The sequence below is a fragment of the Tenrec ecaudatus genome, chromosome 8 (genome assembly GCF_050624435.1).
Source record: "Tenrec ecaudatus isolate mTenEca1 chromosome 8, mTenEca1.hap1, whole genome shotgun sequence".
Lineage (NCBI taxonomy): Eukaryota > Metazoa > Chordata > Mammalia > Afrosoricida > Tenrecidae > Tenrec > Tenrec ecaudatus.
In genome coordinates this window covers 117,333,586-117,437,747 of record NC_134537.1, presented here as the reverse complement: position 1 = coordinate 117,437,747, position 104,162 = coordinate 117,333,586, and the positions used below count along the sequence as shown (strand labels likewise).

The 104,162-nt window shown below is 43.8% G+C and overlaps 1 protein-coding gene across 1 annotated transcript; it reads right to left on the bottom strand.

The window, feature by feature from the left end:
* Window positions 1-2,104: 2,104 nt before the first annotated feature.
* Window positions 2,105-85,858, bottom strand: ZDHHC2 (zDHHC palmitoyltransferase 2). The gene is made up of 13 exons (XM_075556763.1): window positions 85,513-85,858; window positions 48,491-48,517; window positions 46,820-46,914; window positions 37,050-37,170; window positions 32,853-32,922; window positions 31,991-32,023; window positions 25,322-25,442; window positions 23,518-23,650; window positions 18,243-18,369; window positions 17,831-17,923; window positions 5,955-6,067; window positions 4,262-4,337; window positions 2,105-2,295 (listed from the first exon to the last, which is right to left on the bottom strand). Exons 1-12 carry the CDS (start codon window positions 85,637-85,639, stop codon window positions 4,297-4,299), a joined length of 1,101 nt encoding a protein of 366 aa, XP_075412878.1. The 5' UTR covers window positions 85,640-85,858; the 3' UTR covers window positions 2,105-2,295; window positions 4,262-4,296.
* Between the last annotated feature and the right edge of the window lie 18,304 nt (window positions 85,859-104,162).

The window sequence follows — 104,162 nt, the reverse complement described above, 5'->3', positions numbered from 1 at the left end:
AAAGCTTCCCCAGCTTAGTGAATGAAAACCAGGCAACCATTCAGGAGGCTGAAAGAACACCAGCTAGACTGCATCCCAAGAAGAAGTAACCAAGGCACATATAGGGGAACCTATTTCAAGGATCTGCATGTGACCTCCTCCCTGGGGGACATACAACAGAAAAGTGGGGGAAGGGAGACGTGGGACAGAGCAAGATATGACAAAATAATAATTTATAAATTATCAGGGTTTCATGAGGGAGGGGGAGGGAAGAAAGAGGGGAAAAAAATGAGGACCTGATGCTAAGGACTTGGGTGGAGAGCAACGAATGTATAAATGTGCTTTACACAATTGATGTATGTATGGATTGTGATGGGAGATGTATGAGTCCCTAATTTTAAAAAAAAGAAAAAAAACCAAATTATTCTATGTATTACTGATTCATGTATTTGAATAATTGTTAAAAGGTGAGGGGGAAATAGTACCTAGCAGTAAAGAAGAAAGCACCGCCCCCCCCCCCCCCGCTCCCTTTTGTTCTTAGCTTCTAGTTTGATAAGTTTACTAAAAAAAAAAATGGCTTGGGATAGAACACCTAATAGAATATTGTCCCTGAAAAGAGCTGCAGTGCGGTGCTTTGGGAAAAACACTGGCTGCATTCCATTCTCAATACATCACATGGTGCTGTCCTCGTTAAGACTTCTAGCAGTAGCTCATAGACTTCCATCTGGCACTTCAGGGAATGCAAAATGACTACAAAAAAGATGCATCACGTTTGAAATAAAAGTGAAAATGCACCATCTTTTGCAATCTCTTAATGCAAGTTATCAGATTAAAATCCTTAGCTCTTAAAATTTTTTCCATAAAAAGATCATCAAAGAAGTATGCCCAAATAAAGATGAATTTGACTGACACTGATTCATTCAAAAACTCATTTACTATAACCTTTTGAGATGTTCAGTAAAGACAGACAATTGTAAGGATCTTTTACTTCAATGCCCCCTGGTTTTCTAGTTTATTTTGTGTGGAAGTTTTGTCCAACAACGATTCTGAAAAATTAAATAACACTGTTTTCTTTCACTAAATATTGGTCCTTCAGCTGTGGAGTTTTAAAGATAATCTGTTTTAAATTCTCAGTAAGCACCAAAAAGAAAAACGAAAGCCTATTATTCTATCTGCCAATTATAATGAGCAAGACTTACACACCCTTCGATTCAAATTAAAAAAATAACAAAAATATCTTTTTTCTTAATAGTGCATACAAGGCACAAGAACTCAGTATAGTTACTGAAGCTGATTATTTTGTCATCAAAAAAACATAACAATGTAGTCTATCTTAAACTAAATTTCCAAACAAGATGACATTTCTAGTTTTGTTGAACTAAATTTCCAGAAGAACATGATTATTTGCATAATTTACTTTAAACCAAGGCATTTGAGGTTGATAGGGTACAGCGATAATAGGTATCACAGGAAGATTTGTTCATGGGCCCACCAAGAATTCTTAACAGAATCTCGGTCCTTTTGCTAAATTCCACAAGAGGAATAACTTAAGGTTATCTTTAAGCCATATTGAAAAAAAGAACGTCATGAACCAATCTTCACAATTATCACAGATCTCCCTTCCCAATTTACAAAGCAGAAGAGAGGAAAAATATGTTTCCAATGTAATATTAATGTATTAGTTCTGACAAGAATTTTCTAGCCAAGGACTTTATCAATGAGCTTAAGCGTCAACCTTCATACTTGTTTTTCAGCAGTGAACAAAGACTAGAATTGGATTAAAGTCTAGTAATAATGGATGGCGATCTTCACCTGCAGGCCACTTGAACTTGGTCATGAATTCAGAGATTCACCGTTTGTTCACTGTGAGGTCCAATTCCTATCAGAGGGAATAAACCCAGAAGTCTGATTTGGTGTCTTTCACAGATGGCCAGCAGGTTTCACAAATGGAGCTTATCATTGTATCTCAAACACTATCTCAATATCTTCAATTTCCTCAATCAAAAAATTGGAGTTCTTGTAGTAAATTGTGCTACCCATGTATTTGGTGGAATCTAGGCCATGAATTTATTCCAAGTTTTTACGATAAAAGCTCTTTCCCCACCCCCATACGCACAAGCCATAATTAGTGTTAACATTTAATAGGAATTTGTGTTAGTTGAAGCCACCTGCACACTGTATAGGAAATGTTGTAGGGAATGGCTGGGGAGAACGAATCAGTTCACAATCTACATATCCAGCCAAAGAGAAGTGGGGAAACTGGTCAGCAAGCCTTCTTTCTGAAGGAAGCTTCTTCGATCCATCGATGCTGATACCCTGAAATAAAACACAAAACAGGAAATGTGTGTTAACTGTACATTAAAAATGTCAAGAAGAAAAAAAAGAACCATTACCAACTCATTCGTTGTTTGTTGCAACAACATCTTGTGCAAAATTAAGTGTTTCCTTTGCTAGAGGTCGCTGGAATACAGCCTTTTACATCAGTGCTTCTCAAACTTGAATGTGCATAATGACTCTCATGTTAAGATGTAGAAAATGAGGTCCTGGCCCAGGAGGCCTAGAGTATGTTCCAAGATTTTGCATCTCCAAAAAGCACTTGGGTGAGGTGGCTGTTGCTGGCCCATGGACCAGATGGTGAGTGGCAGGGTGCTGGGGAATTAGTTCTGTGTTCATCCAAAACAAGTAGTTCGGAGCCCAAAGGTGGAAGGAGCATTTGGAAACATCACGCACACAGAAGCAAAGTGTGTAGTTGGCTGCTGCTGTTGTTTCTATCTAGAGTGCATAAGCAAATGGGTATGTGGTCCCTGACTGACTGTGAAAAGGCTGGCAGTCTTAACTCACTCAGAGGTACCTCGGAAGAAAGGCATGGAGATCTACTTCTGAAAGGCCAGAGTCTGGAAAAACCTTATGGAGCAATTCTACTCTCTACAACAGCAGTCTGCTCTTTTGCACAACTATGAAAGTAGGCACTTATGCAACCATCTGGAAATTGCTGACCTAGAAACTATTTTACAAAAAGCTCAGAGATAATTTTCTACGTAATGTATGAATATTACAGAGATTTTTGATAAGAAGATGAAGTTATCCTGTATTTAGACTCAGTGAACTTATGCTAATTTACAGTCAATGTATGACCAGAGTGTTTCCGGAATGAAATAGAATTAAAATAATAGCCTTATCCTATGAAATGACAAAATAAATTTCACGATAAAGTCAACATTCTAGGACCGTTCCCTGCCATTTATGGTTTTACTAGAAAATTGAATTTTGTTCACCAACATAAGTAACCTACATACTAGTTAATATTGAAGTAGCCTCATGACCACAGGTCCTTGGTCTTGGTAAGAGGTCAGAGAAGTCCATTGGAACCCAGTACTCGACCGCATCTGTACTCCACGTCATTTTGCATCGGAGCTTGAACAAAACGTCACAACTGACCCGACACACATGATTTTTGAAACAAAATCGTGTTTTGTAAACAAGTTCATGTTTTAGTCATTTGGCATTAGTTGGCGTTGTTAGTAGGCATTGTTTAAACCTTTTGCGGCTGTGTTCCAAGCATTTTGCTATAATTTTCTTAGTTTTTGTGGCTTTTTGTACTATTTTTAGATAAAAAAATGGGTCCTAAGACTTCTTTTTAAGAGAATCACCATAACAAGGAATTGGTAAACCGTGTTGTTGAAGATAATTTAGTAAACCTTTTAAAAACAGTTAAGGAAATTCCAACAGCAGACCACATTATTAGACATATGTTTTATTATTTTTTTTAGAGAAAACCAGTCATGTCCTAGTGAAAAAAGGCAAAGAAGGGATAAAACTCATGAAAAGCAGCTACCAGTTGATTTTGTGGAAGGAGATTCCCCTTCCAAACAAGGACTTTCTCCATCCCTCCTCTCCACATCCGTGTCCACAGATCCAGATCCTCATCAGTCTCAAGGTATGGGCCACACTGCAGTTGTTAAAAACATTTTTAATGTTGTGTTTCGTATTTAAAGTATATTATTTAACTCTGAACTTATTGACTTTGAAATTTCTGTATAATGTTTTATATAAAAAGGCAAGGTTAGGGTAAAACTTGGTTGAGAATGGATTAATCCACTTTCTATTTCTTTCGGGAAAAATTGATACTGAAGTTGACTGCATTGCATCTGGACACTCTTAAAACAGATTAGCATCAAGGTCCGGGGTTCTGCTGTAATAATGTTTATAAGAAACTGTCCTAAGAGAACAAGGAAACTGATTAAATTACAAATTAGAATAACCAAAGCAAAATATATCATACCTTCAATAAAGTATAAATTTCTTTTGCTTGAAGAGCTATGTCTCATTCTCCATGGTTAATGCAGGATTGCTCATACCTAAAGAACATAAATTAGCACGTTTGGATTTTGTTGAATAAATAAGCAGAAATAGGTTTATTTGTGAATGATTTCAGTATACGTCTAAAGATGCTTGTGGTTGTACCTAAAGTATAAACTCAAATAAGAGGCTGTAGAAACACACACAGGCACAAACACATACACACACACGAGGTGTCAACCACAACTATGTGACAAAACACTTTCAAAATATAACTTGGGATCTACCCCTCAGGAAGTAAGGGAATAAACTAATGAGAGATGCATACATTGAACCTGGCACTATTCACGTCATCTCAACTCTGGTTTCCCAATTCTTCACCTGCCTGCCTCATTCTAGCCAAACTCATCTTTGAGCCTCTTTCTCCCATTCTTTTCCGAGTTCTCAGCCTCATCATCCTTTACATTAAATAGTCTCTCAACTCATCTCTCAAACTAACAAAGAGTTAAGCTCACATGCCCTAGTGAATTATGAACCAAAGCCAGGAAACGCTAGAAGATGATTTGAAAAGTTGAATGAGCACGTTCTGAAAATAAGTCAGTGAACCTGAAGATTGTCTGGCAGACAGTGCCTTAACCGTGGATGTATGATTGTATATTCATTTATAAAGATACTACACTTGAACACACTGGCACTTAAGATTATTTTTGCTTAATCCTTCTAAGTCTAAGAAATGCGTGCTACTGCTAAATAACTTGTCAGGTTCCCAAATTGGGATTTCAAGCCAAATCTGCCTAACTTTAAGGCAATGCTTGTTCTCTGTCAATAGGTTATACTGTCTGAAGTAATCAAAATGTTAAAGTCAACAATAACAAGAGGGCTATGAATGGAATATAATGAAATTACAGATAAACTATGGCAACTGTGAGATCACTTTAACTAGACATTTTGATATTAGAAATCATACCAGTAAAATGAGTCATGTTCAACATATGGCTTTTAACCTTTCAAGAGTTTATTGTGTTTTTTCTATTTTTAGTTTTATTTCTTATTATTTTACGTCATGCACAATAATAAAGATTTTGTTTTTTAAATGGAAAAAACAACAATGCAGACCCATCTTTCAGAAAACGACTCTATTGGTTTCTGAGGGTTTCTATAGAACATTACCACAAACTGAGGGCTTTAAAGACTAGGAATGTATTATCTCACAGTTCTGGACCTGCACCCCGGGAGTTTGGAGAGTTATGCCGCCTGGCCTCTGGTGGCTCTCAGCAATCATTGGTGTTCTTTGGCTTGTAGCTGGCTCCTTCTAATCTCTGCCTCCTCCTCCTTTTCTGTATCTGACTCTGTGTGCCTTCTCTTCTTTCAAGAACACCAGTCATTCGATTGTGGCCCACCCTAATTCAACATGAAGCTCCTCTGAACTAATGATACATCCCCAATAGGGTCACATTCTGAGATTCTCAGTGGACATGACTATCTAGAGGACATGACTCCACCCAGTACACTGATAGCAGTCATTAGCTAAAGGACCTCACACAGAGAGGTTTGCAAATAATTCTAGTTTCACAATGAGAGTCTAACTCAAAAATTAAAAATAAACAAAGATTCTACAGATAATATTAATTGAATTTTCATTACTTTTCACGTTTCAAAAGCAAGCACATGCTTACCAGATTTGCCTTTTCCTGGGTTTGTGGTGCTCTCTATCCAAGTTTGAGAATCTGTAAGAAGATGGCTCTGGGACTCTCTCAATGGCTTTGCTGGAAACTGGTGATTTTCAGGACTGTTTAATAATAATAATAAGAATCAGTTAACTATTTTTAAAAAATTTAATTAGTTTTCTTATTTTTAACAGTCTGGCTGACATACAATTCACATGTCATATATTTCAATAATTCAAACACATTCATCACCACAATCAATTCCAGGAATTTCTTCTTCCTTGGATTCATTGTTGTTAGCTCTCCATTTCCTGCCACCCTCCCCTGTCATGCCCCTTTGATTACATTAATCCAGTTGTTATCTCTATAGGGTTATGTAACTTGGGTTTCATATATAGTAAACCATACAAAATTAAGGCAATACCAAAAAAAAAGGACCCCAAAATGATACAATGAAACAAAGAAAAATCTCAGTTAAAAACAAAGCAGAGAGTATGAAAAAGTGGCGCAAATATACATTGGGTCAAAGGAAGATCAATGACAAGGTGTCACATTTTGGCATAACGACAATTGCAGCAATTCCCCTGCAATGTCCTCCGTCTGATAGCAGGATACAAGATTAACAAGGAAAAATCAACTGGTTTCTGTGTACCAGTGGAGAGCTCCGAAAACAACAGTAAAACAATACCATTTGTAATACAATGCAAAAGATGAAATAATTAGGAATAAACTTAACCAAAGAAACAAAAGACGTGTACAAAAACAAAAAGAAAACTACAGAATACTACTATAAGAAACCCAAAAAGACCTACATAATGGGAAAATACATTGTTTTCATGGATAGGTAGATTTTATATTGCGAAATGTCAATACCACCCAAAACCATCTATAGAAATATCCCAATCCAAATCCCAATTTCATTCTTTAAAGAAATGGAATCAGGGTAAGCAATTGTGATAAGTTCATTGTGCCAATGAGGCCAATAGGAACATGTGGGCGGAGTTTAATCAGGTTACAGTTTGATTGGAGGATGACTGAAATAAATAAAGACAGCCGGCATCCCATCTCACTCTTGCTCCCGGGTGACAGGACTAGTGTGATGCTGCTTTAGCTAGTTCTCTGCCTTTGCCTCAACCTGTTTGCGACACTTCCTGTGGGCCAAGCCAATCCATGAAGCTTGTAGCTAGAGCTTGAGGTTCCTTCAAGACCTGCCTTGCCACACTGCTGGTGCATACATTACTTGAGCTTGAGGCTGGTGGATCCTGTTGTCGTGCTTGAGTTCCTGATCCCATCAGGGCCTGCTTTGCTAAGCACCCAAGCTACTGACTGTTGCTGACCCACCCTGCTATCTGCTGTCTGCAGTCAGACTCTGCCTGCCTTGCCTGAGGGAAGATTTTGCTGTCTACTTCCTTGACCTTCTTACCTAGCAGCGCACATGAGTTGAAGGATTTTCAGTATATTCACTGTTCCATGAAAGTGAGTTGAACTGAACCCTCCGTACTGCTGGGTGGACTAATTAGCTGTTATATTCCTCCTTGTTGAATAAACCTGTGTGTGTGTAAAATCATAAGTGTCCTGATTTTGTTTCTCTAGAGAACCCTGCCTAACAAAGGAATGAACTTCTGAAAAAGATGAGCCAGACAGGAGGCCTCAAATTACCTGACCTCAACACCCACTACATAGCCACACTAGTCAAAACAGCCTGGTGCAGGTACAACGTTAGACACAGGGACCAATGGAACAGAACAGAAAACGCAGATGTAAATGCATTCCCCTACAGACAACTGATCTTTGACAAAGGACCGAAAACTATCCAATGGGATAGGGACAGCTTCTTCAACAAATGGTGTGGGAAAAATTGGATCTCCTTATGGCAAAAGAATGAAGTAGGACCCATATTTCTCCCCAGGCACAAAAAATGAACTCAAAGTGGATTAATGGCCTTAAATATAAAGCCCAGAGCTATAAGCATCACCAGTGAGAAAATCGGGACAAATTTATGGTCCCTATTGCTGAATATACCCAGATTACCAATATAATAAAGGAAGTGTATACAGTTGAAGGCAAAAATGACTAGAATCTACTAAAAATTAAACACATTCACACCCAAAGGCTTCATCAAAATAGTAAAACAAGAGACAACTTTTTTTAGCAATAACACAACAGACAACAGTAATTACTAAAATCTATAGACCTTTACAAACCTCCCAATAAGAGAATAATAAATGACCCAATTAAGAAGTGCGCAAACGACACGAACAGACAGTTAACACTGATAGTACTGGTGAGTGTTTCCCAATGTATAGAATGCAAGCGCCTTTTGCTGCAAGATGATCATAGGGCTGTGGTGCAGCAATTACTGGCTGTGTAACTCATACCGAGCACCGAGTGAAACTGCGAAGATTGGATCTATTTCCTCTTTTCCTGATGAGTAAGAGAAAATGGAGGAAGAATTTGTCATTCCACTGGGTATACAGGGAGCCAACGCAGAAGCAAGAAAGGGGGATCTCACTACCTTTAAGAAAAAATATCGAGGAGTGAAGTGTGTCTTTTAGGTCCCAAGATACCTGCACAACGAACCTCCTTGAGCCAGGAGACAGCTGTGAAACCAGAGAAGTAGCAGAGGAAGCACAGAAGCAGAAGCAAGGGCTTCCTGGTCGCAGAGGGGATAAAGTAGAATACCTTCAACAGAAAGTTTGTCTCCAGGCACTTAATTGGGGGAACTAGGTGACTGCCCCACAGAAAGCTTTGTAAGGATACTTGAGCAGAGTACAGAAGAAAGGACGTCATAAATGAGGGTCCAAGGAGCAGAGAAAGGCATGATTGTTAGTGAAACTGTGTCTGAAGCATTTCTGGTACTGATTTGAAACTTCCTTAATCAATCACATAAATGTGACTAAAGTCTGTAAGTTCTATGTAACCAATGCAATTCATTAAGAAACCAGCAGAGAAGCAGAGTGTGCCAGGGGAGGATAGACTGGGACCAGAAATGGTCAACAAAGCTGGAGGGTAGCGGCATTCCTGACCTCCCCCTCATAGGCCTTGGCTTTGGATAGATGTTAAATTTGATTCTCCTTCCTCCTTGTCAAGGACAAGGTCAGACGCCATTCCAACAAGGTACCTGAGAAAGGGCTCAAACTCAGAACGATCGTGAGGACTGCATGGACCCAGCAGTGGTTCATTCTGTGAGGCGTGGGGTTGCTAAGGGTTGGAACTGATGTGGTTGCACATAACAACAGCATAGGGAGTGGGCAGTATTAGATAACATTAATTCAACATAGTTTAATACATTTTAATACAGCTCTCACCCATCAAGCAACCATTCTTATAGCAGCCTTAGTTTTCAAAGGCATGCTCTTAGTCCTTAGTTATACCTTACATCTAAATTCGAGAACATTTCTACGTCGTGGCATTTTAACATCCTCTTATTAAAAATTTATTAGTGAAAACAAAGCAAACAAACAAAGCCCTTTAGCCTGTCTCGGCATAGGTTTCTACTCCTGGAAGGTCTGGACAAGGACGCTATTACAGGTGCAGCATCGGAATGAGGCTGCCCTAGCAGATTCCTCATTCCTATGGCTCTAACAATGGTCAGGATGCATTCACTCAACATCTTTACGGAGTGCCTATTTCATTCGTCAACAAAGTCCTTCGGCAAAGGAAACGTGTCAGTTGGCAATAAGAATTATGACAATAAGCAGAAAAGCAAACAGTGTAAAGGGAAAGTGAAGCACCAGTTCCTGTTTCACAAAGAGCTTTCAGAGACGCCCGCTGGGGTGGAGCTGCACCTGCCTGGGAAACATCAGCCATCAGTATGCGGAGGAAGAAGAGGGATGGTGTTGAGGTGGTGCCGTTTGGTGCTGTCAGTCTGTCTTGTGCACAACCGGACAAAACCCTGCGTGGTCCTGTGCCACCGTCACAATAGTGATGTCTGAGCCCAGGCCTGCAGCCACTGTGTCCATCCATCTCTTGGAGGGTGGTCTTCTTTTTCAATATCCTTCTACATCACCAAGCATGATGTCCTTTCCCATGAACTGGGCTCTCCTCATGACGTGTCTAGAGTACGTGAGACAATCCTAGCTTCTAAGGAACATTCTAACTGTGCTGCTTCCAAGACAGATTTGTTGGTTCTTCGGGAAGTGCATGGTATTCTCAATATTCTCTGCTGGTATCACAATTCACATCAGGAAGAGAGGGCAGTACTAAGGCACTATCTAAGGAGAATGCTTGGTGCCGCTGAGGAGGAGGATGTGTCTGCCTGAGCACTGGGACCGGGAAGTAAAGTGATAAGGGAGTGAAGTCATGAAGCCTGAGGGGCCAGGGGTCAGACGGAGCCTTATAAAGCCAGGTAAGAATATTCATTGGTTTGTATTCAGAGGGCAAAGGGAAACGAATGGTTCACAGTGGGAGCAAGCGGAAGAATGACAGTCTGATCTGTTTTAAACGGACTTTCTTACAGTAGAAAAGAAGAGTGGGACAAACACAGACCTAGGAGGATGAGTTAGGCAGCTGTTGAAATAATCCATGTGGGAAATGGCGATGTTTTAGATTGGGAATGCAACCATGGATGGGGGTGGGGGGGGAGAGAGAGTTTCCAGATCATAGGTACATTTCATGGGGACGTATGACAGTATTTGCTAATGGTGTGAGCACAAATAACAGAGAAACCACTAGGATGATTGTAAAATGTCAGGTGTGAGCCCTGGGAGAACAGGAGTCATCAATTACTACTCTAGGAAGGATGCAGGAGAATCAGTGTAGGAGGGGGCAGGGTGGCGATGGGTGAGGTGACAGGATTTGTCTCAACTTAGTGGGCACAGGATCCTTGGTGGTTTGGCAGCTGAGGCTTCCCCCATGAGGTGACCTGGCATAATGTCAACCGCTCCGTGGAGGCATCTGCCGCCGCGAGCACTCCAGCAGTGGTAAGGGTCCTTATGGTGGAGCACAATCGGACGGAACATTCCTCGGTCGCTAGGAACAAGGATAGACCATGGGAAGTGGTTTGGTTTGGTGGTTTGGTGGTTTGGAATTCAGGAAAACAAAGCTTTGGGTGGTATAGATGGTTAAATGCTCAGCTACTGATTAAAAAAACAATGGGTGATTTGAACCCACCGAGAGGCAGCTTGGACTCTACAAAGGGCTGCTGATGTGCTTGCAAAGCGTCACCGCGTTGAAAAGCCCGTGGAGCAGTGTTTCTCTGCTCGCTTCCCATGCTGGGTCCTTAGATCGTTTCATAGAAGAGGGGAGGGAACCTTAGCTGTCACAGCCCAACTCCAGCATGTACCAGAATAAGAGGCCTGTGTAGGGTTCCTTGACTCCTGCAGCTGGGAGAGAAGGCCAGAACGAGGGTTTCTCTCCAACTCCCCAATACACTTAGTGGAAGGAGAGATGCTGTCTTTTAAACCTAAGTATTTTTGAACTCCAAAAACTGCTGGACAAGGACAAAACATGATTAAAAACTAGTAAAATTTTTTATAAAGTTTAAACATATTCTAAATAATTTATTAGAATTAGATTTACTACACAGAGGCATACCAAAAAACCCATTAATGTTTACTTAGCTCAGAATAATTTTCAAGTCAAACTTGACAGACCATGTCACTGTGAAATGCTTCAGAATGCCCTTTTCGTTTATTGGAGAGTCTGGTCTGACCAAACTCATTCTACAGCTGGGCTGACAAATAGATTCGACTTTTTTGACAACTTAAAATGGTCAACTCACTGTCAAAAACATGTCTTGAGAAGGCGTCTGGGGTCCTATCGGGTTCTATGAGGAAAAGTACTATGATAAATAAGACATTTACACTGGGTGGGAGGGGTGCCGAGAGCCCCGGTGGATGAGAGGCTATCAGTTTGGCTACAATCCACAAGATCATCAGTTTGAAACCACGAGCTGCTCTGCTGGAGAGGAAGGGGCTTTCTACCCAGGTAAAGAGTTACAGTCTCTGAAATGCACAGGGGCAGTTCGACCCTGTCTCCTACAGAGTCTCCAGGAGTCACCATCTATTCGACGGCAATGGCTTTGAGGGTTTGGGGGAGGGTTGCTGACATAGGTGCTGTGTTCATAGTATTTTTGACCGCAAGATTTCCATATATAAACTAAAAATTATATTATGCTGAAAAAGGCCAGACAACAAATTAACATAAGACCCAGCAGTTCCTCTCCTAGGGATATACTCCAAAGAACTGAGAGCAAGAATACAAAGAGTTTTTTATACATTAACATCCACTGTACTGCTGTTCATAAAGCTAAAGAGTGGAGAGAGCCCAAATGGGTATCAGCAGATGAAGGGGTAAATGAAATGGGCATAAGTAAACAAGGGTTCTTACTCTGTCATAAAGAGACATGGAGTGCCTGCACATACCACACTCTTGAGAACATTATGCTGAATGAAATAGCCAGACACAAAGGACAAAGATCTTCTTATCCCATAAATAGGAAATAACACAGAGAAAGGTTTACTAGTGGTTGATGAGTGGTTACAAAGGGAGGGGCTTGGGGAGGGTGTGGAGACCACCCTTTGGGAGGCCACAGTTTCTGTTACGGGTAATGAAAGATGTGGACAGAGTTAGTGAGGGTGGTTGTACGACATGAAGAAAGAAATGTAAATTCCATGGACACTGCTGTTGCATGGGAAGGGCTTTGCTACATGTACAACGAAAGGTGGTATTGTGACTGGGCTTCTGTTACTGACATGCACTAAAAGTTGGATGTATGGCCATACTGAAATAAATCTGTCTTAAAGATGTAAATGTTAGTGCTTCAATTCATTAAAAATGCATATATATATATATATATATATAGCATTTTACAAGTTTGAGTAATTTTGCCTTTTGCTAGTTAGTACTAAAGTCAGAATCAAAAGTCAGGGTTTTCTCCTTCTATCGATACATCTTTAAAACTTGGATTTTATTTTTTTTAAATCTGTAGCACAGACCAGAAAAAGAAAATTGGGGTTTGTTTCCTTGGCTACTGGAGAACTCACATAAAGCACGCGCACAAATCTGATGCTCAACTGTGAAGATATAGTTCTCCCTAGCCTGCAGTGGGCAAAGATTGTCAGGTATTCCGGCGTATGAAAGTTGACTTTATCCAATGAGATCTTGGACTTGAAGAGATCGAGGACCTCATTCAGATCTCACTGTTCAGGGCTTGCACAGATGAACTCCGATGTGTCTCGGCTGAAGAATTTGGGTTGGGGGGGGGTCTTCTAGTTCACCAGCACCTGGGCTACATGGGGCACCTGGAGACTCTTTTCTTCTGAGCTTCAAGGCTTATCAGATTCTTGGCTCAGAGCTCAGATTCCCATCTCTTCTGCTTCAGATGGCTCATCTTCTCACCATAACACTGAAGGCACTAAGGACCAGTCAGTCAGAATGTCGAGAAATGTCCCAGATGTCTCTCAATAGAACAGATCAAAAACAAACTTAAAGCTGAGCAAAGTCCTCCTAAAAGTCTCCAAGACCGCTTTTCACCTTGGCACAGAAATGACTCAGATAATGTTTAAATGTCATCCCCCAAAGCACTAAGAATTTGGTGGTAAGAACAGCCACCGCCTACCTACCTGTCATTTTGTCACACTGTGGTGGATTGCATGTTGTTCTGATCCTGCGAGCTATGCCATCATTGTTTTATAATACCAGCAGGATCAGCCAAGGTAGACGGGGTTCAGTGGAGTGTCCAGACTAAGACAGACTTACAAGAAGAGCCTGACGATACACTACTTAAAAAAATGGGTCAGTGCATTCCACGATGCTCACCTTCCTGACACGATCACTGAAGACAAATGTGGTGAAGATAGCTGATGGTGCCCGGCTATCACAAGATATAGCATATGGGATCTTAAGGGCTTGAGGTAAACAAGCAGCCATCTAGCTCAGAAGCAACAAAGCCCACATGGAAGAAGCACACCAGCCTATGTGATCATGAGGTGTTGAAGGGATCAGGTATCAGGTTATCAACGAACAAAAAACCATATCATTGTGAATGAGGGGGAGTGTGGACCCAAACCTATCGGTAGGCAACTGGGTATCCCCTTACAGAAGGGTCTCGGGAAGGAAACGAGCCAGTCAGTGTGCAGTGTAGCAATGATGAAACATACAACTTTCCTCAAGTTCCTAAATGCTTGTTCCTCCCCCACCATCATGATCCCAATTCTACCTTACAAATCTGGCTAGACCCGAGGATGTACACTGGTACAGATAGGAACTGGAAACACAGGGAATCCAGGATGGATGATCCTTCAGGAGTAGTGGTGAGAGTGACGATATCGGGAGGGTGGGTTGGAAAGGGGGAACTGATTACAAGGATCTACATATAACCTCCTCCCTGGGATGGACAACAGAAAAGTAGGTGAAGGGAGACATTGGACAGTGTAAGATATGACAAAATAATAATTTATAAACTATCAAGGGCTCATGAGAGAGGGGGAGTGGGGGGCGAGAGGAGAAAATGAGGAGCTGATGCAGGGGCTTAAGCGGACAGCAAATGTTTTGAGAATGATCAGGGCAATGAATGTACAAATGTGCTTTACATTGGATGTATTGATGTATGTATGGATTGTGATAGGAGTTGTATGAGCCCCCAATAAAATGATTTTTTTAAAAAGGCCAGTGAAAACCTTATGAATAGAGCCCAGCAGGGTGGAAGCCACTCAAACTGCAACTGGGAAGGAGCTGACTTCTCAAAGCAGAGTTGACCTTTAAGCTTATGAGGCCTTCATTTGCAGACGTGGAACAATTCAAAATGAAAAGAAACAGCTGCAAGCATTCATTAAAAGTCAGAATGAGGGATGATGTATCAAGTATGAATCTAGAAATATTGGAAGTTTTAAAAAATAAAGTGGAATGCATAAAGATAAATATCCTAGACATTCATGAGCTAAAATAAACTGATCTAGGACATTTTGGACCCGACAATCACATGCTCCAGGCAGCTGAGGCAGCTGGAAGAAATGACATAAAATATTTGAAGAGAAGATTGCAAAGGACGGCTAGAGAAGACAAGACCGCACTGAAGACGGAATATGAACGGCATCACATTCACTGTCAAAGACATGTCCCCTGAAGTGCAATGCTGCCACTGAGAAGGAACCATCCTTGTGTAGTTGAAGGAGAGAGAGAGCAGCTAATAGGACTATTCAAATGGACACAGCAGTCACTGATGCCCAAAGTAAACAAAGGAGCGGATTCACCACCTTCTGCAGGTGAACTGGAGCAAGCATGCCATCAAGATGTATCGTCAATGACTGGTGATTGGAATTGGAAACTTGTGGGGGAAAAAGGATAAGCAGTTGGAAAATACAGTCTTCGTGGCAGAAAAGATGTTTGAAATGACAGGATAAAATTTTGCAAGACCAAATAACTTCTTTAAGCAACAAATGATGTGGGCCTGACCAGATAGTATACGTACAAATCAAAGAGACTCATCTGTGTAAAAAGACCACAGAACAACTCCATATCATCATTTAGCACAAGGCCAAACATTGACTTAGAACAGACCATCATTTGCTCATAGGCAATTTCAAGTTGAAGGAAGCTGAAGAAAAAAAATGAAGCTTATGAGAGCCAAACTATGACCTTGAGTATATTCTGCTTGAATTTATAGACCAACTGAAAAAAGTGAACACATATTCACAATGGTGAATAATAATAATTGCACAATAAAAACTTATTTGATGACCAAATAAATTGTGGGATGACATTAAAGTCATATATGAAGAAAAGCAAAAGGTCGTTAAAACCAGCAAAGGAATGAGAAGGAAAGCGAGACCAAGAAACTGGCTCTTCAACGAGGGGCAGCTAAAGCATCTGGGAGAAATGACAAAGCAAAAGACGAGAAGAGACTGTCTCAAAGGGTAGCAGCAAGGAAGACAAAATGTGCCACCATGAAATGTGCAAAGGCCTAGAGTTAGAAAAGCAACAGGGTACAACACAATCTAGCTCTCTCAAGGTGAAAGAACTGAAGAAAAAATTCAAGTCTCTAATGCAATATTGAAGGCTTCTATATGCAAAAGATTGAATGATGCAGTGAATATCCAATGAAGATTGAAGGAATACAGAGTCACTATACCAAAAACAACTGACCAGTGTTCAACCATATGAGGAGGTAACATGACCAAGAACTGATGGCATTCAAGGAAGAATTGTAAGCTCCATGGAAGGCACTGAGGAAAAACAAGGCTCCAGGAAGTGGCAGAACATCCATGAAAGTGTTTCAACAAGCACGCAGTGCTGGAAGCACGCATCATCTCTGCCAAGAAGGTTGGAACAGAGGTACCTCACCAACGACAACGGAAGAGATCCACACATGTGACCATTCCCACAGTGTAGAAATTAGCAAAAAATATCCTGGAGATCACACACAGGTAACATTTGACTGACAATACTGCAAACATCGCCACAGAGGTATAGCAACAGGAAAGTGCCAGACATTCAAGCTAGACTCAGAAAAGGATGTGAAATGAGGGGCATCATGATGTTAGACGTTGGCTGAAACAGTGACCACCAGAAAGATGTTTCCTTACGTTTTATTGACTGTGTAGAGGTATTTGACTACGTGGATTACAACAAATTATAGATAACGTTGCAAAGAATGGGAATTCCAGAACACTTAATTTGGCTTATGCAGAATCTGTACATGTAGAACCCAAATCCTCCCACTGCGTCGTGGAAGAAATAAAGCCAGATGCCCCTTAGAAGCGAGGATAGGAAGACTTCATCTCCAGGGCTTTAAGCATGTTATCAGGAGGGATTAGTCCCGAGAGAAGGGCATCAGATGTGGTAGAGAGTCAACATAAGAGGGCAACCCTCACAGGGGTGGACTTACCCAGTGACTCAGTGGCTCAAACACAACAATGCGTGTGAGGGTGGTAGAAGCCCCGGCAATGATTTTTTCGGATGTACATAGGGTTGCTGAGTTAGAATCAACTCAACAGCACCTAATACTAGCAACAACGAGGATATGGTAGGCTGCCTGGGTGGGGCAAACAGTTAACATGCTTGGATGTTAACTGCAAGGTTAATGTTCAAGTCTCAGAGGCACCTCAGAAGAAAGGCCTAGGAATCTATTTCTAGAAAACCAGTCATTCAAAATCGTATGAAGAATGGTGCTACTCGGATGCACATCAGGTCATCATTACTCGGCACCAACTCCACAGCGATTGGTCCTGGCAAGGCTGCGGCCCAGCTTTGGAATGGAATTTTCAGTCACGTGTCTGCCGTTCTGTGTGCTCTCGAAAGGCCTGACCAAGGGATGCACTCTGAGGTCCTAGGCAGTGGAAGGACACCGAGGGGCAGAGGGAAAGTTTCTCTCCTGACATCAGAGTACTGGGGGCTCATTTTGACTTCCATTTATTTTTCTTTTAATTAATATGTTTCCAACATCAAGACATTATTAAATTAGCTAGCTGTATACAGAATAAAACCCTTTTCATCCACCACCCAGACGAATCAACAGAATTTTATATAGGTATGAACTTCTTATATATACTGGCCTCCCTCAGATATTCAAGGCATACTGGTGGTGTGCAGGAGGTCCACTCCTGCATTGCTAATCACATGGCCTAGAGCTCAATGTCACCGAGCACTCCCCAGGAGAAGGATGAACCCATCTGCCCCGTGAAGACGTATAGTCTCGGGAACTCTAGGAGCAGCGTGGCTCAGTCCTCTAGGGCCGCTCCGGCTCCGAGTTGGAATCGACCACAGGGCAGTGGGTTTGCATTTGTAAAGTCACCTCTCCCTCCTTCACTCTCACAGGAAAACCATTACGGCAATTTATCTTACAGTCTTTAAATTATTTTACAAAGGAATGTATAACCAAAGGACACAAGGACAAAATACATGATTTAAAAATTAAAATTGAAAAAAAAACTGCATAGGATTACTTCTTAGCTGTTGGGTTCAGTCCTGCAGGAGTAGATGGTTGTTCAGGATCCTGGTTAACAAGGCAAGTTGGAAAAGAGCAGCCATCGCCGAGGCTACAATAAAAACAACAACTTGTAATTGAAGCCTAAAAGAGACAATAGAATGACATATTTTTAAATGCTGATGTCTGAGAACATGTTGATATCACAGTCAGACATGAGGTTCAATACAATGTTCATATTTAAAGAGATGATGAGTTGACTGGCTTTTTCACATTGATGTAAATATGCATCACGATTAGTGCATTTAAAAAAAGAGTAGTTGCTTTTCTCAATTATCCAATTATAGACCAACGGAATAAGAGATCACAAAATGATCTCTTGTGGATTATTTTCTTCAGTCTACCTCCTAGAGAGTTTGTTCCTGATGTACCTTGAAAAAGTGGGTAGCAACCAATACTTCTTCTCATCACCAAAAACTTGACGCATGTTTTTACTAAAACCCAAGCTGAATCCGTTCTTATCTGTTCCATGACGAAATACTGGGCTTCTGAATGCCTCTAGAAAAGTGGTAGAGAAGACATATGATTAAAGAACCTACCTACTTGTTACCTACAATATTTAGAGACAATTTAATTAAATGAGCAATGCTCTGAAAACCAATGGCTAGCTTCCTAGAAATACTTATGTGCCTATCTGCAGTTTTACAATGTTATTTATACTATTCAAAAATCATCATAAAAAGATTGTTTCTATTTTAATTTTGAAGTAATCTTTTTATTAAAATGACAGCACATGTACATTGTAGAAAATTAGAAAATACAGACAAGGGAAACACAGTTCAAACCTTTTTTTGTCATGGTTATGAGGTTTATTCGGGAAGCAACAGGTCATAATCAATTATCAGGAATGCTCAGGATATAGATCTTTGATCAGGACAGCTTCCTCTCAGTTACATCCATAGGCATGGCTCTTTTCGGCCCTTGACCTCTCAGATATGTGGCAGTTTTTTCTTTAAAAAAAAATCATTTTATTACTTGCTCTTAGATGTGCAATTGCTGAAGTAAGATGAAGAAAGGCTGAAGTGAACAAGCTCAACAGGATCTTTCAAAGGGCAGCTCAAGAACAGAAAGCATCATAATGCAATCTGCAGAGATGTGACATGAGACAGCAAGGGAAGCAAATGCTCAACATTTCTCAAGTTGAAGGAACGGAGGGAAAAATTCAAAGCTTGAGCAACCCTATTGAAGGAGTCTACGGGTAAAAAGTGGACTGACATGGGAAACATCAAAAAAAGATGAAAGGAAAACACTGAGTCACAGTGCCAAAAAATAATTGGTCGATGTTCAACCATCTCAGGAGGTAGCAGATAATCAAGAACTGATGGTAACGAAGGAAGAAGTCCAAACGACACTGAAGGCAATGGTAAAAACAGAGCTCCACGAATTGATGGAATAATGTCTGAAATGCATCAACAAACACATGGAGCACTGACGGTGTTCCCTTTCCTAAACCAAGACATTTAGATGAGAGCCACATGGTCAACTGACTGGAAAAGCTCCAGATTCAACCTCCTTGCAAAGCATGGTGATGTGCAGGATGTGGGAAAACCATCAAACAATATCAATGATATCACATGCAAGTAAAATTTTGCTGATGATCGTTCGAATGATTGTCAGCAAATTATTGCAGATATACATCAACAGGGAATGGCCAGAAATTCAGGCTGGATTCAGAAGAGAACGTGGAATGAGCGATATCACTGCTGATGGCAGGTGATTGTTGGCTGAAATCAGAGAGAAGACCAGGAAGATGTTTCCTGTGTTTTATTTGTGCAAGGGTATTAAATTGTGTGAATCACAACAAATTATGGATAACATTGTGAAAATTGGCGATTCTAGTACACTTAATTGTGCTCATGTGGAAAGAGAATATGGGGATACTGGGTGGTTGAAAACCAGAAAAGGTGTGCATCAAAGTTGTATATTTTTACCACACATATTCAATCTGTTTGCTGAGTAAGGAATCCAAGAAGCCTAACAATGCAGGAAAATACAGCATAAGGATTAGAGGAAGACTCATTAACAACCTATGGCATGTAGGTGCCGCAATCTTCCTTGTAGAAAATGAAGAGGACGTAAGGCACTTACTGATGGCGATCAAAGACTATGGATTACAGTCAAGATTAAAAAAACAAAAATCTTCACAACTGGACCAGTAAGTAACATCATGGTAAATGGAAACAAGATTGCAGTTGTCAAGATATGAATTTTACTTGGATCTACAACCAGTACTCATAAAAGCAGCAGTCAGGAAATCAAATAATGTATGATATTGGGCAGATCCACTGGAAAAAAATCTTTAAAATATTATAGAGCAAAGATGTCATTTTTAAGATTAGAGTATACCTGATCCAATCCCTGATACTTTTAATTGTTTCATATGCATGTGAAAACTGGACAATGAATAGGGAAGACTGAAGAATCGATGCCTTTGAATTATAGACTTGGAAAGGAATTTCAAATATACAAATGACTTCCAGAGGAATGAGTAAGTCTGTCTTGGAAAAAGCATAGCCCAAATGCTTCTCGGAATTCAAGACGCATCTCACCGTCTACACTCGTGTATAAGCCGAGTTTTTCAGCACATTTCAAATGCAATTTTTGTGGTAAAATTAGGTGCCTCGGCTGATATTCGGGTCAGCTTATACTCGAGTATATACGGTACTTTGGCTATCTCATCAGGAGGGACCAGTCCCTGGAGAAGTAGAAGCAGTGAAAATGAGAAAGACCCTCAGAGACAGAGTGACACAGTGGCTGCAACAATGGACTCATAGAAACTACTGTGAGGATACTGGAGGACTGGGCAGTGTTGTTGTTTGTTTGTTTGTACACAGGGTTGCTACGAATAGGACCCGACACCAACTTAACAGAAGCAACATGTGTTGTTTACAGTCATTCAGCAATATTTGTCATTTCCAATGTACAAGTCTCTCACTCTTGTCAAATTAATCCTGGTTAAATTTCTGCTTCTAGAAACAGATTTTCTTAATTTTTTTCCCAGATTGTTCAAGCCTACTAGATTGAACTGCAGCAGGTATCTAATATAGCCCCTGTGTTCTGCAGCTCTGCTGAGTTCAGTCAGTAGTTTGTGTGTAGCTATGGTTTTCTTAAAACCGTATCATGTAAATAGGGATAATAGGCGAATAGGGATAACTCAACTCCTTTCTAATGCAGGAGCTTCTTCTTTTACTCATGTCAAATTTATCTGGCTTATTCTTCCAGACTTGTATGGAATAGAAGTGTAGAAGCATGCATCCTTATCTTCTTCCTGATCTTAGTGGGAGAGCTTCAGACTTCCATCACTGAGTAGAATGTTAGCTTTGGGTTTTTCATAAGCTCCCTTCTATTCCCAGCTTAGATGTTTGTATCATGAAAGGGCCGAGGATTCTGTGAGATGGCCTGGCTCTTCATCATCTGAGATATTCATGGGTGTCTACTTGTTCCCTTCATTTCACTAACAAGATTCCTTAGACCAATTGATTTTTAAAAGATAACCCACCACTGAATTCCCAGGATAAACCCCATTTGGTAAGTGTGCAGTATTTTTACTTTATGCTTCATTTGGCTTGATAGTATTTTGCTGAGGATATTTGAATATATATTCATATAGGATATTGGCCTAATTTTCTTTCTTGTGATCTTTGGGCTGGCTTTGGTATCGGGATCATGCTGGTCTCATGAAATGGGTTAGTAAATATCCTCTCCAGTTATGTTTTGGAAGAGTTTGAAAGGGGGTGATGTTCATTCTTTAAAATTTTGGTCAAATTTCCAGGTGAAGCCAACTGCTTCTGAGGCTTTTCTTTATGGAGGTAGGTTTTTGTTTGTTTTAAAGTCAACTTAGGTGATTAAAATTGAGCTGTCTGTTGTCTCCCACGGTGCCAGACAGGACTATATTAAATGCTCTTTCCACTCACTTCCAAAGCCCTCTGGCAAAAAGAAATGGAGGACGTTTTTGATGGCCGAATGAGCCCCTTTAAATGGTTAGCTGTCATATCGGTTCTGACACGCAATGCACAACAGAACAAAACACTGCCTCGTCCTGCACCATCCTCACGATTTTTGAACCCGTTGTTGCAGCCATTGTGTCGATTCGGCTCATTTTTTGTTCTTTGTTTTACTGAGCATAACGTCTTTTTCTGGGGGCTGGTCTCTAAATTACAAGAGCGCACGCCTTTCCAACCTTGCTTCTAAAGAGCATTCTGGTTGTCCTTCTTCCAGGTCAGATCAGTTGGTTCTCTGGCAGTGCGCGCTACTTTCAGTGGCCTTCACCAACACTGTAATTCAAGTGCGTCAGGTCTTCTTTCTCATTGTCCACTTTTGCAAATGAGGTGACTGAAAACTGCCACGGCTTGGTTCCCACGCACCTTCATCTTCAAAGGCACATCCTTGCTCTTCAGCTCTTTAAAGAGGTCTTCTGAAGCACAGTGCCCAATGCAATACATTATTTGATTTCCGGCTGCTGCTTCCATGGGTGTTGATTGTCATTTGTAAGTTTCTAGGAATTCATTTGTTTGTTGGTGTACAATTGTTTATCGCTTTGTTTAATTCCTGTCTATTTCTGCAAGCTCTATCAGAATGCCCCCACTTTTACTTCTGATTTTAGTGATTTGAATTTTTTTTTAGTTGTAGTTATTCTAGCTAAAAGTGTGCCATTTTCCCCCCAAAGAAACAAATATATATTGGTTTAATTGCTTTATTTTTCTTGTTCTCCACTTATTTCTGCTTTAATTTTTATTGTGCCTTTCCTTGGTTGGTTGGGGCTTCATTTACTAGTCTTTTTCTAGTGACTTGTATATCATGTACTAGATTTTAATTTACTATATTTATTTACTACTTACTACTTATTTATTTTAGATCTCTCTTCTTTATATCATAAACATTTGCAGTTTAAAATTTTCTCTTAAACATTGTTTTGGGCTTCATTTGATACTTGTAGAGCTTTGGGACATATTCTTTCTTTGTCTATTGCTCTATTGATTTTCTGGATCTTTCCATTAATGGTTTCTTTTCATCCTACAAAGGAGCACTGGAGCGCAGTGGTTAAGTATTTGGCCTGTAACAGAAGGGTTGGCCATTCACACCCATCAGCCACTCCTGTGGCAGTCTGCTCCTGAGAAGGTCACAGCCTTGGAAAACCTATGTGCTGTCCTGCTCTGACCGGTAGGGTCTGTAGGAATAAGAATCAGAATCAACTCAATGGCAGAGAATGTTCTCATGCCCCAGCTCACAGATTAAATGCGTGCATTGGGAACGCTTCTCTGACTACTGGATCTAAATAGATTCCTACCACCTCCCTTTGTTCCAAACTCCAGCATTCTCTGTGCTTCCTTCAAAGTACTTTGTATGTCATAATTACTTTGGGCTACTAATATCTTTGGTAATTAATTTTCTATGTTTTCCACTAGACTGTTTTGCCTCTGCTAACCACTGCCAATACACAATCTTTTATACATAATGGAGAGTCAGTACACATATGGAGCGAATGAGTTTGTGTACCACCACGTCACAACTCACCGAAAAATGTGAGGAATAAGCACGAAATTTACCACTTACACACAGGCTGGCACTTAATCACATAGCAGCTTTTGGTGAATGTTTATATATGATGCATTTAAAGTTCAGGGAACTATAAAAACAGATACTCACCTAATGTAGATTTGTTTTTGCTGACTAGCCAACAATGATAGCCAAACAGAGAAGACAAGCTGACAGAAAACATGGCTGCAGCAAAGAATAAAAACATAATATGGAACTTGGCTTGAGTATCAGGTAGACCATTCTACAGAGAAAAGAAAGAAATGAAACATTTTGTCAAAGGGATCAGCTGTATTCTGCCTACTTTGGTAAATTCATTAGTAATGTTTTTGGCTTAGATTTTTGCCCTTACATTTAGATATGGAGACTGATTCATGACTTTATGTTAAAATTATATATATACACACATGTTTGTATATAATATATATTTATTTTAATCTGATTTTTATATATTTACTTTATCTGATGATATATATTTGTCTATGTGGCTATATGAGGGAGATGTCACAAAGTTCGTGAAAAAATTCTTATTATCTTTTAATTCCATTTTGAACTTTTTCAAGCCTCCTTGTATATTTATTCATACATATCTACATGTCATCAGATTAAAATAAATGTTTATTGCAATATACGTATATATGGAAGACATTAAAAATATATTTTAAATTCTGGAACACTATTATGTTTTGAATAATCAAAATACACACAGAAAATTATGGTGGGAACGATAGGATGTATGTTAATTATAGCAGTAATGAATGATAAAATACGGGGTGATTTTTGAGGTGTCAACAACCTAGTTTTTTAATTCCTTGCTGGGATACGTTTTGCTAATATGCTACAGATTCACACATTTTAAGTACCCTTGTTGAATAAGGATTAAGCGGCACAATTGAACCGCTGTGCTCATTGATGTTTTTACATCACCACACACAACAGCATCAGCTACAAGAGCACAGCAGCAAGACATCCACAATCACGCTTCAAACGATCACAATTATCAGTGTTACCAAAAAAGTCGACCCTTGTGGGTACCACCTGTCTAAAGCCAACCTTACCCAGTTCATGGATATCTCAAAGCAAGACCAGTTTACCCTGTCCTGTCTGAGTGTCCAAGGGGACGCAGACTCACTCTTGGCTAGAGGGCTTTGGGCTAGGAGCACTTGGCCAACGGCAGAGGTGAGCCCCTGTGACAGGTGCTTCAACAACCTGCAGTGCTGTTAGATTGACACAAGTAACAAAGGCCTCTTCGAGGCTTTTGACAGCAACCTTTCCACAGTGAAAACTCTGGACACTACGTTCCAAATACAGTTGTGTTTTGGAATTAAATCTTCCACCGAAATGAGGATCATAGGTTGTGCTCCCTCAGATACGCATTGGGAGCATTCTTTAAGCTGGACCTGGAAGTAACCCTGAAGGTTGGAAGCAGGGCCGTTCACATGTGCTTAACGATGTAACTGGCACACAGCAAATCAATCTTTGCCATTGGACTTAAAAGTCACTTAAATCATCTGGCAATTCAGAAAACCCGACCATAAAAAAGTATAATCTAACATGTAAACAATAAGGAAGTTCAGGGAGGGTTTGGGCAGTTTTTTTTTACCATCTTTTGGTGCTCACGGTGAGTAGTTTTGGCCATTTAAACATTAAATTTTAATTTGGTCTTGCTCAAATTTAACATCTATAAGCGCAGAGAGCCATTGAGGTGCCTAGAGCCTTTCCTAGTAATATCGAATTAGAGGAAAAACTGTAATGTCATTTTTATAAAGGAAACACCCTATTTTTAAAGAATGAATAACACCTTGTACTTTTAAAATTAGCTCTGTACTGTGTAATCAATGTCTGGCATAATACACTTCTGAAACATGTACATGATATATTTTTGTTTACTAAAAAAGCCAAGGGAATGACTTACTGTCCAAAATTTGATAAAATACTGTAAATCCGTAGCAGCAATAAAAAGGCAGTATAGCAGAGAATATGCCAAGAAAAGGAGGAAAAATTTGTAATTTGAAAATCCAACACAATTGTTCACCCTGTCAACAAAGAAAAAAGAACATTACATTTTAAGGAATACCTACGCTCAGCCTGAACATAGTGTTCAGCTGACAACATTTTAAGTGTGTTTTCACTTCTTGCAGTACGGTGTATAGAATTTCTTTACACCTACAAACATTTAAAAAAATCCATTTCACGAAGGGAATTTCTGTGTGTAGGTTTTAAAAACGAATATTTAGCATTGCTTTCATCCATCATGGAAATGTAAACTCTCTCATGCTCCAATATGATAGACTAGTGAACGCAGGCCTAAATGCACAACCCGGAGAAACCAACTCAGACTGATGGGAGGAATTTATGAAGTTCTTCTTTTGCGTGATCATAGGGTTTGGCTTCCCCTTATAGTTTAAATTCTCTCACGTTTCCCCAAATCAGATGAAACATCTTCACACACGACCTTTGATACAGTCAGCAGACCCGGTTGCCCGAGCCTACTGAATGGGGAGTGGATAAAAAGGCTCCGCACAGGGTGCCCCGGGCAGCATCCCAGCTAGGGAATTGGGAGCCCTGCAGGCAGTGGTCCGCTCGGCTGCCTTTCCTTTCACTGTGAAACGAGCCTGGTGAGAGCAGCCATGAGAGTCAGCTCTGCCGTCGATGATCCCAACTACGGAGCTTCAGAAATCCTCAGTTCTTACTCTGAAATCATATTGCAGGGGACAGCAGGGAGCACACAAGAATTCAAACTATCCTATTAGTAAACATACACAAACCAACTCTTTTCATCTTCCTACATGCAGTGAAAATTTGCTTTTTCCCTCCTCCCCTTAGGCAAATAAGGAAATCACTGATGATGTGTGGCACCCCTCCGTGGGAAGGGGCCGAGTCTTCAGTGCGTGGACCAGCTCGCTGTCACTGACAGGACGAGCATCTGCTGCCTGAAACACACGCCTACACTGGGGCCCTTCGAATGTGTTTGTCCCCTCTTTAATGTTCACAGGGTCAGGTCACTCTTTACTGGCCATGCTAATAAACCGAAACAGTTTTTCTCTCTAGCTTTTTAAAAAGAAACTGTTCCCATGAAAGATCTTGACAGTTTCGACTTTAAAGAAATATCAGGAAAAGGGAACATTTGGGGGCATAAAGGCCTTCTATTTGGCAAATAAATTCCTAAAGAAGTGAAAAATTATGAATGCGTTTTGCATGAAACAGCTGCAGCTGCAGGTCCCGAGGTTGCAGTGGGCTAACAAACTGATGGGTGCAATGGGCACGGATGGCGCTTACAGCGGGATAAAGGCGAGAGAGAATGGTGGACAGGGTTGTCGAGAAGCCTAGCGTAGTGGCATTCTGTCTCAAAAGGACTGAAGATACTTATTTCCCTGCCTCCTTTGTCAGTTTCAAGAGGAGAGACTGGGCAAGCAGGGCAGGGGTGCTGTCAGACTTTGCACACGTGAATGCAGTCAGACAATGACTCTTTTGTGGAGTAGGGAAAACTGTAAGGGATAAGAAAGATGGGGTTTCTTCTTTTGGGTTTTGTATCAAATGATCAGTAGCATTTTTAAAGAAAGTAAAATTATTTTGAGTATAGATTTGATAGCTTCTAGTTTAGCCTACTTTAACTTCTACTTAAGAACAGGATTTAATCTGCCAAATCAGACCCAGGAAACCTTGCATTTGATATGCATTGCATACTAGAAGAAACACGGTAATATTGTTTGTTTTGAATAATACCTTACTCTTTTTAAACCAGATTTTAGTTGGACACTGTAATGGGCAACTGCTTTGAGACTCCATTTGAATAGAAAGAGAACTTGTTCTGAGTGTGAGCCCCGTCCACCCAGAAGAGGAAAGACTTCATACAGATAAACAAAACATGCTCCAGGCAAATACGCCTCCTTAAGCTGTTTCCATTCAGTGGAAATGGTTGTTGGCTGTTTCAGGGCAGCTGCTTTCTCAGTTTAAAACTCCAAAATAAGATTGGAATAGTGGAAAGAAAGTGGCCTCTGAGGTCCAAAAGCCTTGCTATGTGGCTCTAAATTTTATGAGCTCTACTTTCCTTCTCTTAAAAATGCAACTAGTAATGTCTGTGCCCATCATTGCTATTAAGCATCGGATTACTCGCAAGGTCAGCAGTTCAAACCAGTCATGCACTCCAAGGGAGAAAGATGAGGCTGTGCCCTGAAAGAGGGATAGCCGTGGACATCCTGCACAAGGTCACCAGGATGCAGACTTGACTTGATGGCAGTGGGTGGCTCACTGCTGCAGCATTGCTCTCGAGTCTGTGGATAATCGAGAGATCGGCGGATTTGAACCCAGCAATTGCTGCTTGGGAGAAAGATGTGGCAATCTGCTTCCAGAAAGGTCTACGGCCTTGGAAACTCTACATGGCCATCTCACTCTGTCCTTAGTGCTACTGCGAGTTCAACACATAAAGATGCTCAATAAACTGAATCCAAAAGGATTTACTTTATTTGTGCTTATTTTTGGTAAGGGTGTCAAAGTGCAGTATTAAAAGAGTTTATTATTAAAGGAAAATGTTATACTCAAAATAAAAATGCTTCAATGATAAAACACCCATTGAAGCAAACACTACAGATTCTCTCTGTTACCTAAAGCACCCTTGGGGTCCCCTGACTGACCACCGTCAGTTATGCGGGAGGTCAGAGGCTAGACACTGCTTATCTAATTTCTCCAATGCCCAGCTTTGACAGGGAATTTCAAAACTGTACACTAGGCCTGTGTAAAAAGACTGTTTCACAGTCTGGGAACTTCTTAAAGGCCCTTTATTAAGTGACTGCGACATTCATGCAATAGCTGTAAAACAGAACAAGGAAGGTCTTTGTGCATTTAAATGGGAAATCTCCGGAATATAAGAGGGAGTTTAGAAAGGCTGTGGGAAAATGGAAGAAGATCTGAACCATTGTGCCAGCAGGGCTGCTATTGGTTAATTACGACTTCAAAGCAAACCTGCACCGAGTGACCTAATTTCAGATTACACCCATGGATGCATATTACAAAACATGAATGACTATGGAGTGAAGCTTGCTTCAATACACATTATCTCTGTATTTCTGTCTCTGCTATTCTCCTCTACTGTCACTTTAAAAAATACTAAGAAAGCTTTAGATAATGGAGTTCTTCATTAGAAACTCCAATTGAACTATGGTGTACAATGCTTACATATATTTGTGAACAATCCTGGGAAGTATTTTAGAATCCCTGTGCTCATGGATATTCATATCAAAAAAATCTGTCTGAGCAAACATGGAAAACTCATGTTTATGTTATTCTCCTGAAAGCATTAGCTAGGTCGCTCAAGGCAATATTCCATTTTATAAAAACATTTATAGGCAGATAGGTGATTCAATTTATTAAAACCTATAAGCACTTTAGCAACTTAAGACTCCTTTATATGTGCCAGTTCCACATTTTCTTTCTTTAAAATTTTATTTTCTTAGCCTTTTAAGACCTGTCTTTATTCTGGAGATAGAGTTCTGCTGTAGTGAAGCAGTGTTATTGAACTCTGTGACCTGTGTCTAACCCTCATTGTTGTCTTAAACAAGATTCAGTCACTTAAATTTTTCAACACGTGTAATTGAACACCCCATATATTTTACGCTTAAAAATTTTTCCCATATATGAATATTCTCCTTACTGCAATAATATTTTAAATCCTATGCCATTGGCATATACCAAATACTTATAAAGGTTACTATACCAAATATTTATAAAGGTTATTTATATTATCTTTCACAAAGCTGATAATATTGCCACTAAAGTGGATATATATATATCTATATATATATATATATATATATATAAATCTTAGCTATATGAACAGATTTTTAGCTCACTCTTAACCATAAGACTTAACCTAGAAACAATCAATTCTTAGGGTGTGGTGCTGCTGATATTTACACTGAAGATATGGATGCTGTAGCAAAGTGTTGTGAAGAAATCAGATGGTATTCTGCTATCAGAAAGAAGAGCCTCGGGGGTCTTACAAGCTTGTTTTAAAACAAGCAGCCATCTAAGTGAGGGGTTAGCTAAGCCCACACGGAAGAAGCACACCAGCCTGTGTAACCTCAGGATTGAAAACAATAAAATACAAGATCAAAGGAGGAAATTGTATTAGAGCTTAGATTCTGAGCATTAGGTTTGCAGAAAACTGTCTCCAGAAATTGAAGGAATATCAATTGAAGTATTTCAGAAGGCTGAAGAAGCACTGGAAGCACTTTCTTTTCTATGCCAGGAAATTTGGATGACAGCTACCTGGCCAACTGACTGGAAGAGAGCTATATTTGTACTGATTCCAAAGAAAAATTATCCAACAGAATGCTCAAATCGTAGAACAGTATCATTGATATCACATACAAGTAAAATGTGGCTGAAGATCATCCAACAACGATCGACAGGGAACTGCCAGAAGCTCAGGCCAGATTCAGAAGAATATGTGGAACAAGGGATATCACTGCTGATGTCAGATGGATCGTGACTCAGAGCAGAGAACACCAGAAAGATGCACACTTGGCTTTCATTGACTGTGCAACTGCATTCGACTGTGTGAACCACAATAAACTGTGGAGAACCTTGAGAAGAATGAGAATTCCAGAACACTTCACTGTGCTCCCTCAGAACTCGTACATGGACCAAGAGGCAGCTGTGTGAATAGAACCAGGGACTACTGTATGGTTTAGAATCAGGGTTGTATCCTCTCACCATACTTGTTCAATCTATGTGCTGATCAAGTGAAAGAGAAGCTGGATTGTATGAAAAAAAGAGCGTGTTATAGGAATTGGAGGAAGGCTTCTAAGCAACCTGCAGTGTGTAGACGACACACCTTGCTTGTTGACAGTGAGGAGGAATCGAAGCACTTGCTGATGAAGATCAAGGATTATAGCCTCTAGGATGGACTACAACTTAATGTCAAGAAGACCCAAAGCCTCACAACTGGATCATTAGGTAATATCATAAAAAATGGAGAAAAGGTTGAAGTTTCAAGGATTTTTGTCTTACTAGAATCCACCATCTGTGCTCACGGAAGCAGCGGTTAAGACCTCAAAAGACATTGCGCTGCGTGAATCTGCTGCACAAGACCTCTTTAGCGTATGGAAGAGTAAGGCAGTTACTCTGAGGACTAAGGTGCACCTAACCCAAGTCAGGGTGTTCTCCATTCTGTCATAAACAAGGGAAAGTTGGCCACTGAGTGAGGAAGACGGCAGAAGAATGGAAGCACTTCAATTGTGGTGCTGGAGAAGACTATTGAAAGTGCCATGGCTTGCTAAAACGACCAAGCGACCTGTGTTGGCAGAAGTAAGGGCAGAGTGCTCCTCAGAGGCAAGGGTAGCAGGATTGGTCTCACAGACTTTGGACATGTTGTCCGGAGAACCCAGTCCCTGGAGAAGGACATCATGTTTGGTAACGTGGAGGGGCGGTGAGAAAGAGGAGGAGCAGCAATGAGATGGACTAACCCGCGGTTCCATCACTGGGCTCAGGCACAGGGACGATGGCGAGGGTGGCACAGGAGCGTGCAGGGTTTCGTTCTTTTGGGCACAGGGTCGTTAGGGATCAGAACCAGCTTGGTGGCACCTAACAACACCGACAACAATCACGTGGAGGACAGCGGAAGCCCCAGTCCGTTGGCAGAGCCCCCCCCCCCACCCCTCATAAGCCTCCATACACTTCCCATGGTCACTGACAGGGTGTGGATAGCCCTACCCTTCACTTCCCATGGTCACTGACAGGATGTGGATAGCCCCACCCTCCACTTCCCATGGTCACTGACAGGATGTGGATAGCCCCGCCCTCCACTTCCCATGGTCACTGACAGGATGTTGATAGCCCCACCCTCCACTTCCCATGGTCACTGACAGGATGTGGATAGCCCCGCCCTCCACTTCCCATGGTCACTGACAGGATGTGGATAGCCCCTCCCTCCACTTCCCATGGTCACTGACAAGGTGTGGATAGCCCCTCCCTCTACTTCCCATGGTCACTGACAGGGTGTGGATAGCCCCGCCCTCCACTTCCCATGGTCACTGACAGGGTGTGGATAGCCCCTCCCTCCACTTCCCATGGTCACTGACAGGGTGTGGATAGCCCTACCCTCAGTCAGGGGCATCAGGGTGCATCAGTGAAGTTAGAGTTAGGTGACAATTAACATCTCAGCATCGGTTTTCCCTTTGACTCATATTAAATTTGGTCTAGCTTTTATTATTTTCTGCTTTCTTTGGGGTTAAAGTTTTTCCTGTGTTTTATTTTGTTACTATTGTTGGTTTTTTTTGGTGGGGGAGGAGTGTTATGATTTTCTTTATATGAAATTCAGGATAGGAAAACATATAGGGAGTTTAAATAAATTAATACTTTTTTAAAGAGATATGGCAGGGGAGGCTGGAGGTAAGTGAGAGATCAATAATAATGAGTACAAAAATGGGGGAAAAGTTCTAAAATTGATTGTGGTAATGATTGCACAGTACATTTTAATATATTCAACAATTGAATTATATGATCTGGGAATTATTATGTCAACAAAATGATTTCAAAAATCTATAAGAACCAGAAACTTGTTTCAATACAGAGTTGTACTCACCATGGGCAATGATGATCCATCTTTAAAATACATCTGAAAACAAAACAAAACAAATCCAATGCCTTTCACAATCTTCATTGTATCAGATTAAAACTACGTATACACCAAGCTATTGCAAAGGTCTTATAGCAACAAAAGCATTAACCTACCTAAAAACTGAGCAACAGTAAAAGCCTCCTTGTAATATAAACACTATTAGAACCAATTTTAATTATTTCCAAATAATAGCATCTTACATTTAAAATATACATGTCTTACAAGGGAAATTTAAAAAAATCATTTTATTGGGGGTTTGTACAATTCTTAACACAATGCTTACATACATCCATTGTGTCAAAAACATAGGTATATTTGTTGCCATCATCATTCTCAAAACATTTGCCTTCTACTTGAGCCCTTAATATCTGCTGCTCATTTCCCCCCGGAAATTTTTTAAAAGTGAAATTATCCCATTTTCTAAAAACAAGCAACCACGATAACATAAATGTCTGTCTGACACACTAAAGAAAGTGCAAAACACCAACATATATTTTTTAAATTTAGACAAAACTTGTCCTTTAACCTGAATCCATAAGCTGCGTGGTGCTGCTCTTGTAGTCTAAGAAACACCCACTACATCTATCATGAAGCCCATTAGGTGATCTTTGTACACACGGAAAGAAGCAGCTAAGTTGGAACTGTTAATAATGGTGCACTTTGCATCAGCCTGAATTTAGGGGGAAGAGACCACTGACGGTGAACCCAAGCCATGCTCTTCTGAATGCAGGTGATGCTGTGAATACTGCCTAAATGATGCCCGTACATCAGAAGACAAGGAGGTAGCCCATGCAACAGTGAGAAACGCAGTAAAAGGTGTTCTTACTTGTCACAGACGGAACAGTGATGGCAACGGTCTGGCTTTATAAGTTGGCATCTGTCACAGTATCGGATAGCTAGGAACAAAAAGCCCCACTTAGCCTTAGGTTTCGCACTGGATTAACAACACAATAAAAAGATCTTCTCATCGATCTCAGACAGTATACTGAATTTAAATTTGGGAAAACGAGATATTTGATGATTTAAATACAAACGTGGGATGACTTGCCTGCAGCCACAGTTCCCTAGGGATGCTTCCAAGAATCAAGGAAGAAGCTCCCGGAGCGAGTATTCTGCGACAGTCTCAACTGTCGGTGGGTTCAGAACGGTTACAAATGCATCCACTTCCACCAGAGTTAAAACAATTCCCCCTTCAAGTAAGTTAATTTATGTCCTATACCCCGGTGAGGATACAATTCCCTTGTACAAATTTATGAACAAATTTGATTATTGCTTAAGTTGGCAGGAAAAAAAATCTCTCATCTTCTCTGTAGGGCATGGTACAAGATTGGAAGAAAGAGTTTTAATTTATGTAACTGAAGACTTGATTCTTCCCTTATACAACTATCAGGAACAGTATGGATGACTGATTTTAGAGCATGTCACGTTACAGGATACAACATCTACCCAAATTATAGGAAATCGATTATTTAATAAGCAGTCAAATAGGATCAGTATGAAACCAATAAACTTAAAGTTCTGAGAAACCCCTTGCAGTATATAACTACCAGATTTGTGTTAGACAGGATGATAGCCCCTGGAAAAGGAAACCATTACAATAAACGAGGCTCCTTGTAGACAAGAAAGCCTCTCTGGAGCTAAGTTCTTCCTCATCCCCTTACAACTTCTCTTTGCAGGAGTCACATGGCCTGCTCAGCTCCTGAATCAGAGTCTCACAAGTACATTCCAAGTATCAAGCAAAGGATGGCAGTCTGAGGCTGTGTGGTCCAGGAGAAATGTAACATGAACAATATTTATAAATTCCCTTGGAGTCACATTAAAAGAAGTAAAGAGAAACAGGTAATATTAATATTACAGTTAATTTTGTTTTAGCAAATATGCCCCAAATATTCCCACTTCAAGCTATAATCAGTAGCAAGATCCCCAGTTGCTATTACAGAGTCGTTTGGTTGTGCGGGTGGTGCAGCACCAGGAAGTGATTCAATCTGCTGTAGGGTGAGTCACTATGAAGCAGAGCCAACTCGATGGCAGCTAGCCACCGGAAGTCTCTGAAACCCACTGTGTGTTCTACATGATTTAGACGTGCTGCATTTTAAGTTCAATAGCTACACAGGCCCGATGTCCACCACGGGCCAAGGGGGTTGAGCAGACTGTGTGACTTGGGGGTAAGAAGGACCTTCAACTGCTCCTGCCTTAGTGCTTCCGGGACTGCATGGGGCTGACCTTGCCAGGCTCCATTCCCCAGAAAGGCACGCAAGCTCTGTAATACATCTGTCGTGCTTTGTGCCAGTTAGCCCAGTCGATGCCTGTAACCAACTTGCCTGATTGCAGCAGGAGGCCACATTTTTGACACCAGAAATATGAAAAATACAAAAGAAATGTGAAACTCAGATTCTATACTAGGCAGTCACAATCCATGGGAACCACAAGTGCATCTCAGGAAATGAGCATAACCCCCTGAGAGGAATGAGTGGTCATTTATTTCTTCAACGTTATGCAAATTACACGAGGAGATGACTGATAAATCCCAAGTGTGGTTGGTTTTAGGAGTAAGAGTAGTTCTGCTATAGTGCATGCTTTCCTCCTTTCCTGATTCAGCATTCTCGAGGAGAACTCGGGCCGAGGAGACCCGAATTTTCCACCTTGTTTGTCATTTACTAGTTTGAGAAATTCAAGCAGTCATCTCTTAAAGAAACAAACAAACCACTACAACTCTGACCCATTGCTATGAAGCTGCTTTTGGCCCAGTGGGCCTGTATGATGCAGTGGAACGGCTCCAGAGGGGTTTCTTGACTGAGTTTCTGGAAGCGGATTGCCAGGCCTTTCCTCCGAGGTGCTGCTGAAGAAGAAACCTTTCGATTTGAAGTCAATTGCCAACTCAGAAACCGCAAAACACCATCTCCTGCTCTAACTCATGGTGACCGTGTAGGTGGCACAGGAGAACTATGCTTTAACAGTTCAACATTGAAAGTGTTTTCAATAGCAAGTTTTTGAAGCCTCTCAAACATACAAACAAAAAACCCACACTCACTGCCACTGAGTGGATGCCGACTCACAGTGACCACGTAGAACAGAGTAGAACTGCCCTGTGGGTTTCTGAGACTGTGACGCTACCGGAATAGAAAGCCCTGTCTTTCTCCCACGGAGCAGCGGTGGTTGTTGAAGAGCCGGCTGGGTGGACCACTGTGCATCAACCCCGCCACCAGGGCTCCTGAGGAGCCTCCGGCAGACTCAACTCTCCAGTCTGTCAGTGAGTAGCTGAGCCCATTACCCACGTAGAGTTCGACTTCCCTTAATGTTCCCTGCTATTCAGACAGGGTAGCCATACATAAATGAGCATAAATACAGCTCCTAGGTGGGACAGAACCTGGGATGCTACATTAACTACGGAAATGGCACTTGCTAATGGGGAAATAATGACAACAGGGTGAAAATTGTGTGAGAGACTCAAGGTTGTGTTCAGTCATGGCTGTGAAGACATACTAATAGTACAAAGATATGAATGAAGCATTTTACATTCTTTTTTATCCTAAGACTCTGAAAGCAATTAAACATTTTACACTGAACGTACATCTCAAGTTGGATGAGCCATGGCTTTCCTGTGTGTGCATCGGACTTGTAATGCTAATTATTTTTAAATCTAACCATCTTATTGGGAACTCTTACAGCTGCTGTAACAATCCATTCATCCATTATATCAAGTACATTTGTACATATGTTGCCATCATACTGTCAAAACATTTTCTTTCTTCTTGAGCCCTTAGTATCAGCTCCTCATTTTCGCTCCCTCTCCCACTGTCCCTCCCTCATGAGCCCTTGATAATTTATAAATTATTATTGTTTTCATATCTTATACCAACCGCTGTCTCCCTTAACCCATGGTTATGTTGTTCAGCCCCCAGGGGTGGGGTGTTATATGTTGATCATTATGATTGGTTCCCCCTTTCTCTCCCCACCTTTACCTTACTTCCTGGTATCACTACTCCCATTACTGTTCTGGAGGGTTTCTCTGTGTCGAGAGGTCTTATCTGTACCTGGGTACATGCTCTGGTCTAGCTGGATTTGGGAAGTAGAATTGGGGTCATGATAATGGTGGGGAGGGAGCATTAAAGAACTAGAGCAGTGGTTCTCAACCTTCCTAATGCTGTGACCCTTTAATATAGTTTTCACTGCTACTTCATAACTGTCATTTTGTTACTGTTATGAATCTGTCAACCCCTGTGAAAGGGACGTTTGACTCCCAAAGGGGTTGCTCCCCACAGGTTGAGAACCGCTGAACTCGAGGAACGTGGTATGTTTCATCGGTTCTATGCTACATCCTGGCTGGCAGGTGAGCCATGTTTTAAAACATTATAAGTCACATGGGGCTAGTTGCTACCATGATGGGCAGGACAGGTAGAAAAATCATCAAACTTCTAGTTGACTTTTGGTGAGCAAATATCAACATAGCCCATGGGCATCAGTTTTGGAAACACTTGGTTAATTAGATGACTGATAAATTATCTACAAAATCTGATTCAAGTAAGGGGTTTATTCATTTATGTTTCAAAATTAGCACTAAGTTTGAGAGATAAGTAAAGAACTTATACCAATATCAAAATTATTTTTACAAAATTTAGAGTTAGGCCTTATATTCCTAAAAAACACGTACAATATTAATTTTTTACTCCAACTAGATATTGTACCCTTACATTAAATAAAAAGGCCCAACAGTCAAACTTTCTATATAAATGCTACTTGGAATGAAGTTTCCGCTGCTCTGGCATGCCCACTGAGTCACAATGAGGCGGGCGGGCAGAACAGACCTGCAGTCAGTCCTGTTTGGGTTGAAATCTATCATCATGCAGTATTGTTATTCATGTTTTCATCCTCTTTATGGAATCATACAGAGGAAGATTCAGTAGCAATTCCAAGATACAAGAAAGTGTGTTAAAATGAGGTGTGACAGGTTCAAATTTACAAATGTGCTTCCATAGTCTCCCCAGCGCATCATTCTGATATTGTTCAAAGGCTGGTCATTTACCTCCAGACATGGTCCTGGTGGAGATGGGGAGGTCTTTGGCTGCTCGCCTAAGAACTTCCTGCTGCGCTTCTCCTCTTGGCTCTCTCTCCAGCAGTTCTTTCTCTGCATAAGAGAGATGGAACTGTGGAATAAATTTAACATTTTAATCAGTTTTTGCAAAAAAAGACAAAGATCCTACACTATGCCTCAACAAGGTACTTATGAAATATAAATAGAAATTCAATTTATTTATATATTCAAATTATTTATTGACCGCTCCTGTGTGTCCTATTGATTTACCAGATGAATTACCAGCTGTTCTTCCTTATTTCTAAATTCTAGGTTGGGCATCATGTGCCTGGTAATGACATTGTTTCCAAATGAGTAGGTAATGTTAATTGTTTTGAAAGTAGAATAAACCACACAAATACATGAGTATACTGGTGGTTCTATTAAAACCGACGATCTTGTCTGGAAATATTTTATTCCTATAAAACACGTGACACCGAAGAAAATGCTGTGATCCTCAATACATGTTAGAGTATCTCTGGAGAAAGGATCTACAAGCTCACACATGTGGACTCTGGAGAAAGGATCTACCAACTTCAGAACATGACTCCTCTGAGCTACAATGCTTGTCTTCATGTCAACTTGAATGCCATCTTCGCAGGGTGCTTCTAGGATGTCCTCAGGAGAGTAGGCGTCCCGGACAATGCTGTCCCTTCTCCTTGATGCAGTCTTCGTCAGGCCCATGTGTGTTTTCTTGCGTTACATGCCACAGTTGTAATTATTTCATTTGTCCTTCATCTGTTGTACCAGAACTTTACTCCAGGGAAGCATGGATCAAGGCCTGCTGGTCTGTGGTTCACAGCCCAATGAGTAACCTGCATGTGACCACGGCTCCTGGCGTGTTCCCCTGTACGCTAATCTAATGCCCCATATTATTAACATCATGTATCAGTATGATACATTTGTCTTACCTAATGAACCAATAGGGATACCATAAATAATGTTCATAATTTTAAAAATTAATGGTTTTTACCTAATACCAGTTTCTCTAGCAGGATCTCATCCGAAGATACCTCATTTACTGTCAAATTCCCAGAGTGTCCTTTTAGCTGTAACAAGACTTCCTTGTTCTGATGCTCCTGACAGTTTTAAGGATTCTTGAATTTTCTGATTTTTGGTCCCCTCATGACTAGATTGGGCGGTGGGTTTTGAAAGGAAAAGCACGGAGGTAAAGTGCCATTTTCAGCCCATCATATCAGGGGTAAGTACAAGCAACATCACAGTTGGGTTGCTAACTGCAAGGTCAATGGGTCAAACCCCTGGTGGTGAAGTGAAATTTCTTAATGTGGCTCTTGTACCCAAGTCTCTATAACTCCCACCAAATGGTTGGGTGGCACTATGCAAAAGGGTGTGTGACACTAGTAGAGGAGATTGGTCAGTGATAGGGGGCAAGTCAATTTTGAAGCAAAGCAAAGAACCCTGAAGATCTTGGAAGAGCACATTCAAGACCTGTGAGAAGTGGTGGAGGCCCGAGAGCAGCTGTCTCACCAACAGTGGCACGGAGACTGAGAGGAGCAGCACTGTGCCTATGGGATACCTTCTTCATATCTATTCTGAGACTGTTGGACAGGGTGGCAGGTGAGCTGGCTTACTGGCCCATGGAGACAAAGGCCAATGGACCATGTGGTTGACAGGCTAGAAAGCCAAGAGAGACTTGGCTGCTGGCGGAGGAGACCAATGACTGTATCCTTACTGTATGCTGCTCCTGACTTGCGGTAATCTATGACCTTCCCTAACGAATCCTCAACCGTGAGTGTCATCTGTAAGTTCTGTGTGGCCACGGCCACGAATTACTGAACCCAGCACAGATGTCGAGTGGTGTGGGAGGAATGGGAGGGACAGTTGGTGTCTGAGTAAGTACACAAGCATAGAGGGTGGAGGTATATCTGGGCCCTGCCCCATGGCCATGGGGAAGCCAGAGGAGGCCAGCTATGTCTGCCATCAACTGTCCCATGGGACAAAGACAAGGCTGTCTGCTCCCATAAAGACTTCTGGTCTGGGAAACCATCTGGAGCAATTCTACTCTGTCTTATAGGGTCACTATGAATTAGACTCTCTGGTAGCAGGGGGTTTATCCTGGACTGCAGAGTACCTACAGAAATGATTTGGAATTCTTTGAGAGGTTTATCTCTTTACTCCATTTATTTATTCACCCTTTTACTTATATCAGTATGAACGAAAGCATATCTATTTTAAACTTGGGATCATAATCCAATGCTACATTCATTATGTTCTTGCTCCAATTGCTCCGAAGGTAGCCACTGGGAGCTTTCAGGCCACTCCAGTGCCCCCTTTGACATATACCCGACTTGGAGATTCTTAAAAAGCATTCCATTACTTTTGGGCACTATAAGATTAGCCCAGGCGTGTCCTCCATATGCTTGCCCAGCCCCAGGCCCAGCTGTTTCTCCTGGAGGCTTCCGTCCTTAACTGGAGAGCAGTAGAAGAAATCAAGATCTGGGCTCAAAGACAGTTTTCTGATGGAAAAACAAAAGACCAAATCCACTACCACAGAGTCTACTGTGACTCCTAGAGACTCTATTTAAGGTTCCCAAGGCTGTAAAGCTTTGTGGGAGCACACAAGTTCAAGTTCTCCCTCCCAGTAGATGGGGGTGTGACTGCCGAGCATGTGATTAGCAGTCCAGCGCTTAATCCGAAGCTCCACCAGGGTAAAAGAGCACATACATTTCCAAGGGCACAGAAACTAAGGAACAGCTGAGATCCAATACAAAGAGAGAGATAATTCACAAAACTGTGTCTCCCTTTTTGCTAATTCTCATTACTACCTGAAATATATGCATTCAACCATAGAATGTTTTGAGTATTAAAGTAGTAACTAAGTTTTCTAAACAACACTCAATACCAGAGGTCTGATAAAACTGGCAATCTTGTAAATTGCTACAATCCTCTTGGGAATCAATTTAGCATGTGAGTTGCATTTCCTTGATCTGATAAAGCTATATCTGAGAATCTATATTATGGCAGTAATCTAAACTTTGAACAAAGCTCCATCGACAAGCCATTAAAGACATAATTTTTAATAATCTGAAAACTTAGGGTCTGCCTAAATACCTACATTGTGATTTTACTAAATTTTTACACATCTCAGTGAAAATAGTATGCTGTTATTCAAAATGACAATAAACCAACTGATGGGCTGTTATGTGAACAAATATTGGAAATTTTCACTATCTGAATACAATTAAGAAAAACAAGTAGAAAACAATTTCCATATGTAAACCAGCTGAGTTAATAAGATGGGATATCTTTTATTGCTTTTTTTGCCTACTCTTCATTTAAAAAAATCATTTTATTGGGGCTAGTACAATTCTTATCACAACCCATACATATATCCATTGTGTCAAGCACAATTGTACATTGGTTGCCATCATCATTCTCAAAACATTTGCTTTCTACTTGAGCCCTTAATATCAGCTCCTCATTTTCCCTCCCCTCCCCACCTACTCTTCATTTTAAAAATATAAGTTTGTACAGTTATATATATTAATTTTTAGTGGGGCCAATCTTATGAACTGAAAAACTGTTTTACTATAAAACAGGTACATTTTAAGTGTCATAGTTTTCAGATTTCTTATATCCCCTCCATATGGAAGATCTACATACTAACAGTTTTATGATACAATCTCTCCCAGATTTTCCAGCTTCATTTTTTCAAATATTTTTAGAATTTGAGATTAATTTATTGTCAATTTAAATCTAAGACGTTCATCAATTAGGTGTTATCTCCAGATTTTGCATTTCATTAGTGGAACCATCTAAGATTCTTAAACAACCAAGCAAAGGCTTTCCCTCAATCCCTGTCCCTATAATAGTGAGTTCTATGCTCTTTTGATCATGTATCCTTATTAGTAAATAGGAAAAACAGGCACTACAAATATATGCTTATTTATGCATTTATAGTTCTATATTTGCTATATTGCAGGAGCTTTGAGGTGTATGTACTAGTCTACATGCTGGGCTGCTAACGGTAAGGTCAGCGGTTTGAAATCACCAGCACCTCCACAGGAAACAGGAGTCTCCAGAAGTCCACAGGGAAAGTCCTACCCAGTCCAAGAGGGTTGCTTTGAGTCAGAATCGACTTGATGGCAAGAAACTTGGAATAAGTTTATATTATGTATATTGTATGTCATGCTCAAAAAAACATTAAAATTAGAATACAAGTAGAAAAACCAAACCCATTGCCATTGAGTCGATTCTGACTTCAGACAACTTCCTGTGTTCCAGAGTAGAACGGCTTCGCAGGATTCCCTTGGCTGTACTCTGTACAGAAGGAGATTGCCTGGCCTTTTTCTCCAGAGTGCTCTTAGGTGGGTTCGATCTGCCAACTTTTAGGTTAGTCGTTAAGTACAGATACAGCAGAAATGTCACTATTTTTACCCCAAGCGTCCATTAACGTCCCGAACACACTGACTTCATTGTGGTACCCGCTCTGCAGATTCGAATGTGGATACAGTGAAGAGCATCACTTGCATGTTCCGAAGGACTTCTGTTTGATCTCAGTCCTCTCTAACACTAGCTGTTGATATCTTAGGATAATTGCCTAATCTTTCATAGTGGTTGCTTTCATCTTGAAATCATAATAAATATATGATTGTGAAGTTGTATGAACTGAACAATCTCTGTATGCATTTTGGAGGAACTTCACCCAACAAAGCCTGGTCCTGCTATCCATTCCTATCATGAATCTGGACAGTTCCTTCTACACGGCTGCTAGTTGTTGTTAGGGGCCAATGAGTCAGTTTCTACTCATAGTGACCCTGCACATAACACAAGCAAACACTGTCTGGTCCTGCACCATCATCACAGTTGTTGTGCTGTTTGGTCTATGTGGTCGCCCTGTTGCTCATCCGCCTGTTGAGGGTTTGCACACTGCTGCCTTTCTACTGAACCGAGAATGATGTCATTCTCCAGGCACTGGCCCCTTCTGAGCACGTGTCCAAAATATACGAGGTGAAGTCTCATCATCCTCTCTTCTAAGGAACACTGGCTGGACTCCTTCCACAACAGATTAATTTGTTCTTTTGGCAGTTCGTGACATTTAAAAAAATATTCTCTGTCAATCCATACTTCTTCTGCCGCCTACCATATTCACTGTCCCCCTCCCACATCCATATGAGATGACTGAAAATACCAGAGATTGGGTCAATGTGCACCTTAGTCTTCCAAGTTACATCCTTGCTTTTAACTCTCTCAATTCTATAGTAGTCTTTTCATGTTTCCTTATCATTTTATCTTTCCATTCTCTCTAAGCATTATTTTGACACCTCTATTTCCTGAAATCTCAAATCAACTCACCTTTCTCATTGTTCTTACTAAATGATCTCATATACATTTTAGAAATTAGAAGTCATCTTCACTTCCTGCTGAAATCATAAACGTAAACATCCATCTTTACCCAAAACTTCTTTCCTACGTTCTCTTGATCATTCAAGTGTCTCTTATGGGTGAGACACTGTTCTAGACCGTGACGATGGGGTGGTCAACAAAACAGATAACATGTATCCCCCTTCTAGAGCTTACATCCTAGTGATGGGCCACACAAACTATAAAGCAATAGTAAATGAATGTTCAATATGTCAGATGGTGATAAGTGCAGTGGTGGAAAGAGCAGAAAAGTAAGGTACGTAGGGCGTGCTAGGAGATACATAGGGATACATAAGGTACGTTGGGCATGCCAGGAGATACACCGGGATACATAAGGTACGTAGGGCATGCCAGGAGATACACAGGGATACATAAGGTACATAGGGCATGCCAGGATACACAGGGATACATAAGGTACGTAGGGCATGCCAGGAGATACACAGGGATACATAAGGTACATAGGGCATGCCAGGAGATACATAGGGATACATAAGGTACATAGGGCATGCCAGGAGATACACAGGGATACATAAGGTACGTAGGGCATGCCAGGAGATACACAGGGATACATAAGGTACATAGGGCATGCCAGGAGTGGGTTTTCTGTGTATACAATGTGCTTGTCAAAGGCCTCCATGACCAGACAGCATTTGAGAAAAGGAATGAATGCAGTTATCTGAAGGAGCTGTATCTCAGGTTAACAAGGACAAGTGTGTTTCAACGCTCTGGAAACAGGAACATGCTCTGCACGCTGATGGAACAGCAGAGAAACTAGTGTGACTGAGTCAACATTAACTAGAGACAAGAGAGCCTGGGAGGTGGTTTGGGCCAGGCCGTGTGGAACCTTTGAAAGCCCAGTCAGGGGTTCGGCTTCATTCTGAGCGAGCTGAGGTATCATTGGATAGTTCTGAGTGGAAGCGTGACATGATCGGTCCTGTGTTTTGAAAGAATCACTTTGGCTGCCGAGGTGAAACTACACAGAAGAGGGCAACCACAGCATCAAGAAAGCCTGTTAGTAAGCATCTGCGCAAGTGAGAGATGACGGGGACTTGGACCAGCCACGGAGGGGAATGGGCCCCTCGTGTGGCCATCTCCTGAGGTCACAGACTGTAGACTAGATTCTGTGTAGAGGATGCAGTGCGGTGGCTTCTGTGAAGGGAATGAAGGGATCCTGAGTCCGAAGCCATCCCACGCGTGACAATGACAGTGTCTCCCTGAGAGCCTGACTGAGGGCAAGGATGAAAAGAGGGGTGCATCTGAGGAAGAACAACTAGGAGAGTGAAGTGCTGGGACTGGGAGGAAAAGAGCGCGTTCAATCACAGCTACCAAACTTCTGGCTTCAGTGGAGAGAGAGATGGCCTGGTATCAGGTTAAAACTACAAGCAGTAGATGGACGGATCACAGGGTGGGGCAGGATTTTGATGATTTTGTCTTCATGTGTGTTGCGTTTGAAGTGTCATGGGTTGAATAGACCCACTGCCATCAAGTTGATTCTGACTCGGGGTTTCTGAGGCCATACATATTTACAGGAGCAAACCGCGTCCTCTTTCTCCCTCCGAGTGGCTGGTGGGTTTGAGGCACTGACCTTGTGTCACCAAGACGTCCCGCAGAAAGTTCACAACTATGTACAGACTTGGGAGTTGCTGACACGGAGATGCTAGCTAAACCACAGCGTGAAGGAAAGCACCCAGGCGAGAACTTATTTTCCCTCCAATCCGAAAGTAGGACCAGATGGAGGGAAGAGAGATGAGCTATAGAAGGAAATCCAGATTGGGGAGGACAAAAAGAGAGAGGATAAGAAGAAGTGGAGAGGGGACAAAAGACTATAGCTATTCATTTTGCGTCAGTATTTTGTTTTTAATGTTCTTTCCCAGGTCACATGACCTATTTATTGGCCTGTTTTTGGCAACAGTTGCAGGTCAAACGGATAACTTCAGGAAGCAATCTACAGTGTTGTCTAGAGCTTTTATCTATTTATTTTGTTTAACTTGGCCTGCTATCACCCTATTATTACCATTGGTAGTAAAATTTATTGCTATTCAAACACATGGACTGGATTAAGGGCCAAGAGGAAAACATGAGTAAGGCGCAATCCTTTGCTCCTAGAACCACTAACCAGGATAAGAGACTCTGAAACAAACAATTAACCAGAGGATCTTTACAAAATGCAATCCGATGACATCAGTCTCTTAAAAACCTTCTCTGGCAGAGATGGCTACTCGTCCACCCAAACCCATTCTTCCCTCCCGGCGTAGTGAGCAACATGGCCATCGAAATAAAGACTTATGATTCAGTGGATGTTGGCTTTGTCAAGACGTGTAAACGTCAACCTCTTGGTAAAGCCTTTTTCTTGTGTATTGATATCAATATAATCTGTATGTGTTAAAAAACAAAACTCAAGACTTCCATGCAAGTAGATCTAGTTACTCCCATAACAAGTTACAGCCTCAGAAACCCATCGGACAGCTCTACTCTGTCCCTAGGTCGCTATGAGTCCGAGTGGATCAGCGGCAGTGAGTTTGGTTGGTTTGAAGTGGAGGTGAGGACTTGGAACACACATTACATGGGCCCTCGAGAGACGACAGGACACAGATAAGGCTGGGGTCCCAGAACGCCGGGTTCAGAGGAAAGGCTATTCAAGAGGGCTGAGTACTGACTAGGAGTGGAGGCTGACCAAACCTGGTGAGAGGAAAGGGGTGGATGGTCTGATGCAGTGCAGCCATCCTGAACGTCCACAAGAAGCATTCGATTGAGATGAGAGCTGACAACACAAAACGCATCCGTAGCTGGCTGCTAGAAAGGTGGGGTGCTCCCTTATTTCCCACAGTCTCGACAGACCAGGAATGTGGCCAGCACCCCCTCAGTGGCCGATGACAATCCTCCAGCCCCCACCCCACTGCCGCCAGCCCCACCTGAGGACAGAACCTCACCCTCACAACTCAGGCTCTTGGTGCACCGTCCCCTCCCCCCACCTTATCAGACCAACAGAACGTAAAGAACTGGACAAATGGCCTATATCCTCGGTCATCCCTGGGAGGCCAAGAACAAAGTATCCTTAAAGGGAATGATATTTACTTCTCTTGTTTTCTTCAGCCTTCTAGTAGGAATGTAATTATGAGAATTAGAACTAAAAAAACCCAAAACAAACCCCAACCTGCACTGCCTTCAGGTCGATTCCAACTCCCAGGGCCCTGATGAGCCGAGCCGAACTGCTCCGGCATTCCTGAGACTAAAGCTTCAGGGGAGCAGCCAGGGCGTTGGGATCGCTGACATAAAGGTTAGCCGGCCACCTCCTAACTCCTCATGGCACCACCACGGGGACTTCTTTGTTGCCAGCTAGTAGCCGTGGTAGGAAAACTAAGAGGGACCTTGGGGCGAAGGCTGCACATGGCCAAGCAAGACCGAGGAAGCCTGGTCCCTGACAGCAGTGGCTATCGGCAGACCATATGAACGCGCAGAGGATTCGTGTAGATTGCTGTTTCTGGTGCCTAAAACTAGAACAGTTGTTAGTCGACATCAAGCACGAACCATTGTTGTCGCCCAGGGCAGGCATCATGCCCATTCAGTGACAATTACACATGAAGCTTGTCAACCTGCCCGCGGCATCTGCCCTGGTGGCACTCGTGAGTAAGCAATGACCCACGATCCCTGATGGCAGAGGTTCCATCGGAAACCCGATGTCGGGTCGGAACGGACTCGATGGCGCAGGTAGATCGCTATTTATCTACTCGCCGCTCCACCCGCTTGGATGTCTAATTTTAAAGTAGAAATGGAACCCCAAACAGATTTAATACTCAAAATGCAATACTCATCCAGTGCAAAAATACTATTTGCCAAGGGAAAATTCAATTATTTACTAATAAACACATTAAAAAATAAAATCAGCCTGTAATAAAATCATGTCATATGATCATGATTATTTAATACATTCATATGTACCTTAATGTCATAGGATTTTATGGAATAAAATATGTAAATTTGAAAAAATGGATATTTGGTATTTTGAAAAATTTAATAGCAATTTTCAATTTTTCTAATGATTACAATACTGTCATTAAATAATGCACATGCAAAATCATCCAATAAATCAAACCCAGGGCCATCAATTCATTAATGACTCACAGGAATCCTACCTTGAATCAGAGCACGCAAAAAGTCTAGCACATTCATCAGCCAAAGCCATGTCTTAGAGTAAACTTGATGTCCATAGGGCTGTCCTAGCCCCTGTCTTGCCCTGAGTACACTATGAGGCCTGTCTTTGGCTGGGTGGGGGTGGGGGGTATAACCTTTTGGTTAGCAACTCAGCACAAACTGTTACTCATCTTTTTTTTACTTACTTCTTTCGAAGGATTCATTGGTAATGTAAAGATAGTTTTCCAGTATGACCAGATAAACATCGCAAAAAGTAGGTGATAAGCAATCAGGCACAAAACTAAAATAAAAGAAACACAATTATTGCAATGGAAAGAGGCATCTAAAATCATATCATTCACAAAAGATCAGCTTTCCTTCCAATGACCAAATTACTAAGTATCATAAATTATAAAAGTCCACTCACCTTATAGTGCAATAAGTACCGATAAGTACAACTCGACTAAAGCTAAGAGTTACAAAAACAATACTACCTTAAACTCCCGGTCACTGAGTTGATTCTGACTCATAGCGACCATACAGGACGGGCAGAACTGCCCCTGTGGGTTTCTGAGACTGTCATGGTTTACAGGAGTAGAAAGTTTCTCCTTGCTCTTGAGGGAAGCTGCTGGTTTCAAACTGCTGACCTTGCAATTGGTAGGCCAGCTCATAACCCACTAAACCAAGAGTGTAAAAGGAGAACCCTCAGTGATGCGTAATTAGATCTATGTCCAGGTACAGAACTCTCCCATGTGATGTAGGCAGGTCGACCTGTCGGCAAATGGCTGAAGGGACTACTTTTCCTGAACTGTAAAATCCATTAATTACACTGGAGATATTTAAAGGAAAACATAGCATTAAATACACGTTAAGACATACGGGCTTTAAGATTTTTGTTTACTGACATGCATGGCAAAAGCAGTTTCTATTTGAGGAAGCCATTTGTCGATTTGCTTATCAGAGCTAATGGCCTTAATTGATTTGAATGACAACATATTTAAACAGAAACCATCTGGACAAGAAGAGATTTTCCCCAATGAGGGCTCAAGCGCCTTATTTAGCACATGCACAATTGCTAAAAAGCGTTCTGAATACTTTTTCCAGGTATAAACACACACGTGTGGTGTTTTGAATCCTGAGGTACTATAAGCATGTAAAATATTGTTTATGTAATACAATCATGATTATCTGAGACATTCATATGTACCTTCATTCTGTAGGATATTATTAAATAAAATATGCATACTTGAAAAAGGATAGTTGGTATTTTGAACAATTTACTAACAATTTTTAGTTTTTCTAAGGGCTTTTACTAAATAATACACACAAAATATTATCCCATAAATCAAACAATTTGATGATGACTCACAGCGACCCTATATGACAGAGTAGAAGCACACAGCAGTGTTCCCAAGGCTGTAGTATTTATGGAAACCGGCCGCGACATCTTTCTCCCACAGAACTGCTGGTCGATGCTAATGACAAGCCTTTCAGTTAGCAGCCCACTGCTTAACCCAGTGTGCCACCAGAGCTCCCTAGTCACCCTACACAGTATTTCAATCAGCATGCGATGGCTAGAGCTGGGACTGCTGGCCAGGAGTGGCCTGGGCTGCTCGGTAGTAATACCTGGAGCGGGAGCATAAGATTGTGTCACTTCGGTGCCGCAAAGCCAGGTGAACGTTTGGCACATTCATGGCTGCTCCCGGGCAGAGCTCTCTGCGAGAGCCTGCTAGAGTGCAGTCTAGGGATTACATTCTCCTTTCATCCCTCAGTTCCTCAAAGAACAATATATTCATTCCAACCAAATCTAAATGAATCACATTTAATTTTCCAAAGTAGTTCTAACATCTTATATCTACAAGGACAACATATTTTACCTTGTTCTCCAATGTTTTCCATGGACACTGTGGAAACAAAGAGAAAGAGAGGCAATAAGTTAGATGATGCTCACGGCAACTGTGCGGCCTGACAGAGACCTAGGGAACTGATACTTAAGTAGGTGAAGAACTTGGCTTCCCATCAAACCACTATTCTTCAAATATTAATTCAACTTTCTTCCCCAAAGCTGAGCACCATGCAGAGAGAGGGGGTGTGTTGACATCCAGCCAGGCCTCCAGTGTGTACATTAGCTCTGGCCTCTTCCCAACAAGCAAAGCAAGGCCCCCGGAGCATGCCCCTTGTGGGCCATATTCCTTATCAATTAGCCTGCAGATTTCCTTTCCAGCTACAGAGCGCACATAAAAGCGTTCTTCTCCAGGACATGAGCTTTCCAGAGATATTTATTGCCTTTTATAACGTGGCGGCCACCTGGCTACTCTTCAGAATAAATAAATTATAGGGTTCATGCAACACATTTTCCCCCTCAAATTTCTGTAAATACAAATCCATCTGCCAGTCACTCTGATTCCTTCCTACTGCATAGTCAGGGGCCCAGATCACATGCTGGGGAAATGGCCATCCCTGGCTTAAGGGTTCGTGTAAGTGGCGACAAAAGCACAGGTAGGTTAGGGAAGGGAGGGTGAGATGAAACAGGCTGGGCCACGACCTTGTACGCAGTAATTTGGACACGTTCCCTGCCCTGGGTGCCGCTCAGCTTCCCAACTGCCCCCCCCACCCCCTGGAATGAAGGGTGTGAGAGGTTTGGGCCTATCTTGATGATTCTTAGAGGACGTTTGTGGATTTTTGCTCTAGGTGCTGCTGTGTGGTCGCCCCACGTGTGTCAGACTGGACTCCTCAGGGTTTCTGCGACTGACTTCTTGGAAGTTCGTTTCCAGGCCTTTCTTCTGGGGTGCCCGGGGGTGGACTTCATCAGCCACTTTGAGGATAGCTGCCCATGTTCCTTGCTGGCGTCGCCCAGGGACTCCAGCTTTTTGCAGGGATAACCTATGCAAGGCCTTTACTCTGGGACGAAACTTCACTGTCGAACGGGGCACTGCAGCAGAAGCGAGTGTGACCGCAGGTTTAGGAGAGCGGCCCCGGCCATCAGTCGATGGCTCCGAGAACGAGGACGTGCATTCGCCCTCTCTAGCTGCTACCTGGGGAGCCCACGTCCTCCACATGCAGCCACCAACAGAAAAGCCGGCGACTGAACTTAAATGATTGCGTTGCCAATCCCTCTTCAATGTACCCTTTTAGCTCAAATCACATGATCTCCAGATTTCTCATCAACCTTGACCTGCCTCAGGTGTCTCCGAGCTTCTCACCAGGCGTTTAACAGTCCTGGTCCCCAGAACTGGACAGGTAGGCACAGGTGATCTTGGACTCACAGCTGGCCAGTCACACAAGTTTGCTTGCAAATCCGACGCTAGAGCCAGAGTTCATTTTTCTCTTGGACTCTTTGAGTTGGTTAGCAAGGACTCAAGGCAAACATTTAAAGTACACCAAGCCCACTTTTGATATCTGGCCCTCCCACCACCGCTCTGCAGATCTCAATTGGCATCAATTTCCTTGTCCTTGAAAGCGCCCCAGAGCACACTTTTTCCCTGGATCAAGATGTCCGCTCCTCCAATGGGGCCCGAGGAAGTGGAAGAGCAATTTGACTGGATGTGTCCCTCTGTGGGAGGATGGCCCTTGGTGATGAAGCTGGGGCTGCTGGTTCAAAGACGTACGACTCTGGCAGTCAGAACGGAAATCGGGCCAAAAGAATGGCCCTTGAGAAGAGTTCGGTGAGCATGGGCTGACCATCTTTTCACTTGGGTTGCACTATCCTGGCTGGGTGAGTCGTCCAATACCTCTTTTTTTGTTTTTTTAAAAACATTTTATTAGGGGCTCATACAACTCTTATCACAATCCACACATATACATACATCAATTGTATAAAGCACATCTGTACATTCTTTGCCCTCATCATTTTCAAAGCATTTGCTCTCCACTTAAGCCCTTTGCATCAGGTCCTCTTTTTTTCCCACTCCCTCCCCACTCCCCCCTCCCTCATGAGCCCTTGATAATTTATAGATTGTTATTTTGTCACAGCTTGCCCAAGACCTCTTTTTAAAGTCATTTTGTCACTTCCAGTTTGTGTTTCACCACATGGACGTCAAAGCTCACAGGTGTTCCCTTCTTCAATTAAACCAGCTATCTCAGCCTTATGGCTGAATTGTGTCCACCTAAAACGGGTCTACTTGACCAGGCCGTGAGTCTCAGTCTCAGTCTCGGGCTCTTAGGCTCCCTTTGGTGAACTGATAAAATGATGACATGATCCCGTTGTAAATCCTAACTTCTGTGATGGGGAATGAGGCCCAATGATGGCATTATGTTAATGAAACAGGATGCAGTCTACAGGATTAGGTTGTATCTGAGCCACTCCATTTGGGGATATAAAAGAGATTGATCACGGGATAGATCCCCCACAGGACCCCCAAAAGAGCTGGGTGTGGAGCATCTTCTTAGATCCAGGGCCTCTATATGGGGCACCTCCCAGAGACGTGGCTCTCAACCTTACTGAAGCTGGGACCCTTTCAAACAGGTCCTCATGTGGTGGTGATCCCAACCATAACATTATTTTCATTGCTACTTCATCACTGTCATGAATCGGGTAACCCCTGTAAAAGAGTCGTTTGATCCCCAAAGGGGTCACAACCCACAGCTGAGAACCGCGGCTCCTAGAACCTGAGGAAGACACACGGAGATCTCTCAGGAAAGCTGGCCCCCAGATGTTGTAGGGAAACAAGGAATTTCCTCCAAGGCTGAGAGACAGACAGACAACTGTCCGCTCTACTGGGTACGCTGAACCCACACGCCAAGACTCCCAAAGCATCAGAGAATAAAGGTCTGCTTGTTAAAGGCATCTACTACCTGTGGAATTTCAGTTAGAGCAGCTCTGCATAGCTGAGACACACAGACACATATGTACCGACATTTACAGAATAAATGTTCAAAAGGAAGGCTACATCGATTTCATTCCCCTTGAGCCCATGCAATTTCCCATAACTAGCACATTTTATCAGTTTTCAAAAACTATGTCAACAAGCAAAGAAAAGGAACAAAGGGGAAATACGTACACTATTTTAGTATTAATTTCTCGAGTTACCAGTGAAACTAAACTTATTTTCAAAACACCATGGCTGGTTTTCCAATGTGTTCTAAATAATTTGCCTCTTGGTCTATTTGATTTTTTACTCAGTGATTCATGAGAGCCTTTTCTAGATTACAGAGAGCAATCTTTATCTACTATTATACAAACTGCAAATCACACTCTGTGTGCCTATTTTCAAATGATGTAATTAGTACTGGCCAAATTTCTAACTTTTCATTGAGTAAATAACGGTACCAAACCTTCATCCGAATCCCTGGTGACACCGTGAGTTAGCCTCGGGCTGCTAACTGTAGGTTGGCGGTTCAAACCTACCAGCCACGCCGTGGGAGAAAGATGAGGCTTTCTACTCCCATAAAGAGCTATCGTCTCCGAAACTAACAGGGGCCGCTCTACTCTGTGCCATAAGGTTGCTCTAAGTTAGAAGCGACTTGCTGGCAGGGAGTAAGAAATGCTTTACCTTGGGTTCACCTAGGTTCCCTGTAGGCTGGCCAAACTCAATGGCAGTGGGTTTGGTTCGGGTTTCCGTAACAACATGGAGACGGTGGACGGCCCTTATACAGGCTACAGTCAGCCCTACTCAAACACTAACTTCCCTGGAGCAGGGCCAGGCCTTGCTGATCCCTCTGCACCTGTACAGAGAATTCTGCTGCACTGATATCGCGGCAGGGTGGGGGTGGGGGGTGGGGGGCGGATAAACAGTAAATCTAGAATGCAGATAGATTCATTGCTTTTTTTGTAAAGTCGTGTCGTTGCAGAAACGTGCTCAGCATAAACAAAAAAGGCGGCGTCCGTTCTAAATACAGAATTACGCTTAGACTTAACAACTTCATTCTTGAGGCAGCGTTCCGCTACTGGGAGTGCTCTTAAAAGTGAGAAGCTTCATTTTGGATGTGATACTATCTGTTTAACGTACTGAAGAAAAACAAGTACGTAAGGAGAAGACTGAACTTACACAGGCCCCCTCAAAGGAATCTGCTCTAAGGAAGAGACCGGAGTAATTACCCTGACATGCTTACACACTGGTGCAGCTAGTGACTGTAAACAGAAACCTTCGCAAACCTGTGAGTCATGATCCTAATTTGCATTTTTAAAAATGTATTTACCTAATTTTATTTTAGGAGCCCTGGCTTACACCTGGGGCTGCTAATAACCACAAGGTTAGCAGTTCGAAACCAGCAGGTGCTCCTGGGGAGAGAAATGAGGCTTTCTACTCCCGTAAAGGTTGAGAGTCTTGGAAACTACAGAGGCAGTTCTACTCTGCCCTATAAGGTTGCTGTGAGTCGGAATCGATTCCAGTGACGACAGGGACTAAGTCAACGTTTATCTTGGGTTAGCTTAGTTTCTTTCAGGCTCGTGGCCCACACTGAAAACGTGATGCTTTAGAGATTTCGATGTAATGTCCAACATCCCTCCTGCGCCCCAAACTTGTACGTAAGTAACAGTGCTGCAGCTTGCACTAGCTAGGACTCTGACTTGGTAAAAGACCCTCAGGAATACCTACAAAATTTCTGTTGTTCTTGTTGTTGGCACAAATGCTATCAACGAAGAGAGCAAGTGGGAATGGTACGTTATTACTATAGTTACCAAGGATGTTGTTTACCAACAGCACAATCAAGGCCTTTAAGAATGACACGTAGGAATCTGGTATGACCAGTATCATCATAGAAGCTGCCAACTTCATAGTGGCTTGAGTTGCCCATCCTTTTTGTCTAGCCACCTTGTGCCCACCCCCACCCCCCTCTTCTGGAACCATTCCGCAAAGAAACAGAGTGGTCATTAGCAGAAAGGCCATCCGTGTGGAAACAATAAGGGTGAACTTTTTTTGTCGTAGCACCGATGTACCTTTCAGAGAGCATCCGTGTGTAAACTACCAAAGAGGTTCAAGGCAAAATGCTCGTCGAGGCTTTGGGTGAGAAAGGCAACCTTGGGAAATCTTCACAAGAAAAGAAAGAAAAGAATTTACCCAGTCCAAGGAAAACTGGGTAGCAAATACTCTGTGAACCGTGGGACTGTAGCTCGCAAAGGCTCACGTGCAACCCAGGCACACTGGGAGAGAGAGAGGGCGGTGCGGGGTAGGTCAGTCCATGGAAAACTGCAAGACAGGAAAGCACGACAAAATGCCCCTTGATCCAGCGGCTTCTTCTCTTCTTCTTTCTTTCTTTTATAGGGAAATACTGAAATTCATTTACTAGGTATGTATCATATAACAATTTGTGATAAGTTTTGCATCTTCAGGGTGCACATGAAAAATCACAGTATATGCATAGTCGAGAAGCAAAAGATATCAGACAAAAAACCTTATAGCTATTTGCATTGCCAAAGTTTTACACCCTTTCCAAATCATTTTTCTCCCATTTTATTGGGATCTCTTACAGAGATTATAACAATCCACAGTTCATTTAGAGCGAGCATGATTATACAATTGCTGCCACCACCATTTTCAAAACATTTTCTTTCTTTCCTTATTTATTTTTACTCATTTTATTGGGGGCTCATACAACTCATCACAATCCATACAATTGTGGAAAGCACATTTGTACATTCACTGCCCTCAACACTCTCAAAATATTTGCTCTTCACTTAAGCCCCTGGCATCACCTTCTCATTTTTCCCCTCCCTCCCCACTCCCTACTTCCTCATGAACCGTTGATAATTTATAAATTATTATTTTGTCATATCTTACATTGTCCAACATCTCCCATCACCCACTTTTCTGGTGTTCGTCCCCAAGGAAGGAGGTTATATGTAGATCCCTGTAATTGGTTCACTCTTTCCACCCCACCCTTCCTCCACCCTCCCAGTATTGCCACTCTCAGCACTGGTCCTGAAGTTATCATCTGTCCTGGATTCCCTGCGTTTCCAGTTCTTATCTGTACCAGTGCACATCCTCTGGTTTAGTCAGATTCGTAAGGTAGAATTAGGATCATGGTGGGGGAGTGGGGAGGAAGCATTTAAGCACTAGAGGAAAGTTGTATGTTTCATTGTTGCTACAGCCTCATCTCCTCCTCGAGACCCTTCTGTTAAGGGGGTGTCCAGTCACCCACAGATGGGCCTTGGGTTCCCCAATCTGCACTCACTCACAATGATTTGATTTTTTTGTTCTTTGATGCCTGATACCTCGTCCCATTGACACCTCATGATCACACAGGCTGGTGTGCTTCTGCCATGTGGGCTTTGTTGCTTCTGAGCTAAATGGCCACTTATTTACCTTCAAGCCTTTAAGACCCCAGACACTATATCTTTTGATAGCCGGACACCACAGCTTTCTTCACCATATTTGCTTATGCACCCACGTTGTCTTCAGCAGTTGTGTCGAGAAGGTGAGGATCATAGAATGCCAATTTAATAGAAGAAAGTATTCTTGAGTTGAGGGCCAGTGTCCTACTGCTACCTTAATACTAAACCTATAAATATATGTAAATAGATCTATTTCCCCATCCTCTTATATAAATATACTTGCATATGTACATGCCTTTATTTAGACCTCTATAAATGCCCTTTGCCTCCTAGCTCTTTCCTCTACTTCCTTTGACTTTCCTCTTGTCCCATTCTCATGCTCAGTCATCATTTGGGTTTCAGTAATTCCTCTTGGTAATATTACCCTTAATCATGCCCTACCAGGCCTCCCACACCCTCCTCACCACTGATTTGGATCACTTGTTGTTCCCTTGTTCCTGGGTCTATTAACACCATTACCTTTCCCCCCACCTCCCCTTCTCCCTGTCCCCCAGAACTGTCAGTCCCCTTGTTTTCTCCTCCAGATTGCTCATCCAGCCTATTTTATTTAGACAGACCTGCCATCTTCTTTCTTCCTGAACTCTTTGATGTCAGCTCTCCTTAATCCCCTCTCCCCACCCTACCCCCAGGAACCCTGACCCCACCCCACACCTTCCAATGTATCCCTTCACCTAAAATTCTGTTATTCGTTCCCCTCTAGCGGGGTTATACGGTCATCAATGTTATTGGTTCCCCATCCCCACCCCCCTCCCTCCGTGTCCCCAGGAAATCCTTACTCTCATTCCTATTTCTGAAGGGTTTATCTATCTTGGATTTCATGTACCAAATGACCTTAATTATACAGGTCTCACAAGATTAAAGAGGTAAAACTAAAACCATAATAGTAAGGGGAGGAAATAGTAAAGAACTAGAGGGTAATTATGTGTTTCATCACCCTATGATCCGGCTTCTTTGAATGAAACACTTTAAATTGACCACTCCCTTCCCCTCTTTTGCATTCATTATGGAGTAACCATTTAATTCAAGGACTAGGAAGCTTATAGCCTTTGAGCTAAACACATCTAGACATCTGTTTAGTAGATAACGTTTTATTGGATAAGAGCCACGTCCACTTATGTACATGGCGGTTTTACCCTAAGATGCTGTTGAACAGTTGCCACAGACACACCGTAGCTTGCAGCCCCAGATATTTACTACATGACCCTACAGACATTTACCTGTCTTTGAATATATAAAAAAAACAATCAAGCAAAACAAACAAACCAGTTATCACAAGTTGATTCCAACTCATAAAACTATAGATGTCAGAGGAGAAAGGTATCCGTAGGATTTCCAATGCTAATTTCTTGGAAGTAGAGAATCAGGCTCTTTGACCAAGATGCTCTGGCTGAACTGAAACCTCCAACCTTGCAGGCAGCAGCCAGAGATGCTGTTTTCATAAAACCACATGTCAGTTTAGCAAGTAAATATTCTAAACAGAAGGTAGGTGTTGATCTTTTATATCAGTTCTTTAACAGAAACCAAACTCACGGCCGTCCAGTTCATTCTGACCCAGAGTGACCCTCCATTAGGGCAGAACTGTCTCTGCAGGTTTCTGACACTATCGCTCTTTCTGGGAGTAGAAAACCTCAGCTTTCTCCCGAGGATTGGCTCGTGGTTTCAAACTGATGACCTTGTGGTTAGCAGCCCAATGTGTAACCAGTGTGCCACCAGGGCTCCATGGGCCGGGCTTATTGTTTACTGTAAGTTACTAAGAATTGTAACTTGAAAAATTAGTTACAAACCATTCTTTATTTATATGCTAGAATGAAAACAGTAATAAAAATTGTTGTCAAACTCTAAAAACCCAACTACAAATAACCTTATTCAAATTAAAGTCGTTTATATTGCCATATTATTGTGTAAGGATGATATCAAGTCTTTTCCCTAAAAAGCCCTGGAAACATTAGTGCCTGCTTAGTCTAAAGTGATCGGATCCAATCTTTCTTAAAGGCAAGTAACCATTTCCAAGATTATTGCAATTCTCTGTTTTTCCCAACTTATTTTCTTTTAGAATGTGGGTCTTAGATAAATGTGGGTCTAATAAAACCTCTCCCAGGACCGCTTGTCCATAAGTGCAGTCTCATTTTTCTGTTCCCATCACCCATTCACAGGAAAACTGATTTTGTTATTTTTTTAACATTTCATTAGGATCTCTTACATACATTATTACAATCCAAAGTCCCATCAGATCAAGCATAATTGTATAATTAATGGCATCATCATTTTCAATACATTTTCTTTCTTCTTGAACTCCCTGATATCAGTTCCCCTTTATCCACTCCCCTCCACAACCCTATCATTCCCTTGAACCCTTATTATGATGATGTGTTGTTTGTTTGCCATAACTTACACTATCCCAAGTATCTATTTACTTAAAATTTTGATCGACGTTCCCCTTGAGGGGCATTATATTGTCCTCATTGCTATCAGTTTCATCTCAACTCAGTCTCTGCCCTCAGGCTGCCCATTGCATCCACCACCAAGCCTCCCTGGGCTTTCATTCTCTGCTTGGCACCGACACCAGGCCTGCTTAGTCTTTGCGCTCCAGGGGCGCTAGCAGCCTCAATAATGTGCTGCTTCTGGAAATACCTTGTCAAACTGACTGCATTTTGGACAAAACTGGCCAGTGGGAACCGTGGAGGCAGGATCCTGTCTTTGCAGTTATTTTTCAGGAGATAAAAATCTGGGCAACAGGAAGTACATCTCAAATCAATCCCATGAATGCTGGCAGGGGGTGACACGGTTTCTGTACCGCTCCACAGCAGACCTGGGAAAATGTATTATTCACATAGATATTTCTAGCTTAATCCCAATGTATCCTTAAAAAAATAATCACGTTCTTCCAAATACACGTTTTTAAATTGTATTTTCTTTAACACGGTTCCTTTGGCGTTTTTTTTGGCCAGGTGTTTTGGGATCCTCATTGTAAGTTTATGGACAAGTTCAGTCCCTGCTGTCCTTCACCCCTGTGGCTGACACCTCAGCTACTCTGCTTCCTCATTCTTTAACATGCTAGTATGGTCCCTGCCTGGGATCCCCTGTGCTAGCATTAGGAGACCAGCAATCTGGCCAGGCTTCTCAGTATCTGTGACCTTGATCACGACATTCCGCTGATCTGAGCTCCAACTTTACTGTTTAAATGGAGGCTTGCACTTAATCTCTGGCTCTAAGATTGTTTTTAGAGCCGACTTTGACGTGTTCTGAAAAGAAGTAATTGCCTTTTGAAAACCTAGGGCAAAAGCCATTCTAAAAATAAATTAACCGGTGGATTGGTAAGGACTATTGGCTCTGTCACATTAGTTTGGGGTTGCTAACCACAAAGTCAGTGGTTCAAAGGCAGTCATTGTTCCCTGGAAGAAAGGTGAGGGTGTCTGCTTCTGATTGATCGCTCTGCACGCCTCCATAGGGTAGCTAGGCGTCGGCCTCCGTTCGATGCCAGAAGGTTTTCATAAAGGAGGCTTCACACATGGATTTCACTTCAGAAAAGAAAAAGGGGAGATGAGCAGACTTCAATGGACAGAACAGGGAACCAGAACACCTGATTTCCGGTTTGGGTTCTTTACGTTTCCCCCAAAGCCAGTCAGTCCTAACTCGGCTTCCAGGTCCATGGTGCCAGGCATCTATTGCACATTCCTCACGACCCGTAAAGATTCATTCTGCTGCGAGAAAGCCAGGATCTCTTGAAAAATGAAAGCTGACGATGATGTCACCTCCTCACTGACATCCTTCTCTGCCTTGGCACGGAATTCAAAGCATAAACCAACGTCCACACCTAGGCTTCAGAAATGGGCCAGATCTGGCTCCGGCCTATCTGTCTGCAGATCACCCCCCTCCCCAGAGCCCTTCCCTCGATCTAACCGTGTCTCAGCACACCAATCTCCGTGTTCGCGGCTGCCTCTGGCTCACGCACTGTCAGCCGCAGCTCTAGATGTCAGGCACTCCAAGCGGACAGCTTTCCCATTTGCACAGCAAACACTGTCGCCACACAGTGCCTTTCTCAGCACTTAGTCTGTATTATTCTTATGGTTTTGTTCACAGTGCACGCCCCTCACGGAGGTGAGGGTTCTAGCTGTTTGTTTCATGCTTCCTCTTGGACAAGCTCCTAAGCGCCTCGGAGCCTAATCTCATTGGCCTGTTTTGAGAAAGCGCACCATGTAAATAAGAGTACCTAGAATCGAATCTGGCCCACATTAGGGACTCAATGAATGTCACAGAGGGTAAATATCTCCCCACACTCGGAAGTGCTAGAGTCACGGCTACTCCCAGCTTGGTGCTAACAGTGTTAGGTCCAGTCTGGAGGAAGCCCCGCACGGTGAATGCGCTGCTGGCTGTTATGCTAATAGCACTTTTGGAGCAAGAAATGCCAAATTGACAGGAATGGATTGCTGGGCTGCTTTGGAGTGTGAATAAGCAGGAAAATGTAGAGGGACTGCAGTGTGGGTGACTTAATATGAGACAAAAAAATCCAAGTGAATTTTTCAAAAACAACATCTTATTATCCTATCCGTCAGGGAGTATCCTTCCTCTCAAAATTGACTTCCTCCCCCTGTTCTCTCCCGTAACCCTTCACGCCCAGACTCCTCCGAAGGCTGAACATGTGTCAGATCTCAGTATGTAGAAAGGAAGAAGCATGTAATTTGGCGGGGGGGGGGGGGGGGACTTCCAAGTGATTTGATGTATTCTTCTTGCCTCTACTCTAGGATGTATCCCTAATAAATTATACTCACTTAGATTCCTTGCTAGAATCATAAATCACCAAGGGATTTCTGAACATGTTCCTAAAGGGGGAGTTTCTAGGCGATGCAAATAGTTAAGCATTAGGCTACTGATAAAAGGTTGAGCGTTCTAATCCACCCATGGGGCACTCTGGGAGAAAGGACTAGTGATCTATACTTATGAAAATCAGCCTTTAGCTTGAAGATAAACAAGTGGTCATCTAGCTGGGAAGCAACAAAGCCCACATAGAAGAAGCACACTCACCTGTGTGATCACCACATGGTGACGGAACAGGTATCAGAAGATCAAAAATAAATAATTTTATCAGTGTGAGGGAGAGGGGTCAGAGCAGAGACCCAAAGTCCATCTGTAGACAATTGAACATCCCTTCACAGAATGGTCACAAAGAAGGGACGATTCAACCAGGGTGCAGTATAGCACTGAAGAAACACGCAACATTCCTCTGATTCTTTAGTGCTTCCTCCCCGCCCCCCAATATCATAGCCCCAGTTCTACCTCACAAACCCTGCTAAGCTGGAGTATGTTCATTGATTCAGACAAGAGCTTTCAACATGCAGAATCCAGGACAAAAAAGCCCCTCAGAAACATTAATGGGTGTGGTGATACCATGAAGGTTGGGGGGTGGGGATGGAAGGGGGACTGTGGGCGAATGGATACAGCAGATAGTATAAGGTATGAAATAATAATATATAATTTATAAAGGGTTCACAAGGGTGGGGGAGGGAGGGAAAAGGGAGCTGATACTAAGGTCTCAAGTAGAAAGATAATGTTTCAAAAATGATGATGGCAGCATATGTACATTTGTTTGATATAATTGATTTATGGATTATTATAATATCTGTAATAACCCCCCCCAATAAAATGGTTTAAAAATAAAAAACAAAATATTGCACAATAGCCATTAGAAAGAAAGAAACTCAGCCTTTGGAAATGCTACAGAGTCCAATTCTACATCGAAACACATGGAGTCACCCAAAGTCAGAGGCAGCTTTGGCTTGATGACAGCCAGTTTATTGCTGCTATTTCCTGAAGAAAAGCACAATGCAATATCAAATGAAACAATAAATCAAGCAATGGTAACCTAGAAAGAGGACGATCTTACTGACAATTAAGTCACGGCTCAAAAGCTTATGTGAGATCAACCTTTCTAATAGTGGTAGGCAAGATACCTATCACGTTGACTAAGCCATGGTTCTCAGTGGTTTGTCAGATATGATGTCATCATCCTGCATTTAATGATCTGCTGTGAGCAGCCAATCCATCGAATGGGAAGTTCCTTGGGAGTGTGGCCTACATGTAATATATATACATGTTCTGGCAAATGTTGCTCTTTCTGTATCCTGTTCTTGGCATGTGAACCAGCAGCCTGCCATCTGACAGGCTTTTGTCAGCCCCCGTGACCACATCGGTCAGACGCTCACAGCTTCAGCACTTGCTAGACTTCACAACTGCATGAGTAGTTTTTTCAGGTTATTTCTTCGAAACAACATCTCTTTCTCTAAAGATACACACACACACACACACACACACACACACTTCACTGGTTTTGCCTCTCTAAAGAGCCCACCTTAAGGCACTAATGCTTAAACCATACTGTTAACAATATTGTCTGAACTAAGCACTATGTGTTACGAGAATCCTTTTCATTGGGTGCAACATCCAAACTCATCTTCCTTCCGTCATCCTCTCCCTTCACTTGCAGCCATCCGTCCCACTGATCTTCGATGAAGCCAGTCTGCAGCTCCAGCTGGTGGGATGAGAGGGCATCAGTGAGAGTGGCAGGGGCAGAGGGTGTGGACAGAGGAAAGAAGCGTCTGCTACATGCTTTCCATGTGCCAGGAGCCCGGCTCAGTTCTTTACATGTCTATCACATTGAGTCTTATATGGTCTAGAATTTGGTCTTTGTTCCCTATTCTGCGAGACAGCTCCACTGCCCCAAATAAGTGTTGGAATGTCCCCAAGGATTTGAGTGCCTTTAATAAGGACTCCTAGATACATCTAACGAAAGGTGAGGTGAGGTGATGAAGTAACTCTGACGTGGGAGCTGGTCAGTTAGAAACACCTACCTAGTCATAATACCTCGTGATCACTGAGTGGTTTGATCAACTTCAAGGGAGAGACTTTGGAGCATGAAATAGAAGCTCTGGACATTGAAGTTGGCTGATGAAAGATAGCCATGTACATAAGAGGGTAGTGCACCCCTGAGACATGAAAGCTTCACAATTGGGGACCCTCCTGGACTTTGTCCTATGTGTCTCTTCATTTGTGCACTTTTTTGCTATAATAAAGGTGTAACCATCAGTATATCTCGCTATGAGTACTATGAGTCGTTGCCATGAATTATTGAATCAAATGGTAGGGGGAGTCAGTAGATCTGAAGTGAGGGATCCTAGGGCCATTTATAGTTGGTATCCTGGAAGGGTGGAGGGAGATTCCAAATTCATAGCCAGCAGGTCAGAAGTGAAGCTGTTACGTGGCAATTTGGCAGTCTGAAGGGTGGTGTCCTTTTAACTTCAGAGGTCAGACACATGCGACAGGTAGCTGGAGTCAGAGGGGAAGTGCTGCATTGGCAGCTGCTGTCAGCACTGGACAGAGACATAAAAAGGGGGCCATTCCAACAGACTGGGCTAGAAAGCACTCCTAAAGGCCAACAAACAGCCCTTGAACTAACTACAAGCTTTTCTTTCTTGTTGTGTGTGTTTTTTTTATCATTGGTTTGTTGTTGTCTTGTTGTATATTGTTGCTTGGCTTTGCTCTGTCTTGTTTTTGTGCATGTTATTATCTTCGCAGGTCTGTCTAAGATAGGCTGGATGAACAATATGGAGGAGAAAACAACAGGACCGATAGTTCTGGGGGACAGGGAGAAGGGGAGGTGGGGGGAAAGGTAGTGGTGTTAACAAACCCAGGGACAAGGGAACAACAAGTGATCCAAATTGGTGGTGAGGAGGGTGTGGGAGGCCTGGAAGGGCATGATCAAGGGTAATGTAACCAAGAGGAATTACCAAAACCCAAATGATGACTGAGCATGATGGTGGGACAAGAGGAAAGTCAAAGGAAGTAGAGGAAAGAGCTAGGAGGCAAAGGGCATTTATAGAGGTCTAAATAAAGGCATGTACATATGCAAGTATATTTATATAAGAGGAAGAGGAAATAGATCTATTTACATATATTTATAGGTTTAGTACTAAGGTAGCAGTAGGACACTGGGCCTCCACTCAAGTATTCCCTAAATTCAAGAATACTTTCTTCTATTAAATTGGCATTTTATGATCCTCACCTTCTCGACACAACTGCTGAAGACAAAGTGAGTGAATAAGCAAATGTGGTGAGGAAAGCTGTGGTGCCCGGCTATCAAAAGATATAGTGTCTGGGGTCTTAAAGGCTTGAAGGTAAATAAGTGGCCATCTAGCTCAGAAGCAACAAAGCCCACAGGGAAGAAGCACACCAGCCTGTGCGATCACGAGGTGTTGAAGGGATCAGGTATCACGTATCATCAGAACAAAAAAAATCTTATCATAGTGAATGAGGGGGGAGTACAGAGGGTAGACTCCAAACCCATTTGTAGGCCACTGGACATCTCCTTACAGAAGGGTCTTGGGGAGGAGACAAGCCAGTCAGAGTGTGATGTAGTAATGATGAAACATACACTTTCCTCTAGTTCCTAAATACTTCCTCTTCCCCCACTGTCATGATCCCAATTCTACCTTACAAATCTGGCTAGACCAGAGGATGTGCACTGGTACAGATAGGAACTGGAAACACAGGGAATCCAGGGCGGATGATCCCTTCAGGACCAGTGGTGAGAGTGGTGATACTGGGAGGGTAGAGGGAGGGTGAGTTGGAAAGGGGGAACTGATTACAAGGATCTACATGTGACCTTCTCCCTGGGGGGTGGAAAACAGAACAGTGGGTGAAGGGAGATATCAGATAGTGCAAGTTTTGACAAAAATGATTTATAAATTATCAAGGGTTCACAAGGGAGTGGGGAGTTGGGAGGGAGGGGAAAAATGAGGAGCTGATGCCAGGGGCTTAAGTGGAGAGCAAAGGTTTTGAGAATGATGAGGCCAATGAATGTACAAATGTGCTTTACACAATTAATGTATGTATGGATTGTGATAAGAGTTGTATGAGCCCCTAATAAAACAATTAAAAATAAAAGAAAGAAATATAAAAATGCCATTAAGTAGTCTTTATGGAAATAAAGAAAATTTATTTATATAAAAAAGGGGGACCATTTGATATATGTTGATTATTATACCTTCAAATTTTTACAACCACCTGAGTTGTGTGTTGATGAATCAAATCCAGTTCATAGCAACCTCAGATGGCAGAATAGAATTGTCGCACAGGCTTTCTTGGGCTTTGTTCAGTGCTTAGGGAAGCAAATTGCCCCGGCTTTTCTCCCCAGGAGCAGCTGGTGGCTTTGAACTGCTGCCCTTCCAGGTGCTTAACCACGATGCCACGCGGAGTAGTCTGGTAGTTAAAAGACTCGCAGCTAATGAAAAGGTTGGTGGTTCAACTCACCAGCCAAGCCTTGGAGAGTGAGGTGACAGTCACTTCTGCCGAGATCTGTACCCTTGTAAACCCAACAAGGGGTTCTAAACCTTACCTGAGAGGAAGGCCCTGTTATCATCATCCTGACAGCTGAGAAGACTGTCTGGCCGAGCTAAAATAGCTTTTCAAGTCACATAGGGAATGTGGATCTTAGTGTCTGCCTGACCCCAAACTCTTCCCAGCATCCCATGTGGCCTGCCAGGATCTGTGCCATCTGGACTTTTCTGACCTGGCATCCCTGGAGGCTTCTTTGTTCTGGGCCTGAGTGCCCGTGACCACCTCTGGAGGCCTGGTGGTACAGTAGTCAGGTATTGGGCTGCCAACCAAACGGCCAGCAGTTTAAACCCACCCGTCCTCTCAGCAGAAGCAACAGGAGTCGCCTGCTTCTGGAGAGATGTTCAGCCCTGGAAATCCTATGAGCAGTTCTGCCCTGATCTACAGAGTCGTTATGAATGGGATTTGATTTGATAGCAGTGTATCTGAAATTTTATTTGGACCACTACCTTGATCTCTGATTAGAATGCTATAGAGAACAAGGTTTAAAATGTCCCTTCCTCCAATAACCAATGCACAAATCTCTGAACATAGATAATTTTATGAAATTTGAACACAAAGAATTGAAATACTCGGTCATGTTTGAGAGTAGTATCTAGATGGGGGCTTTCCTGAGTGTCTGCCATCAACAGCCTCTCAGCTGGGGAAAGAATAAGGCTCTGTGTTTTCAGGGAGACATGATGCAATAGGGAAGAAGATTACAAAATGGATGGAGTTTCCTGAACTCCATCCTCCACAGAAGCGGGAAAGAAAGATCAGATGGCATTAAAAGAATTGGAACATGAATCTGTTGTGGAATGGTAATTCTTACAGTTATCAACTCTTCCAGGTTAAAAGTCTGTGTCTTACTCTCTCTCTCTTTTTTAAAAATCATTTTATTGGGGCTTCTACAACTCTTATCACAATCCATACATACATCAATTGTGTAAAGCACACTTATACATTCGTTGCCCCCTCATCATTCTCAAAATTCGCCTTCCGCTTGGGTCCCTGGAATCAGCTCATTTTCCTTTTTCCCTCCCCCTCCCTTGCCGCTCCCCCTCCCTCATGAACCCTTAATAGTTTATAAATTATTATTTTATCTTACTGCCTGGCCTCTCCCTTCACCCACTTAGTTCTTTTGCCCATCCCCAAAGAGAGACGTTATATGTCGATCCCCGTGATCGGTTCCCCCTTTCTACAACCTCCTTCCCTCCCGGCTCTCACCGTTGGTCCTGATGGGTTCATCTGTCCTAGATTCTCTGTGTTTCCAGTTCCCATCTGTACCTCTGTGCATCCTCTGGTCTAACCACGTTTACAAGGTAGAATTGGGATCATGATAGTTCAGGGGAGGAAGCATTTAAAAACTAGAGGAAGGTTGTGAGTTTCATTATTGCTATACTGAATTACTCCCTCTTTTGTCCCCTCTCAACCTCATTTCTTTTTAATGATCAACTCATTTCCCTAAATAACTAAGGAGCCCGGGCACTACCAAAACAGTGACTGTGAAAGCTGACGGAACACTGGGAATGCATCCATGGAATGTTTGTAATTAAATAAATCACTAGGAATGTGTAAGCTTTCAGTGGCTCAATCCTGAAATTCATGTCTTGTGATGAAGGCCCAGAAAACCTTACTGCTCGTTCCCCTTGGCAAAGAGGGGCAATTCTGAACGCCGGCGGCACTAGCTGGACGGCGAAGTACGGGCTATCTGTGCTGGGAGCTTGTCTCTTGCTCGAAGGGTCCTCATTTCAGAGCTGACTGGAGGAACTTTCCCAAGCCCCCCATTCTTGAATAACAACAGGAGAATAGATGCAGTAAGCAGTGCCCATTTCAGCAGGTGGAAATGTTCTTATTACAAGCCAGCTCCAAGTTCCAGCGAGGACATTTCTTCACACACACACACCCGGCCCCGCCGAGCGTTTGCCCTTTCTGCTTCTACTTGCACCTCTTCAGGCTGGGTCTGGAGAAAGGGCAGACAGACTCGTCTGATTCCTCTGAATTCACTTCAGTCTCCGGCACCCAAACCCTAAGGACTGTTCTTCTGGTCCCACAGATAGGCTGTCTACTGTTCAGGGAAGGCCAAGTAGAAATTTTAGATCCTGAAAATGCTCTCCTCAAATTTTAAAAATAAAAGGCCTCAATGATAACCTTGCCCATCTTTTTAATTCATGTATTGGATACTTATTGGCACAACCATCAAGTGCTCAGCTACTAAGACGACAGCAGTTCAAACCCACCAGTCACCCTGCAGGAGAAAGACATGCCGGTTTGCTCCATAAAGGTGACAACCTGGAAAATCCCATGGGCAGTTCTGCTCTGACCTGTAAGGCCACAATGAGTTGAAACTGATTCAAGGGCAATGAGTCATTGATTGGTAGCAAGGTCCCACTTGCATTCTTATTTCATCCTTTTGAAGTTATAGGATCAGATTTAGCACAGAGCAGGTAATACCGTCAGTACTTTACTTTTCACTACCAGACATGAGCTCCGGCAGTTGTCGGACTGTGGTGGCTCATATGTTGCTGTGATGCTAGAAGCTCAACCACTGGTTATTCAAATACCGGCGGGGTCGTCCAAGGGGAACGCCTTTTAGTGGTGCTTTCAGATGAAGCACAGACTGAGAGGCTGTTCACTGAAAACACTGTGACTAACAGTGGAAATAGGACAGCGGAAGAGCTGTCACCTCCAAGTCCAGCTGACCATAATGATCTTGATGGAGTAAAGCTTTCAGGACCTTCATTTGCTGAGGGGGCATGAGGCAAAATCAGAAGAAACAGCTGCAAACATCCATTAATAATCTGCAGGTGGAATGTATGAAGTATGAACTTAGGAGAACTGAAAGTCATTAAACATGAAATGGAATGCACACAGATCAATATGAGGCAGCAGTGAGCTGAAACGGACTGCTATTGGTAATCATGTTTATTATGCTGACAATGACAAATCAAGAGGAATGTCATTACATCCATAATCCAAAATAAGACAGTTTAAGATCTATCTTGAAGTACAATGCTGTCTATGCCAGGATAGTATCTATCCACCTACAGGGAGGCCAATTAATACCACTAGTATTCAAATTTACACACCACCCTCTAAGGGATGAAGAAATTAAAGAATTCTACCAACTTCTTCAGTCTGAAATTGATTACACATAATCAATATGCACCGATAAGACAGGCGATTAGAATGTGAAATCTGGAAACAAAAGGAAAGAGCAATAGCTGCAAAATATGGCCACAATCATAGAAACGAAGCTGGAGATCATGTGATAGAGTTCTGCAAGACCAAAGACGTCTTCTTGGCAAGTACACACATGGACATTGCCCAACGGAATACACAGAAATCAAACTGACAACATCTGTGGGAAGAGATGAGAGAGAAGCTCAGTGTCATCAGTCAAAACAAGGCCAGGGGCTGATTGTGAAACAGACCATCAATTACTCAGATGCAAGTTCAAATGGAGGTGAAGAATGTTTTTTTTTAAATGTCCACGAGGGGCAAAATACAACTTCGAAGATTTTCCACCTGAATGTTGAGAACATCTCAAGAACAGACATGGCTCACTGGATACAAATGACAGAAGACCAGATGAGTGGTGCGATGGGATCAAGAACATCACACGTAAAGAAAGTAAACGATCATTTAAAAGACAAGAAAGAAAGCAAAGACCACAAAGGATGTCAGAAAAGACTCTAAATAGTTGTTCTTGCGTGTAGAGCAGCGAAGGCAATGGAAGAAATGGTGAAGTGAAATTGCTGAATGAAGACAGAGTAGAATATTATAACACAACGTGCAGCCTGGAGTTAGAGAGCCAGAGCGAGAGAACGCACTCACGGCAAATTTCAAGACGGGGGGGAAAAACATTCAAGCCTGGAGTTGAAATATTGAAGGATTCCATGAACAAAATGCTGAGTGATGCAGGCATAGTATCTGAGTATCACTGTGACCACCTGGTTTGCAGAGGACTTTAGATGACAGTGGAGCCCCAAATCCATCTGCAGGCCTCTCCCTACTCCCACCATGGAGGAAGGCTCTGGTGAATCCCCTCTGACCATAGTTGAGGGATGTAAGTAGCCTTACTGTCAGACAGAGAACATTGTAAAGATGATTATGGCAGATGTAGTTAGGTTCAAATGTAATATCTTATCACTTGACCATTTTAAAGTTGTTTTAGTTTTGAAAAAAAGGTAAAGGGGAAATACATGTGGATTAAGCCTCTGGTGAATCCCTTCTGACCACAGGCCAGGGACGTGAACAGGCTTGCCATCAAGTAGTGTGTACTCGAAAGTGGATTATTTCCGAGGCCGTTAGGTTAAAGTTCAATACGTTATCAGTTGATCTCCCTTTTGACCCATTTTAAATTTTTTCTAGCTATCAATATTGTCTGCCTTCTTTTCAATTGAGGTTTTTCTGTTTTATTTTGTGGTGGTGGTGGTTGTTTGGTATGTTATTCTGTATACAAAATCCAGGAAGGTGAATCTGCATAGATAGTAACTGGATTGATGCTTTTTGAGGAGTATGTTAAGGTAGGTTGTGGAGAAACAGAGTACAAATAATCAGTACAAAAAGAAGATATTCCAAAACTGATTGTGGAGGTGACTATATGATTCTTTTAATATGATTGAACTTGTATGATATGTGAATTATATTTCAATAAAACTGTTAATAAAAAAAGGAGAATGGAAGGAATACAGAGCCACTTTATCAAAAAGAATTTGTCAACCATGAATCATTTAAGAGCTATACCAGGAGGATTAGGGGAGTGTGTGGGGAGAAAGGGGGAACCGATGACAAGGATCGATCTAGAACCCCCTCCCAGGGGGATGAATAATGGAAAAGTGGGTGAGGAGTGATGGAGGATGATGTAAGATATGGGAAAAATAATCTATAACTTATCAAGGGTTCATGGGGAGGGTGGGTGGGTGAGGATGGGGGAAAAATGGGGAGCAAATATCAGGAGCTTAAGTGGAAAGAGAATGCTTTGAAAATGATGGCGGCATATGTGTAAGTGTGCTCGACACACTGGAGGAATGTATGGATTGTGATAAGAGATGTAAGCACCCCCAATAAGAGTATATTAAAAATTTTTTTTAAAGAGGTAGCATATGACCAAGAAACGAGAGTACTTGTAAAAGAGATTTTAAAAATCTGAATGGAAAAGAAAGCAGACAATACTAAAAACTAGAACAGATTTAAAATGGATCAAAAGGGAGATCAGGTGACAAGGTGCCGATTTTAACCCAACTGCCTCTTCAACAATCCACTTTCACGTGCATTCTGCTTGATGGCAAGACTATTCACCTCTCCGGTCTGTGGTCACAGGGCATCCACCACAGGCTCAATCCATGTATCTCTTTCCTTTCCTTTATTTTATAATCTGTTTTACTTGTTATTATTGTTAGTTTTTTATTTTTTGATGTTCTTCTGTATATGAAACCCAGGATAGGTAAATCAAGAGAGAGTGACTGGATTAATGTTTCCTTGTGGGTGTGGCAGGGAAGGCTGGAAGGAAATAGGGAGCTAATAACAATAAGCACAGGAAGGAAGATAATGTACTAAAACTCGTTGTGGTGATGACTACACAAGTCTCCTTGATGTGCTTGGACGATTGAATCACGTGATATGTAAATTATACGCCAATAAAACTGCTAAAATAAATAAGTAAACAAACAAATAAAAAGAAACAATGGTATTGGTGGAAGAAGTCCAAACCACAGTGAAGTCATTAGCCAAAAAAAGGCTCCAGGAATTGATGGAATGTACCTATTGAAATGTTTCAATAAGCTGACCAAGCACAGGGAAGAACTTTTTCATTTTGTCAAGAAACTTGGAAGACAGCTGCGCGGGCAACTGACAGGAATAAATCCATATTTGTGCCTATTCAAATAAAAAGTGAATGTAGACATCGCTGAACAATATCATTAAAATTACATGAAAGTAAACTTTTGCTGATTACAATTCAACAGTGGCAGCAGTACACTGAGAGGGAGAAATTCCAGTCCAATTCAGAAGACCCTTCGGAATGAAGATTCCTCATCACTACTGCTGTTGGGTAGATCCTGTTGAAAGGAAAGAACACCAGAGAGAAGTTTGCTAACTCTGCAAAGACATTTGCTTATGTGGCTCATAACAAACTATGGATCACATAAAGAAGAAGAAGAATTCCAGAGTACTTCGCTGTGCTCATGCAGAACCTTACAAGGACCAAAAAGCAAATGTACAAACAGGACAAAGGTATAATGCATGGTTTGAAAATTGGGGCAAGTGTGTGTTAGGGTTATATCATTTCACTATACTCAGTCTATGTGCTGGGCAAATAATCTGAGAAAGTAGACTATTATGAAGAAGATCTTGGCATCTGAATTTTGGAGGAAGTCTTATTAACACAACCGGCGTTTCTGAAAGCTTGGAGGGCAGGAAACACTTGCTGATGAAAATCAAAGACAGCAGCCTTCAATATGGATCGCAACTTCATGTAAAGAAAGCCTAAATCCACAAACTGGACTATTAAACAGCATATGATAAACAGAGAAAGGACTGAAGCTGTGAAGAATTTAATTTTCTTTGGACCCATAATCGACTCCCATAGAATCAGCAGTCGGGAAATCAAAACATGGATTGCATTGGGTACATCTGCTGCACAGGCCTCTGTTAACTGCTAAAGAACAAAGTCGTCACTTTGAGGACCAAGATGGGTCTGACTCAACGCAAGTTCTCAGTCTCCTCTGATGGACAAGGGATAATATGGAAGCCCGAAGCAGAGCTGATGTGCTGGGGAGGATGTTGAGCATCCCACGGGCTGCAGCAGAACAAGCTGGTCTCAGAGGAAGTACTCTCAGAATGCGCCTCGGATGGAAAGATGGCAAGACTACATCTCAGGTCTCTTGGACACGTTATCAGTCCATGGAAAAGGCCATCATGCTTGGTGAAGGGAAAATTGGAAGTAAAATCAAGGAAAGAAATCTACACAGGGGATGCAACACTGGGCTCAAGCATAACGGGAATTGTGAGGACGGTTTCTGACTAGCCCAGGGTGCCCTTGTACATCGGGTTGCTATGAGCCAGAATGGACCTGGAGACAGCTAACAGCAAGAACAACACACATGCGGTTTGTTTCCTACGGTTAAAAAAAAGGGGACTGCTTCCTATCTGCCTCTCACATGAACCAGACAGCTTTCTCCAACTAGCTCCCAGCGTCGCAGCTCACTCTGAGTACGTACGCATCTGATACATTTAAAAGTTAAGCCAATACTTTTAGCCCCTAAGTCATTGCCACATATGTCGTACCTTATGACTGCTCAGAGAAGGGAACTGTAGAAACCCATTGTTCAAACCTTTGTGCTTAAGATGCTCCCAAAACATAATGTCCCAGAAAGGACAGGATAAAGATTTTTTAAAAACATTTTATTAGGGGGCTCATACAACTCTGATCACAATCCATACATATACATACATCAATTGTATAAAGCATTCTTTGCCCTAATCATTTTCAAAGCATTTGCTCTCCACTTAAGCCCTTTGCATCAGGTCCTCCCCCCCCCCTCATGAGCCCTTGATAATTAATAGATTATTATTTTGTCATATTTTGTCCTATCCGGAGTCTCCCTTCACCCCTTTCTCTGTTGTCCATCCCCCAGGGAGGAGGTCACATGTAGATCCTTGTAATTGTTTCCCCCTTTCCAAACCACTCACCCTCTACTCTCCCAGTATCCCCCCTCACCCTCTGGTTCTGAAGGTATCATCCACCCTGGATTCCCGGACAGGATAAAGATTTTAACAACACAAGAACCACCAATCATTTCTGCAGCAAAGCACTGGGTCACATCTCTCTTTAAGGGCAAGTCTGGTCAAACTGTTCTCTGACTCCAGTCCTGCGGGGGCGCACCCGCCTAACCCCATTAAGAGAGTCTCGCACACACAATCTTTCTTTCATTTCGGCTTGACGCGCACCATGCGTTTCCTCCTACTCGCAGCAGCTCAGACCCTGGCCCTGCTCCGCATTGGCCAACAGCACTGCACGGCGCCTGACAGCAAGGCCGTCCCAGCAGGTTTATTCAGCCGCAGAGCGAATAAATCTGACATCATCACAGGCTGGCAGCCCACTGCTGTAAGGCACAATGTATCCCAGCAGCGTTAATATGCAAATGCCCGTTGATTACACGCTACATGGATTCATTCACGGGAAGTGGGAAATTCCAAACATTTATGTCAGGGCTGGAACTTGATACTGATAACTAGTTGGGGTTGAGTCCCCCTCCTGTTTCCGGTGTGAGCAATTTCTCGTATTCCCCATCCCAACTTCTCTGCCAAGTAATAAGGTATTGATCGGACCTGTGTGTTCGGAACACCATCTTCAGCAGGCCTGCCCATGCAGGAAACACGAACAGCTTGCTCTTCGGTCACGGATGGGGACTAGTGTGCTCCCCCAACCTTGCTTACTAGCTCATCGACTCAGTTTGTGATCCTTTTGCCCTTGCTAATGTGTCGTCCTTTTTAAAAGATGAAATTTCTAGCATTTTGTTTTTGTGCTCAGGATCTGTGTGGTCAGAAACTGTTGTTGAATTCTTGACTTCCTACATACAGTCAGTTAGCGGCTCTCAATATTTCTGCCCGAGCACCCCAAGCGCCCCACGCTCAGGAGACACATGCACCCTGTATTTTAGGAAGGCGGCTGTGTGGGCACAAAGCAGTTACTCACAAATCTCCTGCCCACTAGTTTCTCTGTTGAGCCATGAAAGAACAGCGTGGTTGGAAATGGCTGCGGAGACATGGAAACGCCGGTAAACCCAAACTCATTGTCCCGGAGTCCATTTAATGCATAGAGATCGTTTTTGTCTAAACCTGACTCGAACTGTCTGGCAGGGTTTCCAGTAAGGCAATCTTCACCAAAGCAGATTACCACCTAGCTCTGCCTCAGAGGAGCTGGTGGGTTTGAACATCAACCTTTGGGGGAACAGCTAATGCTTTAACCATTGTACCACCAGGGCCCCTGGGACACTGCCCAAGCCGTTCGCGCTTGACTGTGTTGGCAGGGTTCATTACACAGGCTTCTCTGGAACCACAGTGCACCAGGAACCACCATTCCACAGGCTGCTGACGCACATGCAGCTCATATTCAACTTTTGCTAAAGTCTTTCCCACCTCGAGTCGTTTTCACAAATGAAGGGCTTTCGTTGTTATTTTAATGCTTAAAATAAAAGGTAACACTGTAAGTGATAAGCAAAGAATGCAGCCTGGCTAGATGTGCATTCAGGAATCTCTGCAGACTCTCAGGGCCTCAAATTCCAAAGATCTGGGCAAAATGATAAATGCCACTCCTCCTTGATCTTTCTCAGCCAATAGAAAAGAAATGAAATTGTGAATGTGAAATTCTAGGACCCCCAAGGGCCTTGACTACTCTTGGGTGCATGCTTGCTACAAGCCTCAGATTGACAGGCCACTTCAAAGTTAAATGGGGTTCAGGCCACTCTATTTGAGAAGTCTGGGGAGAATGGGGAGAGTCGACAAACATTTTAGAAAGCCACTTTTATTTTGTTTGTTTTAGCACTTTAAGGGGAGGTTCCATCCTCTGGAACCACAGCAACGGAATCTCGCTTTGCGGACAATGTTGGTGAAGTTTGGGTGTGTCCTGAAAATGCATTTTACTTATTTTTAATAATGATGATTTTATAAGTAAATGGAGATAAATATTTCGCACATCCTAAATGATCCTTAGGTAGTATTCTTAAATTTTCAAGTGCGTTCTATGGTTTAATTGATTTTAGCATCTAAATCCTTATTAGAGAGTACATTTCAATGCCCAGAAAGATGTCTTATTGTTATAGTTGAAAGCAGAAAAATTACTACAAGCTAATTCATAAATACTTAAGTGATCAAACAACAGAGAGCTGAAGTCGAACATTCATAAAAGATTGATGTTCTCTGGTGCTTGAAATGTTTACTGTGTTCACAAAAGACACAATTAAGCAGTTCACCTGGTATTCATTCATTCAGGAAAAATATGCATGGATGTCCCATTGTGCAGGCCAGTGGGCCAGGTACCAGGGATGCAGGCTATCTAACAGCAGGGCCACTGAGAGTGCTCGGTGATTTTCTGTAGGGCATCATCAGACACAGTGAAATCTGTGAAGTCCAGGACTCAAGGTCACCTTGTTTTCCAGGTCTTACAAGTTTGCTTTTGATAAGGTGGGGTCTAACCAATTTTCTATTTTTGACTTTAGTGGAAAATACTTGAGTTTTTTCTTTTCTGCTGCCAGGTTTCCGCCTCACCAAGGCTTGGCTTTCTTAAGTGTTACTGAGTAAGAATGCTGTTGTGAACTGCCATCAATTGACCCCTGACACATGGCAAGCTTTTGTACAACAGGACAACACCTGACCTGGGCCTGGGCCATCCTCACAAGCCCCCTAAGTGGAGTCCATCATTTCAACTATTGTGGCAATCCATCTCACCAAGTGTTTGCCAGGGCCTTGTGGCACTCTACTTCACCAAACATGCTTGATCCTTCTGAGGATGTGCCCAGTGCAGGTGATGGGATACTTTTCTATAGGATTTCCTTGATTCATTTTCAGAAGTAAGCACCAGGCCTTTCTACCTAGTCTGCCTTAGTCTGGGCATTCTGCTAAAACCTATCCGCCAGGTGCGACTCTGTTGGTATTTAAAATACCAGTGGCACAGCGCCCAGCACCATAATAGCATGCGCTCCATCCCAATATGGCAGAGAGGTGGGGATAAGCAAGTTAAAGCTTGCCCAGTAAGCCCCGTGGGGCACTGTTCTACCCCGATACACACGAGGTTGTCATGAGTTCAATCTATTTGACGGCAATTGGTTTGACATGTAAAACCATTAAAATTTGAGTGGAACTCATTGCTATTCATACACTGCTGTGGGTGATTATTTTGATGAAGCTTTTGAATTAAACCCAGGGTCTGCAATAATGGATTCAAACAAGGGGTCATTATCCACCTCTAAAATATGACAGTGAATGTCATTCATTGCTGAGGTCCACGCTTTACCTAACTTGACGGAGGAGCCTGTTTGTCCGAGCTGATTACTCCCTTCTCCTGGTCACACTCTCCTACCTCGGCTTTGCAGCCCCTCCCCTGCACTGGCTGTCCTCCATTGCTGCTGCTTCCTGTGCAAACTGGGTCATCCCTGGTCCACCGCTCAACTGACATTTATTTCCTTATTATTAGAATGTGCCCAGCGTCAAGTTTTACATGTGGAGGATTCCCAAATTAATTAAGTCAGACCATACTTCTCTTCCAAATACCAAACTGTTTATTCAACTACTTACTCAGCATTTCTGTTTCAATGTCAACATAGCCAGTGTTCATCTAAATTCACCCCAGATACACACACACACCTTTTCCTATTATCAGCATTCTGCATTTCAATTGCTTTCCATCCTTCCACTTAGTTCAGGGCCAAACCAGCAGAACAAATCTCTCCCTCCTTCCCTTCCTCCCTCTCTTCATTCCTTTTATGTTGCACATCTGTCTTTCAGAAAAAAATGTTTCGACCGTAAAGACACAGCTAGACTCAGACCAGCTCTCACCACGGTCACTATCCTCACCATAGTCTGTCACCACCTCTTCTCACCTGGGCTGATGCAGTCTACACAGCTGCCAGGGTGATTTAAAAACCACCCAGGAGGCACAGTCTGTGACCAGTGTAGTCAAAACCTTGCTGTGGGCCCTTCTTTCACTCCAAGCAAAGTTGAACGAAATCTTCACATGGCCTTGGAGCCTGACCTGATCCACACCTCTCTGCCTTCTCCACTGCAGCCAAAAGATCTCCTTGCTGTTCCTCAAACACAGCAGCCTCGTGCCTCGGAGTTTCTACATTCTTTGCTCCCTCTGAACTGCCCTTTTCCTCAGTACTAACATGGTTAAATCCCTCAACTCCTCTATGTCTTGCAGACATGGCATCTCATCAAAGATGCTTCCTTTGGCCACTGCATGAGATATTGCCCTGGCTCCCGCACCCATCTTGCCTGGCTCTGCTCGCTTCCCTTTGTCATGACACTTCTAATCCTCGGGAAAAAAGGACACAGCCGATTGACTTATGTTCATCTTCCTCTGTTCCACTAGAGTGTCAGCTCCAAGAGCAGCGATAAACAGTTTTGAAAGAATTAAGAACTTAAAAATATGTCCAATAAATCACATGATTGAAAGATATTCGACTCTTGGGTTTTGCACTGCTTTTATTGGGGCACGTGGTGACTCCAGAGCAGCCCTGTTGGTGCTGCGATGAAGCATGTGGCCGCGAAGCCCTAGGTCAGTTGTTTGACCGCATGAGAGAAAGATGTGGCATCTGCTTCCATGGGGCTTACGGCCTAGGACACCCTAGATCTGCCTTGTCTTATAGGTTCACTCAAAGTTGAAATAGACTTGATGTCAGTGGGTTTGGGATTTTGTGGTGAATCACTACCTAGCCCCCTCCCCCCCAACCCCTACAGCCACTTGTTAGCAACTAACACACAGCTCTTTGTTGTGCGTATCTGACATGCGGTTACTGGAATGAACTACACTTCCCTAGACACAAGCTACCATCAACCCCCTGATGATGTGGAACTAGTGTCTGCTCTTCACTCACACTGACTGGCTCACAGGAGATGGCCTGGACGCTCATCGTGAGCAAGGACATACATCCTTACTGCCTTTCTTCTGACGCACATCGCAGGACATTGCTCACTGATGAACAGACGTGATCACAAATCAGACCCTGTGAGGCAGAGCAGGTTTTTCACTCTAAGTTTGAGGCCCCTAACTGAGCGATCATTCTATCTCCATAAATGGCATTCGGAATCCCTCACTACACCCCTGTCTCGGCTGTTTTGGCTGCAGTATTTCTAATCTGAATTCCATGCGCACCTCACAGAGACTGCATTCTAAATCACGCCATCCCTCATCTCCTTTCCGAATCCGGTGAAAAGCCGCCCTTGAGATTCCGCCACCTGCCTCTCTGAAATGACCTTTGGGTTTCCCGGGGGTCACGGGCACAATCCAGGCTGCTTTTTAACTCATCCTATCTGAAACCTACCTTCCAAATCTGATGAACATCGGTTTCATCACGTGTACAATAAATACAGCCAGAAAATTACCGTGTGTATGTTTAAGGGAATAGACAGCCATGCCAAAGCATCTTGGTTTTCAAAGTTTCACCGAATTCTAGTCTGATCGATAAGGTCCTTAGAACTACATAAACGCATTTTCATAAGGATCAAGTCTATAATAAGGTGATCAGGAAAATGGATGAACTACCTTTAAACTATTTACGCTTTGAATACTAGACTTTAAAAGACATAGAGGAAAAAAGTTTTCTTCACTCTGCAGTTTGTGTTTTGTCAACAGACCCATCCGGACTGTCCTGTCCTTCTAGGTCAGCAGCGATCACAGCCGCTGAGCGGACAGTGACCCATCGGGACCCTATCCCCCCGGGGCTCCGGGTCAGCCTGCTGAAGAGGCAGGACTGCGCCAGAATCAGAGCACAGTTCGTGTGAAGAGCATTTCAGGGGACCGTGGAGAAACATTGGCATAGAAATGAAACCCGGCCGCCTGCAAAACGCGTACTCATTTGCATGTTAAAATGCCATCAAAACACCTCTAAGATGAACACTGTCGCGGAGAGCGGTGCTGGGATAGTTAATGCGGTGTCTGTTTTCGCTCAACAGTGCCTCCTAGGTGAAGGTGGACTGGGTCATGCTCCAGGCACTAGAGTTTATAATTCCATCTAGAAGTCAGCACCAGATGAAAAGTCAAATGGCGAAAACGATACACAGGACTACAAAAGGTACTACGATGAGCACGTGCGAGAAGAGCATTCTCAGGCAATCACAGTTTGTTACGTTTTCTCTGCCATTTGCTTCCAAAGAAATCAGACCACCGACCTCCTCCTCCCACCCACACCCCACAATTTCCAGCCGGGACCAGCAGCCTTCATTGGGCTCACCTTGGAAGTCGGGTCACAAAAATTACTCTAAAAACAAAAACAATTAGAAAACTTTCTTCAACAGCTTTCCAATGGACTATTGAAAATCTTAATTCACTTATGCTATGTTGTTTTTATTTCACATTCCTGAGTGGTAATACAAAATTATATAATGCTGTATAATATTAAAATGGTTTTTCTAAGTGGTCTTTGGGATACTGCGTTCCAAAGGGATGGTGATATGTTCTAACCTACGGCAAAGGAGCGAGCATTTCCACAGGTCTCTCTTACACACACACACACACACACACACACACACACACACACACACAGAGAGAGAGAGAGAGAGAGAGAGAGAGAGAGAGCGCTTGTAGCTGGCTGGGGGACGTGACGCCACTGTGAAACGACATGAAACCAGCGGTCCAGCGGTCTACATTATTCAAGGTAAGTCCCGGTTCCATTTTCCTGAGATGAGAAACCACAAGTTTCCATTAGAGTGAAAATCATACACAAACAAAAGTCAGGAAGGATCTTCTTTATCTCTTTAAATTTTATAAAAATTACGATTGTACTTTGGATCTTCTCACTAAAAACTTCTCACCCACATACTCATCAGGGGAATATACAAGAGGTTTCAAAAGTTTGTGGGAAAATAGAATTTAAAATAATAGCATCACTCGCTCTCTTTCTCTGGTTTCCTAACTTCTTCACATCACAAACGTTTAAAAAGGTCTCACTTTACATGCAGCCACATTTCACCTAGCGTCTCTTGTTTTCTGTCCATTTTCCAAGGAGGGCTCGGCAGTCTTCCCCAGGATTCAAGTCCTTGTATTCATGCCGCGCCCCGTGTCCTCCGTGAGATTGCCATGACCTCCATTCACGGTAGGCGAGAGTTTAACAGAATCTAACCTGTGCTTCTGTGTTCTACCCTTAACTGTGCTTGTTCGTTTGCCTAAAGGAAGGAAAATACGATTACTTTATCTCCCACACTGAACCACAGGTCCGTGTACCAAATTCTTTTAATCCGTGAGACTCTTCTACAACCACTCTGATATATAAGCAGTTGATAATTATTTTGAAGGGTGTTAATTGGCAAAGACTGCAAACCCCCAATTCTCTAATGGTCTACACTTCCTAGCTTACTCCAGAGGAGCCAATTTGGCCGGCCAAGTGTTTCTGTAATAAGATTCTTTGGAACATACCACACTGCTGGTTTAAGCATTCTCTGCAATTGTGTCTGCTTTAACAGTCAGATTAAATAGAGTCCACATGGCCTGCAAAGCCTACCTACATGGACTACATGGGCCAGAGGATAATGTCGTCAAAAACTTACACAGTTGTGCAAAAGTGCTGGGCTTATCTTCAGCCCTCTGCTAACTCTTCTTAATCAACAAGCATAATGTTTCGCAAAGGTGCTAAGCAACTTTCAAGGGTTAGAGAGATCTAGCTAGGGTTGGCAGAAAAGCAGAGACATGCTAACCTCTCACCCTGGAGCAGCTAAAGAACATCACGGACAGAGCACTTTTAGCAGCTCACCAACATACACATGTCCCATATGCAAATGAGGACGGAGGCGGGTCTAAATGATCTCTAGAAATGACCTTAGTACAAACCATCAGCAAACTCAGAACTGCACGACGAGCCACTATAATAACCAACATTTTGTAACACCAGCCTCTGGGTTATCTTTAGAAAAAAGTTAATCAAAAGTGACTAAAAAAGCGGTAGGGGGAAGTTTCTTGGAATAATCCTGAACTTTTTTTGTCAGTTTGAAAAGATTAAAAAAAAAAAAAGGCAAACCTTGTGAAGACCATTTTAAATGTGAGCACTTAAAAGGGAAAATTCAGTTACTTTCTGCAGCATGCAAATTCAGCACGGGGAAATGCCACCACTGACTGGCAAAACATACACCATGTCCAATAACTCCGCTGAAGTGAGGCTGCAGTGCACCTTACCGCACCATCCCTGAGTCAACTCAGACTCCCAGCGCCCCCTACAGGACACCGCCAGGCCACCTTTTGGGTTTCTGAGGTTGTACATCTTGACGACAACACTCCTCTTTCTCCTGTGGAGCAGCCGATAGGCTTGAATGGATGACCTTGAGATTCGCAGCCCCACACATAACCCCAAATCCACCCAAGCGCCTGCGCTACCCATGCTCCCTCTAATTCCCCATCAGAAAGCATACATTTTACCCTTTACATGTATCTTACTTTATGGAAATTGAGCTAATAATTAGAAGGACCAGAGACAAATTACACTCAAAAGAATTACACCCAGGATGGAGGGAGAGGGAAGAGGAGCAGAGGCAGGAGGGAGGGAAGGGAGGCAAGGGAGACATGGTATGAACAAAAGGCTCTAGTTAATAAGAAAATGGGATAGAATGATGAATGGAGCCAATACGACAATCCAATTTTATCTTTTCTTTGACAGAGTAGGAAGCAAATTTACCCGAAACACTTGACTCCTACAATGTAAAGAAAGTTTATCTACACACATTCTGGAGAGAGATGAGGTTATTTTATGAAACACAAACACTAGGCAGAAATTATGCCAGTGGAAAGAGTGTCTAGAGAGCCACATACATCCATGATGTTAAATATAGAAACTAACTGTGATGAGAATCATTATCTCCGGTTTCCAAGGATACCAGGATAAGTACTACTCCTAAATTGCGGTTCATTCAGCAAAGGGCACAGAGTAATTTATATTCAGGGTCATCCCTAGCTGACAGCAGATGGGGAAGGAGGATCGAAGTAAATAACTCGGTTTGTTCACGTCTTCCTGTACCCACTGCAGTTCCCAGCCTCTGACCCTTCCCACCTTCATTCTTTGGGGTCAACCTTTGGCAATGCTTTATAGGTGACATTTGCAAAACATGACTATAAACACAACATTCAAGAAAAAAACCCACAAGGGACAGGGCAAGTAGTCCACATGCAATTAATGCTGGGGGAGTGGGAGGAAAGAAGGCTGGCATTGCCATAGAGAGAGGGGGGGGGAGGGAGGGAGGGGGAGAGAGAGAGAGAGAGAGAGAGAGAGAGAGAGAGTGTGTGTGTGTGTGTGTGTGTGTGTGTGTGTGTGTGTGTAAAGGAGAAGAGGTGGGTTTGTGCATTTGTCTGCCCCAGGGGCTGGAAAGGGACTGCTGCACAGTTCATTTCAGCTTCCCACCCAACGAAGGTGTCGGGCAGTGGTGACTCAGGAATATGGTTCATTTCCAGGCCAATGAGTCAGCACCCATCATCCATCTGTTAGCGGAGGTTTGCATTTACTATGATGCCGAACGGGTTTCCCTGCCGCTTCTAGTGGAAGATGGGCTTGAAAGAAAGAACAGGTGCTCTACCTGAGAAAACCTGCTAATGAACACCCTAGGGAGCAGAGCAATAGCTGCTCGTGGTGGGAGGACCCACCACCAGGGACACTTCATGTCATTGTGCAGGAGGTGCCCAGAAGTTGGGGTCAACTCCATAGCAGCTAACAACCACCCAAGCGAAGCCATCCAAGACTTTGGAGGTTTATTGTTCTTAAAGGGCTGTCCTTTCTAGCTTTACATTCATTTTCCATTCGATCTGACAGACGACTTGCTGTTGGTGTCTATAGACCTGTTGTTGTTAGGTGCCAGTGAGTCATCTTGAACTCAAAGTGGCCCCAAGACAGAGCAGAAACTGCCCTTCGGGCTGTGTCAGTTGTCATCTCTAAGGAAGGAAGCTGTCGGTCAGCATGGGACTGGGCAGCAGTTCAAACCCAACAGCTGTTCCACAGAAGAAAAGCAAGGCTCCCTGCTCTCGTGAAGATGTGCAGGCTGGCAGAGCCTACCTAAGGTCACCGTGGGTCGGACTCCACTCGATTGTAGTGGGGCAACACTGATGGGAACCGAGTGCCCGCTCTTTCTCCCTCAGAACAGCTGTGTGGGTTCAAACCTTTCCATTATCAGTACTCCTTTTCTAGAGTTGTTTTTTAGTCATTTTATTGGGGACTCCCACAACTCTATGACAATCCATACATCCACTCATTGTGTCAAGCACATTTGTTGCCAGCATCATTCTCAGAACATTTTCTTTCTACTTGAGCCCTTGGTATCAGCTCCTCATTTTTCCCTCTCCCTCCCTGCTCACCCCTCCCTCAAGTACTCTTGATAATTTATAATTTTTTTTTTCATATCTTACACTGACCGGTATGTCTCTCTTCACCCACTTTTCTATTGTCCATCTCTCAAGGAGGGGGTTATAGGTAGATCCTTGTCATTGGTCCCCCTTTCTCCCCCACCTTCCCCGTACCCTCCCTCCTGGTATTGATACTCTCATTATAGGTCCTGAGGGGTTTATCTTTCCTGGATTCCCTGTATTTCCAGCTCTTATCTGTACCAGTGTACATCCTCTGATCTAGCTGGATTTGTAAGGTAGAATTGGGGTCATGATAGTGGAGGGGAGGAAGCATTAAAGAACTAGAGGAAAGTTGTATGCTTCATCAGTGCTATACTGCACCCTGCCTGTCTCGTCTCTTCCCATGACCCTTCTGTAAGGGGATGTCCAGTTACTGATGGGCTTTGGGGTCTCCACCCCCATTCCCCCTCATTGACAATGATATGATTTTTTTGTTCTTTGATGCCTGATACCTGTTCCTATCGACACCTTATGATCACACAGGCTGGTGTACCTCTTCCATGTGGGCTTTGTTGCTTCTCGGCTAGATGGCTGCTTGTTTATTAAAAACTACCCATGACAATCTAGACGATATTGTTTCCAAGTCATTTATTTGTGCATCCAAGGCCATTTATCGAGTGATTTCCATGCAGCCGGCATTGTGCCAGGTCAGGTGGGTAGTGACAGGCAGCCATGCTCAACTTCCTTTTTAACTTCTTCAAGATCGCCAGTTTACGCACCAATCAGAGGCCATGCCACTGAGTTCATTTTAAGGAGGCATTCTCTGCCCTGATCAGACTGGCGCTTACTAAAATTGGGACAAACACTGGAAAAACCACAGGCTGCCAGGAGAGCAAACAAAGCGGTTCTGGAAGATGGTGAAACCCACTTGTACTATCAGGAGAGACCAGTCCCCGGGGAAGCTCATCATGCTTGGGAAAGGAGAAGGGCAGCAGAGAGGAGGAAGACACCCCCCGCCTGCCCCCCAGGTGGACTGGCTGCAAGAATGGCTAAAACATAAGCAAAGTTGTGAAGACAGTACAGGACAGGGCAGGGTTTCGTTCTGTGGCACAGAGGCCCGCGATGACCAGGAGCTGACACAGCAGACCTAAACACAACAAAATAGAGCTGGGGATTTTATGGAGACTTTGCATGTATGTCTTCAACCTACAGAACATCTACATAAAAATCTGATGCAGATAGAACACAGCAATTTTCTTTTTAGTTGGCCTCTCCTTCCACTGTCACCTGCCTAACCGATATTTTAAGACCTCCTCAGGTGGCCCTCAGCTGGATGCAGAGGAACTTGGATGGGAAGAAAAGCAGCCGTTGCTGTTAAACACTTCCTCTGGATGGACAGGAGATGTGGCATGAGGCTAAGCTTCTTAACTTAAGGCAATCATTTAGCAGAATCAGCAGCCTCTTTTTAAATCAAGGCCTTGTAGCTCTGTCTTCTTTACGTCATTTCCATTCATGGAAACCGTTCACAGTTTTAAGACGGTAAAGGAGTACAAAGCAATGAAGGTTCTCAAGAGTTACATAATGTAGTGTGTGTCTCTCAGCAGGCTAGCGATTTGATATGAAAGGTGAACACAAAAATGACATAGTGCTTCCGACAGTTTTCTCCCCATACATTTTTAGATGATTTGAATATCAAATTGAAATATCAACTCACCTACTTAGATGCATTGTCCAAACGTTTTTTTTGGGGTTCATTTTAAAAATAACTATTTCTTTGTACTAAAAGATATTTCTGTTGCAATAAGTAATTGTAGCAAAATTAAAAACCAGGTGAAATAATCCATATCAGCCCCCTTAAAGTTATGTCAGTAAAATTCTGATACATGATTCTGACCATGCTTAGCTATTTCTCAAAAGGGGCAACTTTTTGAGGTAAAATGGTTTCAAACTACATTCTATGTCCGGATCTTGGAAGTTTTGAAAATGCTTAAATGAAGGAAAGTGCTACATGAAACCTTTCTCCTCCTCACTCCCAAGGCCAGAGTTTTGCCTCACAGCGAACAAGTAGACATTTCGGTGGATGAGACACAAAAAGCATGCGCGGTGTCACTGGCAGACAGGGTCTCCTCTCTCCAGCACTGTTTCTCACGCGGCCCCATCGGTCTTCACAAGACCTCTGAAGGCAGAGCCAGCGATCAGTAAAGGTCAGGGCTGTGCTCACTAGGGTGCAAAAATATCCACCTCACGTTAATTAATTAATTGATTGATTTTTAAGTTCGGCATTGACAGTAGCCTTCCCCACCAATTCAGGAACCTGAAACTTGGACTTGGGCCACTTTGCCTCAGGCAGGCAGTCTGCCTTCTTTCCCCGCGCCCCACTCCCGTCAACACCGTCTCCCTACACACACACACACACACACACACACACACACACACACACACACACACGGTCCTGTCTACACCGTTCCCCTACACACACACACACACACACACACACACACACACACACACACACACACACACACGGTCTTGTCTATTGCACACCTCTGAAAACACTTTCTAGTGTCTCTCCTCCACCCCCGCCCTGACACTAGAAAGTGTCCGATGGATAATCCTCAAATCCTAAAGGCAGCACAAACGCTCCTGGAGCGCCGTCACCAAACACCGCACAGGCGGAGCAAGGTCGGCCAGCGAGAGGTCGCTCGGACTCCCGATGCCCAGGCTCCGAGCCCCCGGCGGTCGGCGCAGCTCGCCTTCGGGCCCAGCCCGGAGTCCGCCGGCCCCAGCGCAGCCCCGGGCCGGCCCGGTGCGCGCAGGCTGCGGCGGAGCAGACCGCGGCGCCCGCCGGGATCCGGCCCTGCACTGCTAGGGGGTGTGGCCGGGCAGGGCTCCGGGGACTTGGCCACCCGGGAGTTGGGGGTGGCAGTGGCAATGTGGCCCGAGAGTTGCTCGGGGGACGGGAAGGGTGGTGGGAAGGGAAGGTGACTGTGCAGAGGCTTGGCCGCGGGGCAGCCGGGCTCCAGCTGCGCGGGCAGTGCCCGGGGCGCAGGGGCATCTTCAGGGGAGGCAGAGACGGGGTGCGCCCGGCCCTCCGAGCCCCGCACTGTCCCGGTGGGCTGGGAAGCGGTGGCCAGAGAAGGGTCCTCTCTCGGCGGAGGCGGCCGAGCCGGGTCGGAGGGGAGGTGGCGCGGGGGTCGCGGGCGGGCGGGGGCGCGCGCACTCACCGAGGCATAACTGGATGGCGTAGGCGTAGTAGGACCAGCCCAGCAAGAGGCCGATGAACACCACCGGTGTCCAGTACAGCACCCTCCGGCACCGCCGTCTGACGCCGCCCGGGCCCGAGGGCGCCATCTTCCAGCCGCAGCCACCTGCCCAGCTCCGCCGCCGCCACCGCCGCCCGCGGGGCTGGCTCCGGGGCGGACTGGCCGCGCCCGGGGCCCCCGGCGGAACCGGCCCGGGGGCGGCGGCCGGCTGCGCTGCGGCCACTGCCGCCGCCGTGGCGCTAACTCCCCATCCCGCCGCCGCGAGCCAGCGCCGCGGACTCCCGGCTCCTCGGGCCGGCGGAGGCGGAGAGGAGGAGGAGGAGGGGCAGGAGGAGGGGAAAGCGGGGGAGGACGCGGGAGGAGGGAGCCGCCGCTCCGCCCCCGCTCGGACCCCCCCTCCCCTTCCAGCCGCCTCCCGCGGCGAGGTCGCCGGCGCCCGCGGGCAGCTTTCGGGGACCAGGGCCGCCCCCACAGGGCCCCTCTCCTTTGGGCCCGTCAGGGGCGCTCCATTTGGGAGTGAAGTGGCCCCCCTGCCCCGTTTGGCCCCGGACGCGGGAACCTAGAGGTGGATGGTGCGCGGGGCTGGGGGCGAGGGCGCCCCTCCGAGCCCTGGGTGGCTGCTGGGTGACCCCCTTCGCGCTCCCGAGTTAGTGGTCACCCCGATGCTGTGACCGATCTGGGAAGCAGGGTTTCGGCGGAGGGGACCCTCGCCTGCCCCGGGCGAGTGGGGAGCGAGGTGCCCACCTCCGTGAGGGCGTCACCAGAAGAGCTTTAGACGCCGAGGTCGCCCTCCCAGCGTCGTGCTTAGAAAATGCTGGCTTCAACTCGTCCCTCTCCGAGGGCAACGAGGACGGGGCCAGGCCCTCTACCTGTGACACCGTCGTGTTTGGTCCCTAAGAAACCTATGTGACCACCTGGACGTGGGGGGTGGGGAGGGCGGTGTATCTGGAGCCATCTTCTGCAGAAAGTGGCCGTGCTGAAAAAAGCAACAGGGACCTTCGTTGTTAGAAACGCAGTTGTTTTATACTTTGATTTTTCTGTTCTGAGAATTTGAACTCTTCTGTGAACTTAATTAATCATTCACCACCCCTTTCGAAGAGCCCGGTGGTTCTTTCCAAGGACTAGTCTCCAAGCCTCTTTTTGTGTTTTCATGTTGTCTTTTTTTGTGGTGGCCATGCTACAGTTTGTAGGTAGTTTTAAAAATATGCTATTTTGTATTTTCAGTAAACACCTACACAGCAACGTAGGGTCCCGCCTGACAATATTGTGTGGTTCATTTTCAAGTCGTTTCTGAAAATACCGGGAGAGATCCTCAATGGTAAAAGGGGGGAAGCGATTGCTTCTGAGTTCTTTCTTCCCCTCATCTGATCACCTGATCACCTTCATCTGATCAAGAACTCCTCCAATTAATTCCACATGGAGACACCCCAAATGAGTGTGGTGTATTTGAATTCTATACATATTTACAAGATGCGTAAATGCAAACGCGCTGTCATCTGGTAATTCCCACTCACAGTGACCCTGCAGGACAGGGTGGAACTGCCCTTGTGGGTTTCTGAGACTGTCCGTCTTATACCAAGCAGAAAGCCTCTTCTTTCTCTCATGGCTGATCTTTTGGAACTGCTGACCTTGAAGTTAACAGAGAATCCTGTAACCTATTAACCAACCACCAGGGCTCCTCCACAAGGTATAGGGTAGGCACCTTAACCAACAATAATATCTGGATTGAGTCCACACCACAACCAGGTGGTTTCAAGTCTGTCCATAAGGTTTCCAGTGGTTAATTTCTCAGAAGTGGACAGTCTCGTCCATCTTCACAGTCTGTTCTTAGTCTAGAGACTGCCGAAACCTGTTCGCTCTGGGTGACCCTGCAGGTAGTTGAAAGACCAGCGGCATAGCTTCCGGCCTCACAATACATAAGCCACCAGAGTCCAAGGAACTGACTGACAAATGGAAGGCGTGCTCCTTAGAGACCAGGATGCCGTGACTTGGCTCTCATATTTTGGACGTGTTTTCAGGAGAGACTGTTTGCTGGAGTCAGACAGCATGCTTGCTAAAGCAGCAGGACATCCAAATCGAGGCAGACCTTCTACAAGATGCCTTGACCCCGTGGCTCATCGATGGGCTCAAACTGAGGACCTTTGTGAGACTGGCACAGGGCCAGGCAGGGCTTCGTTCTGTCGTACACCGATTCGCTGTGGGTAGCAACCAAATTGGCAGCACCTGACAACAATGAGGTTGAAGGAAATTAATTTAAACTCATTTGCAGGTGGGAAAAAAGTACAGATTTATATTAGCTCAGTGAAAAATCTAAGATTTTTATATCATCAGGATTATCTTTCTGTGACAGGATTTAACAGTCAACTAATTGTCTCCCCTGAAATAGCTACCATATTGCAACTCTTGCATTCATCCTCCAAATAGTTATGGGTTTAAAAAATGCATACAGAGAATCGGGTAAGCTTCTATAAGACGTTAAGTAATGGAAATGAGAAAATTCATGGCTCAGAAAAGTATCCCTTTATTTATAGCTTTAGCATATTTATTTTGGTGCAGTTCATTTTAAAACCAAAACGGGGGAACCTCACCCTCCCACCCTGAAAAATAAAACCCAACCTCACTGCCATGGAGTCAGTGCTGACTCATGGGGACCCCCTGTGGTTTCCGAGACTGAAACTGTTTATGGGCGTAGAAAACCCAGTCTTTTCCCCAAGGAATTGCTGGTAGTATCCACCTGCCAGCCCTGTGGATCACAGCCCCGGACAGCACATTATACTCTTACTTTATTGGATAGCCTATAGGGTACATTAATATAAAAATGAAACATCCTTAGAATGCTCATCTTTTTCTTGTGGATATCATCTATATGCTATCAGCCCGAAGACACTGAAAATAAGAATTAAAAGGCATCCTGGTGCACTGGGCACTACATGTGAGGGTGTGATCCACAAAGGTCCAGTTCAAGCCCCACCAGCCATTCCTCGGGAGAAAAACGAGGCTGTCTGTTCCCATAAAGCCGTAGAGTCTCAGAAACCCTTTGTAGCTTCACTGAGTTGAGTTGACTTGGAGGCTGATTGGGATCCGGAGTGAGAGGCTACCTTCCCTCAGAGCCTGCTTGATTCCTGGTCAGCGCTCAACCACCGCTCGCTCATCTGAGTGAGAGTTTTGAGTTTTGCTGTGAGGTCACATGGATTTCAACAGAGCGCCATACTGCAGCAGAGGAGGAACAATGACCCGATGATCTACCTCTGAAAATCAGCCGATGAAACCCCACTGAAGGACAGGGCTGACCTGCTATCGACCTTGTCTGACTGGACAGTGTTTCATGTTGTTGTTGTTGGGTGCTGCTGAGTGAGTTCTGACCCCTAGCGGCCCCGTGGACAACAGAATGAAACACCACCCGCCACCCCCCACTCCACCACCCCCCCCCCCCCCCCCCGCCCTGCTCCCACGCCATCCTCACAATTGTTATGTCTGGGCACATGGTCGCAGCCCTGTGTTCTTCCCTCTTGTCTGGGGCCCTCTGTTTTCCGCTCCGTCTCTCTGTGCCTAGGGTCACCAACCGTGGGGGGCAACGCGAAGGCAACCCGTGACAACGGTCTGGACTGAAATCATCTCTCAAAGAAGACAGCAGATCAGGACCGATAGTTCCAGAGACCACGAAGGAGTGAGAGGAAGGGTCAAATGGGCACACTGGAACCAGTGGGAAAAGTGTGGATTGTGCCTCTTCCAGTGCGACGCGCAACCACGCCCGCCTGCCCTGAGCTGCTTCTCCTCTGACTGGCGATCCTACAGACGGTTCACAGCTCACGGCATCGAGGGGATTCCATCTCCGAGCGACGCGCCAGGCCTGGGTAGAACTTCCCCTGTGGGCGTGCAAGACTGACTCTACCGGAACAGAGAGCGGGACATTCTCTCTGCAGATAAAGAAAAAGGAACTCTTTTGAAAGAATATGTAGGTGTGCATCTTTGCAGGAGACTGTCTTTTTTACTCTTTTTAAAATGCTCCTTAATTGTTTGTATTTATAGTAGCGTGAAATCTGTGAGGGCCAGAACTTAATGGGACTGTCTCATTTTTCTAAGTCTCTGCAGAATGCAGTCTTAAGACGTTTTTTCAGTGCTCATTTTGATGGAAGCTATTTGCATTTTCATTCTCTGATCGGTACAGGTCCCAGATGTCACAGATACTGCATTAAATATTTATGGAATATTCTCAACTCATAGCTAGACATTTTGCTGGAGCCCTGGTGATGTAGTGGTTACATGTTGGTCTGCTAACCGTCAGGGCAGCAGTTTGAAACTACCAGCTACTGTGTGGCAGACAAATGAAGCTTTCTACTCCCATAAAGAGTTACAGTCTCAGACACCCACAGTCTCAGTCACCCACCCACAGATGTTATGAGTCCCAGCCAACTTGATGGTGGTGATCTTAAGTTTGCGTTTGACTGAAAACGAGAAGACTACACTTGTCAGTCAATTCTGACTTATGGCCACCATGGGTAGAGTTTCCGAGACTCTAAATCTTTATAAGAGCAAATAGTCTCATCTTTCCCTCTCAGAGCAGCTGGTGGGTTTGAACTGCTGCCATTAGCATCCCAAGCTTATCCTTAGTGCCACCAAATCGACTGCCCACAAATCAGTTCCAATTCCCATCGACCCTATTTGCGGCTTCTGAGGCCATACATCTTTACAGACCAATGCTTCACCCACGGTGCCACCAGGGTTCCTTTGAGAGCACTACTTACTAGGATTGAATCCTCCAAAGGCATTGCTCTTGTCTTTTATTTTTAAAAAACCTACATTATGAAGCATTTCTAAAGCCGTAGACAGCGATGTACCTCTTTCTCTAATTAGGCAGAAGCCTATGACACAAATGTCGGCTCTGGTGAGTGGGCAATCTCTCAAAACCAGGCTTTAGTGAGAGGAAAAGGGTAACTTGTAATTTTAGGAATATCGAGCTTCCCCCCCCCCCACAACACCCCGACCCCTTCTTTCTCAGAGCGTTGGCCCAACAGGAAAGCAATGTAAAGATCATTACACTTATGAAGACACTTCACGGGAGAACCCGTCTTTAGTGAGAACTGTAGGTCTAACTCCCTGATTTCTATTTAGATATTGTATAATTTCAAGAAGTCGTGAGCTGCGTGTAAAAATTGTCCCAAGAATGGTATGGCCCTGGAGGAGAAAGGGTTTGACCCAGCCACGAGGGAGAGAGGCAGCGCTCGGGAAAGAGCCGGGCAGGGGCCAGGCCGGGCGAGGGGCGGGCCAGCAGCTCTCTGAGAAGAGAAGGAAGACTCCCTTACTCGGTCCACCCACTGCCCAATAACCCTCCCTCCGCTCCTTCAGGCCTCGGTGGGGATTCGCCCCCATTTGGTGGTTTACCGTTCTTCACCCCTCAAAATCTCAGACCCTCAGTCCTCAGCCATGCTGCTGGGAAGGAGAGGGAAATCTCCTCCTCTGGTTAAGGTCTCATCTTAACCAACCCCACAGGTGCTGAAGTCTCCACACCGAAATCTCTCTATGTCACGGCGAATGCTACATGTCTTCCTCCTGCTTCTTGGAATGGGCTAAAATATTCAGCTCATATTAATTAATGCATACTTTTCAGAGAGCCAACAAAAGCACAGGGGCACCGAGAGGGACTCTCATCTCTTGGGAGCCTCAAACCAAACCGGACCAGTTGATTCGGTTCCTGCTGACACACACCCCCCCCTCGGCCCCCCTTCATGCAGAGTGGAACTGCCATCGCAGGGCTTTCAAGATTGGCCTGGCAGAAGCAGATTGCGAGGCCTCTCCTAAGGTGCCGCTAAAGGGTAACGAGGGTTCAACTTTATGCCCCTTAGTACCTCCCTACGGAGCACCCACACACACAGTCATTGAGCCAACTGCAACGCTGAGTGACACCACAGGACAGATCACGGCTCCTCTATGCTGTGTTAGGAGCGGTGACCCTCCTAGCAACAACAGCGCCAAACACCGCCGCTCCTGCACGCCCTGTACCATGGATCTGTGTGAGCCCCATGTTGCTGCCCTGTGTCCGGCCATCTCTGACCATTCAGCTCTCCTCTGTCCCAACCATGGCACCCTTCTCCAGGGAATCATCTCTCCTGACAACCTGTCCAACGTGGGTGAGACACAGTCTCACCATCCTTGCCCTAAGGAGCATTCTGGTTGTACTTCTTCCCGAACAGATCTGTTTGTCCTTTTACTCTTCTATGCCATTTTCACCCACACCTTCGTTGGTGAAAACAGTCCATTGCTTTAGTAGTCCATTCTTCACTAACACCATAGTTCCAATGAAATGATTTTTCTTCAATCTTCTTTCTTTAATGTACAATTTTCACCTGCACGAAGCCATTGAAAATACCACGGCTTGGGTCAGGTACACCTTAGTCCTCGAGGTAACATCCTGGCTTTTCAACACTTTAAAGGAGTATTTTGCAGCACGTTTACCTGATATAATGCATCTTTGGAGCTCTTGACTGCTGCTTCCATGGGCACCGATCAACAACTTCAATCTTCTCTCCATCTATCCTGATGTTACCCATTGGTCTAGTTGTGAAGATTTTGGTTTTCTTACATTGACTTGTCATCCATGCTGATGGCTGCAATCCTCGATCTTCATCACCTCACTTTCATTGAGAAAGGTATTGTCAACTACATATTGCATGTTATTAACAACCCTTCTTCCAATCCTGATGCCGCGTTCTTCCTCATGGAAGTCAGTTTCTCGGATGATTTGCTCAGCACACAGATGGAATAATAGGGCGAGGGGACACACCCTGTTGCACACTTTTCCTGATTGTTCTGTGTGCACAACTGCCTCTTGATCCATGCACAGGTTCCACAGAAGCACAATGAAGTGTTCTGGAATTCCCGTTCTTCTCAAGGTTCTTAACAGTTTATTATGTTCACACAGTCGAATGCTTGTGCATAGTCAATAAATCACAAGTAAGCAACTTCCTGGTAATCTCTGTTTTCAGCTGAGATCCATCTGACATCAGCAGTGGTATTCCTTGTTCCACGCCCTCTTCTGAATCCAGCCTGAGCCTCTGGCACTTCCTTGTCACTATACTGCTTCAACCATTGTTAGATGATTCGCAGCAAAATTTCACTTGCATGTGATATTAATAATATTGCTCAATAGTTTGTTGGGTCACGTATTTTTGGAGTGGGTACAAGGATGGATCTCTTCTGGTCAGTTGGCCAAGTAGTTGTCTTCCAAATTCCCGGGCAGAGACAAGTGAGTGCTTCTAGTGCTTCATTAGTTTGTTTAAACTTTTCAATAAGTATTCTGTAAATCCTTACAAGAGCAGACAATCTCATTTTTCTCCCTTAGAGTGGCTGGTGGGTTTGAACTGCCAACCTCCCTTAATATCGACTCCTTATCGCCCCACCTTTCCCCCTCCCCTTCCCTCATGAACCCTTCATAGTTCATAAATTATTATTATTTTGTCATATGTTACATTGTCTGACATCTCCCCCCACCCTCTTCTCTGCTGTCCATCCCCCAGGGAGGAGGCTATATGTAGATTTTTATAGTTGGTTCCCCCTTTCTACCCCACATTCCCTCCACCCTCCAGGCATCCACTCTCACCACTGGTCCTGAAAGAGTCATCTGTCCTGGATTCCCTGTGCTTCCAGCTGCTATCTGTACCAATGTACATCCTCTGGTCCAGCCAGATTTGTAAGACAAAATTATGATCATGATAGTGGCGGGGGAGGAAGCATTTAAGAACCAGAGGAAAGTTATATGTTTCATCGTTGCTACCCTGCACCCTGACTGGCTCATCTTCTCGCCACAACCCTTCAGTAAGGGGGTGTCCAGTTGCCTACCGATGGGCTTTGAGTCTCCACTCTGCACTTCCCCTCATTTACAATGATATATATTTTTTGTTCTTTGTTACTTCTTTTGGAAAATGTTCCTAGTGGGACACACCACAGTAAAAGTCTAGCTTTGAAATATAGAGCCAATTTGATTTCTCTGAGATGTGTAATACATTGACTTACTAATAAAAGGATGTGGCACTTGGCAAATTCTGCCTTCTAAGTCTCACAAGCGAGGACTGGAGCTGAGGTCTAGATCCAACCTTTTCATGGGTCTCTCCGTCCTTAGAAGCCCGAAAAAGCCTTTCTTTCCCTCCTTCCTTTCGTTTTTTGAGGCGGGGGCTGGAGATGGTGGTGCGTGAATCTATATAGACTCTTTTTCATTATTTTCTCAATCTGAGCTTTTCACTTTTCCGAAAACAAAACAAAAATACCCTTAGAGATGGGCAATTCGGGACACCAGAGACTCTGATGTTAATGTGCGCATTTAGAGTGGTGGCGAGATGACGGGATGGCCTGTCGCAACCGCGTGCTGGCTCTGAGTGACAAGGAAAACAAGAAAAGCCCAGAGAGACACCTCTGTTGAGAGAATGTTCGAATGAAGTCGTTTCAAGAGACACTGCGGTCTCGGGACCTTTCGCTTGGTAGTAATCTGGAATGGAGTAGAACAGAATGGAAGATCAGTTCGAGCCAACAAATGCCTCGAGGATCCCGGTGGCACAGTGATTAAGCGCTCCTGTGCTCCCCAGAAGACGCGGCAGTCTGCTTCTTCACGGTGACAGCCTTGGACACTCTGGGGGCAGCTCTGTTCTGTCCTAAAGGCCGCTGTGAGTGGGAGTCTACTGTACAGGGGAGGGCTTGTTTTTGGTGAGGATGCCTCAATGTGCGGGCATTGGGTCAGAGCACTGGGAAGCCGGTAGATGAATCCGGGATAGACAAATCTATAGAGACAGAGCTGGTGTCCCGTCGTACTGGGGCTACGAGAAGGGAGGTTGGAGGGAAATGAGGTGGTGAATGCAAGAAGAGAGAGAAGGTAGAACTGACTGTCATGATGATTGTAATAGTCTTCCTAATAGGACTGGATTATGAAAGTGTATATGAATTATTTCTCGGTGAAACTATGTATGAAAACATAAACAGAAATAAAAAAAATTGGGAAAGTCTTCAAGTTGGGCCTACCTTGCCTTCCTTTCCGGCACTTCAAGAACTCTGAGCATATTCGTGTTTCCTGCCACTAGGTGGCAGGCGCACTCCAAGCCCTGCAGCTCTAGCCATCTTGTCCTAGTGATTTCAATCGTCACCTTAGTTACAAATTAGAAACGATAACTTTGTGGGCAATTATATGCAATTATAACCAATTATAATCCCATTACAATCATTAAAATTATGTAGTGCAATGTCACAGCTAATGAGTAATTAATAAAACTACCAACTCTCTTCCAAACATTGAAAAGGCTGAAAAGACTGTAACAACAGATCACTTTGACTCTGATTCCACTTTTTTGCAACTTGCGGTAAAGTTAAAGCTTTTGAAAATTAAAAAAATATATGCTCAATGCTTTGGCCTGCCCTGGCCCCTCTCCTCGCTACCTCTAAATTGGGAAGAGACAGTGTCCAGTAACCCCAAAGGTGGGCAGATATTTCCTCTCTGTGAAATGGCAGTCACCGCACCACTTTGCCAAGGGCACCCAAGGCCCAAGTTCAATGAGAGATTCCTAGGAGTCGTCATTTGCTGCGATGAGAAGGCAGTGGGTAGGAGAAGGTGCCCAAGGCAGCTGAAGCCTAGAGCGAGGTGGCAGGGGTCCAGTGTGGTCAAGGCCAGGGAAGGCACCCTAAGCAGACTGCTCTGCGTGGCAGGATCGTGGTCACGCATCAACCTCCTGTGTTCCAGCTCCAGCTTGTTTCTTCAAGCCTCATCAATGCCAAAATATTAAGTACATGTCAACCTGTGTGTAAAACCCAAACCTCCAAAGGGCACAGAGTTTTATTACTTATTACTAATGAACTTTTAAATGGCCAGTTGTTGGGTGGTGACAGCGGCACTATGAGAACGTACGCATGTGGGCATGTTGGGGGTGGAAAGCGTCCTTGGGGACTGCCTTGGTTAGCCAGAGCTGCTCCAGCAGCAAGACCACCAGTGGGTGGCTGTAAAGAACAGAAAGTGACTCCCTCACAGCTTTGGAGGCTGCAAGTTCAAAGGCAGCGGGCTCGCTCTCAGAGAAGGCTTTCTCTCCTAGTTGGTTCTGAAGGGAGGTCTTTGTCTCCATGGACTCAGCCTTTCTTGAAGATATCCGTGTATCTTGACCTCCATCTTCCCTGGATCTAGGAATGGCTCGGTGCTCGATGTGATGTCTGATGTTTTTGGGATTGGCACTGCACCTCTGGGCTTTTTGTTTTGTTTTTCTTGAAGGTATTCAGGTCCCTCGGGTCTCTGCTTACTTGCTTCGCTCTTTTTTTTTAATAACTCAGTAGAGTTTGGCTCGAGATGAGACCTCACGCTCTCCATTGTCTCCTGCCGTATTCACATCACAGCCACCAGGATTCACAGCACCTGGGATTCTCACATCCGATCACACAGGGCGGGCAATGGCCCAACACTGAGAAGCATGGCTTAGCCACAGTGACACATACTTCAGGGGGGGAGGGACACAGTTCAAGCCATCACAGTGCTCTGCAGCCCCCACTCAATAGAGCTGCAGATAGTGCACTTCCTCAATGCAAATGGAAATGGAGTGTTCTCAGCCATTCTTTGCCTTAGTTGCACTAAGCGCTTTTCAAATGCTCGTGGTCACAGGTGGCTCGTGGACAGCGGCCCTCGAGAACGTGTCCACGGTCACAGGAAGCACTGGAGCACACTGACTGCACGTCGACTCCCGCCTCATTTTTCACAGACACTCCACAAAGCAACAAAGCAAGGCGGTTACCATGGAGCCGATTCTGACTCAGTGCCTCCAGTGTTTCAGAGCGGGGCTGAAGGAGCACCGCAGCCCTCAGGCCTTACTTCCAAGATGCCGCCCGGTGGTTTTGCACCGCCAACCTTCTAAAATAACCTCCTTCTTCACCATTGGTACCGCTCCGGGACTCCTGTTTCTCACGAGGTAGGCTTTGTAGTAATAAATGCAAAGGGGAAAAAAAGGCTGATTTCTTCATTCCAACACCAGTGTTTTCCAGAACCAAACAAAAAGATAAGTAATTGACAGTTGATAGTTTCGGGTTTGTGCTACGGTGAGCTTTCTTCCTTTGAAGACCGAAGTCTAACGGGTAAAGAACCTACTGGATCTTAATTAAAGGACAGCAGGCAACACGATGGATTGTTCCATCTGAAGCGTGTGCACGAACAGCTCCTTTCAAAGATTCATTAAGCAGACACGGGAAGGCATGTATCAGACTATGGCAGCACGTGGCTAGAAACCAATAGCGTTCGAACACACAGTCTTGCCCCTGGGTCACTCCAGCCTTCAAGCACAGATTCTTGCCTGCTGCCCAATGACCATAAGCAACGTTTCTATTCCATTGCTTGAACAGACGATTATGGGCCAGGCGCCTGGAGAGTGACTGCTTGTCTTCAGCGCTGTTCCCATCAAGCTGCAGGCTCGCTAGTCACGTTGCAGTGTCTGTATTGCAGGTGTGGGAGCAGGTGGACTTAGCCTGTCTGGCCTAATAGTCCACACAAACCCACACCGGTTCTAGCTCCAGGTACTCTTTTCTCAAATCGAGACAAAGCACAATGATTTTTAAATGTTTACTCTTCATAAGTATTTCCAAAGATTGTAAATGCAACTTGGAGAAAATTACTTGACCATCAAGCTCACCTGTTTACCACATGTGCTGCCCAAATTTCAGGAGCGGCGATGGAGCCCGGGTTCTCCGTGGCCGATAAGAGCAGGTGAAAAGAAGCATCCATCGTTCATGATGGCGTTGAGCTGAAAGGCACGTTGGCTTCTGATTCGTAGACAGTCCGACCATCAGCACTTCTTCTGACAGCTAGAATCGATCTAGTGCCGATGATGTCCTATAGCTCAGGGTCTTTGTGTCGAACATTGTGTTAAAGGCATACTTGCAAGCTCATGGTGCTGAATTTCTTTGGATCATTTCAAAGTCACTTCTTTGTTTACATTTCAATCTCTTTAATCAGGATCATGCTATGAAATGCTGAGTTGGTGGTGGGGTATTGGTAATCTTTATCTATTATATATATTCCCAAACAATATAGTGACTGGGGCTCAGAACCCACATGATTAGACTTTTAAATTTTTATTTTTTTATTTACAAAATATCAGGTTTAGGTAACCTTTTCCACCCTTTTATGATTCTCCCTTGGATTCAACAAAAGACTACAGATAACACTTTTTAACTTTGCAGAAAGTTTCAGAAACGACAGGTTGACATGGTCACTTTGTGTAATGCTGAGAAAGGACGTTGACCTTATTACAATGCTATTATGTCATTTTAGAATCATTTCATTCTCAGAGCAACTATAACTTCCCAGAGCTCACTTCTTTCCATGCCTGGAAGAGTGCAGGAGCCCACCCCGTGTACGTACGGTCCAGTTTACCTTTCAGCCAGCAGGGAAAGTAAACTGCACGTTACTCATACACCTTGTGATGAGGCACTTCTCCAGGGGCGAAAATGGAGAGCTCTAGGACTGTATAGTCACACTTTAACCAGCAGTATCTTGAATCCCAAATACACATATAGGCACCAAGTATTTCATTCAAGTGGCTGACACAAATGTCACTGCTCCGTTATTTTGCTGCTGATGCAGCAAGCGCTGCAGTGGAGCATACTGGGGGTTTGGGTTTTATTTTTTTAGCACATTGTTTTCCAAAGTGGCATAAACTATCAAGTTTAGCAAAAATGACTAATTATTCTTATTTTTAAAAAGGGAAGTTAGAAAGCAGTTAAAGTTCTCGACCTTTACAGAATGTAGAAAGCATGACCATGGTAAAGCGGCGCAAATTCGCACATCACTAGGGGCTTCTCAGCATGTCGGTGGCGTATATCCGAGCAACACTGACGGATTTCTTCGACTGCAAGCTGCCTGTGACTCCTGGGTAAGTTACGTGTGCCCGAGCAGTTTGCTCCGCAGGATGTTTCCGTGCTGCTTTTGGGGAAACAGGTCACCAGGAGTTTCTTCTGGGGTGCCTCTGGGTGAGTTGGAACCTCAGATCTCTCGGTGAGGACCATGATCACCAAAGCACATTAGCGTGTTCCCCGTTTTTGCCACCCTGCGACTACCCCCTGCAGAAGGGGGTGTGGAAACCACCAGCCCCTCCCCCCCGAACGAAGAGACCCGGCGATCTGCTCCTGTAGCGTTCACAGCCTAGGAAACCCGACAGCGGAGTCTGCTCTGCCCTGCAGCGTCCCTGTGAGTGGGCTTAGCCTTAATGGCAAAGGGGTCTTTGCTGTAATTGACACGGTGAGCCATTCGCATTTGGAATGACATTAAATCTCCCTCCAGTCAAAGAGGAGCTCTGTGATGTTGGCCCGGCAAGGACACGGCCACGACCTCGGCCGTGCGGTGCCACCAGAACGCTTCTCGGAGGCAAGGACGGCAGGACCTGTCTCCTGTACCTCTGGCACGTCGTCCATCCGGAGAGAGCAGTCCCTGGAGAAGGACAGTGCGTTTGGGGACGCGGAGGGCAGCAAGAAGGAAGGAGGCCCTTGGGGAGATGCATTGAGTGTGGCTTAGGAGAGGCAGCGTTTTGTTCTGTGGGACGTAGAGAGGGTCACTGTGAGTTGGGACCGGCCCCATGGCACCTGGCGACAACAAAGGGGCTGAACCTACAAACGATGGACTTGAAGTTAAGTAGTGCTACCTCTGTCGATGTAATGCTAAGCAAATTACTTATACGTTCTGACTTTCCTATCTCCTACAGCAGCGGTTCTCAACCTTCCTAAGAGCGCCATCCATTATCATTCCTCAGGTTGTTCACTCCCAACCATAACATTATTTTCATTGCTACTTCATAACTGTCATTTTGCTACTGCTATGAATTGGGTGACCCCTGTGAAAGGGTCGCTTGACCCCCAAAGGGGTCGTGACCCACAGGTTGAGAACGCCTGTCGTACAGGAAACAAGGAATGTTACCAGGTGAAAATCTTTTAAGAAACTCATTCATGTATCTGTCCATTACATCTGAATGGTCTAACTCCTGTGCTCGAGAAGGTATGCCTGCTGATGGCGATATAGTGTGCACAAACCCAAACAAACAAGGAGTCAGCCTTGTTCACAGGACAGCTAAAGGAAATGTCCATTTCGACATCTCCTATTTGAATGAGGATGAATACATTAGGTAACTGCCTTGTGATGGCGGTCGCCACCACCGACAATAAGTGTATCAAGAAGTCCATGAAATTATCCTACTGGTTTATATACCAACTATGCTAATATCAAACCTGAGATCTGTACATCAAGAGGCGACACTGTTTTGAATTACCATGACCTAGATAAAACACAGGCTGTTGGTTTGTGTGCCAAAGTAAAACCACCAAAAACTGGTATGATATGATATGATATCTGGGCATGTTTGCATGAGCTTTTTGATCTGTGAATGTATATGCTTCCAATGTTCCCCAAACCAGTTTTAAAATATCATGGTATAAATTTTCTGCAACAGCATTGGAATCCTTGTATCAAAAGAGACTATCACCAGTTCTTTTCAATAAACCACTGTGCTGGTCATTTCCATTTGCTTCTCCGAATTTATTCTCTACCCTCCTTTGCATCAAAGGACTCCCTTGTCCGCTGGTTTCTGGTTGGTTCCGCCCAATGGGAGGCTGCCATCCTTGGGTAGGTGACCCAGAGAATGAGACGGGGGTGTTTGTACCATCCTGGCACCCCCAGTCTATGCTGTGAAGATCACATCTGCAGCCAACCACAGCCTCTTGTACCCTTTCCCCCTTCAGCACTGCTAGCCCCTCGGGGACCCCACGTCCCATTGGCTTCCCAGGGTTGCTGGAGCCCAAGTACCACAATTAGATGGCTTTGAAGCACAGAAATGTATCTTCTTGCCATTCTGGAGGCTAAGTGTCCCAGTCAGAGTCTGGGCATGTCATCGCCTTCCTGTTAGGTGGTCCCTGGATGATCTTCACAGGACATCTGTCTTTCTTAGCTGGTGCTTGCATTTGGGTCTCATTTGCATTTCATGTAACTCAGAAGTGATTAGGCTAGGACACAGCCTGGTAGCCTCATTAACCTCACACAGGGAGACCCAATTTCCCCCTCTGGGTTAAGGGTTCAGATTCCAACACCTAGTTTGCAGGGTACAGCTCAATCCATAGCAGCGTCCCTCCAAGAACCTGTGCTCCACGATGACTTTGACTTTGGAGTGAATCCTCTGTAACCAGATATCCTTTCCCCCATCCCAAAAAGCAATCTATAGCTCAAGTATACTTGGATTGTTTCTCCAAAGGAAAAAATGCCTACTGAATACTTATTAAGAAAGTCAGGATTATCTGCAATTATCCCTTAAAAACAAAAACCCCCTGCATGTCTCTCTACATGAAAACACACACACATTTAGAAACAGAGAAAGATAAAAACTTCTCATGATTTCACATACTAGCCCAACAATTGTTATTTTAGCATGTTTCCAGACGGTCTCTTTCTGATGCGTATTATTTTTCAGCTTTGAAATGACAGCATATATATCATTTGGGGCTCTCTTTGATGAATATTTCATGGTAAATGCTCTTCAATGTACTACACAGGCTTTAAAATAATTCTAGTTGTACATCTCTCTTTGGAGAAGCACTGTATTCACATTAGTCCCTCAGTGCTGGCTATCCCCACGTTTTAAATTTTTTTCCCACTGGTGTAACATAGCTTAACTCTGGATCGCATTTGAGAAGTAAAATTAAATCAGAGTCAAGAAGTTTAAAAGGGAGCCTTGTGCTCATTGCAATTTTAAATATGTTCACAAATCTGTGATATTTCTTCTTTCAAGAAATGAAGGTGAAGTCTCCTCTCCTTGAGTGCAGTCTGCGTGTGTCAGGTCATTTTCATGAACGGGCTTTTTGCGGCCATGATGTCAGTCCAGCTCTTTGAGGGTTCCCCCTTGTCCATTGACCTTCTTCTGTCTTTCTCCAGACTCTGGTCCCTTCGGATAGCATGATTAAAGTGTGGGGGCAAAGTTTTTCTGGTTTTATCAGAACGATAGTGGGTGACCCCAAAGACAAGGTCAAAAGAGACATTGGATTTCTTTTGCTCTCTCTTTGACAGCTTGCTCTGGGAGAAATTAGCTACCAGTCCTTTGGACCAGCCAGGGGGCAAGAGAAGACACGGAGGCCTCCAGCCAACAGCATGTGAGATTTCCTGGAATTTGACCTTCCATCTCCAGTCCAGCCTTCAAATGACCATGGTCCTAGCCAACAGCTTGATTGCAGACTCATGAGAGGCCTTGTGCCTGACAGAGCCGTCCAGCTAAGTTACTCCTGGATTATTGACCCTCTAAAATTGTGTGAATTTATATAAATATTTGTTTTCCTAAATTATCATATCTTGAGGCAATTTAATTTTCAGCAAGAGCCATTGTTTTGTAGCATTTGTCTAATTAGATTAGAATACTAAGCCCTTACTAATACTGGGAAGGTGTTCACCGGTGTTACTGACAACGAAAAGGCGAATAATAAATTGTGCAGAACAGGAATCGGATGACACTTACTTGTGCTCATGAGAAACCAGTATGTAGACCAAGAGGCATCTGTTTGGGCAAATCATAGAATTGCTACTTGGTTTAAAGTTGGGAAATACGTATGTCCATTTTATATCCTTTCACTATGTTTGTTTAATCTGTGTGCTAAGTAAATACATCACGAAGCTGAACTAGACGAAGAAGTATGTGGCATGTGGACTGGAGGAGAACTTATGAATGGCCTGGGATATGTAGATGACACAACCTTGCTTGCTGTAAGAGAAGAGGACTTGGAGCCCTTTCTGTTGAAGATCAAAGAATACAGCCCTCAGCATGAATGACAATGTAAAGAAGACATACATTCTCACAACTGGACCAGTAAACAACACCATGATAAACGGAGAAAAGATTGAAGTCGTGTTGGGTTTCATTTGACTTGGATCCACCGTCCACACCAATGGAAGCCACAGTCAAGACAGCAAATGTCCTATGGCATGGGGTACATGCGCTGCACCGGACCTCTTTAACATGCTGAAAAACAAAGGTGTTTCTTTGAGGACTAAGGTGCGCCCGATCCAAGCCATGGCATTTTCCATCTCCCTCGTAGACATGCCGCAGCTGGACAAGGCACAGAGAAGGTTGGAAAAGAACTGATGTCTTTGACTTAAGGTGTCGGCAGAGAATATTGAATATGACACAGACTGCCAGGACGACAAACGACTCTTTCTTGCAAGAAGTGCAGCTGGAACGCTCCTGAGACACAAAGATGATACGACTTCGTCTCCCCTACTTTGATCCTGTTAGCAGGAGGGACGCGTTCTTGGAGGAAGACGGCCGCTTGGTAGAGAAGTCGGTCAGTGCAAAGAGGATGGCCTTCAAAGAAGTGGGTGACGCACTGGCAGCAAACTGTGCTCCACAGCACCCAGCGAGAGGGCGGGGCAGGCCCAGGCGGTGTCCTGCTGGTGGACATGGGCTCTCTGAGTCAGAATCCACTTGACGGCCCCTACCACCACCACCACCACCACCAACAACAACAACAACAACACTGCCTCGTGGTGGTGCAAACGGTTGGTGCACTTGTCTGGTTGCGGACAGGTTGGTAGGTTAGGTGGACCCAATGGAGCCTAGAAAGAAAGGCCGGTGCTCTGCTTTCAGAACACCATCACGCCTGGAACATGCCCTGGAACACAAACCTCATTAATCCAACAACCATGGAGGTGCCCTGAGCTGAAGTCCACTTGGTGCACGGAGTTTTTCTACTTTAAAGCAATAGATCAATATGTTGACCGTCACCCATCAAATGTTCTCTCATAAAAGCCATCTTTCCCCGTAGCCATTCTCCACTCTGCCTGGCTTCCAGAGCTCTTGTTCAGAAGCTTGAATTTCCCACCAACCACAGTTCGTAAACCATCGCTGCCACCTATTTCCTAGTGCTCTGGCTCCTGAGCAGGCAAGTTCTCATCATGCTTAAGAGCTTGGCCCAGGAGCTAGAAAAACATAGGTTTGAATCTTAGTATTTTATTTGTCGCTGTCTAACATGAGGGAATGACTTAATGTCTCGAAGCCTCAGCTATTAGCTGAAAAGTGTAATGGGATTGCTGAAAATGAGTGAGATCCCTTGAAATGGGAATGCTCGGCACAGTGCCAGATGCATGCAGTAAATTCATTCATTTCATGGCCGCCCTAGTGGCTGGGATGTGGTTTTACTAGGAAATTCTCAAACATGTGAGTAATTGCATTTTATGTTAGGGAATAAAGTAAAAGTTAAGTAAAGACTGTTTGTCTTTCAGTCTGGCTGTTCTTTATTTGTTCATCCATTCACTCTTCATGTTTTCCTTCCAACAAATATATTTCATATCTACCAGATTCCAGACATCATACTAAGCCCAGGGCTGAGTAGCGTTTTTTCAAATATCATAAACCTCATTCCCATTTCTAAAAGGAGACTCTTACATTTAAACCCTCAGGAGGCTGTCAGCAGGAGTTCTGCTGGACAAGGGATGTGGAGACAAATGAACAATATACATTTACATACCTTTCCAGGATTTCCAGATTACATTTTAAGTCAGCTTTGAGCAGCAGAAGCAATTTTAGCTTATAGCTAATATATTTTAGCGTTTGAATTAACTGTATTTTTAAAAAAAACTA

Coding starts and splice junctions, on each gene's coding strand:
- ZDHHC2 (XM_075556763.1), bottom strand. CDS start 85,639: ATGGCGCCCTCGGGCCCGGGCGGCGTCAGACGGCGGTGCCGGAGGGTG. Junction 32,923..37,049: donor CACCAGGACCATGTCTGGAG/GTAAATGACCAG, acceptor TTTTGTTCCTAG/CTATCCGATACTGTGACAGA. Junction 6,068..17,830: donor CTGAACCCAACAGCTAAGAA/GTAATCCTATGC, acceptor ATTATTAAACAG/TCCTGAAAATCACCAGTTTC.